Raw genomic sequence first — 138,137 nt, forward strand, 5'->3', positions numbered from 1 at the left:
CACTTCTGGTCACCAAATGTGTGGAGATTTTTTCCCCCACAACAAGCAGTTCTCTGTGACACCAGCTGGATGTCTTATAATTTAACTCAATTCTAACACTATCTACCTGGAGATCCTGCCAGATTCCACAGATTAAAGGCTCAATACCACAAGAATACTCACCCCTCACCCTCCATACATACACTTCAGATGCCAGTTAAAAGCTCAGGTTATCACCTGTGCTTCTGATCAACTGGCTACAGATTGGAGGTTCCAGGGACTCCTTGGGTTTGATTAATTTGCTAGAGTGGCTTATGGAACTTAGGGAAACACATTTCCCGGTTTATTATAAAAGGATATGATAGCCCTGGTTGTGTTGAACTGGGGGAGGACGTCGTTCCATGCACTGAAAGGTTGCGGGTTCGATTCCCGTCAGGGCCCATGCCCAGGATGCAGGCTCAGTCCCCGGTAAGGGGCCCTCAGGAGGCAGATGACCGATATTGCACCCTCACATGGATGTTTCTCCTCCTTCTTCTCCCTTGCTCTCTAAAAAAATCAATGAATATATATATATATATATATATATATATATATTTTAAAAGGATAGGATAAAGGATATAGATGAACAGCCAGATGAAGAGCTACATAAGGTGATGTCTGGGAGGGTCCTGAGAACAGGAGCTTCTGTTCCCATAAAGTTGAGGTGTGTCACATTCCCGATGTGGTGGTGTTTGCCAACCTGGAAGCTCTCCGAACCCCAGACTATTGGGATTTTCATGGAGACTTCATGAGTAGGCATGATCAATTATAACTGTATTTCCAGCTCCTATCCCCTCTCTGGAAGATGGAAGGTGGACCTAAAAATTCCAAGCTTCTAATAATGGTTTGGTGTTATTGGCAACCAGTCCCCATCCCAAAGCCATCCAGGAGCCCACCCAGAGTCACCTCATTAGAACAAAGGATGCTCCTAGTGTTTTTATCACTTAGTAATTGACAAGCGTTTTAGGGGCTCTGTTCCAGGAGCTGGGGATGAAGGCCAAATGTGTATTTCTTATTATAAATCACAATATCACAAGCCCAGAGATACTCAATGACATGAAATTGATATACATGGTGGCAGAGTCAGGACTAGAAACCAGGTTCCCCAGTGATTATTGCAGCACTTTTGCACCCATCAGCTCTATCTCAGGATATGTTTAGGAACAAAATGTTGGACTGTGGGTGGGATGATAACACCATAGATATAGTTATAAGTGATGGGATGTTCATCTCCAAATTAAGTTGATAAATGTGTCTTTGTCAGCCTGCAGGGAAGTCCCTAGTGGTGGCAGTTTTTCAGTGACATGTTGGATGAGCACATAAGTGCTATTCTCATATTTGAAAATAACTAATATGTAGTTGGGAGAAATGCTGGGTGATGGAACCTGATCTAAACATAATTTGAGGGACCAGATTTGACCAGATGGTATTGAATAGGGATAGAGGAAGAGTCTGGGTCTTTGGACCCCAAATAATCATCGGCATAAGAGCAAGATTTGTGGGAGGTGGGATAATACTAGTATGTGTAGACAGGGAGATTCTGGTTGGTACAGGGCTGGTCAAACTTGATCCTGAGATTTGCTTACCAAAAGCACTGACATGACTTGGAGCTGCATGAAGAGAGCTTTAGGATCCAAAACGATGGGGCCTATAGGCCCCAGATTTGTGATAGGCAGACCCTGTTGGGAGGGTAAGGTCTATTTTAAGAGGGACAGGGACAGACTGCAGGGTCCAGAGGGATAAACCAGGCTGGTGAGGAGAGCCCTAACCAGAGGGAGGACATGAAGATATTGAACTGGGGGAGAGAACTCAAGGGGCAGATGATAGTGGTCTTCAAATGCCTGAAGGACTGCTAGTTGGAGTAGAAACTACATTGATTATGTGTATCTGAGAGCAAAGAACAAAGACCAGTGGGTGGATATAGACTCATGAGGAAAGACTTTCTAATAATCAAAGCTGTCCAAAGTGAAATGGGCCTCAATGAGTGGTAGTGAGCTCACCATCATGGGAGGTAATCAAGCATGTGTTGGTCAACTGATTTGTAATAATGTGGTAGAGGGCATCCAAGGATCAGAGTCTCTCTACCCCAAAGTTCTGCAAGGTTTAGATTTCTGGGATGGCCCAGGGGACCAGAATAATGCAAAGTGAGAGAAGATCCTTTACACTGCCTGTCCCCCAGGGTCTTGGGGTTCCTTGGACACTTGGTCTGAGTGCTCAGATTTTTCTCTCTCTTCCCTGCTCCCCAGTTTCTTCTGCCAAGCTGGGGAAATTCTTCAATGGCCAGTGGTGCCACCATGTGCTCATAGCAGCACACTTCTTGGCTGGGGAAGAGGAAGGAGTAGGCTGGCCGGTGAGAGGGGAGGGTAAGGCCCTCAAATCAGAAAGGCCCCAGAGGGAAAGTCCCCACAAAAGAGCACCCAGGGCACGGTGGGTGCTGACTCAGGTTGGCATCTCTTGGGAAAGAGATGACAGAAAAGCAACCAGGCAGTGGAGCAGAAAATCTGATAAAAGGTCTTGAGCCAGAACTGGAGTTTCTGTTATAGGAATCAGGCATGGCATTGTGGTTTTGGAAGATGACTGTGTTGCCTTAAAATTGCTGAGAGCACTGGTAGGCTGGGAACATGGCCAAAAAGCTTGGTGCCTGGCAGGGCTGGACTGGCAACCACTGCTACACAACTCCAGGGGGTGCCTTGAGTTTAGGGAATGTACAACGTGAGTGGTGCCAGGAAGCAGTAGCCTTGAGGTTCTATGCCCATGTGAGAAACAAAAGCCTTAGAACAAAGTGAGCTTGTGGGAGCATGGGGGAGGCAGGGATGCTCTGGCTGATAGTTGAGCACAGGGGACAAAGGACCAGTCCCAGAAAGGAAAAGCTGCTCTCTTGGGGGAGAACCCAGCCTCTACTCCTTCTCTGTTCCATTCATTCATTCATTCATTCATTCATTCATTCATTCATTCATTCATATTCATTCATTCATTCATTCACAGCTAGGCACTGAATGCCCTCTGTATTGAACACCATGCTAGGCATGGGAGCCATGGCAGTGAGCCAAATGCGGACACAGGCCTTGCCCTCATGGACCTTATGATTCAGAGCAGGGCTGCCCAATAGAACTTTCTGGATGATGGAAATAGTGCCAACGAGAGGTAGTCAAGCCTGTATCTGGAGTGGGGGAGGTTTCCCAGGGAAGTGAGCTTAGAGCTGGGGCCTAAATGGAGGGGAGGAGCCCTGGCTTGTCCTCTGTGCTTCTCCAGCATTGGAGCCTGCGGTGCCTGCGTGCTAGCTCATCCCCATGGTGTGCAGCATCCCTGCTGCCACTCCAGCCAGCTGTGAACTACCCGAGGAGGCTTGTTTGATTGCAGCTCCCCTCCCCTGGCTTGGTGTCTGCACCAGGGTGGTTGCTCAACAAACATTTACATAATTCAGACAACTACCAGGCAATAATCACTGAGCACCAGTACAGCTCACTCCATAGCAATGACTCAGGCTGCCAAGGCCCCTGCTCTCATAGTGCTTCCATACCTGAGTCAGGGATACTGACACTGTAGAAGCAAGTGTACACAAAAAATGATTTCAGAGAGGCATAAGGACCCTGAGGAAATGAAACAGGGCCTTGAGATAGTGTCATTGGTGGTGGTGGTGGTGTTGGGGTGTCCTGGGAAAGAATGAATGAGTAAATGAATGAATGGTGAGTCATGGAGGCCAAAGAAAGGTCCACTGCACCCCTAGGCTGAGTGGGGATTAGGAGAGAAAGCTGGGGACTCTTAGATCCCAGGGTGGGGAGTTTGGGGTGGGGTGGAGAGGGAGCGGTCAGAGGTGGCTGCACTCCAGGCCTCAGGGACAGGGTGAGGCGGAGAGGGAGTAGACAGGGAATGGGGTGGAACTTCAAAATTCAGTAAAGAAGAACACCTGGAATTGCTGACAGGAGCAACACTATGTCCACATGTCCCCTTGGCACCCAATCATGACTCAGGCTTGAGTTCTGAGGGGGGGGGGGACAGGGAGGATCTGGAGTTAAGGTTCAAGGAGCTTGCCTCAGTTTCCTCAGCTGTAAGAGAGTACTTACATTATATGGCAGATGAAGAAAGATTAAGTAAGACCTAGACAGTGTTTAGGTCATTGCTGGCACTCAGGAAACACTAATTCTCTCAGCCCTGCAACCCTGAGTCCTGGCTGGCTCAGCTGTGTTACAGTGAAGCAGTAGCCCGCAGCCCAGTCACCCGCGCTTCCTCTTGCACAAGCCCCTCTGCGGATGCTGCGGCATTGTCTGCTGGTGGAGTTTCAGCTTGTTTTTTCTGGAACCACCTCTTCCAGGAAGGAGGAGCAATGATAGGGGCATATGTGTTTGTACTCGCTAACAGAAATTGCACAATGCTGACCCCACTTCCTCCCTCGGACCTCCTTTCCAGCATTCTGCGGTCTCCTCCATTTCCAAGGGTTTAAGGAAGAGTCCTTTTCTCTCCCAGATTCCCCATATCAAGTTAAGCACAAGTGGTTTTCAATTCCACTCCTCTTCTGACACACAAGTCCAGGCAGTTTCTGTGGCCTGTTTCTCTTGCTGTGAGCGAGCCTGCTCGGGCCCTGGCTAGAGACAGGACAAACAGAGATGGGCAAGGATGCTCTTAGTTGCCTGGTGGCAGGAGCTGAGACAGAGGTGAGGTTTTGCAGAGAAAGGCAGGGATTAGAATGTTGTAACACTCCCAGGAAGGTGCAACCTGAAAAGAACAAGAGTTGTGCATGACCTGATGAGCAGCCTGGCTGCACTGACGCCTCCTGCTCCTTTGAGTCCCCACCCAGTGTCTCAGTGTGGTTGTCCAATGTTTCATGATGATGACTGAATGACTGAAAGCACTCCGAGAGCTGGACCCTTGTCTTATAGGGCTGGCCTGTGCCTGTCCGCCCTACCCTGCCCTGCCCAGGGCACAACTGGTGGCTGCAACAAAGGCCAGCTGATTAGGAGATGGAGGGGTGGGGGGAGATCCTGTGGAGAGGTAAGGTTGGAGGGCAGGCGGGTGGGCCAAGGGGCCAGGAGGAACAGTGTCAGGATGGGAGGCCGGAGAGGGCACAGGCAGAAGGGTCCAGGGAGGAGGGGCTCTGTGGAGGAGTGGGCCAACCTGAGGGTAAGGACCAGGGACAAGATCGGATGGAGGCAGGCTGTGGCAAAGTGACTTCTGAGATACGGTGGGGGCCCTCCCCAGAGATGGAGAGGCCAAGGAGCTGAAAGGACCTCACTCAACACGTCAGACACGGTGTTAAGGCCTTCGGGGGCCATGGCGAGTAGCAGCCAGAATGAGGAAGGAAACAGGACAGGCGTGGGCCCAACCACCTCACCTTGATTTGTCTTTGGGGCTGGGGCTCCTCATTCCCTGTGCCTGAGTCCCCACCCCACTGTCACTCACATCACTCAAAGGGGCCTTCAGAGCCAATGGGTGTTCCTCCTCAGTGACTTGTCCCAAAAGCTGAAATCTGAGATCCCTCGATCCAGCCCAGCTTCCATCACCTTCCTGTTTTTGTGTTGGCCAGTTGGTCAGAGCTCACATCCATGGAGATACCCTGGGGACAAAGGCTCCATAGTCTGCCTCATTTTGGCACCCTGAACTGTTGGGCAGTTGCTTTAGAAGGAGAAATCCCACTTCAGGTGTGACATGCATCTCACAGTTGGGCCCTCTGCTGTGAGGAGGCCAGGGCGAGGCTGGGCTCCTCAGCATTCACGCCCCTTCTCTGTGGCCATTCTCCAGTCCTTAAGCCACTCTCTTACCTGTCTGCTGATAGCGTAGGGAGTTTCTGGTGACAGGAGCGGCTGCGTGAGGATCTGGGAAGGGGAGGGGCCTCTGGGCCCAGGGCTGCTCCTAGCTTAGAAGTGTAGGACACAAGGGCCAGAGCAGGCCTGAGACTGGAAGATACAACCCCCCTTAGCTGGAGAAAGAGAGGTCCCCATTTGCACACAGTCAAATCTCTTCTCTGAATATCCTTAGCTATTTGCTTAGAGCTATTTGTCTGGGCTCTTTCTGGAACTACCGAAGAATTTGGTAGCACTGGTTGTCTTGCCTCTGGGTTGGAGACTGGACACTCAAGGGCAGGGATGGGAGGGGACTTTTCACTACTTTTCACTCTATACCCTTCTATACCTTTTGGATTTTGAGCCACTTGAATATGTGACCTTTTAAAATTTAAATTAAAAATGCAAATAAAAAATATCTTTTCCATCCCTCCCTGGGATCCTTTGTGGGATTAATCATCTTCTGGGGACTGGCCAAGCTGGTGAGGGTAGAGGCTGCATGTATCTCGGCCAGCCCCTCAGTGTCCCACCATAGCTAACCTCAGGCAAGCTGGCAACTCCTTCACAGCTCCGGTACATTCTTTCTTTCTCTCTGCCTGCTGCTGGTTTCATGGTCTCCCATGCCAGTGGTAACACCACAGTAGTACTTTTGTAGCCCCACCTCCCTTCCCACAGGTCTCTAGTCTGTTGACTCTGCCTCCTGCCATCTCTCCTTAGCCCACACCTCCACTCCCAACACATCCTGAATGTGGTATGTTGGCTCTTCTGATGCCTACCTCTCCGGGTTTACCCTCCCCATACCTCAGTCCCAGTGAGCTTCCTAAAATACAAATCTTATCACACTACCCTCCTGCTTAAATCCTCCTGGAGCTGACAATGTTAGTGCTCTGCCTACATCCCCCTGGATGCCCTTCTCCATTTTTGTGCATGATGCCCCCTTCAGTGTGCTTTCGATGTTGACACCTTTGGCTCTTGGAGGGCTGCCCTTAGCTTCATGGAGCTGCTTTACCCCTGAGCCACAGCATAATCGGTGACTGCCCTGGATTGGGGCTGTCCTGAAGCCTTACACTCCAGAGCTGTCTGGGTGGCTGGCTTGCTTGTCTGCCCCCACCCTCCACCCACCCACTGGCCTCCTCTGGGACTACTTCCTTAATAGTATGTCACTCAGCAACTAAAATGAATCCCTCAGTGGACACCTTCTGCCCACAACCTAAATTTCAATCACCTGCCTTTATTCATCTTTCTGGAAATCTATTCCATATCACATCTAAATTTTACCCACACCAAAGTGCTAGCTGTTCTGATCTGACACATTTTTAGATCTTAGTATTTGCCTTTTAATTTAAAAAAATTAAACCTCTTCTCTATCCCTCTCCCTTTATTCTTTGCATCTCTGGTCGGTATAATTTCCTTTAATTCTCTAAGGAGCAAGTTGCTTCCTCCTGCATTCTCAGGGTACTCTGTGTAAATGTATAGGATCCATCTTGCCAAATTTACCTAGTCTTCCCTGGGGCCTCACATGGTGCTGGAAGAGAGTAGGGATTAAATAAATATTTTTTGAATGAATTTCGATCTCCCAAATGTCCTAAGACTCTCCATTATTGGGCTCTCAGTCTTTTTTTTTTTTTTTTAAATATATCTTAACTGACTTCAGAGAGAGGAAAGGAGAGGGAGAGAGAGAGAAACATCAATGAAAGTCATCATTGATCGGCTGCCTCCTGCATGCCCCCCACTGGGGATGGAGCCTGCAACCTGAGCATGTGCCCTGACCAGGAATTGAACCGGGATCTCCTGGATCCTAGGCTGATGCTCAACTACTGAGCCACGGCCGGCTGGGCCATTGATGGCTTTTAATGGTGGCTGTGGAAGGCTGGAGGAGATCCTGAGGCCCTTATTGTCCTTATTATAGCATATTATAGCATATAGCAATTGCCCCTGCCCTCAGCAACCTCAGGGGATAACAGGAACTTAGGGTGGTCAGTGGAAGGGGGTGAGAGTGTAGTGAGGAAATCTGATCACTGTGATCTAAATGGGGTGCCTGGGCAAATGGTGGGGTTTAGGTACACAGTTCCAGTCATGTGCAGATAAGCCAGCTCTCTCTCTCTTTAAAAAAAAAGCCCTGATTGGTAGCTTTTGTTGATTTCTCTGGTATATATACATATATCCCACTAAGGCTGACTTCAAGCAACCACCATGCAGTCACTGACTGCAGACTTGGCAGAACTGTGCATAGTCAGCTCTCACAAGGCAGTGAGCTGCCCCAGCACACCAAAGGAACAGTAACCAGGGCTGTCCCCAGAAAGCCACAGGAAGATTGCAGCTGCTGCAGATACTACAGGCAGCCTCTGACTTTTTTGAAGATTAGCGATGGTCTCTGCCCCTGTGATTTACATCAGCTATCCTGTTACCTCAGTGGCTATCTAGGCTGCTGGCTGGAAGGTTCCCCCAGAGTGGCCCTCAGCTCCTCTTTGGAACACACCCTCTGTTGCCTTGCCCCTAGAGCAGGCAAGGCAGCCTTAAAGGGCTCTTATAATTAGTTCTTCAGAAAGTAATTCAGATGGTATCATCCTGAGAGGAAGGATGAGTGTTAGTCCCATCAGTTATTCCTGTGCCCCTCACTTGAATTTGGGCAGTACTTTCCTCCCAAATTCCAGACACTGAGGAAAGTGTCCTCACGGGATCAGGCCCAGCTAGAAGGCAGCAGGCATCTCTGAAGAGAGGGTGGAATGAAGGGATGGGGAAGCAGTGTGAGGTGAGGGGTGCCTGCTTCTGGTTGTGAAGGGGCCCTGCTCCTCAGCTGGGATGTGAGCAACAGGCCTTCTGGCCCATGAGCAGGTGCTCCTGAGACAGTTCTCCAGGGAAGATCAGGAACAGCTGAGGACAAAACGGGCCTTGTCTCAGGGATGGAGCTCCTTGAGAACCCAAACATTTTGTGTGTCTTTGAGTCTTTTTCTCAAGTACTTAGCACTTGGCCCAGTTCAGAATCAGCACTCAAAAAATGTGAAGGAGAAATGAGACCTTTATTATTACAGAACACTTTTCAATATGAAAAAAGTAACATGTAGGAGCAAGGAAAGAAGGACCTATAGGGCCCCAGGGTTTACCAAGGACAGACAGCAGAGGCCTTCTCTTTGTATCAGGGGCAAGTGGTAGGTGGGAAAGGCTGCCTTGTTCCGCTGAAATGGGCCCAGCCACCCAGTCCAAGCAGAGTGGTGCATCAGGCCAGGAGGGTTATAACGAACTTGCTGATGTAGAGGGTCATAATCCACTTGGGCATACGGAGGAAGCCAGGCACGTAGGAGGCCAGTCAGCCAGGCTAGAGGCATGGGAGACAACCGAACTCAAACAGTCCTGGACGGGGCGGCCTGAGGACGACAGGAAGAGGAGGAGGGTTAGACCCTCATTTCCCACCGCTTGGACACCTCCAACTAGGCTGGGACTGAGTGGAATGTGAGAGAGAAAGGAACAGGGAGAAAGTGAGGGCAGAGTGAGCAGGAAACAGAAGGAAGAGAGGTCCAGGCTGGCTGCTGGCCTAGAGCTCTTACCATCAACATCCCAAAGGCCATAGCGTTGAGCAAGGTCACAAGACAGCAGCACCTTCCCACTCAGGCTGAGGATATTGGGGTCTGTGGGCACACACACAGCTGATATGGCATGGGAGTGGTGAAGGGTGACAAAGTTTGGGCCCAATGGGACAAGGCACCACTGAGACAGGTTTAGGAGCCAGAATTGTTTCTCTCTGTTCCTAACAAGGTTCCTGAGCCTCTGGCTTCTGGCCATATCTCCTAGGAGCTAGTCCTTGAAGCTCCCAATCCTCAAAAAGGGAATTATTGACCCTTTGGGTCTCCAGAAGTCAGAGAAAAGGGTTTATTCCTCAACTACCTTCTGAGCCAGGACCCAGAACTGGCTGCCACCACCCCGCAGATCCTCTAGGTCCTTTCTTGTTATCAGTTGCCCCCAATTTCTTCACCTGTTACCACACATCTGCCACTCATTTCCGTGGTCTCCCCAGATGAGAAATGAATTTTGAGCTGAAACATAGGAGCAGAGAAGGTTTGGGTTAATTTCACAGAGCACTGGCCAACTCTATTCCCTGATTATAGCTTCTGTTCCAGAACAGAGGCCCTTATCACAGCACCTGTAGGATACGCATCTTGAAAGGTGCTGGAGCCACTCCTCCGCACATCCTGGTGAGTCTCGTACCCCAGCACCAGGACCCACTCAGATCCTAAGTGGAAGGATCTGAGGAAGCCAACTATGTTGACCTTCTAGGTTAGTGCCACGTGGTGGTCAAGACCATGGGCTGTGGAGCTGGACAGTCTTTCCACTTAAGGCATCGGTGATCTTAAGCAAGTTTCTTGCTTCTCTGGGTTTCAGTTTCACTATCTATAAAAAGGAGATACTATCTCCCTTATAGGATTAAAGGACATAACATGTGTACAGTGCTCAGCCCCATAATTTACCACCATGGTAAATACCCGGGTATTTACTTCTTGCTGTTGTTACTGTCTTGACATTAAGAATGGAGAAGCTGCCCAGCCGGGCGTGGCTCGGCGGTTGAGCGTTGACCTAGGATCCAGGCGATCGGGGTTCGATTCCCGGTCAGGGCACATACCCGGGCTGCGGGCTCGATCAATGACTCTCTCATCATTGATGTTTCTATCTCGCTCTCTCCCTCTCCTTTCCTCTCTCTGAAATCAATAAAGATATATTAAAAAAAAGAAAAAAAAAAGAATGGAGCTGATTCCCCTGCATTCTCTGCCACCCTTGGCCTCCCCTTGCCAACCTGCTTCAACAGGGGACTTTCAGTGTTGTCATTCTTCTCCAAATGATCCTTCAGCAGTTCTGTCTGCACCAGCCCTGGCCACAGAGACACATAGCTAACCCCGCGGGGCTGCAGCTCCTGGACACAGTCAGCAGCCATCCTGTCACACTGTAGAGAGACAGAAGGCAGGGTGAGAGCCAGGATATCTGGCCATGTCCCCTCCCGCCCCTGCCCTCCATGCTTTGGCTGAGGATGTCCCAGTCCCATGCCCTTCTCAGGTGCTCTGTCTCAGCTGTCCACCTCTCCCAGTGCACTACTTACTCTGCCCAGCAGAGAGGAGCCCAGATGAAGGAACTGTCCATCGAGGGGCAGAAGGAGAGGTGATGGCCAGTTGGCCTGCCACTTTGACCACTGGGGATTTACCTCCCAAGCTAAATGGGTACCGTCACTGTCCTATACCTCCCCAACTCCTATGCCACTAGGTTCTTACCGCAGCTTTGCCACACCATAGGGGACATTGACGATATACTGCATTCCCCCAGGGGAGGAGATGACCACGATGAGCCCCTGACCAGCTGGTACCATCAGCTGTGCCCCATACACTGAGCACAGGTAGTGGCCTCTAGAAGGTGGGGCAAGGAAGGAACAGACTGTGTTCAGTGCTGGCCATGGTGCTGTAGCCTTGGCAGCTCCCTCTGCCCTCTAGTGGCTATAGTCAGCCAGGAGAAGGCAGCAAAGGGGTGGCCGCAGACCTGGAGAACTGAGGGCTTAAGGCTACCTTCTGGGAGGAATACTGGAAAAATTAACCACTGAAGGATGAGAAATGGCACTCTCTAGAAGATGTAATGGAAGAAAAGAGCTCTGTCATAACAGCAATAACAAACCTAAAGTAACTTGGGGAGAAAACATAAAAAATATGTATGATCTACATGAAAAAAACGATAAAATCCTTCCTAATATAAAACAACAAGTACAGGCATAATTTATTCCGAGGAATCAACATGTAAAACATCAGTGCTACTTCAACTAGTCGATTCAGTCAATTTAAGTTAGATATCAATAAGACTTTTGGAGGAACTGACAAAATAATCTAAAGCCCAATGAGAATAAACATGGGATAGCTAGGAAAGTTCTGAAAAAGGAAGCGTAGTATCTGTGGGTGGGGTGGTATGCTCCCCCATCTCGCCACCCCATGTTAAAATGTATAACAGTTGCCCAGCCGGGCGTGTCTCAGTGGTTGAGCGACGACCTGGGATCCAGGAGATCCGGGTTCGATTCTCGGTCAGGGCACATGAGCGGGTTGCGGGCTGCAGCCATCAATGACTCTCTCATCATTGATGTTTCTATCTCCCTTCCTCTCTCTGAAATCAAGAAGGATATTTTTAAAAATGTATAATAGTTAAAAGAATGGAGTACTAGTATAACAATACACAGAGAGTCAACGAAACAAAGTAGTCAATAATTAGGTCCAACCGTAAATGAGAATTCAGTAAATTATAAAGGGAACATTTCAAATCAACAGGGAAAGGGGGATCATTCAGTAAATGAATTTGGGACAACTGGTCACTTATTTGGTAGGTGGGATTGGCTGTCTAACTCACTTATAATTTCAAAATGCATTCCAAAAGGATAAAGTATTTGAACATAAAAAAATAAATGCACAAAAGCACTAAAAGCAAGCGTGACAATGTGTTCATAAACTTGAGGTGGGGAAACTTGTCTTAGCATCACACCAAGATAGATACTATAAAAGACTTGACTTTATATATATATATATATTTTTTTTTTTAATTTATTTTTTTTTAATTTATCTTTATTATTGAGAGTATTACAGGTATCCCATTTTTCCCAATTGATCCCCTCTACTTTGCTCCCACCCCCTTCCCAGGCCTTCACCCCGTTATTAACTGTGTCCATGGGTTATGCATATAACTTCTTTGGTTAATCTCTTCCCAACCTCCACCCTTATTTGACTTATTAAAAATTAAGACATATATTTAAACATACAAATACATACACCTATATGTGTGTATGTATATAGAGAAAGCTGGGGAGAGCATGTATGCAAAAAGTAGTAATTGAGAAAAATTATTTGTAAAACATATATCAAAAGAACCTATTACATGAGGATCTCTTATAAATTGATGTAAAAAGACTATATTAATAACACAACTCACAAAAGAATAAAGAGCCAGCCAGAACAAGTGGCAGCACATACTCTTTTGGGCAGTGAGAGTGCCCAGGGCCTGGCCTGGCTGCTTTGGCGCTCGGTCAGAGGCTGCCCCATTTCTGTCCAGCCCGCAGGCTCCAGACCCAACAGTCAGCCCTGGTGGCTCATCCTCGCAAGCAGTCGCCACTTAGAGGAGGCAGCATAAGGAATTAATCTTATTACCAGTGGCATTTAAATATTTATAAAATTTAAAAATTGTAACTTTAACTTCAGTTCTCTGATTCATGAATCGTCAAAGAAAGCAGAGAGCATAGGATCTACAAAAGGGGCAGGTTTGGGTAGATTTGAAGACTGATACTAAAACAACAGCTGGTTCCTGTTCTCACAGAACTTAAAGTTTAGTGAGGAAGATAAAAGCAAACAAGCAAGCAACAAAGATCTGTTTGAGATATGGTTTCAGCAAGGCCTCGGTTTCCTTCCTTCAGCCCTTGTAACTGGGACGACTGCTGCTTTCACATTTTCATGCATACTGCCATGACTCTCCATCGTGTTGACCCTGCTTTGCCTTGTATCAGTGACACTGGCACAGTAGCCCCAGAAAAGTGCCTGTTTGGGGCAATGTTATATTTCACCGCAGTTTTATGTGTTGCTACCATTTATGTTCATTGTAAGTAAGTTCATGGTCTGAATCCTGAAGGGAAATGTAGCACCAGATCAAACCAGGCTTGCCCTGTACTTGGACTGCTGAGTTGTTTGGGGCTTTTTGTTGTGGCAAACTTCTAGAAAACAACCTTTTTTACTGTATACGTATGTGAAGCTGTGCTCACCTTTGATATGGGCTTAATGTGTATGTTTGTTCAGACCATCCTTTCTTTTTTCTTTAAAAAAATATATATTTTTATTGATTTCAGAGAGGAAAGGAGAGGGAGAGAGAGAGATAGAACCATCAACGATGAGAAAGTCATTGATCAGCTGCCTCCTGCACGCCCTCAACTGGAGATCGAGCCCACAAACCCAGGCATGTGCCCTGACCGGGAATCGAACCCCAATCGCCTGGATCCTAGGTCGATGCTCAACGGCTGAGCCATGCCCGGCCAGGTGGGACCAGCCTTTCTTACCAAATGCAGTTCAAAATTCATGGCAAACAAATCTTCTGGATCAGACTACTGTTGGTTTTCTGGTGGGGCGTAGGTGCATTTAGCATGCTGGCTTGCTCATCAATATTGTACAGCGGCAGTTTTGGCACAGATATAGTACGGAAACTGCACTGGAACCCTGAGGACAAAGGTTATGTGCTTCATGTGATCATTACTGCAGCAGAATGGTCTATGTCATTTTCCTTCTTCCATTTTTTCCCTGATTTATATCTGGGATTTTCAGAAAATTTTTTTACCAGTATAAGCCAGTTTACATGGATTAACCCTCTAGGACATTGCTCCTTGTCCTACTAACAATGAACGAACAGATCTACTTTCCAGAGATTTATGATGAAAGGATAAAATTTTCTGTGATGATTATGATTCTTGGGGCTTGAGAAAATACTCATAAATTACTTCTCCTGCTCTGAAATTTTCCACCAATTAATCAAGGCTGACAGTGACATTGATGGGTCCTGATAACCAAGACACGAATTAAGCCATTTTATAAATTATTTTAAAGGATATCTTCAAGAGGATTGTGTAGAAACACTTATGGCTAGAAAATAAAACCAAAGGACTATTTAAAAAAATAAAAATAAAGTGCCAATAAATAAATGAATAAAAAGCTCAACTTCACACACACACACACACACACACACACACGAATTAAAACCACCTTTAGATGTCTTTGGCCTATCAGAGTGGCAAAGCTTGCCTGAGTCGCCTGGTTGTTTAGCACAGTAGAGGACATAGAAAAGATATTCTCCTTCATTGTAATGAGTTTATAAATTGGTGGGGTCTTTTTGGAGGACAGCTTGATAATGTTTATTAAATCTTTAAGAAGTATATATTTTTTCCAAGAATTCCACTACTGCAATAGATAAAGGATTAGATAAATAAATTATGGTACCTACTCTGAGTCAAATATTTAAAAGAAAGGTACAACACTAGACTATCAACAGTAGCTTAATCTCAGTCAAGGGTGGAAGGGGTGGTGATGAGAGAGTAAGATCATACTGACTTTCACATTTTTCCATAATTTTAAAAAATTATACAAACTTGGTAACCAAAAAAAATTTCTTTTGCATGGGAAACTGGAACTTTCAAATGAAAACAAGTAGAGCTATGGTTTTGAAAGGAAGCCCAGCCTAAGGTAATATAGAGGAAAGGCACAGCAAATGTGTATGTGAATGTATGTGGGAGAGGTGAGAGGAGATGGTGGTGGGCTTCCAAGAGGCTCACAAAGTGACCTTTACACCTTGGAGAACTCATCATGCCTGGGCATTTGCCTTGTAGGCTGAAACCCTGACCAGCAAGAGATGAGTGTGAAAGGCCCCTCTATCTGGAGAGCTAAGGATGTGGGTGTTGCCTATTTCCAGCTGTTTGCATTTTCTTTTGCCACTTGGCTAACCATCTCTCTGTCCTCATAATCTTCCTTCTACTTTAGAAATCACAACTGGATTCTCATTCTTTTCTTTCTTTTTTAAAATTTTTTTTTATTGATTTCAGAGAGAGGAAGGGAGAGGGAGAGAGACAGAAGCATCAACGATGAGAGTCACGAATCAGCTGCCTCCCGCAAGCCCCCACTACTGGGGATCAAGCCTGCAACCCGGCCATGTGCCCTGACTGGGAATCGAACCTCAACCTCCTGGTTCATGGGGTGACGCTCAACCACTGAGCCATGCCGGCCGGGCTGGATTGTCATTCTGCTTCCTTGAGACTGCCACTAGAAGCCATGGGTGTTTTTAAACACTTTAGTCTCAGATTTGCAGATAATATCTTAGTTACTCCCCCTGGTCATATTCAGGGAGTGTAGCTTATGAGAGCACCATAGTTCCAAAAATAATAAACACAGACATTACTGGTGTACATCATGCTGAGCAAACTAAATGCTGTGTTTTACCTCACCCCTGTACCACATGTACATGTAACCCTGTGACACCCCTGCCCTCCCAACTCTGACCTGGAAGTGCCCTTGCCCATGGGTCTGGATTGAGGATCTGGAGGCTAGGATGGATGGCACTCACTCTTTTTTATTGACCTTCTCTTGATCTAAAAGCAAAACAATTTCTTCCTCTATCCATTTTTGGAAATATTGGCTATGGATGGTGTGCATTACTGAGGGAAAGAGCTCCCTTCTGGGTCATACACTTGGATGGGCAGAAAGTGAGGCAGGAGAGAGGCAAAGGGCAAGGTCAGATGAAAATTACTGACAGAAACAAGATAAAAGTTGACATTCCCAGGTACAGATTCACTTGGATGGAACTTCTCGAGGTGAATGGGACAAATGGGACAAAAAGGAGAAGAAAGAGATGGGAGGTCAGAGGGAAAAAGGCAAGGGGATATGGGGAAAGATCTGGGCCCTCAGCCTGGTGAAATGAATGAGAGGAGCCAGGCCCTTACAGTGGGGCAAGGACACCTACCTGAGTCCAACATTGTTGATATCATCCCAAATGGAGGCAGGGCTTTCCCAGAATGCCTTCTTATCATTGTCCAGGATTGTCTGGAAAGCACAGGGGGAGTGATGGATTGGATGGTCTGAAGGCAGGAAGGTATGAGGGGCAGGATCATGGAAGGGACAATGAGTGGGGATAAAGACTCAGGGGTCACAGTTGGAAGTCAGGACTGTGGAACTGATATCAAAGTTCAAAGGGTACCTGGACCCCAGCATAGGCGTTGTTGACCAGCACATCCAATCGCCCGTGCTGTTCTCTATCTACTTGCTCAAACAGTTTTCGCACTTCACTCTCCTGGCTTGAATCACACACCACAGGCACGCACTTGCCCCCTCGGGATTGCGCCTGGAGAGAGACAGGATATGAGCTCACAGTTGCACAGAAGTGTACACATAACGCAGCTTCCCTCAACTCCCAGCTTGGGAGCTGAGAAGGCCAACATGGGAATCAGTCAGCAGCTGAGGGAACATGGTTGGTAATATCGCCCTCTGATGTCTGTGTGAGGAATTTCAGGCCACTTGCATCTCACATGCCCTTTGCTCCCACAGTTTATCATTCATGCAGAACTCTTACTCAATTCCCAGCCCTCTTACCCTCACTCCACCTGTGCTCCTACCTGGTAACAAGGAAATCAAAGCTCTCAGGCATGAGCTATTTCTACTTCCTATTTAGTATCAGCTTCTACAAATGTGTCCCATCCTCTAACTTCAGAGGAAGAAGCGTACCTTATTCAGGAACAGGCCTATTCTCCAAATTCATACTCTGGGTGCAACCCTCTTACCTCCTTACCTCCTAAGTGCTCACATGACCGCTAGTCTTTCTGCCTTATATTAACTCTTCATATCCCAGCCAGATAGTATAAACTATCTGAAACACAAATCTGTTTTAAATCCTCCAACCGGATCACCATCTCTTCGAGAATAAAGCCAAAGTTCTATACCGGGGTCTTCCAAGACCTGTTCTGTTTCCTCTCCAGCCTCTCACCTACCACTCCTGCTTTGTACCTATATGCTTTGGAATTCTTTCTCACAATATCCATACTCTTTCACCATTGTCCCTCTGCTTATGAAGTTCCCTTTGCTAGTATGGTTGTCTTAGCTTTTTTGACTTAACCCTTACCTTTCAAGACTCAGTTCAAGAACTACTTCCTCCAGAATGCTTTCCCTATTCTCCCATGTCATTTCAAAACCCACCCCACGATGCCAAGGCATTCTGCGCACATTTGCCTCTTATCACTTACCATGTTCACATTACACTGAAATGAACCGTTTCTGCCTCTGGCTAGACTCTAGCTTTTAAGAGCAGAAGTTATATCTTATTAATCTTGGTAACCCCAGTGCTTCACCCAGTGCCCAGCATATCAAGTGTACTCAAGTATTTATTTTACTGAAAACCAGCAGAAAAGAAAAATGTACAGTTCAATAAAGTCTTGAGGAAAGCACAGGTCCACAGTCTTTAGTTGCAATTCCAAAATCCCTAAAGCTTTCAAACAAACAGTTGTGAGGTGTGTTTTTGTTTTTTGTTTTCCATAAAACTCACTTGGTGGTAAATTTGACTTGATCTGGAGTTATTTATGGGGTTCATCTGGCCCACTCTGAGAAAATATTCACATTTTATTTAGGAATATTATGGTTTCAGAGGAGTGGTTAATAGGAAGGGATCCCGCAAGTGGTTTCTGCCCCTTTGGTCCCAGAGGAAGCACTCACATCTTCAGCTGCAGCCCGCAGCGTGTCCAGATGTCGGCCAGTGATGCAAACTGTAGCACCGGCTTGGCAGAGCTGCAAGGCGATGCCAGGACCAATAACCCTGCAAGTACCAGTCACTACGCACACTTGGCCCTTCATGGGAGCTGCCATGTATGACTCAAAAGCAAAGGGGTATAATCTGCGGAAAGATGTGCTCTGAGGGAAGCCCGCATATTCTGAACGTGAAGGGAGACTACCCCCTACCCCCATTATGGTAGGAGGGGCAGCTATGGTGGGGAGCTATGCTTTGAGGGGAGAGAAGTTTCAGAGGCGTACAACTGGGTGCAGGCCCTAGGGCAAGGCAGGCAGTTCGTTTTGGGATTCCCAGAAGTGAAGGGGCAGGTGGGGCTGTCCAGGGCGGACACCTACTGGGCTCTGCGTGAGGCGGGCTGGGTGGAAGATTCCGCCGCAGCAGGCCCTCGTGGAGCGCCCACGCAGAGTCCTGGGCATCCCGAGCTCTGGCCCCTGGCCTGGCCCAGTCAAGCCGAACCTGGGGGCGCGGCTTTTGGGTCAGAGGTGAGCCAAGGTCCAGGAACCCTGAGCCCCACTGGGAGGAGTTCGTGTCCCTTACCGGTCGCCTTTGCCGCTTGTGGAGCTCTCGCCCTACCTCGCTCACAAGGCTCTGAGTCGCGACCTTTCATTCCGGAAGCGGGGGCGAGCCCAGGTGACTGGCGTGAGCAGCGGCACTGCCCCGGGCGGGCAGAGGGAGGCGGGGCCCCCTGTGTTTTCAGTCAATCCGCGGGGGGGGGGGGGGGGGGGCGTCGCGGGACAGTGACGTCACGCTGCGTCCCGAGCGCGCCGGCGTCTCTAAACTCCGCTGGGAGCCGGCCCACGCCTGGCTAAGTGCGCGCGGGCTCCAGCTGAGGCACCTTTCGCGGGCTGAGAGCGACGGCAGCACCCATGGGGCTGGGTCCGCGCGCCCTCCATAAAGCCGGGCGCCGGTTCCCAGCTGGCGGCAAACGAGGGCGCGGCGCCAAGGGGTCGGGGCGCGCCTCATCAGGCCGCCAGCGACAAGTCTGCCCGCCTCGGGACGGGCGCTCGCAGCCGGCCCTAGAAGCGCACCCTCACCTGAGCCCCGAAGCGCTGGGGTATTTCCGCCGGGCGCTGTCGGCGCTGAAAGAGGCCCCGGAGACCGGCGAAGAACGAGGTAGGGGGGATCTTCTGGGTGAGACGAAGAGAGGGATTTGGTGGACGTAAAATTCAGTACAAGCAAGATCATTTTCGTGGGTTCCCAAGGCGTGGGGATTTAGTTTCATCTTCCGTATCCTTGTCCTCACTCCCAGCCATTTGGTTAAGTGCTGGAACTAACCTTATCCTCCTCCTAGTCTCCTTGTAATATTTCTTTCCTTGTCTTTCCAGAGCTGATGGTGCACAATGTTTTGAAGGAAGCGGAGGCGCAGGCCCTCGCCTTGGCCACAAACAGGACTGGCAGTGAGATGCTGCAGGAACTGTTGGGGTTCAGTCCCCTGAAACCTCTGTGTCGAGTATTGGCTGCTCTGCGCTCCAACTTGCGCTCTGTGGCCTGTCATCGATGCGGGGTCCACGTATTGCAAAGTGCTTTGCTGCAGCTTCCTCGATTGTTGGGGAGCCCTATGGAGGATGAGGAGGTGGAGGAGGATGGGAAGGATCGTCCCCTGGAGACCCTGGAGGAGCTGGTCCTGGGACTGTCCTCTGAGGTGTGTGATGATTTTCTTTTCTACTGTGGAGACACACATGGCAGCTTCGTGGTCAGAACTCTGCTGCAGGTGTTAGGAGGGACTCTTCTGGAGTCTGAGAGAGCCAGACACCGAGGCTCCCAGTCACCTGGTAAGTATTACAAGAGAGGGAAGTGGACCTAGAGGAAAGGAGAGTATAGGAAGTTCAGAAGGAGGGAGTTAGCAGAAGAGTAATTCTTCATGAACTTGAAGAATTAACAGGGAAATCAGGACAGGGCTTAGCCAAAGATTACTATGCACAGAGGCCCAGAGGTAAGGTGTGTTTAGGGAAAGCTAAACATGACTCAGTGTACATTTGTATTTATACATATACTGGATTCAAGCAAAAGATCAGGAATAATACTCTTACTACATGCACACCACTCTAATATTTTCTTTCCTTTATTATTCAGTCCTCTTCCACTAAAAAGGTACTGGTTGAGACCCACTAAGTTGATTTCATGATGCACTCATAGGCAGTGGCCTAATTTTTAAAAACTCTGGAAAATAAGGTTAGAGAATTTAGTTAAGGCCTGATTTTGGAACATCTTGAATTTCTGGCTGAGGAGTTTGGACTATCTCCCATGGACAATGGGAGAGCTGGTTGAAGTTTCTTAGAAAACTTAAAACAGAAATGTAGTCTAAATTTAGTGATCTAGATGAGAAGCGATATTCAGTTGTGTTCTGCATCTCTAAGCTGAATCCTTGTTCATCTTTGCCAGTGATTTTCACCTGGTGTGCTGTGATACACTGGTGTGCCCCAAGAATTTTAAAATATGTGATACCTGACTATTTAGTCAGGGGCACTGACCTCTTTTCCTTTAGATCGTCAAATAAAAAAATGACAGCACCTAACACAACAATGGCCGTCCAGTGTGAATGAATCAAAATTATACCTATTTTTTTGTCAGATCGGCAAAAAAATATTTTTTGGTGTGCCACAGAATTTTAGTAATTAGTTTATGTGCCATGAGATGGAAAAGGCTGAAAATCGCTGATCTACAGAATTCTTCTCCCTCCTGGATGGTGGTTTGTGATCTCACCACTGCACACATTCTTCATCTTCCTTCAGAGGCACAAAGGGCTCCAGCTCGGGAATGTAAACCAACTGATTTCGAGGTTCCTGAATCCTTCTTGAATCATCTTCAGGACCTGAGCTCCTGCTTTCTAAAGGACATTGCTGGTAAGGAGGGAAATAGGAGGAGGTTCTAGGATATATTTTTTTGGAGGTCATTATCTTCAAACAAGGCCCTTATTTAGGATCAGTCTTCTTTTCAAACCTACAGACCCTTTGTCCCTTGTAACTTGTTGTTTGAAGTTGAACAGGTCATCTGGATTTTGAGACAGCTGCTTTTATTATTTCTGCTCTCTCCCCACAGTGTTTATCACCGATAAGATCTCCAGTTTTTGCTTTCAAGTGGCCTTACAGATCTTACACCGAAAACTGCCCCAGTTTTGTGCCCGCCTCTGTGATGCTGTGATTGATTTTCTGAGTAACCGTAATTCCTCAGCAGATGGCAGGTATGGTCAGTGCCTCAGGATTGACCAGGGTTGATGGGGCTGTGTGAAATAAATGAGGTGTGTAGGTATTTTGGATAGAGTGGGATTAAAACTACCTTCTCCTGGTCTCCAGCCCTCTACTGCTGTTTCTGCGGGATCAAACGAGCTCCAGACTGCTGGAGCAGGTGCTGTTGGTTTTGGAGCCCCTGAAGCTCCAGAGCCTTTTTGAAGATCACTTCCAAGGGCAGCTGCAGACCCTGGCTGCACATCCTATTGCCAACTTCCCTTTGCAGCGTTTATTAGATGCTATCACTACCTCTGAGCTGGTGAGTTGGGAATTTGGCTGAGTCTGTTTCTGTATGCTGTTGTTTCTACTTGTTCTTGTTCACTGGGCCTTATTTTATGATGTGCCTGCCTCTGTTTCTCTGACTGTGTGCTGGCTATTCCCCTTGAAAAGTTATTCCTGGGGGTTTCCCAGTGCACAGAGTGAAGGTACCTTCTTCCCAGAAAGGATTTGCTTTGGCTTCTCTCAAATGCCAATACCAGCAGGAGAGTGGCTTAATCCAAGTTTGCAGCTTGAGGTTCCATGGCCCACTCAGACTGGGTACTTCGCTATATATCCAAATGAGCGCTCTTTTCCTTTGCTGCTTAACATCAGGGCATGCTTCCATGGGATCTCATGGGTTGGGAGTTAGGGTGGAAGGACAGGTTTGATTCTGGTTCTCCTTTACCCTAAGAGTATAGTCATTTAAAGTCCCCTCCCCATGTGAGGCAGCTGCTGTAAGACTGCCCACTTGTCCTGGACTTTTCTTACCCAGTAAAATCAAAGTCCTGATATTGGCAATGCTTTTGTGTCTTATCTAACATTTTTAGTTGTTTCTGACAGATTTCTTGAATAACTTAGCCCACAGTTATCAGAATGCCAAGGATTCTTTACCCCGTGTCTCCCCTCAGCTGTCCCCTGTGTTTGAGGAGCTGAGCCCTGCCCTGGAAGCTGTACTGGCACAGGGTCACCCAGGGGTAGTCATTGCCCTGGTGGGAGCCTGCCGCAGAGTTGGGACCCACCAAGCCCAGGTCCTGCAGCTGTTGTTAGAGGTGAGTGGGTGTTACCTGCAACCTGTTTATGCCCTTGGTTCAATTCTATCTCTTAGAACTTACCAAATCTTTAGTCATTGTATCTCTGGAGCCAAGAGATTTAATGCCCAGAGAGTTCATAGATAACAGGAAAATTAGGTCAAAGCCATCTCATAGCCCTAGGATGAAAATTGTCTCCCAGAACAGAGGTGTTTATTTAAGGAATAAACATTTATTGACCCGTTACATGTATAGAGGCTGGGGATACAGCAAGGCAGATGAAATCCTGTCCTCATGCAGCTTACATTCTTGTGGAGTTAGGCATCTCACCAGTCCTGAATGTATTCCCTTGTCTGGAAATTTGGGGTTAAAGTCGGTTCTCAGATTTATTATGTTTTGTCTTCTCATCTAGGCATTCCACTGTGCAGAGCCCTCTTCCCGGCAAGTGGCCTGTGTGCCTCTCTTTGCCACTTTGATGGCTTATGAGGTGTACTATGGACTGGTGGAAGAGGAAGGGGCAGTGCCTGCGGAGCACCAGGTGAGGCAGGGGAGAGGCCAAGCCAATAACTGATTGGGGACCAGGCTTCCCTGAGCTTAGGAAACCTCTCACCACTGAGGTGAGGGTGGAGAGATCTCTGGCTTCATCCAAGTGGAGATGGCAGTTTCGTGGCTGCCTCCTGATTTTCTGTCTCTGGCCACAGGTTGAAATGGCCACAGCCAGGGCCCTGGGGGAAGTGACAGTCCTCGGATCTCTACTGCTCCAGCATCTGCTGTACTTCTCCACTCCTGGCCTTATACTTCGAAGCCTGGGTGTCTTGACGGGACCACAACTTCTGACTCTGGCCCAAAGTCCTGCTGGTTCCCATGTGCTTGATGCCGTCCTAACCAGCCCTTCCGTGACACGCAAGCAGCGCCGCCATGTGCTCAAGACCCTAAAGGTTAGACTTCTGGCTTCTGCTTTGATTCCTCTATCCATTTAGAGAACACGAGCTTCCTCTAGGACTGCCTTTCCTAGACTCTTTTGACTCAGCGTCTGAACTGAAGCTCTACTCCCTTCTGCCCTCCCCAACACATTTTCATGGACTGCCCTAGAGGGACCTATCTTGCTTGTCTCAATGCAGGGACAATATGTGGCTCTGGCTTGCAGTCGCCATGGCAGCCGTGTATTAGATGCCATCTGGGGTGGAGCAGCCTTGGGGGCCCGGAAGGAAATTGCTGCTGAGCTGGGTGAGTACCAGCAGGTCTTTTTCACCTTTCCAAACTTTCCCTTTCCTTACTCCAAGTGGCTGGGTGGCTGGGGGATGGATTTAAATTCAGCAGAGCCTGGCTGGCAAGGCTCAGCAGTTGAGCATCAACCTACAATCCAGGCGATTGTGGTTCGATTCCCAGTCAGGGCACATACGCGGGTGGCGGGCTCGATCCCCAGTGTGAGGTGTGCAGGAGGCAGCCAGTCAATGACTCTCTCATCACTGATGTTTCTATCTCTCTCCCTTTCCTTTCCTCTCTCTGAAATCACTAAAGACATATTTAAGGAAAAAATTAAGTTCAGCAGTTCCAAAGGGTGATTTGGCCATGGTGCTTAGCAGTCTGCTCTCCCTTTTCCCTGTGTTGATTGTGCAGCCCTGTGTTCCCAACCCTCCTCCCAACTTGTTCTTTGGAGAGTGAGGGGTTAATTCTATCCCAAGGCATGCCTAGGGTCCAGGGAAAATGGAGGGACCTTCACCGCAAATAGAGTCTCTTCAAGCATGGGTGGTGACTGCATGCTGATACTGAACATGAATGGTTCCCTTTGCAGGAGAGCGGAACCAGGAGCTGATAAAAGACCCCTTTGGCCACCATGTGGCTCGAAATGTGGCCCTGACTACCTTCCTGAAGCGTCGAGAGGCTTGGGAACAGCAGCAGGGGGCGGTGGCCAAACGGAGGCGGGTTTTGAACTCAATTCTTGAAGACTGAGGCCTTGGGATCTGGGACTGAGTGTTGATGGGGAAGGAGAAAAGGGTGTGTCTACCCTGTCCCCTTACTAATTTAAATTGGAATCATTGAAGTCAAAAGTCTTATTGGTAAACATTTTTATATTTTTATTGGAAATGTCTTATTCTTGGGGGGAAGATTATGAAGACATAGAGATCTCAAGGTAAAGCCCAAGAGAGCTATCTTCAGTGCACTGGGGAGCTCAGGGAAAGGAGGAGTTGCAGGAACATCTAGAGTTTGCAGCATTCAGGATGGTATCAAGATGCTTGGGACAAGCTTGTGGCCTTTCAGGGTAGGTGGGAGGCTGAAAAGATAGCTAGGAAGGGACAGCATTCTTCAGGAATGGGTATAGGCTAGGGGTGTAAGGCATTATACTGATGGGGTCAGAAGACAGTGGGGAAACTGTCTACAGGTCCCCAAACCTGATGATGTCACAGTCGTTACTGCCATCTGTTAGAATGAGTCTAGGGGCAGAAGCTCCAAGCCCCTTCTCAGTAGGGATGAAGGTGACCCTGTTGCTGCCACTGTGTAGCCCCTTCCACTACATGGCGAATGGTAGAGGAAATTCCCAGCAACATATGGCCGAGGCCTTGCAGCAGTGTGGAGGTCCATCGGAGGAACTCCCTGAAGGGCAGAGACAAGAGACAGTCAGATAGTTAGGAGGAAGCCATAGAGCTGGGGGCTGGGAGCTCTCCGTAAGGGAGAACTAATAATGGGTTAGGTGAGTGCAGCAGAAGGAATTATGGGACTGCAACGGTAGGGTTGGGGAAGTAAAACATTTTGGTCTCTGACCTGAGTAGTTTCTTTGGGCCAAGTCCTTGAATGTCACAGCTCATGGAGTAGAGCCCGTAGAATGTGGCTTTGATGTTCAGACTCCCAAAGAGGTCTCGAGGGTTTTGCTTGTACACGTCAAAGGTGATGCGAGCAATGTCCTTGCTGTGCTTGGGCTTCTCCCGGCCCAGGCCATATGACAGCATCCCACTCTGTAGGACACCCCCATGAGTGCAGTGCACCCTCGCTTACACCCACCATTAATCCCCATCAATAATGGGACAGACCCACCCTTGCCTGGACTGTTAGTCCACTATAAGGTATCCTTAAAAATTCCTTACTTTTCTCATCACCTCTGCCCCCAAGGCGAGAGTTAGGGAAGAGGAGAAGCTTGGGAGAGATATAAAGGATTGGTGACCTTTAGCAGCCCCAGTACAGGCCTCTCACCCTGATGGGACTCCAGCTCTGCCCAAGCTCCAGCACCATCAGGCATGTGTCATCTTCCAACAGCTGGAAGAAGTCTTCGCTCTCGACGGCAGTCCCATCCTCCTCTAGCACCAGGGTCAGCACTCCACTCAGCAGCAGGGTCTCCTGTGCCTACCCAGTGGCAAGAAGCAGGAGGGAAATGGCAGAGCTTGTCTCATGCTCCTTTCCTCTCCAGCTGCCCAGCATCCATTGGTTGGCCCAAGACACTGGTTGATATACCAACTCTACTTCCTGGTGCTTTGCCATCACTTCAAGTGGCTCCAGCTCTCAGTGTTCTTTCATTGGGGGACCCTCCCCAGAAGCTGACCTTTTTCCCTATTTGCTCCTGCTTTGCTCCTACCATGTCATTGTTATCTTGCCCTGCTTCCCTCTGAGCCACTCCTGGTTTGGAATTGAAAAGTTAGCCAGGTTCTCTTGAAGTCTATCCTTTGGTAATGGGCATAGGCTAGGGGTGTAAGGCATGATTCTGACAGGGCCTGACACAATGGAATCTTATCTCTAATATCCCACCTTGCTCTTTCCCACTCTCACAGAATTCTCTAGAACCATTTTCAGTAATAATGACCACCTTTTTGAGTCTTTACTAGTGCCAGGTATCTATGTAGCACTTTACATACATTATCCTCTTTTACTTTTTTCAACAACCCAAGGAAGTGCATTATTATTCCTTTTTCATAGATAAATTGATATTTTGACTTCTCCCCAACCAGAGGGTAAATAGCTTAAGTCACCCTACTTAGGGAGACAGGTAGCAGAAATCCAATTAGTGCCACTTGCCAACCACACCCAAGGATAGATGAAGTTAAGAGAATAAGTCTCAAAACACACCCAGCCCCAGCAGAGGAAAGCACAAGCTGTGGAGTGCAGAAAACTTCAAACGGTACTCAAGGCCAGTCACAAAACCATCTGAAATTGGCCTGCACCATCCAAAAGACTGGGAGTCCTAGCAGATCTAAATAATACATAGAAATATTTATTTTTTAAAATGTTTTTATTGATTTCAGAGAGGAAGGGAAAGGGAAAGAAAGAGAAACATCAATGATGAGAGTCATTGATCGGCTGCCTCCTGCACACCCCCTGCTGAGGATCTAGCCCAAAACCAGGCATGTGCCCTGACCAAGAATCGAACCATGACCTTCTGGTTCATAGGTCAACACTCAAATCCAAATAGGCGACCAAAACAGGGAGACAAAAAAACAAGCCCCAAATGAAAGAACAAAAGAATTCTCCAGAAGAAGAGCTAATGGAGATAAGCAATCTATCAGATATAGAGTTCAGAATACTGATCATAAGGATGCTCAACAGCATGAGAAAAGAAATGGAAACTATGAAGGAAATTAATGATATAGAAATAATAATAAAAAAACATTGGAAGGAATAAACAGATTAGGGGAAGTTGAGGATTAGTGAATTAGAAGACAGGGTAGAGAATACCAATCAGAAAACCAAAAAGAAAAAACAAAAAACAGGAGGACAGTCTAAGGGAGCTGTGGGACAACATGAATGTAACAATATTCACATCATAGGTGTGCCAGAAGATGTAGAAAGTAAGCAAGGGTTAGAGAACCTGTTTGAAGAAACAATGGCAGAAAACTTCCCTAACCTGGTCAAGGAAAAAGTCACACAAGTACAGGAGACATAGAGAGTCCCAAACAAGAAGAACCCAAAGAGGCCCACACCCAGGCACATAATAATTAAAGTACCAAAAATTCAGGACAAAGAATCTTAAAGGCAGCAAGAGAAATGCAATCTGTTACCTACAAAGGAGCCCCCATGAGGTTGTCAGCTGATTTCTCATCAGAAACTATAGGCCAGAAGGGAATGGCATGAAGTATTAAAGGTAATGCAAAACAAGGATCTGAAACCAGGAATACTCTATCCAGCAAGGCTATCATTCAAAATAGATGGTGAAATAAAGACCTTCCCAGATTAAAAAAAAAAAAAAAAAAGTTTAAAAGAGTTTATCACCACCAAACCAGCATTGATTGCAAGAAATGTTAAAGGGACTGCTGTAATAAGAAGTTGAAATAGAGAGAATGAGAAATATAGGCATAAAGAAATAAAATGGCAATAAATAAGTACCTATCCATAATAACCTTAAATACAAATGGATTAAGTGCTCCAATCAAAGGACATAGGGTAGCTGAATGGATAAGAAAACATGACCCAAATGTATGCTGACTACAAGAGACCCACCTCAGAACCAAATACACAGGCTGAAAAAACAAACTTCTGGAGGACTTTAAAGGAGAGATTGACAGCAATACAGTCACAGCAGGGGACTTTAACACCTCACTGACTTTACTGGATAGATCTTCCAGACAAAAAATCGACAAGGAGACAGTGACTCTAAGTGACACACTAGATCAGATGGATTTAATTGACATTTACAGAACATTTCACCCCAAAGCTGCAGAATATGCATTCTCCTCAAGTGTACATGGGACATTCTTAAAGATAGACCACATGTTAGGACACAAAACAAGCCTCTACAAGTTCAAGAAGACTGAAATCATATCAAGCATCTTCTCGGACATTTACACCATGGAGTACTACGCAGCTGTAAAAACGAAGGATCCCTTACCCTTTAGACAGCATGATGGGATGTGGAGAGTATTATGCTTATTGAAATAAACCAGAGAAAGACAACTACCACTTGATCTTACTCATATGTGGAATCTAATGAACAAAATAGATCCAGAGACACAGAAGCATGGAACAGACTGAAGAATCTCAGAGGGAAGAGGTGGGTGGGGAGAGATAAACCTAAGAACTTATATGCATATATGGGTAACCCACGAACACAGACAATAATGTGGTAAAGGCCTGGGGAGAGGGGTGGAGGGTGGAGGGGGTCAATGGGGGGGGGAGGAGACATTTGTAATACTTTCAACAATAAAGATAAATTTTCAAAAAGAATGAATCTCATTTTGGTGCATCAACATAAAGCTGATGAATATTCTCCCCTAAACTCCCAGATTTTAAAACCCCTCAAAAGGAAGGTCCCTGTGCAAGCCAGCCCTCCCAGGAGCATGCCTGCACCTTTCCCCTCCCCCTCCCCCTCCCCCTCCCCCACAGGCATGCATCTCCTAAACTCTAAGGGACCCTACAAGGCTTGCAACAAGGGCAGCAACGGGCAGTGGCAGTTCATCCCAGGCAAACCTCCTGAACCTGTCTCCAAGGCTCCCTTTTCTCTGACTTCTTAGTGAGCCAAAACAGACCAGCCTAGGCTCATTTTTCCAGCCCTTTCTTGTTTCACATTCCTACCTTTAATAGACGTCCTCTAAAATTCAAAAGAAAGACATTGACATTTTGATAGGTTAAATAACTTCCTAAGGTTTGACAGTAGGAAGTGGCAGATTTAGGATTTGAATTTGATTTGTCACACAAATCACCATTACACACTGACTTCTAAATTCTATACCTCCAACCCTCTCTATCTACTCCTTCCACTATTCCAAAGAAAAGCCCATTTCTTGGGGGGGAAAAAATTAACCAAAATGCAGCAGGGATCATTGGGCTTACCCCTGTGCTTTCAGTCCTCAGAGGGAAGGGCAGCCGTGTAACCTCAGCCCTTTCTGCTGGTCATTCCAAGTTCTCACTCTTCTTGAGCCCCTTGGCTGCCCCTGGGATAGGAACCCAGGGACTTGGCTCACTCACCTTGTCTAGCAGTTCCTGGCGGGTGGCAGCTGTCAGACCTTTCCGAGTGGTCCGCTTGTGATTACAGACACGGAAAGGTCGCTGGGGTGGTGGAGCTGAGGTCAGGACTCTACGGCCAAACTCAGAGCTCATATTGGTTACTGACCTGATAGTTGGGGAAAAAGGTCAAGAAGTAGTAAGGGGTTTGTTGAGTGTAATGGAGATGATGAGGGTGGGGTGGTTGGAGTTAGGGAGGGAGGGGGGGATTTAGGTTTTTGGATTAGAGTATCCTAGGGAGAGAGGGCAGGACCATGGAGTGGAGGTGGGCAGTAGTGGTTCAGAAGCTGGACAAGCCCACTGTGGAAAGTGGGAGTGGGGAGGGGGAGGGGTTCATGAGTTTCTTGGGGGCTGAGTGGAGATTTATTGTCCTGCCCCTATCCCCGGAGTTGGAGAATGGAGAAGAAGATCAGTAATCACCTGAGCAGGCCGCTGGGGTTCAGGGCAGAGAGGTACTCCATGGTGCAGGGATAGAGCAGGAGTTCTGGGCTGGGTCGTTCTCTGTTGTGCTGGGCTGAAGTGGTGATGTTTTCTGTTACCGAGCTGGGACCTCAGCCCCAGTGAGGTGGAGGATGAGTCAGTCTCGGACTCTGCTCCCGACTGGCCTGTAAGAAAGGCAAAGTCCAAGGGGAGGGACCTAGATGGGGTCCCGAAAGAAGGATTAAGGCTCAGAGTTGCCAGGCAAAAACCATGGAAGCTTTGTGTGGGTGTTTCTCTGGTGGCAGCATGGGATGTGAGGATAATTGGGAACTATGTAAGAGGATGGTGTTTTTCTTTGTATGGAGGGAATTTCTAGGTATAGAAGCTGCATTACATGATTTGTACTGTGCATGCTGCCATCTACTGAAAAATCCATAAACTGCAGCTTTAAGAGAAGAGAGGACAGGCTGAGGATGGGATCATGGGCAAAGCTTGGAGAAATGGCATGTGAGGCTGTGTGTGAGGTGGGGTGTGAGAAGAGGATGGGTCCTGATCCATGGGTCACCAGGAGACTGTCTGGGACTCTGGCCTTCCTCCTTTCCTGCTCTTTCCTTCGTGGTCTAGGGGAGCAGCTGGCTCAACATTTCTCTGATTTAATTCTGCAGAAGTGCCCGCTTCAGCCACACTGGATTAGTCACTTTCGCCCCTATCTCCTTTGGACACATAATGGGCATGAAGGAGATGTGAAGGGGAGAGGGGGTGTCCTTTGATGGCATCAGGGCTTTAGCTTTTGGTGCTCTGTGTTCCATCTCTGACTTCAGCTGCAGTTGTGCTGGACAGTTGTGTGGAAGCTCAGACTCACTGACAATGAACTCCTCACATGAGTGCAAGTCTCTCTGCTTTCCTGCCTATAAGTCAGGTCTGAAGCTTTGGCAGTCCAGTCTGCACCCTGACAAGTGCAGGCTACAAGTGTGAACAGGATCGTCAATGCCTCCTCTTTCTGGAATGCATTCTGTGCATGTATTAGACGTTCCTGATGCCCACTGAAGGCGCTCGGTAACACTCTTAATGGCTTTCCTCTTCCCTCTCTTCTCCTCTCACTCCTGCTTCCCAAGGTGATCTCCCAAATACAGAATTACCTGTACCCATGCCCTTAACTAAGACTCTGCTTTGGAAGGAACCCAAATGGAGACAATACTGGTGTCCTGGCTCCCAAGGAACCCCAGTTCTGGCTATTGAATGACATAGGCCTTTCCCCTTCCCTCAAGTTTATCAATTTACCAGGTCCCCTCAAATTTCTTCATTTCCAAGCTTTGCCTGACTTCTCCACCTACAGAAGGCTTCTTTTCAGCATGTCTCTACCACTGCACCCTTTCCTTTTTTCTTATCTTGTATCCTGGTGCAGCTTAGTGATGTGCTCTCTTCGTGGTTGTCTGCTGTAACCGCCTCAGCCAGGTTCTATGCCCCTTACACCTCCATGCATTCCCCCATTCCCCACAGAATTTAACACCATGCTTTACACTGAAAGCTGTCACTGACAGCCCAGTGAGGGCCCTGAGGGTGGTATGACTGGGGCAGGGCCCAAGGCAAGAGGCAAGAGGAGTAGGTAGGAAGCTGAGGGAAATGAAGCCTCAGCAGGGTCAGGAGTCTGGAAACAGGCAAAGAAAGAGCAGCAGGGGAAGTGAGTAGTTTGGGTCACCTTCTCTGCTGAATGCAGACCAGGGAGGGCAGAAAGCATAGGGCTACAGGGTTGGGACAAGAGCTGAGGGGAGGGATTAGCGCAGAAACAGGACCCAGGGTCTGGAGTCAGCAGTGTTCCTACCCACTCACCTTCACGACAAGGAAAGCTTATGTGAACCCCTTCAGCTTATCCTGTTTCTTGGGAGGCAGGACCTCACACGCCTGGACATGTTAGTGATGGGAAGCCCTAAGGTGAGGGAGGGGCCCCAGGAAAGGCTTCACCTTGTCCCTCCCCATTTTCGCCTCACCCTTTGCAAATCTGACTGGCACAGGACAGGAGTAGGCACCTAGCTCATTGCTGCTTTGCCTTTCAGCCTCCCCAGGCCCCTTGCTGGGCCCCCACCCTGCTAGCTTTCAGCTGGGTAAGTAGATCTGCCCAAGTGCCTTTACTTGCGACCACTCGCTTTTACCCTGAGGTATAAGGAATGGGGCTGGACAAAGAAGGGTAGAGGAGTGGAGGTGGAGGTGGTGACAGCCTGGGAGCCAGGACTGGGGAGGTGAGCTGAGACTGAGAGCAGGGGATTTGGGGTTCCAGGAAGAAGTAGTGTTTGAGTTGGGGCTGGGATCCCGGAGGAAGTCAAGGCTCCCAGACAGAAGAGAGGCAGGCTGTAAGGAAGTGAGGGAGACACAGTTCCTTCTCACCTGGCATCAGGAGTCAGGTGGGCTCTTGCCCCGCCCCCTGAATGCGCTCTAAGGCCCTTTCCAGCCCCTCCCCCCGTAGGTGCAGAAGGATGACAGACTGCTACCGTCCCCCAGGGAATGAGACGCTGCTGAGCTCACCGGCCTCACGGGCCACAGGCACGGCCTTCCTGCTGCTGGCGGCGCTGCTGGGGCTGCCCGGCAATGGTTTCGTGGTGTGGAGCTTGGCGGGCTGGCGGCCTGCACGGGGGCGGCCGCTGGCGGCCACCCTCGTGCTGCACCTGGCGCTGGCCGACGGCGCGGTGCTGCTGCTCACGCCGCTGTTTGTGGCCTTCCTGGTGAGGCAGGCGTGGCCGCTGGGCCAGGCGGGCTGCAAGGCCGTGTACTACGTGTGCGCGCTCAGCATGTACGCCAGCGTCCTGTTCACCAGCCTGCTCAGCCTGCAGCGCTGCCTCGCCGTCACCCGCCCTTTCCTGGCGCCCCGGCTGCGGAGCCCCGTCCTGGCCCGCCGCCTGCTGCTGGCGGTCTGGCTGGCCGCTCTGCTGCTCGCCGTGCCAGCCGCCGTCTACCGCCACCTCTGGGGGGACAGCCTGTGCCAGCTGTGCCACCCGTCGCGCGCCCACGCCGCCGTCCACCTGAGCCTGGAGACCCTGATGGCTTTCGTGCTGCCCTTCGGGCTGGTGCTCGGCTGCTACAGCGTAACGCTGGCGCGGCTGCGGGGCGCCCGCTGGGGCTCGGGGCGGCACGGCACGAGGGTGGGCCGGCTGGTGAGCGCCATCGTGCTCGCCTTCGGCCTGCTCTGGGCCCCCTACCACGTGGTCAACATCGTGCAGGCGGTGGGCGCGCTGGCGCCGCCCGACGGGGCCCTGGCGAAGCTGGGCGGCGCGGGCCAGGCGGCGCGGGCCGGAACCACGGCGCTGGCCTTCTTCAGCTCCAGCGTCAACCCGGTGCTCTACCTCTTCACCGCTGGGGACCTGCTGCCGCGCGCGGGCCCCGGCTTTCTCACGCGGCTCTTCGAGGGCTCCGGAGAGGCTCGAGGGGGCCGCTCCAGGGAGGGGACCATGGAGCTCCGAGCTATCCCTCGGCTCCGAGTGGCGGGACAGGGCCTGGGCAATGGAGACCCAGGGGGCGGGGCGGCGAAGGACAGTCAAGAGTGGGACCCTTGACGCCGAATCCTGCTCTCCCCTCTCCCCTTCCATCACCCGTCAGAATTCAGAGAACCACAGAGGCGCGTTTGGGGATCCTCTGACCAGTTTGGATCTGTCGGGGCAGAATTATTATATGCCTGGGGCAGGCCCAGGTTCCAAACTGAGGGATTGCCAAGGGTGATGGTTCATGTTAATGAACATTGTGCACTTGCAGGCTGACATGTGCCCATGTGCCAGAGCTGCTAAGTTGGTGCCAATAGTTATTGTGAAAGACTGTGCAGCCGTTACCATGGCTTAAGTGTGCACTCCCTTGGCGGTTCAGCCTGAGTGGTACTGAAGCCACCTGGTTTCCCTGCTGGGTCAGGCCAAGGCTGGGCAGTGCCAACCTTCAGTGGCATCTTGACCTGTCCTCCCCAGCTCAGGTGGCCTGGTTCCCTCAGGCCAACCCATAGAACCACTTGGTAAATAAAGGGAAGAGTAGGAAAGAAAGATATGGGTGCTTGGATGTGGGGTGGGGATGGGATTCATTCTCTGGAGTCTATAAGAGCCAAGGAGGCAGGAGGTCTAACCCTGGGAACTGGAAGTCAATCTGAGGGGTTCAAAAGGAAAGTTCTCCTGTCTGCCTTGTGGTTGACCCAATGGGGGAAGGGCCCTGGGTGTCTGAGAGTATCTTCCTCTTTGAATTCAACTCTCCCCCAAAGGTCATCTGACTCAAAAGGAGTGGGCACTTGCTCATCCAGAGCACATTTGGGTGTTGGAGATGAGAGAGTATGAGGCATGGTGTGGAGACTGGAGGACAGGAAGAATTTTTTAGGGAGGTACCACTTCTTTCTCCTTTTTCTCACTGCCAAGTCTTGACTCCTCCCAAGACTGCTAGCTGTTCCTCACCTGTCCTCCCCAATACTCCCCAGCCCCCATCTTTTGGAATTTCTTTACCTCTAGGCCTCAAAACTGTTCTGGATCCTGATACTTCTGAATTTGGGGGTGCAGGATGGGATTCTTTTTAGGGGACATCCACTTGCACACACATGTGGTCACTAGGGTGAGCAACTCAACCTGGTTTGCCCAAGACTTTCCCAGTTTTAGCAGTGCACATCTCTTATCCCTGTCCCCTTAGTCCCTGGAAGCCTAGATATGTGTAAGTTCTGGTCAACCTACCCATTACCCCAAGTTCTGCTTTAGTGACTGTTCACACCACCCAGGCAGAGCCAAGAGATAGCCAAGGAAACCCGGTCCTCAGGGTCACACCAGGGCCACCAAAACTGGGGCTGGAGTGGAGCTTTGGACTTGGGGGACAGGTATGCTTAGAGTGTCTAGTCTGGGGTGAAGGAAGAAAGGTCATTGACTGAGATGGATGTGGGGAGCAGCTTGGGAGAGGAGGCAACCACAGTCCAGTTTGTGTCAGAAGGAGCCTCTGGTTGACCCTGGAGCTGTTTCTGCAGAGGCTCCTTCCTGTCCTCCCGCACCGGGGAAGAGTCCCTAACTTCCTCTGGTACATATTTCCCGACTCACACCCCATCTGTGGTAAGAAAGCCCTTCCTCAACCCTGCCTGCTTGTTGTGGGATCAATCCATTTCTTTTCATCATATCCTCTACCTGACAGCTACTGGGTGAACTCTGCTCTGGCTTTTCTCAAAGCAGAGAAAGTGGGGGCACTGCAAAGGGCAAGGAACTTCCATGACCACTATTACACTCTGCAAATTTCCTGAGCGTGGCAGAGTTGGAAGGGAAGCAGGAAGGCTCATGGTCAGGTTGAAGGGAAGACTGTTCAGTGCTTAGCTTCTGCAGGAAGAGTGACCCTTTCCATGGCCCTGGTTTCCCACTCCCTCATGCCTGTTCCCATGCTCAGCCTCCAGTTCCTCTGTGTGTCTAAGGTGGGACTGGACAGTTGGCTGTGGGAAGGTAGGAAAAAGGTGGCACTGACCTCCTTGCCCAGTGCCCAGATTTTAAATCCAAACTCATGTGTCAGAGTAGCCACGTGGAAAGCACAAGTTAAGTGGTTGGCAAGGGGAAGAAATTGGTATTCTGTGTGATACTAATGAGACTCTTTGAACTTTGGCTTCTATTAAGAGAAGGGAAAATTGATTAACCTAGAGTGGAACCAATCCTTTTAAGTGAGGAGAGGGATTGGGGTGCTGGAAGAGGGACTTCTTCCCACAACTCCACTCATGGCTTGAATCCAAGCCAAGCACAAGGTGCTGGTGACCTCTTTAGGTCATGATGTTACAACCCAAACCTGGACCTTAACCACAGCTCTAACCTACATTTCTTATTACTCTAAAAATCGACTTGTTCACACGAACTGTAAATATACTCAACATTTTGCCCTCTCAATCTGAGCCCATTTCCCCTCTCTGGCTTCCCTCCCTCCTCCTCCGGTATGACACAATTTATTACTCTGTTCAGTTATCCAGTCTAGACCTGCATATGCGGCCACACCCCAGCCTACCCACTCCTGAGTCCCTCTTTCCTCTCTCCTTTCCCCTTCTTGGGCTCTTTTCATCTGCCCCCCTCCCCCAAGGGTCCTCCTCTCTGCTTGCCTCTTCTGGACCACAAAGACTATCCTTCCTCCTAGTGAAAGTGGCCGGTAGGAGTTTCAGCCCCACCCTCAGGAAGATGTGTCTTCCCCCTCCCCTGCTCTGTGGTACTTCCTCTCTGGCTGACTTCGCTGACGGCACCCAGACCTGGGGCCAGACCCCTGGCACTGAGACAGATCTGGGGATAAGCTACACCATTCTGCTCCGACCCTGGGATTGGCACCAGCTTACAACCACTACCCAGCAAAGCCTGTAAGTAAGGATCGTGGGAGTAAGAGAGATGGTGGAGGGGTGGGGTGCAGCCACGAGAGAAGGTGCAAAGGAATTTCCAAAGAGAGCCTGACCAGTGGTAAAAGGACTTGGGAGGATTTGTTTGCCTCTCCTCTTCATGAACTCCTTCCCATCCCTGTTATTTCTGGTGAACCCTGGGCATCTTTGGGGAGAGTGGGTAGGGGATTGGAGGACGTCAGGGGGATTGAGGGGGCTTAGCACCTGGCAAGGGACAGAGGAGTTAGCCTTTTAAGGGATGCAGCATTGGTAAGGAAATCCCTCCAGTTTGGCTCTGAGTTTGAGGGTCTCCAAAGGGAAGAAGGCAGAAAGGGTTCAGAAATGCTACCGCTGTTGTCGCTGTGTATTTTGCAATTGGGTCTGTGGGCAGGAAGGGGCCCTGCAGCTCAGTTAGGAAATCAGTCTTTCTACTCGGCCAGGTCCCCTAAGACAGGTCAGCTGGCGGTGAGAGGGCAGTATATTGCAAAGGTGCATCTGCTGCTGATCTGGAGAAGGACGAGAGTGCTCAGGTTAGGTGTGTCCGAGGTGTCCGGAACCCCTTGGACCCTTACCCTCATACACATGTCCACCTCACCCTCCAGATCCTTGCCATGGCCACGAACACTACATCTTCTGCAGCACCCTCCTCGCTAGGGGTCATGACTATCACCCTACTGTCAGTGGCTCTGGCTGTGGGACTCCCGGGCAACAGTTTTGTGGTGTGGAGCATCCTGGTAAAGATGCGAAAGCGCTCTGTCACTGCGCTGCTGGTGCTGCACTTGGCCCTGGCTGACTTGGCCGTATTGCTCACCGCCCCCTTTTTCCTCCACTCTGTGGCCCGAGGCACCTGGACCTTTGGCGTGGCCGCCTGCCGCCTGTTTCACTATGTCTGCGGAGTCAGCATGTACGCCAGCGTCCTGCTCATCACGGCCATGAGTCTGGACCGCTCGCTGGCCGTGGCCCGCCCCTTCGTGTCCCAGAAGCTGCGCACCAAGGCTGTTGCCTGGTGGCTGCTGGCAGGCATCTGGGTAGGGTCAGTGCTGCTGGCCACGCCCGTCATCGTCTACCGCACCGTGATACAGACCAACGAAAGCCTGGTCTGCTTCCCAAAATACGACGGCCTGAGACAAAAGGCCTTCCACCTGCTCTTCGAGGCAATCACCGGCTTCCTGCTGCCCTTCCTGGCCGTGGTGGCCAGCTACTCCGACATCGGGCGCCGGCTGCGCGCCCGGCGCTTCCGCCGCAGCCGCCGCACCGGCCGCCTGGTGGCGCTCATCATCCTCACCTTCGCCGCGTTCTGGCTGCCGTACCACGCGGTGAACTTGATCGAGGCCGGGCGCGCGCTGGCGGGCAAGACCGCCGCGTCGGGGCCGGCGGGGCAGCGGCTGTACCTGGCGCGCAGAGTGCTGATCGCGCTGGCCTTCCTGAGCAGCAGCGTGAACCCCGTGCTGTACGCGTGCGCCGGGGGCAGCCTGCTGCGCTTGGCCGGCGTGGGCTTCGTCGCCAAGCTCTTGGAAGGCACCGGCTCGGAGGCGTCCAGCACCCGGCGCGGGGGCACCCTGGGCCAGACGTTGAAGGGCGCCCCGGCACCCCCTGAGCCTGGCCCAGCCGAGAGCCTCACTGTTTCCACCAACCCTCTCCAGTGAAGAGAACCGAAGCCGCCCGGGGGGGAGGGGTGGCGGTGGAAGAACACTCGCTTTCTTCCTGGTGGAATGACCCCACCCTGCCCTGACCCAATTCTGCACCTCGAGGAGAAAGCAGAAGGCGTGTGGGGGTGGAGGGGAAGAAAAGGGAGGGGAGGGGCAAGTAAGGGCAGAGTCAGAGCCTGGGCGGCTTTGCAATTAAAACTGAAGTCTGAAATTGGGTTAATCGTGTGTGTGGGACATGTGTATTATGGGGGATTGGGGTGCTCCTGGGTGCCTTTATGGGGCTCCGTCGCGACGGTTGAGAGGCACATTTTTTAGTTTCCCATGATTTTCAATTTTGGAAGGGACACAAAGACAGACGTAGAAATGAACTTCTATTCGGAGGCAGGTAGCTTGCAGATCATACTGAGAACAACACAGGCTTGCAGATTCCTGATGGAGCTGACCAGGGAAGACCACCCATGTGGGTTCATCACGCCAGACTGGGTTTGGCCCACTTTCTGAGAAAATTTAGCACCGGCTGTGGGACCTCTACCCCCAGGCTAGTGATAGTTATCATTGTTACCATGACTCCAACTTCCTGCTAGTAACCTTCATCCTCTCAGTGAGAGGTATTCTAGAGGATTGCCTCCCTTCCCTCCATCTACCAAGGAGGCCTCACTTTAGAACTAAGTCAGCAGATCTTATCCCCTAGAACTCATGTCAGCATTTTCTAGCCCCCAGAACACACTCTGGCACAGGGTGGAGCTGAGGGCACTCTGTGACCTAGTCACCCTTAGGAAATTAAGGTTCCCCAAAGTGAAAGGTATGAGTCATTCCCTTCTAGGGATGACTGTTGTCTTAGAGCCTCCATGCTGACAGTATTTTAGGAAGATGGTAGCAGCAGTGGCAGTGTTGTACTTTTTGAATCTTTTCCATAAAAAGAAAGAAAGAGCGAATAGGAGAGAAATAAAAAATACATGTGCAACATCTGCAACAAAGCTAACATGTCAAGATGTCCCTCATGGACCCCAAAATATAGAAAGTGGGAATGAACTGTGGATGTTTCGAGACCCACATAATATTAACAGAAGGATGCAGAAGGAAGGAAGGGGGCATCTGAGGGGCCTGAGAACAGGTGAAACCCTAAACTGCTTACAGGTCCTCACTGGAAAGCATCGTGGGTCAATTTTAGAACTACAGCTGAAATGGGGAGGGACCTAATAGATTATTTCCAAGGCCTCTCACCCACACTGCGTAGTAAGCAGATAATAAGTGTTTATTTAGTGTTTGTTGAATGAATAAAGGTCAAATGACATTTTTCCTTGAGATTCCTTCCAATATTTGTGGATGGAGAACGGGAAAGGACAAGTCCTTGTTTTGAGTCATGTGGCTAAAATTCTTCATACTTCCAAGGTTTACAAAATACTAGAATCAGGTTGACAGGCACGCAGGGAGGCTGAGGCAGTTCTCTTCCCAAGCTTGTGAAAAGAATCACTCCCTTCCACACAGTCATGCTCATGCTTGCACACACACAAACACATGATTTGGCCTGGGAAAAAGCAGTCCTGCTGAGAGGCAAGGAGGTGATTCCAGAAGCTATACCAGCAGCTTCTGACATCAATTGGCTCCAGACATACCAGTCTCTTTATCGAGGATTTTCAAGGTGAAGAGTAGGGAATGGGTTCTCAGCCTAGGGTAGCTGAGGGAGGTCCAACTCGTGTCAAATCTGTGTTCAGGAAGTAGGTGCATAGCTGCCCTTTGCCTTTGACCTTGATAACACCTCTGCTGTAGCAGGTGTAGCCTAAGGACTGCAGGGCCCGGGCTGTCTCCTCAGTCACCTGCAATTAGAAGAGCGTGAAGGAGTATGGGGATGGCCTTAATCTTATCCACTGCCCCCATGCCTCCAATGTGGCTCCCTCACTTGGATCTTGCCCAGGACTCCTGTACTCTCCATGCGACTGGCGACATTCACTGTGTTGCCCCAGATGTCATATTGTGGTTTCTGGGCCCCTATCACTCCGGCCACTACAGGTCCGTGGTTCAACCCTGACAAGAGGTAAAAATGGGAGAGATTTGAGGAGGGGGTGGGGGAAGAAAAAGCTCAAGGAACTAGGGAGAAGGGTCTGGGGACCTTAGAAGAAAGGAGTGTGGGGCTGGAGGAGTGTGGTGTAGGGAAGGGGGTAGGTGCGCCTCATAGCTCCCTGGCCAAGCAGCTTCAAGCTCCATCTCAAGGGGTGAGTCTGAAGGGAGGAACAGGGTTGAGCTGGGGAGCAGCTAACAAAGGACTTGGGGGAAGGAGAGCTTGGGAAGATGAGGAGGAGGTCCTAGACTGCCCCAGCAAGGGAATGCCCTTACCCACACGCAAGCGGAAGTTGTTGAATGAGTGCTTGTTGATAACGTCCAACTTAGACCCAAGGGCCACTGCAAATTCCACCATGGTGCCGAGGTGGCTGCAGCTTCGCTCAGCATCCTGGCAATGGGCCGGCCACCAGAATGGGTCAATGAGGGCACAGGATTAAGGCCCACCAATGAGAGCCCAGGTGAGAGTTGGTAGGTAAGGAAGGAATGCTGTACCTGCTGTGCATCTTGTCCAGAGGTGGCATTTAAACCTGTAGCTGCCATGTAGGTGCTGCCGATGGTTTTGATCTTCTCCACCCCACTGAACTTGGGCTTAGAAAGCAGCTGTATAGAGAGGAGGCTGTGTCCCCTGTCTCTTTTGCTTTCTCCCTCCTCTCTCCCCAAAGCCCAGCCCCAGGCCTTTGGAGGCTAAAGGATCAGTTATGTGCTCAGGGATGGTGGCAGGAGGGCGTTGGTAGTGAACAGAGCTGCTGGAGAAGGCAGAGCTAGAGCATCAGAGAAGGAGTGGGAAGCCTCGAGAGGGCAAAATGGGCCTCATGGTCAGAAGAACAAAGTAGAAGGAGGGACTGGTGGGAAATTCTGGAATCCCAGACATAGGATCTGGGGGGCCCTTGGAGTTATCACCTCATCAAAATCAGCAATGATCTCATTGAGCAGCCGCAGACACTCTAGCCCCTCATGGTTGATGTTGGATTCAGAGTAAAACTCTTTGAAGTCTGGGACTGAGGCGAAGAGGACACAAACACACTCGTAGGACTGGTGATAGAGGTCCTGGGAGGGTGAGAGCTTGGGGTGAGGCACTAAGCCATGGTCTCCCCCTGCCTGTCCTCGTGTCCCGATGCCTTTCCCTCTGAGTAAGAAGGATTAGGAAGGAAGGGGAGAAGGAGGGCCAAGTTACCCTAGGGATGCGACTCAGAAGTCAAAGATTGGGTCTCATTGTGATTCCAGGAGAGACAGAGATTTGGGGTCAAGATCGCCTCACAGCAACGTAAAAGGAGTCACCTCTAGAACTGGGACCATGTCAATGGGAATTATCTTTATATCCTATCTATTGCCAAAAGGTGTTAAGTGAGTTAAATCCACTTATAAAGATCTACAATTTGCAAGAAAAAAAATAAAAAGCAATAATAGGGAAAATGAGGCAAAGAGAAAATAAAGGTAAGATGGTGAAGAAAAGATGAAATCAGATCTGAGATTGGTTGGCTAAATGGATGCCATGTTAGTCCTAAATTCTTACTCGGAGCTTTCTAGAGCCAATGTGGACACAGAAATAGGATCAGTTACAAGATACACAGTGTCTATAAGAGAAGAAACCAGAAATAGAGCTACTTCTGATCTTGAGAGCAGAGAGCAGCTGGTGGGGCATATTGCTGTGAAAGAGGCCCTGGACTGTTTCTTTCAACACCCCTCAATACAGGCCAAGAGCATTTCCATAGCAGAAGATGAAGTGGTAGTGGTACAAGTAAGATGGTACAAATATGTGGGTGACCTTCTGATGAGCTGACTGTAGCAAGATATTTGAGGATCTAGAGCAGCATCATGCACTAGAAGTTTCTGTGGTGATGGAAATGTTCCATATATGTGCTGTCTAGTATGGTGGCCACTAGCCACATGCAGCTGTTGAGCACATGAAATGAGGCCAGTATGACTGAAGAACTGAATTTTCTTTCTTTCTCTCCCTACTCCCTCTCTCTCTTCCTTTTGATACAGGTTTACCTAAAGACCTGAAAATTACACAGCACACCTGAGGCCACACAGCGAGGTCATGGGTAGAGAGAGAGAGACAGAGCCCATGGGCCTGGGCCTAGGATTCTGCCTTCATTGGGGTTAAAAGTGGAGGCCTAAGATTTCTCAGGTTCACCTGTTTTTTAAAAATTTGTCAATTACAGTTGACATTCAATATTATTTTATATTAGTTTCAAGTGTACAGCATGGGGTAGACATTTATGTAATTTATGAACTGATTCCCCCAATAAGTCTAGTCTCCACCTGGCACCATACATAGTTATTACAATATTATTGACTATATTCCATATGCTGTACCTTACATCACCATGACTATTTTGTAACTACTTATTTGTACATCTTAATACTTTCACCTTTTTCACCCAGTCCCCCAAGTCCCCTCCCATCTGGGCAATCATCAGTTTGTTCTCTGTATCTGTAAGTCTGTTTCTGTTTTGTTTGTCATTTGTTCTTTAGATTCTACATATCAATGAAATCATATGGTATTTGTCTTTCTCTGTCTGACTTATTTCACTTAGCATAGTATCCTCTAAGTCAATCCATGTTGTTGCATGAATTTTCCATTTAATTAATTTGAAGTTAAGTGACCCCACATGGCTAATGGCTACCATACAGTCTAGAAAGATGGGTGGACTGTGTCCTCCAGACAACTCTCCTCAACACCTGACAAAGGCTCTGAAAGTATGGAGTGGTGATGGATTAGAGAGGACACTCTTTCTAAGAATTTGGAACACAGAGATTCTATGCTCACCAAAAACAGAGCCTAAGATCTTGTGAAAATAGGAGGCACCTGACAAGGATATGGAGGAGCTTGGGAGTCTAGAGAAGCTGGGCTAAGGGCCAAGGCTTTCATCCAAAATTAGTTCCTATGGTGTCTGAAGCTCAGGAGTCAGGGCTAGAGAGTCACCTCATTGCGCCGGTTCTGGCCAATAAACTGGGGGGCCACATGTGCAGGGAGCACATTCTCCAAGAGCAGCCGAGTCAGATTCTCCATCATCTCTGTCTCCTCCCGCTCCTGCCTCAGCTTCTTCTTCCACAGGAAATCCAGGCGGCAATAATACTCATTCTGGAGAGGGTTACCGGGGGCCATGGGGAGACAGAGTACAGGGGAAACAGCAGATCCTGAGTGTTCACCCCACCCCCCCGATTCCATGATGCCTAAAACCACCCCACCTCACAGTTTAGAGATAAAGCTTAACATGCAACTAGCCTTGGGGAGACTACCTTGAAACTAGATTCAAAGTAGGGTGGGAAGAATTGACAGCAACTTTTTTCTTAAGCATGGGCTTTCCTAGATTGGTAGTGGGAGGGAGGAGGGAAGAGGGAGGAGAAAATTTGAGGGCACTCTCCTTAGGGAGCAAAGGAGAAAGAAAGGGGATAAGAGATTTGGCTTAGAAGCTTTCAATGGGTACACCACTTGGACTCAACCCTGGAGAGACCAGATTAAGGAAAGGGTAAGAGAGACCAAGTCACAAATACAGGGACCTCCGCCACACCCTTCATAAGGCGGCCCTGGAAGGCCAAGCTGGGCGACTTACCTGCCGAGCCAAGACAAGGAGTGTGAAGAAGAAGATGAAGAAGGAGATGGCTCCCATCAGTTTGGGCTCCTTCAGCACCCCTGGCCTAAAGAGGCCATGATCAGGGTTGTCTCCTGTCCTGTCCCTTCACCATAGCCTCCCCCTGCCCCTAGTGCCTATCGAGTCCTCGGCCTCCCTCCTGCTTTTGCCCTGTGGGTAGTTCAGGTCAGGGAAGTGAGGACAGTTCTGCCCTGTCCCATCTCACCCAGTCCCAGAGGGCCCGGGCACCCTTCTCCAGCAGCCATGCGCACCTGGAGTCCAAGGAGCCCAGATAGAGGCGGGCGACCAGGCAGTCGGACAGCCAGGCGTGGGAGTGCAGGAAGAGGCAGCAGGAGGCCACCAGCCATAGCAGGAGCAGCAGCAGCTTCAGTTCGAAACTCATGTGCAGAAAAAGGGAGCAGGAGAGGAAACCCAGCACGCAGCAGTGCATGGAGTACTGTGGGGCCAAGCAGGCTGGTCAGGAGGTGGGACATGTCCTATAGGCAGGGGTAGGGAGATACCTGAGGGCCCCTGTTCTATCCCTCCCGGGTCCTATCTAGGGGGCAGGTGGTGTCATATGCACAAACACACACCAAATGTGACTTATGTCTGTCCCAATTCACAGGATGGAGTGTTCTTCAATTCAGGAGGTAGGGGAGGAACCAAGGAAAGTTCTGGAGAAGGAGATTCAGGGCTGTTCAGGACACTCACTGGAATGCTGATGAGAGGCAGGGACCCAGGGAGCTCCCAGGAGAGGTTGAAATTCATGGAGGACACATTGAAAGCCTGAAAATGGCAGTTCGATGTTGCTGGTAAGAACTGCAGAAGGAGACAAGAAGCTGAGGTTGTCAGACAGCTCCTTGGGCACAATGGTGGCTTGTGCTGGGTTTCAGCTGACCCAGCAATAAGTCAGGGCCAGACTCCTCCAAAGGAGCAGATTCCATTATTTCTGGTTGGTGAGGGCCCTCACTGGTGGGGGTGAGCAGGGATTAGGGGAGTGGGTGTCATGAGCACTAGACTGCCAAGGATCCACTGTGTGATCTCTTGCCAGCCACTCAACCTCTTCGGGCCTGAGTTTCTTCTTCTTGGCTGGGGGGTGATTCCTCAGGTGCCTTTCAGGGATAGAATTCTAGGAACGATTCTAAGTTCTGAAAAATCAGCCAAACTCTACTACAAAATTACAGTGAGTGAGCTAAGTAATGATGAACTGCCTACATTAAAAAAAAAAAAAAAAAGATAGGAAGGATGTCCACCACAGTGTTAGCAATGATTATGCCCAGATGGTAGATCGTGGGTGACTGTCATTTTTTTCATTACTTGTCCAACAGTTTCAGCATCCCCTGACCTTAGTCTAGCTGTCCTCCCAAATCCAAGGGTCCCCTTTCAGCCTTGGCAGGCTCAGCATGCCCTGATGGGGGTGCATAGGGCCCCCTCTGCCCTCACCAGGCTGGTAATGGCCATGGTAAAGATGAGGAGGATGGTGGCAGTGCCCAGGGCAACTCGCAGTCCGGGCCGTGTGGCCACCAGGCCAGACAGTGTGGGCAGCCAGTGCAGCATCTTAGGGCCTTTCAAGACACACATCTGTGGAAAGAGCATGGGAGTCTTAGCCATGGGACAGGAGCAGATCATGGTCAGAGCCCCAGCTCTCCACTTCCGCCCCACAGCCCACCTCACCGTCAGGTGCTCTGAGAAGCAGACGAAGAGGAGGAGGAGGAAGAGGAGGAAGGTGATGCTATAGGTGATGGCCAGAGCTGGGGGCCTAAAGGGAGACAAGAGTGAGGCCTTGAAGAACAACAGTAGGCTCCCTGTGTGCGGGAGGGTTGCTATATCTTCTGGTTGGAAGACATGGGGAGAAGTGGTTCTGGTGATCTGAACTGGCTGCCAGTGGGGTCTAGGCTGATAAAAGACATTACATGATGACATGGGAAAGCCGAGTGGTCTAGAGCAGTGTTTGGGGGAGGACAGGAACTAATAAGGTAAGAACAATATTGGCAGGGGGCAGGGGCCTCACAAAAGCAGCTGAGGCTGCATCAGATTGGTCTCCTGGCCTTCGGGCCAAAGCTCTTTCACCTGGCTGAGTGGTTGTTGTTTTTTAAAAAATCTTCACCTGAGGGTTTCCATTGATTTTTAGAAAGAGTGGAAGGAGGGGGAGAAGGAGAGAGAGAGAGAAACATCGACGTGAGAGAGACACATTGGTTGATTGCCTCCTGCACACCCCTAACTGGGGATGGGGTTTGAACCTGCAACCAAGGTACCTGCCCTTGACTGGGAATTGAACCAGATACCCTTAGGTCTGCAGGCCAGTGCTCTAACTACCGAGCCAAACCGGATAGGGGCTGGCTGAGTTTTAAATAAGTCCTCACCCCTCCTAGCAGTGGACTGGGAGTGAGGACCTACTTTCTATGTTTGTATACTATGAGATTTGGGCTTCTCAGTGGGAAGAAAACCTCCCACTGAAGGAAACCTCCTTCATGGGAATGTTGTTAGAATCAAGAGACAGGCATGTGAAAATGCTCGGGTCCACAGGATGTAGAAAATCCACAGGATGTATGACAGTAAGTTGGGAGCAGTGATTATCATGGTTCCCAGAACACATATTTCCATTTCCTCTGTGGGTTAGTGCCAAGGAAAAGTAGGCAAAAGAAGAAAGTGGGCCTCGGGGATCAGAAAGAACAAGAGGGTCCATTGTTTGAAAGTCAGGGCTTCCTTTTCTGGGGCTCTCTTACCTGTTTGTCACCAGCATCTGGATGATGAAGTTGGAGAGAAAAACCAGGAAGGTGCAGGCTGCGTAGTATTTGAAGGCGGGGAGTGCAGAGAGTCGATACTGGAAGGGAGGGGGTCAGGGTGGAGACAGGGTCACTAGTGCTGCTCATGAGCTTGAAGGTATCAATCTCAGGCAAGGAGTGGGTCCCCCAGCCTCACGGTCCGGTCCTTCAGTTCAGTCCCAGGTAGCAGCTATGGGTTCTCCAAGGAGTTGCCCTCCCCTCTCCCATCACCACTCAGTAATTCAATCTACGGGGAGACTTTCCTTTTAGAGAGAAACACAAGCCCCTCCATCACCTCCAGGATCACAAATTGAGCAGCCCTGGGGAGGGGAGATGGGACCACAGGGCATCCTCTGATGCCCCCCCCCCCACCGGCCACCATGCGCAGCCCACCTCTTTCTCCATTTCCTTCTCTCGAAAGTACAGGGTCAGTGGGTTGAAGTCCTTTGACTGCTTCCACTGTCTGGTGGGAGGGTGGGGGGCAGTGAGCCCCAGAGAGGAAAGAGCAGGGCAGGAGGGAATGGTCAGGTGAGTCTTTCCTCAGCCTGGAGCAGGAAAGACCCTCCCTTCCCTCCAGGTCATCAGCGGGAGCACCACCCTTGCCCTACCACAGGAGCCCAGGGCCTCCAGCCCTCCCAGCCCTCTTCTGTTCTCCATACTTCTGAGAGTTGAGCTGTTCGATGACCTGGAAGAACTTGGCATCCCCAGTGTCCAGTTCATCATCTAGTCCCCGGGGTGTACGGCTCCTGCACAGTGAAAGCCTGGCTTGTCACCATGGAGACCCTCCAAAGCATCTGGGCAAAGCAGCAGCAACCCCCACCCCCACCCAAAGATGGAGGTAGGTCACCCAGGCAGCCCCACTGTCAAAAGTGCTTGGGCCTCCTCACCGGTCCAGGCTCCACTGGGGGCTGGAGGAAGCCAGGGCCTTCTCCTGTTGGGAGGACACGGGGAGAGGAGAAGATGGGAAGATGGTGAGCGTCCCTGGAAGCTCTCTGCAGTGAGGCCTACATCTTTGACCTTGAGCATTTGATCTGGCTGTTTCCCCTGCCTCTAAGGACTTTCTCTCTGGCCACCAAATCCCACCTGCTCTTAAGGGGAAGTTCAAACCACATTTACTCCTTAAATGTTCCTCCTGCTTCTTCATTTTATTATTATTTTAAAAAATTTTTATAGGAGCTTATTTGAGCCAAAATGATGAATATGCCAGGGGACAAGATCTCAACCCCCCTCCTGACTCTTTAGATGCCCAGGGTCTTTATATTCTGATTTCCTCATAGTTAGCTTTTATTACAGACAAGGCAACCCTGTATCTACCATAGGCTGGAGTCACTGTTTGTTCCTTGTGTCTCATTTTCCCAAAGGACCACACCATGCCAAAGTCAGGGACTTTTCTATCACCCTAGGGTGCCAAAAAATCCTTACTGGTGTGACCGGAAGTGACAATACAGGAAATTCTGACTCCTCTGACTTTTTGTGATGGTCAGGCTTAGCTGGGAGGTAGTGGGGGGTGGAAAACAAAAAATGGAGAAGGGAAAAAGAAAGAGAAACAAACTTGGTTGCAGTCATTCTGTTCTGCACCTTAAGGCCTGTGCAGTGTGTGCAGAGATAAAATGAACAGCAGCTGAACAGGTGAGGACAAGCACCAAGGAAGAGGGTGAAACACAGCTACGCCCAGGGCAAGAAGTGCGGTGACCTTCTTCCCCGATACCCTGGGCTCATGTGAAGGAAACAGGTCACAGGGGCTACATCACCCCCCTCAGTCAAAACCTTATGTATGTGAGAGGAGAGGGAGAGACCGGGACCGACAGAGACAGAAAGATTGAGAGGCAAGTTCCAGGTGTGAGCCCATCTCTGCATCTCTGCCTGGGTCTAAGTTTTTTCAAACTTCCTACCTGCCCCCCCCCCCCCCCCCCCCCCCCCCCCCCCCCCCCGGCAATGCCTGTAAGTTATTTGAAGGCCAGGAAAACACCTTGTATTCAATTCTGTCTTCTCAAGAACTAGCCTAGAGCCTTCCACAAAGGAGACGCTGAAAACTGTGGAAGGAAGGCCTGGATGAATGGGACCTACTAGCAGAAAGCTTCCCCCCTCCCCCCGCACAGTTGCACACTGTTTGAGAGTAAGCCAACTGGGAGTCTCAGGGCTTCTAACATGCAACTGGGACCCTGGAACTTCAGGGGCTGAGAGGTGAATTTCTGGGCTGGTGAGGTCCTGCCTATAAAACAAGGGGCTCCTACACCTCCACCGTGATACTTCTTAGCCTGTGCCTTAGTGGGGGTTGGGAAGGTCTGGCATGGGTTCTGGGGGACATCCCCACAGCGGGGATTGCACCCAATGTTGTCTCACTTCCCTGGGCTCCCAGCAACACCCCCTTTTACTCCTTCCTCACCCTGGGGTCCTCATCCTGCAATAGTCAGCTCAGTCAGCTGGGTCTTTGGTTCTTCCTTTTTCTTCCTCCTGCCAGCTTAGCCTTTCTGGCCTCTCTTCTACCCTATGTTGAGGCTTGAAATTAAGTGCTCAGCCTGGCCGGGGATGGCTCAGCGGTTGAGGGTTGACCTAGGATCCAGGCGATCGGGGTTCGATTCCCGGTCAGGGCACATGCCTGGGTTGTGGGCTCGATCAATGACTCTCTCATCATTGATGTTTCTATGTCACTCTCTCCCTCTCCTTTCCTCTCTCTGAAATCAATAAAGATATATTTTTAAAAAAAAGAATTTAAGTGCTCAACTGCCAATGTCCCCTCACTCCCCAGTGGTCACTGCACTCCGGCCTGCTCTCCTGCTGAATGGGAAAGGAGGAGAATGGGGCATGGAAAGGGTACTCTGAGTCAACCCATAAATCCAACCAGGTTTGCTAGTAGACAAGATTCTAGGAAGATCTGCAAAAGGTGGCTGGGAATGCCTATCAGGTTTGGGGAAGATCAGGGAAGATGGAAGAGAGCAGGCAGAGGAAACTAATCCTGGGGTAAGCCTTTAGGGACACAGCCTGGCCCCCTGAATGAGGGTTCTCTACACCCATCATCAAGCACCATCCCCAAGAGCTGGAGGTAGGAGAGATCCAGGCTCGGCCACCAGCTGGGGGTCAGTGATTACCTGAAGGTGCTATGCATAGGATTAGCCAGTAATTGGCCCTGCCCTAGCTTCCCCTAGACAAGGGGCAGGCCCACTCCCTCCCCTACCTCCCCTGCCTCCTTCAGGGTGACTTCCTTCCTCAAAGCCATGTGAGATTTTCACTATCACCTCATTTCATCTGTGTACAACTGCTGAAGAATAGGGGCAACAACCAATTGCCCCACCTTCCCAGTCTTAGTGGGGATTGAAGAAGAGAGCATGTAGTCACAGGAACTGAGTTAAAAAGAGACATTTCCTGGTGGGGATGGGTGTGAGCACTGGCTTCAGAGTCTGGAGGAACTGGGGTACCAGGGGAAGGGGCTTCCTGAGTGGGGGTTGGGGAGCATTGGATATGGTGTCTATGGGAATCTCTTCTCTGCAGTGACCTCAGAGAGCAGTCATCTTTGCCCTTTCTCTGGAAAGAAGGGCAAGGAAGGTCCTGAGTCAGTGACTGGGGTGACTAGAGAGCTTAGGACCTTGGGATGTCATCAGGTGACTGATGGGGGAGGGGGGAGGCTGGGAATGGGCAGTGGGGCAGGTTTATGTAAGTGCTGGAGGTGAACATACCGGGAGAGGAGTGGAGGTGGACACAGGGCTCTCTACGTGGCTCAGGTGGGCAAAAGGCTTGGCTGCACCCCAGGATTCCAGGTAGCGGGTCATCAGCAGTGATGGACGCATCTTGGGACCCTCGAGAGAGGACAGCAGCTCTCCTGCAGTGCCCTTTTCCTCCTCCTCCTCTGCCTGGGGCATATGAGGGCTCACAGTCAGGGCTACAAACCCCCACTCTCCCCACTCCCCTCTAAGGCTGGTGTCCCCTCCCCTGCCACATGCACACCAGGACCCAGGAACTCAACCTCTGGCATAGAAGAGACCAGGCCTGTGGCTGTGGGTGGACAGGGTGGGCCAGCCTTGGGTTCCAGGTTGGGCTTTTACCCGGGGGTCGATGACCAGGTATGTAGGCTCCCCTAGCTCCCGGAGGTATGGGTCCCGGTGCTCCACGGCCGCATCCTCCACGGCGTAAGCTCCTGCCAGCAGGGCCAGGGTAGCCCCTGTGATATGCACTCGTCTGGAAGGAGGGGACCGTGGGAGTTAGAAAGAGGGCCTCCAGCCTCTCGTTTCTTTCCAGGATCATTCCTGAAGGTGTGACTTCAAGCAAGGCCCTGTGCTACAGGAGGTCTCTCCCGGCTTCCCTCCCTGCACCCCAGGATCTCCCTGAGCCCCACATGGGACTGTGCTCATTTTAAGGAGCTATGAAGAGGGAGGCAGCAGGGGGAAGACCTGGTTGGCCTCTTGCTGTAGCCTCCTGGAACCCCGGGTCTCACCCTGGCACGCCACCCGCCTCCATGTGGTTGGCCAGTGTGACGTCGTGAGACCAGACATCATACTGCCACTTCTGCAGTCCGATGACCCCACAGAGCACGCTGCCCGAGTGCACACCCACGCGCATGTTGATATCCACACCGGTGGCCGCTCGTAGTTTCCTGAGCAGGATGTGGGGGGGACAATCTGAGTGCAATCTTCAGCCCTACCCGGGCCATACCCCTCCCTTTCTCCAGGAAACTTCCACTACCCTGCCTGCTCCTCTCCCACACCCATCCCTCAGCACTCCTGCCCGCCCCCTTGAGCTGACCTGATGGCCCGGCACATGTCCAGCCCCATGCGCACGCAGTTGATGGCGTGGTCTGGTAGGGAGAGGGGCAGCCCGGAGACACAGTAGTAACAGTCTCCCAGGATCTTGATCCGCATGCATTCATGCTCCTGGGAGTGTGTGTGCCGGGGTGGGGAGAGGGGCACCCAGTTAGAGGCCAGTGGAGGCAGGAGGAAGTTAGGAAAAGCTGGAGCAAATGTGGTGTTCCTCAGCAACCTCTGATGTTGGGAGTATCTAGGTCAGATCTAGGGATTCCCTTAACTTGATATGGGGATGCCTCAGGTCTCCCATGCAGGTGTCTTTCTCAGAAGTTTCCCAAGGGTTGGGATGTTTGAGGCTCTCCCCAGCTTTGGCATGTGTAGGGTGTATTCAGATTTGAGCCTATAAAAGTAGCCTCAGAACTGAGGTTTGTTGGGTGAGAGATCCAAGATGAAGTTGCTTGGGGGCATCCTTGGGGTTTAAACAGGTGGCTGGGCCAGAGATTTCCCTGGGAAGGGCCTCCTAAGGTTAGAGCATCTCAATACTAGGTTTGGCTGTAGTGTCCAAAGACACCTATATTGGGGTCTTGAGCATATTTGGGGTGCTGTGGTTGGGGCATCTGTGGAGATGTTAAGAGGTCTCTCCGGACTTGAGGTATGTGGCGAGTGGCTCCATAACTGGGATGTTTGCAAGGGTTTCCTACTTTCAGTGGTGTATCTGGAAGCCCACATGGGCTCTGAAGTGGGAGTGGGGTCTTATAAGTTAGGAACTGCCCTTGGAACAGGTTCTCCAGAGAGGAGTGTTTGAAGCTGGGGAGAGAGGCCCCCTTTTACCTTGGCGATCTGGTCGAACTTGCCAAAGAGCTCATTGAGCATGAGCACCAACTCTTTTGGGGAGCACTCACTGGCCAGCCGTGTGAAGCCCACTATGTCAGCATACAGCACGCTGGGGAGGGCAGACTAGTCAGTGGGGCCATGGTCTCAGCCCATGCTCCCTCCCCTCCAGCCGTCCTTGCCCATACCTGACTCCCTGGTGCCTCTTGACATAGAGGCTGTGGAAGTTGTTGGTGCTCTCTGGCCTTGACCCCTGTCCAGACTGCAGCCGTGCCATGATCTCTGCCTTCATCTCTTGGGCCAAGTAGGCAGGAAGGATGGACAAGAGAAGGTGTTCCTGGGGGAGGCCACTATGAGAACCAACCCTCTTGCACCCTAAAGCCAGGAGCCCAGCTCCCCAAACCACTAGAAGCCTACACCCTTCCCCAGACCCACTAGGTGTTCCCCTGGGCGCTGTCCCAGGTCCTCCCTGCCACAGTACCCCATCCTGCACTGATCACCTTAGGGACTGAACCCCCAGCACCAATATTGGAATTAGAGTTCGTTTAGTGTCATAAGGTCCTAAAGGGCTTTAACAAACTTCAATTTGTTTGAACCTCCCAGCAACCTTCCAAGGAGGGCAACAGCCACTTTTGACAAAGGAGGAAATACAAGTGACAAGCCTAGTCATTCAGCTGTGAAGGAGCCTGGTTGTATGATCTAAGTAACCCCTTTCTAGGAGCCCAGGTCCCTCCGGGTCCCCAGTACTGGCGAACCTGGTGCTTCTTCTCTGTGTCCAGCCGCCGGCGCGAGTGCAGGGAACTAAGTGCCTCTCGGAAGGTGGCGCGCAGTGCGCGCTCCATCAGCGCCTTGTGGTACGCTCCAGCCACATTCCCGCACAGGAATAACACCGCGTTTGCTGCCAACTGTGGGTGAGGGTCAGCCTTAGGGGGCGCTAGACCCAGGTAAGGGTGAGGGTGTCTATGTGTGTAGCTGGAGTTGCTCTCCAAAGGGGCTGGAGGAGACACTACCATTAGAGACCCAAGTATCTGGAGTCAATGAGTGCCACACAGTGGGATCCATAGATGGAGCTTCTCCCCAAACCCCCACCTTCCTCCTCCTCCAGACTCTTGGCTGCTGTTACCAACATGGCTTCTTAGGTCTAGAAACCTTTGTACATACTTCTCCTCTGTCTGAAATACCACTCCATCACCTCCCCCCTGCCTCCCAAAACACATCACAGCACAAAACTACTCAAGCTCCAATTTTTGCATTCTCTGTGAGGGTTCTATCATCTACATCTGTCCCCACCACCCTGGTCCCCTAAATCCCTTCCTTTGGGGCGCAGACCCTCTTCTGGTATCTGCAGGCATAGCACTGCTCTGGTGTACCAGCTACACCAGGCAAAGTGCAGATCTATCTGTGTCTGTGCCCTGCTCCCAGCATTGCATCCTGCCATGGAGTCACAGCTCATCACAGGGTTGGTGAATACCCTGATGAACCAAGTAGTGCCCAGCAGAGCTGGGCTTAGGTGCAGCCTGTTCTAATTGCATGCTTACCTGCGGCAGCAGTGCGGGTCTTGAGTCCAGTTGAGGCCCAAGATACAGCCCGAGGACCAGCAGGTGTGAGAGTGAGGAGGCGAGGCCTGCAGCGGTGGCCTCCCGCATGCCCAAGGGCAACATGGCATACGTAGTGAAGATGACAAAGAGGAAAAAGGACACCTGGGGGAGGAGAGTGGGAAGCTGCAGGCTGACACTGCTGCTCTGCTCGTTACTGGTGTCCTGGGTGCAAGTTTGAGGCCCAGGTGTCCCTCTTCCCCCCTACTCCATCTGCCTTTCCTCTCACCTGGTCCCAGGCGCTCACCACACCCCCGGTGAACAGGAAGCCATGGCCTAGTGCCAGCAGCGCTGCCCACACGAGGCCTGAGAGGGGGCGCGTCCAGCGCTGCAGTCGCTGCTCGCAGGAAGCCAGGCCCAGCAGCAGGGAGAAGCCTCCGAGCGCACACAGCACTGTGGTCAGGAAGCCCGGGTCTGAGGCCAGCTCCTGTGGGGAGGGGCATGTGTGAAGCTTGGAGAGCTCATCCAAGAAGAGAAAGAATGGGCAGCCCCTCAGTCCAGTTCTGAAAAGGGTTTCAAACCCAAGTACAAAAAGGTGCAGGGCAGCTCCACTTGCCATTCATATTAGGTTGAACCATATGAATTACTAATAATCTTTTTAATCTACAGAGCTGGCAATCTCATATGGTTCACCCTAATATCTCACTTGCATGCTGCAGAGACCACTCAGCCAGAGGCCATCTACCCAGAAGTTCTGGCTCTGGCCCTATACTGACCATTTGTGTATCTGTGATCATTCTGAGTCTCTGTTTTCTCATCTGTCAAATAGGAATCATAGCACCAGCCTGGGGCTCGGAAGCAAGTAAAAAATCCTAGCTCACAGAAGGCACTGAGAAATGAGTTTATCCAAATCTGATCAATTTGCTCCGGAGATTCCCTGCCCCAGGGCACATGGTTCCCGTTTCCTGGCCCTGCGAAGCAGTGCTTTGGCAGCAGGTGGCGCCAGAAATGCCCCTGCCTCCAGGAGCTACTTCTTGCCACCCTCCTGAGGGCGCTGAAGTCCAGCTGGTGTCTTCACCCTTTACCCCATCCCTTCGTGGACTCTGAGGTGGATCTGCAAGGACTGGTTGCTCCAGTGGTTTTCCCCACCTTGCCTCCGAAGAGTGAGAAGAAAACTTGGAGCAGGATGTTTCCAGAATTGGAATTAAAGGCCTCCTTCCTCCTTCCCCCCAAAAAACCTGGAAATGGGTTTATTTTGGAACTAAATGAGAGCAGGATGGAGGGTGCCTTCTGGGAGTCTGTGGGTACAAACACAGCCCCTAACTGGGAAAGAAAACTGGGTTCCCACCAGGCCCAGTGTAATCCCTGCCCCTTCCCCCAGGGGAAATTGGAAAATCCAGTGTTGGATTTATTCTAGAACTAGTACATCAAAGAAGCTCATAAGGTCTGTCAGTACCCTGAGAGAAACTGGAAGCATCCAGGGCTCAGTTACCTCCCTGTGTAGGCCCAGAGACTGTGGCCCACAGAGGTGAAGTGACTTGTCCAGGGTCACTATAGTTCCTAGCCACCTTCAGCACTTCTTTCCTGGGTCCCAGCAAAGTAAGCGCATGGAAAAGAAGACTCCACAAGTCTCAGCACGGAAAATGCCCCTTGGGCAGCGACCCTCCCATACCCCAGAGGCCCCGCTCACCCTGCCGCTGGCCCAGGCGACAGTAAGCAGCGCCAGGAGTGCGCAGAGCACGATCACCAGGAGCAGGAGCAGGAGTGGGTACTGCTGGCTCAGGCTATAGTAGGTCTCATAGAAGAGGTCTTCGCTGGGCGGCGGCCGGGGACTGAAGAGTCGGGCCATGGTCTCCGCCGTCCTGCGCTGCACCGCGGGCAGGCAGGCCCTGGGTCTGCGGAGGGTCGTCGTCCGGTTACCGCCTGCGGCCCCAGCCAGCCCCAACTGCGCCTCTCTCTCTCTCCCACCCGGTGCAGGCCCCTTCCATCCCCGCCCCCAACCTCGCCGCAATCCGGTCGCCCTCCAGGCACGGGCTGTGGCTCCCAGTGTTCTCCCAGCTGGCGGTGAGGGCACTGCCCAGTCCTTCATTCCTCCTCCCGCAAGCCCGGCCTGCGGAGGTGCCGGAGCAGAAGCCTCACCTCCAGGAGTACAGAATTTGGGGTGGAAGAAACGGGTTCCCTCAATTCCCCAACTCACCGCCTGCGAGGCTGCTGCAGCTGAGCGTGCGAGGCGCGGGCGGGAGTCCCCGGGGCCAGTGGCGGAGTCACAGCTCCCTGCAAAGTTAGTGGACCAGAGCCCCGGGCGACGGGCGCTTCCCTTCCGGCGCCGGAGGCCCCCCTCCCGCTTCCCCGACGAAACAGCCCGGCCCTTCCCGTGCGGGAGCGGGACTCCCGGGGCCCCCTCCCCCACTCTGATGGTCTCTCCCAAGCTCCCGCCTTCCCGCTTCAGCCCCGTCTGGGAAGGAGCGGGCGGGCTACGAGGCGGACGCGAGGGCATGGGGTGGGCCCGCCGAGGGGCCGGTGTTAAAGCGCAGGTGGGACGCTTGGGTGTGGGGAGGCTGAGAGAGGGCTGGGGTGACGGCTGGCGAGGACGCGGGGCGGACGCGGCGCCGGGCGGGGGTAGGATCTAGATGCGGATGCGGCAGGGGCTCGGTCCGCTCCCCCGCGCCCCGCCGCTCGGGCCTGGACAGCAACGGCTGTGGCCCTGGCTGATCAAAGGTCCATTCTCCCGCCATCTCCAGCTCCGTGGGAGGGGGCATGTCTGTGCTTAGCTTTGAGGAGCCCTAGCTTTCCGCGCCCAGACACAAGCTGAGAACCAAAAGGCTGCCACCTCAGAAGCAGTGTGCGGAGGAGGAAGGTGACAGTGCGCGGGCTGACCTCCGAGAGACTGGGGGGGGGTCTCTCAAGCAGGGCACCAGATGGGCTGAGGTTTGCAAATTCCCACGGAGAGCCCCTCCCCAGGACCCCACTGCCATGTCTCTGTAGCCCAGAAGAAAAGAGGGGAGCCAGGCCGGGCGTGGCTCAGCGGTTGAGCGTCAACCTAGGATCCAGGCGATCGCAGTTCGATTCCTGGTCAGAGCACATGCCTGGGTTGCGGGGTCGATCCCCAGTTGGGGGCGTTTAGGAGGCAGCCGATTGATGACTTTCTCATCATTGATGTTTCTCTCCCTCCTCTCCCTCTCCTTTCCTCTCTCTGAAATCAATAAAGACATATTTAAAAAAAAAAAAAAGAAGAAGAAGAAGAAAAGAAAAGAGGGGAGAGTGGGACCACAGCATCTATCCCCAGAGTTAGGGTTTAGGGTAGGGTCTTGCCTGCTCTAGGGGAAGTGCTCTGCCCTGAGATTGCAGTGGGCCCCAGGAGCCAGGTCTCTGGGATTCCTTCCTGTCACTGGCTGGGCCCTGACCTGGAAGCCAGGACATTGCCCACTCCCAGCTCTCAGCATCCCGCTTTCGGTCTTAGTGAGACTGCAGTGCCTCACCCATCCTTGATGTCAGTTCTCCAACTTCCCATCCATGTCCCTTCCCGCCTATGGATGACACCTTAGCCTCCTGCATGCTACTTTGGTGAAAATTCCAGCACTTTATTTATTCCTGGGCACACAAAGTCAGTTCAGGTGCAGGCCTGATGGTCCTCAAAGAAAGCCTCGGCCAGAATGTGGTTTAGTCGCTTCCTTCATTTCTGGCATTATTATCCTGGCCCTGTGGCCCAGTACAGGCGTCAGGTTCTTGCAGCACTTCTTTTGAAGCTACTTGGGGGTGCGCTGCTGGCCCCTACCCATGCCCCTAGGTGGCAGTTTCCCCGTCTGTAAGGAAGTTCCTCCTAGGATCGTCATGAAGTTGTTGTATCCAATCTGCACCCCTTGACTGTTATGGATAGAAACGGACGATGGCCCTTTAAGAGAAACAGTGGTGTTAGTGGGAGGGTTAAGTCGTTAGCAACTCAATTAGGAGGAAAAGCAAAGTGGAGGGGCAGCGGCACCTCGTGTTCACCCTGGGGAAATGCAAAGATGGGGCCTCAGGGCCTCCCAGTGAAGGTGTCAGGCGCGCCTTTGCCTTTGCCCTGCAGGCTGCCCCTTCAGAACTGGGTGTGTAGAAGCTCAAGAGTGGTGGCAGCTGATGTTTCTGACACTGATATTTGGATCTTTTCTGCTGGGAGGCCCTCTGTACTGACATAGCCACAATGGAATTTGAGGGTTCACAGAGGTGGTGCTGGGGAGCCAGATGGCCTGGGGGAAAATCCAGGCTTTGCTGCGATTTCAGCAGAATCCAACCCCAAAGGGTGCCAGTTTCTTCTTTTATGAAATGAGGTTAGGGTAGCTGGCCTCTAGCCCTTTTTCTGCCCCTTCCTCCCCAAGGTACCCTGGATACACACACACACACACACACACACACACACACACACACACACACACACACAGTGTTGAGGACAAAGCTGGGGGAAGAATTGAGCAGGGGAAAAGAAGGAATGGCGAGTGGGTACCTGGTATTGGATCTGGCCTTGGCTCTCTGGGAGGGCAGTTAGTGCCACATCTCTCAGCCTCCTGTGAACAACACAGCGCTCTCAGGCTCCCTGTCTTGAAGCCTGTTTCCAGAGTATACCTCCTCAGCCCCAAGTTTTCCCTGAAAAGGGAACAAGATTTGCATCCCCTAGTCCTGCGAAGGTCTCACCGGATTTCCTTGGGGTCCAGGACCTGTGGTCCAAGCCAAGGTGGGGCTGGGCCTCTGGTTTCTGAATAGTGAGGCCTCTGAAGTTGGGGGAGGTTGGGCTGTTGAATCAGAAGATGGCCCTGCTGTCCAAGCATGTGGAACCTGCTCTTTATGTGCCTCAGTCTTCTCAGGAAGGTTTGTACATTTTTCAGAAACAGAGCTGGAAGACGCACTCAGGTTCAGGTTTTTCAGCATGTAAGAAACCATGGAATCAGAACTTCCTGGGGTTCCCCCAAGACCATCCATTTCTGTCCCTCCTGAGGCAGACAACCTCTTGTTGCTGTTCCTGTGCTCAGACAGGAACTTCTTCACCTGCAAGGACAGGGAGAATTGCTGAGTGTGGAGGTGGAAGCGCCAGAGTAAACCCAAGGAAGAAGTCTCTTGGTCCATAAACTGGTGCTTGGGAATTCAGGAGTGGGGTGGGGAGAGTAAGGTTGAGGGTTAAGGCATAAAAAGCAGTGGTCAGTGGGGAGTAACTGGGTGGCCAAGGGAGCCTTGTGGTGCCATTCCCGCCCAGCTCTCAGGTTGGGATTGGGGTTGGGTACTCACTGTGGAGACTGCAGCATCCATTTTTGAACCAGTTACATCTCCGTTTTGTACCAGGTGGAGGGCTTCCTCAGTGCTTGGTTGGCATTCTGGAGAGAAGGCAGAGTGGGTGGCAGGTAAGCAAAACTTCTTTCTCTAGGAAAGCCTCCTGCTGACAGATCCAGGCTCAACCCAGCTGCCGGTTAAATGGCCAGCTCACCTTGAAAAGAAGGCCTGTGCTTGGGCTCATGGCTCCAGCAGCGCTTCATTAACTTCAACAGTTCTTCCAAGCCAGGAGTCTCAGGGCCAGGCTGGGGCAACTCTTTGAGTGGGGGCTGGATCTGCTTTTCACACACGGCTTCACGCACCACTGATGTCTTGTTCACTACTGAGGTGGGGGTGGGGGGCATGAAGAGAAAGTTTTCAGGGTATGAGGGGCCACCTGCTCTGTCATGGAATGGGGCAGGGAGTATAGTCCAAGGGGAGGTGAGGAGGAAGGTGGACAGTCTGAGCAGGTAAGCAGGAAGAGGAGGGCTTGGGGGCTTTCAGGAGGAGGGCACCTGAGGTTAAGGATCCCAGAATCTGCTTAAAGTCTTACCCTCAGCTTCTCTTCCTGCGAGCATGGCCCACATTAGGATCCCGAAGCTGCGGGAGACACAAAGCTGAAGGCTCCCTCAACCTTTGGCAAAACTCCTCTCCCATATACCTTCCCTTAGAAGGGCCCAGAGAGGTGTGAAAATTGGGGATGTGTGTTTGGCATGGGCATCTTACCTGTAGACATCAGTGGCCATAGAGGCCCTCTGGTTTATATCAGCCAACAGTTCTGGGGCCAAGTAGGCTGTGGTGCCCCTTGGCTCCACAGATCCTGTCCCTGACTGTGCGTCTCCCAAAAATGTGGATAGGCCAAAATCTGCCACCTGCAAAGGAAGGGAAGGAGGAGGAGGTAGGGTTTAAATACGGCCAAGTGGCTTCCAGAATCCCCTTCTCTCCCCTTCCCCAACCCAGAAGGTACAGGTCCAGCCTTGTAAAGGGGGTGAGGGGGGTTAGGGGAACAGTAGGAACAATGGGGCCCTTGGTTTGGAGGTCTCCTCTCTATGAGGCTGGGTCAAGGTCTGAGTCTCCTGGGCTGTCAGCCATGGGTCTTTGGAGGCTCTAGTGGGGTGGGCTTGTGGAAGTGACCTGTCAGTCAGGGCATCTATCACTTGGCAGAGGCTAAAGCTTCTGGGTAGGCCTTGACACTTGGGCAGCCCTGTGTCCAGAGGGAGATGCTGAGGATATTCGTTAGACAGGGTTGCAGCAGGTGCTATGTCAGTGGGCGGGGCTGAAGCAGATTTGGGGCACAGGCTTGTCTAGAGGCTGGGCTGGGATGTGGATAGGCTGACCTTGGCATGCAGGTCTGAGTCTAGCAGGACGTTGGAGGGCTTCAGGTCCCGGTGCAGAAGCACAGGGTCCTGGCTGTGCAGGTAACACATCCCAAGCACCACCTCCTGCAGCAGGCGGCAGATAAGAGGCCATGGCCGAGGGCACTGGGGTTGCAGCAGCCCTGCCAGGGAACCGTTCTCCATAAATGGAGTCACCAGAGCTGGCCCCGCCACGTGGTCCCAATTCAGCTCCTCGGTGACCCCCACCAGGGGCAGCACGTTCTTGTGACGCAGACTTGCCATGGCCTTCACTTCCCTGGATATCGCCTCCCTATACTCCAAGAGAGAGTTGGGGTCCTGCTTTGCTGGGCAGATCCCTCCCTTCCCCACTCAGGCCCCCCAGGACAGCAGCCTGCCTCCTCCACAAGACACTAGCCAGCCAGCAGCTGGGGCACTCACGAATTCACAATCTTGACTGCCACTTTCATATCCAATATCTCGTGTTTTGCCCGGAACACTGTGCCAAACCCTCCTTGGCTGATGAACTTCGGGTTCTTTAAGCAGTCGATGGGCACCAGTGGGGCTGGGGCACTGCTGGGCCTGAGAGAGGGCACCTCTTCACTAGCTGGCCATAGCCCCAATCCCTGCTGCTTCCCACAACCCCTCCACCCCAAGACCCCCGTAACTCAGCAGGATTGGTACAATCCACAGCTTCCTCCGTGGGTCCCACTGTCCCCTGGCCATGGCACAGGGGTAGTTCCTGAGGAAGTCCAAGAGGCATCCTGCATGTCTCATTCTCCACTCACCACAACTTGCTGCAAGACATCAGGCTGAAAGTTGCGAGGAGCTTCTGGAACTTTGAAGTTCACACGGATGGAGTGACTTCCAGGAGTGGGGCTTGCAGCAGAGAAGGGTCTCAGGTGGGGAGAATGGTCAGTCTCTAGGGCACCTAAGCCACTGCACTAATTCCGCTTCTCTACCCTGAGTGACAGAACAACTTCCGTTTACAAGGGAGCCCGCGGGAGCCTCTCAAATTCGTCCAGCTTCTAAAGTCCCGCCCAAGGGGCTGGGCAGATGGAAGCTTATTGCTCTCTTTTCTAACTGGTATTTCCTCTATCAGCCTGCTACATGCCACAGCCCGGTTAGGTGTCACTGACATTTAGGATGCCGCAAAGGAGCCCTCACCTTCCAGGAACCCACAATCAGCCCACTCCTACAGCAGGTGTCCCTTCCTTCTGCACCACCTGCCAAGGCTGGGCTGGGGAAGGGATGGTGCTGAGGAGGATTTCCTGGTCCTAGGGCTCCCACAGCTACCCTAAGATCATAGCTAACACTTCTGTAATGCTCGCCATATGCCAGGTACATAGATGAGCTTATTTAATTCTCATGTGAACTCGAAGGGCATAGGCACTGCTTTCATTAGTTCTTTATAGATAAGGAAATGCAGGCACTGGGAGTTTACCTTGCCCAAGCCAGTGTGGAACTTTAGAGCCTGGCTCCCAGCCATCAAGCTTTCCCATTTTCACGTAGGCTTCAGGGCTGTACCACTCAGTTGGTGGTGAAGGTGGCTGAGGAAGGTGTGAAGCATTCAGTAGTGTGCTGACGGGTCCCTGTCTGTGTTCCTGCCCAGTCCCTGACAGCTGCTCTCACTGAGGCAAGCCCCTGACATTGGTAGTGACTTGTCTGCTGTCAAGACCAAGACCCACTCCCAGGGCATTGTGGTCAGCTAGATGAATGGCCCAGCCAGGGGTTGTTGACATGGAGGCGTACGCTGCAGTGGAAACACCTCAGAGCGTCCCTACCCTCTCCCCCATGCACATTCCCTGGTTAATACACCTTCCCACAAGCATATGCTCTGGACAAGGGCTTTTCAGAACTCAGGAGCTTGGGGACCCTTAACGATTTAGGGTAGACAAAAAGTTATATTACCAATGCAAGGCCTGACCATGGCTGGAGCTTCTGGGAAGTAGATACAGCTAGCACTGGGCACTCAGTCCTTCACAGGGAGACCCAATCTTGTGGATTGTGTGCCAACTCTCACTGGGTGCTCATCTTGGTATGTACCTTGAATTGTCAAATTGAATTAATAAATGAAAAACCATAACTTCTGGGGCTTCCTTAAGATGCTGCTCTTCCCAACTGGAGCTCCATACCCATTGGGAGAAAAGAGGAGGTTGGGCTTCTTTATGGTTTAGGGGATCTCACCTGCATGGCTGAGAGAATCCATCTGAAATAGGCTTTATTATAGAGATATGACGGTATCTCACAGACTATACAGACAAGTGCAGCAGGTCCTCAAAAAAAAAGTGTAGTCAGGAGCTAAGAGCCATCTGAGAGGTCAGCCATTCCTTTCATGATTCCTTTTAGGGAGAAGACTCTGGGCTCAAGATCTCAGCCCCACTCAAGGGGAGCAGGCAGAAAGGAGTTAGAGGGGGTGTTTAAAGACCTTTCTAACAAAAAGAAAAAAGGCCTTTTTATGGTTGTATTTCTTAGATTGGGACAAGACCTTGAGAATCATGGGTAAGCCACTATAAAGTATAGGGTTGGGGAGAGTGTCAGAGCCTGTACTGCTTTTTGACTCAAAATAAGCCAAGCCCCTTTAAAAGAAGGAGGGGCAGGGATCAGAGCCTAGAGTGAATGCCTGAGAAGACCCTCTGCTTCAGGCAGGAGGGGACTGGCAAGGCAGAGTTGATTTCTAGATTTTGAGGTTTAGGCTTTTCTTAAGGCTTGATGCCCCTGACCCCGGTTGTTCCAAGCTTTTGGATTCTATTTGGGTGTCTTTCATCCCTTCAGTTCTCTGCTCCTGGTTGTCATTGGTTACCTTCAGCCCATCCCTAGTACCTGCTCTGGCTCCCTATCCCTAGTTGTTGGGGTGAGAGGTGGAGAACAGAGGGTGTGGTCTCTCTTCATATTCCAACCCTAACTAATTTTCATCTGTTGTTTGATTAAGAGATTTCAATTATAGACCAAATGGTATTAATTAAGGTGACAGCAAAAAAGATGGAGAATTTTCATTTTCCTTAGTGTTTGAATATTTTATATTAGCATATATTATTTTTATAAACACTTAAAGAAGGAAGAATATCACAGTTATGCAAAGATTTAGCTATAAGGGTATTCACTAAAGTGTTGTTCAAAATAGTGAAAAAACATAGCCTGGCTGGTCATGGCTCAGCAGTTGAGCATTGATCTAGGACCCGGGAGATCCCAGTTTGATTCTGTCAGGGCACATGCCCAAGTTGCAGACTCTATCCCCAGTTGAGGACATGCAGGAGGCAGCTGATCAATGATGACTCTCTCATCACTGATGTTTCAGCTCTCTCTCTCTCTCCCTTCCTCTTTCTGAAATCAATAAAGATACACTAAAAAATAATAATAATAATTAAAAATAAATAAGTAAAATAACATAGTGAAAAAAATAGAACCATAAATATCCAATAATAAGAAAAATATGAAATAAATTATGCAATGGAAGACTATGTAGGCCCTGGCCAGGTGGCTCAGTTGAGTTGGTTAGAGCATCCTCGCAATATACAAAAGTTGGGGGGGGGTTCGATCCCCGGTCATGGCACATATAAGAATCAACCAATGGATGCATAAATAAGTGGAACAACAAATCGATGTTCTCTCTCTCTCCTTGTGTCTCTCTCTAAAATCAATCAATCAATAAATTTTAAAAAGAAGACCACATAACCATTAAAATGATGCTCTAGACCTATATCTACTTATATGACAGGTGTTTTTCATATATCAAATGGGGAAAAAGCAGGTTATAAAACAACATGTACCATATAATCACTTTAAAAAATTCTCTTCTGGTAGTATGAGTTCTTAAAAGCTTCCCATAGCAGAAAACTTAAATACTATATAAAGCACAACAAATACATGTTTAAAAAATTCCTTAGTGAGTTCCCCCAAATTAAGGTAATCTACCAAGGGCATCCCCCAGAAACCAACAAAATAAAACCATACAAAACAAAAGGTAAATACTAAATAAACAGAGAGGTCAACTAACTAAAAACCTAGAGCTTTGGGGACTGGGTAGGAGTGTGGGAGGTTTGGGGAGAACTAATACTAAGCACTAGGGTCTAGGAGGATGAGAGAGCTAAATGTGAAACACCCCTGTTCCCCCCAAAGCTGGGACCATCAAAGGTGCTACATTCTTAGTAGAAAGAATGAAGTCCACCTGCTTGCAGAGGGAACCTACAAGAAAACCTGTCTAGACTGCAGCACTAGATGTTAAATTAATAAAAGTGTTAGTTTCCATGTGAGAGCTTCTCTTTCCCTTCGATCAAATAAACCATAACACTGAAAAATTTAAGTGGTCCAGATTATTAATGCCCCCTGGAGTCCAGAAGATGCAAACTGAATCCTTTTTAGAGGAAGGCATCCTCAATCCAGGCTTCTGGATTAAATTCAGCCAAATATAAACTTACAAAAAATGTACTAAATGTACTATAAGGATTCAAATCACTGTGAGGGAGAATCAGCAGGAATAACAGTCAACAGGTTTAGACTTTTTAAGGACTTCAGAGTTTGGAATAATCAGATAATCTAAAGAAGCTGTTATGAAATGCTTAAAGAAGAAAAGATGGAGCAGAAAAACTGAATAAGAAATAAGAGAGATTATTAAAAAGGGAAAAATAGACTATCAAAAGATAAAAAAATTGCATGTAATCATTAAGATTAAAATTGCAATGCTTGATTAAAGAGAAGATACAGCTGAAGAGAGAAATAGTGTGTTAAAATGGATCTGAAGAAATGCCCCAGAATGCAGCAAAGAGAGACACGCAGATAGAAAAATTATGAGACAAAGACTTAGGAGGTCCAGCAACTATGAAATTGAATTCTCATGAGGAGAGATGAGGGGAAAAAATGAGGGCAAGACAGTATTTGAAAAGAAAATGGCTGAGAATTTTCAAAAATTGTTGAAATATAGAAGGCACAATTTATGCCAAGAAGGACAAATATAAAGAAACCCACATCGAGGTACATTTTAGTGAAACTGCACAACAATGAAGACAAAGAAATGATCTCAAAGGCTAGAGAGAATAGAAATGCACATATATTATCTACAGAGGAACATAGCTAAACCAGTAGCACACTTCTCAACAGCCATAGTGGAAACCAGAAGACACTGGAATGAATCAAAGTGCCAGCAAATAAATAAATAAATAAATAGATGAAAAAAATCTGTAAACAAAGAATTGTATACCAAGATAAATTTTTTTCAAAAGCAAAAATCTAAAAAAGGACATTTTCAAATAAATGACAACTGAGTTTACCACCAACACAGTCTTCTGTAAAGAAATTTCTAATGGATGTGCACCAGGAAGATAAAGAAAACTTACCTGAAACAGAGCATGTAAAATGCAAGAAGGAATAGCAGTTTTCCAATAAGTTCAACCACAAAACCAATTAGCAATATATTAGACCCATAGAAATGAGAGGGGTGACTCACTGATTTTAAAAAGGATCTGCTACCAGCAATTCCACTTCTGGGTGTATACCCCAAGAAATTGAAAGCAGGTGCTCAAACAAATATTTGTACACCAATGTTTATAGCAGCATTGTTTGCAATGGCCAAAAGGTGGAAACAACCCCAATGTCTACCATCGGAAGAATGGGTATATAATGCATATTATGTACGTGTATGTATACACAATGGAACATTATTCAGCCTTGGAAAGGAATAAACTTCTGACACATGCTACAATGTGGATGGATGAACTTTGAAGCTATTATGCTAAGTGAAATAAGCCAGTCACAAAAAGACAAATATTGTCTGATTTCATTTATATGAGGTACCTAGAATAATCAAATTCATAGAAACAGAAAGGAGAATGGTAGTTGCCAGGGGCTAGGGAGAGGAGGGAATGAAAAGTTAGTGTTAACAGGTATAGATTTTTAGTTTGGGAAGATGAAGAAGTTCTGGAGATGGATGGTGGTGATGGTTAGACAACGATGTGAATATGCCTAACGCCACTAAACTGTACACTTAAAAATGGTTAAAGGTAGATTTTTATATATATTATCACAAAAAAAGAACTCCTAAAAATTCCATGTATGAGATACAAAGAGTGAACATTTATATTAATAAATATTTAGTTATTTTATTTGAACATTAAATTTTACTGGAAAAAAGGAAGTTATATATATATTTAGAAACATATTTAAGTGGACAAATAGAAAAATGTTTCAAGTAGTGGCTGGTGGGTTTACAAGTGATTTTATTTTCTTATATTTCATATCATATTTTTTATCTGTATTTTCTAACATTCCTAAAATGAATTCATGAAAGTTATGTAGTAATACTACATTTCAGCTTCCTCTCCACTCCCAGAACATTCCTAGAGATGCAGCAGCTTCCTGTCCCAGCTACCACTATCCTAACCCAGAAATCCACTCTGGGCTGCTCCCTTTCAATTTCTGGCCGCTCTAAGTAGGCTGGCTGGCTTCACCTTTGATATTTGATTGGCTAGCCATGGTCCAATGATAAGTAGGACTTTGACAGACGTAGGAGAGGTAGGTGATTCCAGCAAAGGTGCAAAGTTCACAGTGTGAACTTTGGGAAGGGCAATAAATCCAGGCTGGCTAAAGGGCCCCTTTTTCCCCCCTCTTGCTTGCGTCATTATTATCATATCATCAACAATGATAAGTGCTAGCCTTTTTACACTTGATAGTTCACAAAGCACTTTCACAGTAAGTCATCACAAGCTTGTGAGGTCAGAACAGTTGTCAAATTTTGCAGATGAAGACATAATAAGACCTCACTTTTTGTCCGGATGTGAAAGACAGTGATAAGAATCTTTCTTACTGTGGCCCTGCAGAACCCTCCCACTGGCGCCTCTGCTCTTCTCATCAGGGAAACCCTTATCTCTGCTTCCAGCTGTGGAAAAATAAACCCTGACCAGAGAAGGAACTGGTGCAGCTATGGGCAAATGACCTGAGAGTAGCCTGTACTCAACTTGGAAAAGTGAAAAAACAAACCCGAGGGTTTGAGCAGAGAGGAGTTACGGAGTGAACGTTCTAATTCGAAAGGGGTCTGTGATATTGTGATTTCTAATAAGAAATATATGTTTGGTCTTTGACCCTGTTCCTGGCAACCGAACTACTAAAGCCCTTGGAATTTCCTATGAGAAGGTGTCTTTTTTTATGTTAATGAAATGACTTTTGGGAAAACTCTTAGGTAATCTCAGAACCCGGCTGGTTGCCAGGGGAAACAACCCTGTGTTTGGAGAGTTGTAACTTTCAGTCTCACCTGCTCAAGGAAGGCAGAGGAGCTGGGGTTTGAATCCACGGCCAATGGCCAATGATTCAATCAACCACACCCATGTATGAAGCCTCCATAAAAACCCAAAAGGATGGGGTTCAGAGACCTTCCAGGTTGATGAACAAGTGGAGGTCCCGGGAGGCTGGTGCCTGAAGAGAGCATGGAAGCTCTTAGCCCTTTCCCACATACCTTGCCCTGTGCATCTCTTCCATCTAGCTGTTCCTGAGATGTTTTCTTTTGTAATAAACTGGTAATTTAGTAAGTAAAATGTTTCTCTGAGTTCTGTGAGCTGCTTTAGCAAGTTAATGGGAACTAAAGTGGAGGTTGTGGGAACCTCCAATCTATAATCAGTTGGTCAGAAGCACAGGTGACAATCTGGATTTGGGATTGGCGTCTGAATGGGGGGGTGTCAGTCTTGTAGGACTGAGCCCTGAACCTGTGGGATCTGATGCTGTCTCCAGGTAGACAGGATCAGAATAAGTTGCATTGTAAGGACACCCTGCTGGTGTCACAGAATTTCTTGGTGTTGTGGAAACCCCTCCCACACCACACACACATCCATTAAAATTGGGTTCAGAACCGTTAGGACCCCACACCCTGTGGCTCCTGCTTCTCTCTGCCCTTGGGGTTCCTTGTCTGGGAGCCCCTTCCAGTGCCCAGGGCATGCCATTCTCCTTCAGCATTCCCTTTCGACTTGTTTTTCCTTAGTAAAGCTGTGAGGCTGATGCTTTCACATGGAAACACGGTGCCTCTAGGGCCACCTGCCCCAGCAAAATGGAATCCCTGCTTGTCATCTGTTCCTTCACAGAGCGCATTTGAAACGGTGTCCCATTGGCAGAACCTAAGTTGCCTGTCTACACACTTGGGGCAAGGGAGTCTGGGAAGGGTAACTTCTTTTCATTCTATCTTTGCACGATTGGACAAAAGATTTTGAGTAGCTGTAAATGAGAAGCGTCCACACACATACGACAACCATTATGCACCTTCTATCAGTGTGGAGTCCTTCTCTCTTCTTCGCTCTCTGTGTCTAGTTAATGTGCTCTCCCAGGCCCTCTCCTCCCAGTGAGGAAGGTCACTGCTTCAAACTGCTTCCCTAGCCTAATGGTCAAAGCACAGGCTCTTAGGTCAGGCAACCTGGGATTGAATTCTGGCTCTGCAGATTACTAGCTGTTTGACATTTAGCAAGTTACTCAATCTCTCTGAGCTTCAGTTAATTATAATACCTACTGGATTGCTTTGCTGTGAGGGTGAAATGAAATAAGGCATGAAAGAACACAGCGAATTTCCAGGCACATATCACATGCTTAATAAGTGATGGGCATTAATATGATAACCATAATTGTGTTTACAATCTGAGGAACATTTCTAACTCTCAATTTATTTGTGGAGCAGAGAAAAATGATTTAACTGCTGCTCAGTGAAATAGCTAGCTTTTCCTTCCGGTGCCAGCCCCACCCTTCCTCCCCTTTAATGACTCACCCCCTCAGGTATCCCCTTTCCTTTCTCCTAGACAAGTGTTCTGAGGGAGCAGCTGCAGAAGTCAATTGTGTCCCTGCCTGTGGCCTTGAGGACAGAGAGCTTTAATCCTGGATCTCTGCTTCTCCACTGAAAGGCACTTGAGGTTGTCTGCTTGGCACAAAGTTGCTCACCATGATTGAGAAGATTACATTGTTAACCCAAGCATGGGCTTTGAGCCTGAGGCAGCTGCTTTTGGTGCCCCAAACCACATGTCCTCAGGCCACCTTTGACTTGAACTGCAGCTGTGGTGGATGGTCCCATGACCCTGCCTGCCCCATGCAGAGGCCTTGTCTGTTTTTCTCCCTCAGTTGAAAGATGTGTGGCAAGAGGAGAGGGGAGTTAATGCTCTGAGTGCAACTCTCACTGGGTGGAGGACACAGGTCAGTGCCTCAGCCTCCTGATCTTCAGAGGGTCAATTATAAGGTGTATCTTACAGGTCTTCAGAGAGGCTCTGGCTGGGCTGAGGGCTACATCAGTAGTTAGCTCTTGTACCTTCTTATAGGCATTTTCTTCATCCTGACTTACATTTTCGGCTCCCTCCCTCCTGATCCCTGGGAGCACCCTACAGGAAGTCTCAAGTGCTGGTCTCAGGCACTGTTTTCAGGAGAACACAATCCAAGTCCTCTGCCCTGTTTCCTCCTCATTGTTTCTCCTCTGAATATCTTTGTGACTAGGACCCCTCCCTATCTGGAAGGAAAGAGGAAAGGAGGGGAAAGGAAGGGAACAGAGAGGAATCTAACTACCCCAGAGCCAGGGCATAATGATTTCTGTCATCTAGGGTGGGCTAGGGACTCTGTCATTTGTTATCTCAGTTAAATTTTAACAACAAACTGGTGAGGCAGATTATTATTAGCCCCATTTTATGGATGAAGAAACTGAGGAGGCTGTGAGAGGTTAAGTAACCAGCCCAACACAAGATCATAATTTGGGGCAGAACAGATTTATGCTCTTTCAGTCACTTCCTTTTGTGGGTGAGGTTCTTTGAAAGAATCTGGAAGCAGGACTTTTGTGCTTTTTTTTTTTTTTTGACCACACTTCAATTTATTGGCATTGTCAATCTATGAACAAGACAGGTATTTTTTTTCCCCCATGAAGTGAGATCCTTTTCTTTCTTTCTTTCTTTCTTTCTTTCTTTCTTTCTTTCTTTCTTTCTTTCTTTCTTTCTTTCTTTCTTTCTTTCTTTCTTTCTTTCTTTCTTTCTTTCTTTCTTTCTTTCTTTCTTTCTTTCTTTCTTTCTTTCTTTCTTTCTTTCTTTCTTTCTTTCTTTCCCCTCTCTTTCTTTCTTTTCTTTCTCTCTCTCTCTTTCTTTTCTTTCTCTCTTTCTTTCTTTCTCTCTCTCTCTCTTCCTCCCTCCCTCCCTCCCTCCCTCCCTCCCTCCCTCCCTCCCTCCCTTCCTTCCTTCCTTTCTTTTTTATAAGCAGAAATTTGTTGGGGCTTTGGAGGAGTTTGCAATCTCCCCCCACTTTTAAAAAATTTATTGGGGTGACATTGGTTAACAAAATTATACAGGTTTCAAGTGTGAAATTCCACAGCACATCATCTGTGTGTTCAACACCTGAAGTCTCAAGTCAAGTCTCTGTCCATCACCATTTATCCCCCATACCCTCCTCCACCTCCCTCCACTTTCCCCCCACACAATCACCAACCACACTGTAGTCCGTTTCCGTGAGTTTTTTCTCTTTTTTTTCTTTTTTGCTCAATCTCTCTCCCATGCCCCATCAAGGATGAACCCCCCCCCCCCCCCTGCCCCGGCCCAGCACTCAGCCTGTTCTCTATGAGTCTGTCACTATTTTGCTGTTTTGCTAGTTAGTTCATTTTGTTTGTTAGATTCCACATGTGAATGAAATCATATGGTACTTGTCTTTCTCTGGCTGGCTTATTTCACTTAGTATAATGCTCTCCAGGTCCATCCATGTTGTTGCAAAGGGTAAGATTTCCTTCTTTTTTACAGCCAAGTAGTATTCCATCGTGTAAATGTACCACAGATTTATTATCCACTCTTCCACTGATGGGCACTTAGACCATTTTCAATCTGCCATAACGTGTCCACACATCTTCACCTTGAAAATGTAGCAGTTCAAGTTTTTTCACTTTCACAATTTTTATGCTGCTGCCAGAAGCCTTCTCAGCATTTGCTTTGAACTCTATTATCCATGTATCCCTCGCTGCTTTTGCACAGATCAGCTGAGTGCAGCCTGTTGCCAGTACACTACCACGATGTCGGACCCAGTCTCGAGGACACACCAATGTCAGCTCAGTGAGCAATCTGGGAAGCAGGATTTTGAATCAAGCAATACTATGAGCATTCTTAAATTAAATATTTTAACAGCTTTATTGAATTAGAGTTGGCGTTCAATAAACTGCATATATTTAAGGTGTTATAATATGATGAGTTTTGACATATATATATGCCCATGAAACCATCACCACAATTAAGATCGTGAACATATTTATCACACCCAAAAGTTTCCTTGTGCCCCTTTCCTGTTCTTCCTTTCTGCCCTTCCTCTTGTCTGGCAACTGCTAATCTGCTTTATATCACTTTAGATTGGTTTGTCTTTTCTATTTTATATAAATGAAATCACATAGTATATATTCTTTATTGCCTGACCTCTTTCCCTCAACATATTTTTTTTTTTAGATTTATTTATATTGTTGTGTGTATCAATAGTTAATTCCCCTTTATTGCAGAGTAGTATTCCATTGTACCACAATTTCTTCATCCATTCATCTGTTCGTGGACAATAATTTTTGACTGTTATAAATAAAGTCCCCATGAACAAGTCTTTGTATGAACATATGCTTTCAATTCTCATGGGCAAATATCTAAGAGTGGAGTGGCTTAATCATATGGTAGGCATATATCTAACTTTTGAAGAAACTATTAAATGTTTTTCCAGAGTGGTTGTGCAGACTAAGATTCCCACCAGCAATGTGAAAGTTCCAGTTCCTCTACATCCTTTCCAACGCTTGGTATGCTCAATACTAGCCGTTCTGACAGGCCTCAGATTGTGGTTTTAATTTCCATTTCCATGATGACTAATGATATTGAGCCTCTTTTCATGTGCTTACTTGCCATCCACATATCTTCTTAGATAAGTGTCTGTTCAAATTTTTGTCCATATTTTATTGAGTCGTTTGTTTTCTTATTATTGAGTTTTAAAATTTCTTATATATTTTGTGTTTCTCTTTGGTGGACTGTGCTCTTGGTGTCATCTATAAGAAATCTTTGCGAATCTAAGGTCGTGATGATTTTTTCTTGTTTTCTTCTAAAAGTTTTAGATAAACGGTTTTATATTTATAAATGATTTTACATTTATATGTTAGTTTTGTTTTAAAAGAGATCTATTCACTTTAAAGGTTCAGACATCTCTGATTATGGTGTGTGTGTGTGTGTGTGTGTGTGTGTGTGTGTGTGTGTGTGTACCGTTTGGATTTTCTTTGACTTTTTCATTTAGTTTTTAAGGAAATTCATTTTGAAAGTGTTAGATTCACTCACCTTTATAAAGAAACTACAGGTGGGGAATTTATGTAGCTTAGGCCAACTTTTGGATGGAAGAGAGTGCCTCCCACGCCTGAAGCTTTGCTGTGGAGGTAGACAAGTAGCTCAAATGAGCATCGAGGATGTTTAAATGACCAGCATTCTCATCTGAAGATGTGTCTTCTCGAGTTCTTCTCTGCCAAAGGTTTAAAGGGTTTTGCTCTGTTTTAATATTGGAAGCTGTGGAAAGGTTCTGCCTTGTGTTGCAGCATGATCAGATTTGTGATTTAGGAAGACCAAGCCATTGGCTGTTGGGGAGACCTAGAGGCAGAGAAAACAGGAGACCACAGAGCAATTTAAGAAAGATGATGAGACCTGAACAGAGTTAATGCCAGTGGGGATGGAAAGGAGGGAACACAGACTGGAGATACTTCTGAGGCATTAACAGAAGGATTTGGGGGATGAGAGAGAGGAATATTTGAAGTTTCTATTCTGGGACATTAAGAGAATGATAACACCATGGGTGGAGATGTGGAACATAGAAAGGACACATATTGTGTGGGAATGGATTGCATTTGGATATAGGCATATTTGTGGGAGAGCCCGGTGCTGCAGCCTCAAGGGATCCCCGGAAGGCAGGAGGAAACATGAGACTAGAGCAGGGAGAGTGGCAAGCACTGGTCAGAAATTAATGGCATCAACCAGGAGAGTGTATGGAGGGAGAAAGGAAGAAGGTAGAGGACAGAGAACCCCCCCATCATCAAGGTCAGGGCAACAGAAGAGAAACTAGTGAGAGAAACAGAGGTCAGGGAAGCAGGGGCAGAATCTGGAGAGAATCGTCAGAGTCAGCTGCTACTGAAAAGGCATTAAGTTTGAGTTTCTCCCAAAGAAGATCCTAAGCATGGATTTAGGTGTAGGTAGTTTCTTGGGGAGGGATCCCAGGGAGCAGGAGTGAGGAATCACCAAGAGTGAGACAGGGAAGGAGGAAAAGCCAATAAAAGGGTGTTTTATTGAGATTGCAGTTATAGGCAATGCAGGCTTCATTCCAGAACTTCCAAATTTAGAGAATGCCTCCCAGAATTGTCTGCATGAAAGACAGGAGTCTGGAATATTCATCCACCAATGTCTGTACTCATTGATTGAGGGCTGTACCTGGACGCTAACTGCCTGCACTTCTGGCTGTGATTGCATCAGAATGCACTAGGGGAGGGGTGATGCAGAAGTCTCATTGTGCCGTGACAGAAGGACCTTATTATGCTTACCTTTATTTGTCAACTGGGAGGGCATTTTTGGATGAGATTAACATTTAATTTGGTGAACTTTGAGTATAGCAGGCTCCGTAATGTGGGTGGGCCTTATTTAGTCAGTTGGAAGGAATTACCCAGCAGACTGCCTTCAGACTTCATCTGTACCATCGGTTCTCTTGGGTCTCCAGTCTGCTGGCCTTTGGACTGGAACCGCACCGTCGGCTGTCTTCAGTCTTGAACCTGTGGGCCCACAGTGCAGATTATGAACTTGGCAGCCTCCATAATTGTGTGATCGACTCCTTGTAATAAATCTCTTTCCATATATTTACACATCCTATTGGTTCCGTTTCTCTGGAGAACCTTGACCAGTACAGACCTGAAGCAGAATGTGAAGGGCAAGGTTCAGACCTGAAGTAGGATCTTGGCCGTGCAAGGCCAGTTTGAGCTCACACAGAACTGTCCACTTAAACTGTGGCTGAATTCAGAGATGTGGCCTACAGGCCACAGTCATCTGGTAGAGATGGTAAACAGGGTGAGGACTCACACAGCCTGTGGGGTTTGAAGGTAAAGAGACTTTGGTGACAGTTGAGAGAGGAGCTTCATGTTTCATTTTGAGTGAGTTAATGAGTGTGTGCGATCTGCGGAAACAGAAGCCAAGAGCAGAGATTACCACTGAGAAGTTTGGTGGTGGAGGGAGGGAAAGGGAAATGAATGTTAGGTGAAGCAAGGGGAAGGATCAAGGGGTTTCTTTCCTTTTTGTCTTTTTTAGGATGGATGACTTGAGGCTGTGGAGAAGAGGGGGTGGCAGTAGAGAGGGGAAAGTCACAGGCCTAAGAGAGGAAGTGAGGACCCTGAGTAGTGGGTAAGGATAGATTCAGAAGGTAGAAGGATTAGCCTTGCTCAGAGTTAAGAATGTATTTTTATGAAAAGAAAACAAGAAATAGGAAATAGGTGAAGATACTGAGTTACACTGAAGAGATAGGAAGGAAATAGTTTCTGTCTGCTCAGACAGGGAGGAGAGACATAATATGTAGTTTAGTGGCAAGAATGCAGGTTTGGAGTCAGATTGTTAGACCTTGGCTGGGATTTCAGCTTCACCATTTCAGTTGTTTGTTTTGGGGAAAATTCCTTAATCTTTGTGTCAATTTCCATATACATAAAATGGGGAAACTAATTAATATCTACCTAACAAGGTCAGTGGTGGATAGAAGTATATGATGTATGTATTACAGTGCTTGCCACATAATAGACGCTTAAAAGATAATAACAATTGTTAAGTAAAGCAATTTTCTGAGTGGGGAAAATTAAGTGGAACTTGGGCATGGATCAACTCTTATGAAAAATGGGAAATAGAAACAATTATATTATTTGTAAGATTTTTTCAGTTCTAGATTTTACATTTTATTTTTATAGATTTCATTTCTCTGCTGAGATTCTCCATCTTATTATCTATTTTCCCAAACTTATTAATTGCAATTATTTCAAGATCCATGTTTTAGAAGTCCAATATCTGGATCAGCTGTGAGTCTGTTACTATTGAATACTTTTTTCTGTTTTTTTTTCCCAGTCATTTGATGATATCTCCTGGGGCACCTGGTAGTTTTTGATTGAGTGACAGTTATTTTGTATAAAAAATTGTAGAGATAGTTTTGTCTCTGCATAATATTAGGTTTCTTCAGAGACAATACACTTTTATTTCTGGCAGGCAATCAGAAGAGGGGAAAATCACTTTAATCCCGTGTGGGGTTAAGTTAACTTGATGCTGAGTTTCAGTCTTAGTGTAGGCTGATCTATTTCTAGATTGTCCTTTGTGCCAATTATCAATTAACCCTCAGTTCCAGACCCACCCTTCACTTCCTGCTTTACAATACAGGAGGTGGATTCTGTAAATGTTTTTCTTTCGCCAGCTGGCACAATTTTAAGCATTGTCAGTAGAGGGTGCTGGAGAAACGCTGGAGGAGGAAGAGGTCTCTCCCTAGTTCTGATGTTCCTTTGGCCAGGCTCCAGGAGCATGGACAACTTCTTCAGGGCAGGCGCCTTCACTGCCTGGCAGTCAGCAGTGCTCAGCAGTCAATAGCTTCGCCTGTCACCTCTGTGGGTAGCTTCTCAGTGAATTTGCAAATGATGAGGCACCTCCCCATGAATGACTTCCCCTGCCATTTCCTTGTGGATCTCAGCAGCTCCTCATGCCACTAGTGGGCCACAGCTAGCTTCTCTTTAAACTAGGTCTGGATCTCAGGCCTGGGAAGAAGTTTGGGGCAGGGTGGGTGGTCTTTCTTAGATATTCTCTTTCTTGGATCTTCTATTTCAGTCCTAGGAAGAGTAGCTCTTTCTCAAATCTACTATTCCTGTATTCTTTTGAATTCCCTTTTCTTCTTACTAGCCAATCTCTCAGTAATTCAATGCCTTATTATAGTTAATACTTCTTTATATTAAACCATCCCAGTTCAAATTCCTGTGTGATATCTGCCTCTTGATTAAACCCTGACTGAGACAGCTGTAGTCCTAGGATATTGTTCTTCAGGGGCTCTGGCTGAAAGCCTGGGGGTATTTATCAGGGTCCTAGTTTTGACAGGCCTTTAACTCTAATTTTTGTTCTCCAGAACCACAAGTCTGAAGAAAGTTCTTCACAGGCTTTTACCTAATAATTGGGGACCATTATTCTATCTACCACATCTTGTTTCTCAGAACCATGGATTCTGGTATTAGACAATGCCATTTATTAACTTCTAGGTCAAAATATAAAGAGAGAGAGATTGATTTGCTGTTCCACTTATTTATGCATTCATTGGTTGATTCTTGTATGTGCCCTGAACCCTCAACCTTGGCATATAGGATGACGCTCTAACCATGTACCCAGCCAAATACATTCAATTTCATAATCACATAGAATTCCTTAGATTTCATCTTAGGAAATTTCTGCAGCTCCTTCTGGGTATCATTGCTATTTAATTTGACATGTTATTGCTTCTCACTCTCTGGTCCATCTCTCTCAATATTCATCTCCCTGATGGTAAATTAAATGATAGTTCAACAAGCCATTCCACTAATCTATAGCTAAGATTGTATGCAGCAAAACCTTAGAGAATATGTGAGGCACATGGAATTGGTATGGAGTAAAGATCATGCAAAAGAAAATGAGACTCCTTCCACATTCTAACAAGGGAAATAGTTAAGGTTCTGAGGAGCCAGGTAGTTCCTATAGAACAAGTTAAAGGTGACGAGCGATGTGGAATTTTAGGGTTGGAATTTTGCTTCCAATGCCAAAGATGGGAGCTAAAGATGGGAGAACAAAGAACTTAGATCACAGAATATCCACCTCAAGGCCCAGAAGAAAATGCAGCAGTTCCATGCACCTTTCTCTCTGTACATGTCAGATATAAACTAAATGCTGAAATGATCTTGCACATTGTTGAACTGCAGGTGAGTTTACCACCTCACCAGGATTCTGCAGTGAAAGTAAGAATAATGATCTGGAAAAAACCCAGGGGCTTGACAACCCAAATATGGACATGAGAAAAGAACTGGAAGTCTTGGGAAAATCCAATCCCATAGCCCCCTTTGAAGCGTTTCACTGTGCCCCGCTTGCAGAGGGGGGAGTGCGACACTACTTAGTTGTGCACCACCCCTTCTGCCTCACTGTCTTACACTCGTCCTCTGACCAGGATGCACCAGAGAGTGAGAAGCAGTAACATGTCAAACTAAATAGCAGTGATACCCGGAAGGAGCTGCAGAAATTTTCCAAGGTGAAATCTAGGGAATTCTATGTGATTATGAAATTCAATGTATTTGGCCCGGTACATGGTTAGAGTTTTGTCCTATATGCCAAGGTTGCGGGTTCAGGGCACATACAAGAATCAGCCAATGAATGCATAAATAAGTGGAACAGCAAATCATTCTCTCTCTCTCCCTCTCCCTCCTCTCTCAAATCAATAAGTAAAAAGAAATTGAATGTATATGGTCATGAATTTAACTGGATCATGAATTCATCCAAAAAGATAGAATCTAATTTTACCTTGGACCAAATTAATTGCAGTAAGGGTCTACAACATATATTGCAAATGCTTAGCCTAAAAAACCCCTCAGTATCTGCCATTTTATTTTATTTTTTTTAATGTTTTATTTATTTATTTATTTATTTATTTATTTATTTATTTATTTATTGTAATCCTCACCCGAGGATATTTTTTCCGTTGCTTTTCAGAGAGAGTGGGAGAAAAAGAGAGAGAGAGAGACATCGATGTGAGAGAGACATCAATTGGTTGCCTCCTGCAGGTGCCCTGACCGGGGCCGGGGATGAGCCTGCAAGCAAGGTACGTGCCCTTGGTCAAAGTCAAACCCAGGACCCTTCAGTCTCCAGGCTGACATTCTAACCACTGAGCCAAACTGGCCAGGGCAGGATCTGCCATTTTAAATGTCTCTGTGATTTTGCCCTTTGCCTGATGATGCAGGAGCAGCATTGTTGATGAGAGCGGAGAGAAAGTATCCCTGGTTACAGTAAAGACTCTGAATAGTTGCTGCAGACAACATCCTGGACAGCATCCTTAAAGTAGGATAACCATGAATCTCATAAAGAAAAGAACTTGATTTGTACTCTGTAAAACATAGTGAGAATAATTACATGGTAAGTCAAGAGTATTCTATATTAGAGGAAAGTGACAACATGAGTAATTGGATTTATGGCTAATCTCCAAATCCCATTTCCCTAGTTGGCAGAGGCTGCTAATTGACCCCAATGGCCTCTCTCCCCATCTTCCTTAGTAATAACACCTGGCATTTTTAGCTTTACATAAGTGCACTTGGAATAAACACATTTCCCAGCCTTCCTTGCAGCTATACATGGCCATATGACTAAATTCTGGCCACTTGGAAGTAAATACAAATGGTGTAGGGAGGGAGAGGTTTTGTGCTCTGCTCTTATTTTATTGTTGTTGGTTTAAATATGGATGTGATTGCTGGACCTTGAGCAGCCATTTCCCATGAAGTAGAATGTGAAAGGTGGTGGAACAGCAAGACAGAAGGAGCTTGGGAGCCTGATGGTTGTGGAACTGCCATTCTAGACCTTGAGTGCCTACCTGCAGAGCCTTTACTTGAGAGAGAAGTAAACTTTCACTTAAATCATAGGCTTAAGGTTTTTATGTCATACAGAGCCAAGCCCAATTCTAATGGGTACACCTAGTTATTTAAACACCATCTCCTACCAACTGTTCGATTGGTCAGCCACTGTTTTCTATTAATCTCTGTATCCCAGAGCTTAGCATGGTGTACGGCACATAATAGATTTTTGATAAATGTGAGAGATTGAATAGTCAGTGGACAATGGCCAGACCATATATAACATAACAATAGAACTCTGACCCACAATCTGCAGCAACTAACCTGGGAAACAAACCCATTGTCTATATTAATCAGCCCAGGGAGCCAGTCTACTATCTGTAAGTCAGACTTGTACGAAGTCAGACCACTGTCTTCAGCAACCAGCCTAGGAAACCATACAGTAAGCCCTGTAACAATCTTCCCCAAACAGCCAGATCTTGATTAATAAGTAACAGCTTTCCTAATTTTTGCCCCTGCTTTCAACTTAGGACCAACCAGAGAAAGCCAAATAATGCACACTTACCCAATCACATAGGACACCCTTCTTCCAGTTAGCCCACCTACAGCTTCCCTATGCAATCAACATACCCAAGGCTTTCCTTTTTTCCACTATAATGCTTTCCCATTCTTTTACCTGACTTTGAGTCTCTGCCAAAATGCAAGTGGTGGGGGCTAACTCCCTTGCTGTAACAAGCTCTGAATAAATAGTTTCTGCTTGTTCTCATTTAATTGGTCTTTATTTTCACAAATGTTTGTTAAATAGATAAAGCTTAAAAAGTAAGAGGCTTTGGTAGATAAAAAAGACAAAGTTCCTCTCAGAGAACTGTGTGCTCTAGTGAGATACATAGACATTAAACACGTATGTAAACAATTATCACATTACAGTTGGGATATGTGTTATGAATGCTATGAGATTGTAGCTGAGATCTAGAGATGAGTAAAAGTCAGGCAAAGAGGGTTGTATGGAAAGAGATCCAGGCAGAAGGAACAGCATCTGTGGAGTCCTGGAAACAAGAAGGACTTGGTACATATGGGGAAGTGAAAGCATCCAGCACCATGAAGAGACTGTGTCTCAGGTCCTGAGGACTAGTTCCCCAGAACCACTGGTTTTTATCCTTCCTGAAGCCTGAGTCTCCTTTTCTGTGATCTCACCTTTCAAAATATTCTTCTTTTGCTTAAGTTATATGGAGACAGTTTCTGTTGCTTCCAACCAAACATCTCTTGATAGAATTGCTTTGTTCTATCTCCAGAATTATTGTTTTTTTAAAAACTCTTTTATTAGTATATAATCTTTCATATCGTATCTCCCCATCAGATAGTATGTACCTGAAAGTAGCCACTAACTTTGGGGGTGATTTGTTTTACAACATTTGCTCAGGCTTGAGGTCCAGGATCTAGGTAATAAGAGCTGGTGCCTTGTGCTCGAGCTTGGTGCCATGATAATCCTGAGACTTGAGGGTCTGTGGGGAAAGGATAAGTGTGGAAGGGATGTGAATTGTTGTGACCAACGGGCAGACCGTGGCCATCTGAAGATGGCCACATGTGTGTGTTTATCCTGTTCTACATGCTCTTCTTACAGTGTAACTGACACTCCTTCCATCTGGAGGTGAGGTCTCTGTTCTCATCCTTGATTCTGGCCAGGGGTTTGTGACTGCGTTCACCAATGGAATACGACGGTTTTCAATGGCACTTCATTAAAAGGATATAACTCCCCCCAGGAGCGCTCTCTCTCTCTCTCTCTCTCTCTCTCTCTCTGTGCTTGCCATGTTGTAAGGAAGCCCAAGCCATGTGGAGCAGTCGCATGTAGGTGGTACAGCCAATCGCCCTAGCTAAAATTTTAGCCAACAGTCACAATAAAAAATTAAAATTACTAAAAAGTTTTCTTTAATTAACCATACATGAGATAGATCAACATATCTGGTAATGCTGTCTATACATGAAGATCAATTTTGACAAAATCACTGACAAATTTGCAAAAATTAAGAACTGGAACAGAAGTTGTAATGTTATAATTTATTCCTATGACAGACCAATATGTATGTATGTTTTTCCTTTTAAAAAAATTATTTTAATCCTTACCGGAGGATATTTTCTCCATTGCTTTTCAGAGAGAGCGGAAGGGAGAGAGAGAGAGAGAGAGACATCAATCAGTTGCCTCTCGCACATGCCTCAACCTGGGCTGAGGAACAAGCCTGCAACTGAGGTATGTGGCCTTGGCTGGAATTGAACCCAGGACTCTTCAGTCCCCAAGCTGATGTTCTAACCACTGAACCAAATCAGCCAGGACTTTCCTTTTTATTTAAAATAAAACATATATGTCTGGCTGGCATGGCTTAGCGGTTGAGCATCAACCTATGATCCAGGAGATCTTGGATCAATTCAAGGTCAGGGCACTTGCCTGGGTTGAGGGCTAGATCCCCAGTAGGAGGGCATGCATCTGATCAATGACTATCATCATTGATCTTTCTATCTCTCTCTCCCCCTCTCCCTTCCTCTCTCTGAAATCAATAAAGACATATTTTAAAATAAAATAAAAAGTATATGAATATAATTACAATTATTAATCCATTGTTTTTTTCCTTTCTTGTACAGTGACATATGTGTATATATTATGTATGTATACATACATATTTTATAACCAGTGTGATTATACATATGAGCATATGAGTTCAATAAAACTATTTTTACTCTTTGCATTTCTTTTCTGGTTATTGTATTTCATATCATTATTAATACTGAAAATAATTTTTTATTATAGAGTAGAAGGGTTTTAAAAATGATATGTTTCAGTCATCAAATATGTAAGGTATGTCACTGACTTCAGAAACTGTTATTGAGAGGCTAAATCAGAAAGAATCAAGGCCTACACTAGAGTGGCAATGAAAGGAATGGAAAGGAGGAGGATAGGTGGATAGATATAGATACAGAATGAGTAACATGAATAGCACTGATAGTTCTCTGCAGTTATGGGGGCAAGGAAGAGGGAGATGTCAAGCATGAAATATATTTTCAGCCTGATAATAACTGGACATTCTTGGGGGCTTGGTTTATAGCTATAGGTACCCAATGCCTAGAACTGCCTCTGAACATAGAGGTTCCTCAATACATATTTTTTGTTTGAATGAGTGAATGATCTTATCTAGGACACATCTGCCTCACATACTATCCTTCCATCTTTTTACCTCAGCTATTACTGTGGAACCAACAGCTTGCAAGTGTCACCTGACAGTACCTGCTCCCAGCTACAGCCTCTATCTTTCGCCTTTTTGCTAGGGACTTCTTTGCTGCAGCCTTGTGGGACACCTACCATTTTCTGACACTTATGTAAACCTGGAGGAGTAAGGGCATTAACACTTAAGGGGCAACTTTTGACCATTGGGAGTGGGAGAGAGTGGATAAATATTCCCCTCTCTGTCTCTTGGAATCACATTGTACAAAACTCCACAGAAGGTCCCCAGTGGGACAATGCTCCAGTCTCTGTGAGTGGCTCAATACCGCACCCTTGGCTAAGCTTTCCCTCTTTCCCTTTCAGTCTTCCTGGTCCCCCGCTTTTGTTCCTTGGGATTGCTTTCCACAATAAATTATGCACATCTAGTTCTTGTCTCAGGTTCTGCTTTTTGGGGGAGCCCAGCCTAAAACAGATTCTTACATAAAGTGGAATTCACATTGGACAAGGACCCAGGAGGTCTATCACTAACCTCAAATAGAGATGGACACTTTTTCATCATTTTCAAATGCACATGTGTTGACAGGTAAAGCTCTCCAAGCCACTTGTTAACTGAGAGAGAAAAAAAAAAGCAAGGCAAGAAAAATGCTTGTAGTATGGTCTCATATGGATAAAGAGAGCTTGTGTGTGTACATATATGTTAGTAAATGTATACAAAATGGACTACAGCGGCTTTCTGTATATTTTTGTATGGCTTGAATAGTTTACAAAGAGAATGTATCTCGTGTCATTAAAAAAAAAAAAAAAAGCGACCACCTCCAAGGCCTTTGAATTATGCTTGTGAAAGTGCAGAGCCCGGGTGAAAACGCTCCACAATCACCAGGTGAGCGAGCCCGACAGTGCTCAGGTGCGCGCGCTAGGGGGCAGTGGAGCCGGGACAGGGCGAGGTGAGCGAGAACCCTGGAACTGCCAGAGCCCTGGCCGCTGGGTCTTTGTAGTCGCCGGGGGGTAGAAGTGTGGAGCAGGCTAAATTTACAACTGCCCGCTCTTCCCCAGGCGGGACATGGCAGAAGTCATAAATTCCATCCCTCCGCTGCAGCCCAGACCGGCTGAGGGCGGACCCTCCGCTCCTCTGAGAGAAGCCTGGCACCCTGGGCAGTCTTCGGACTCGTTTGTACACCTCTTTGCTTCTCGACTCTCCCCACTGCTCCCCACTCTCCCCCACTACTCGCAAGGGGAAATTGAGTCACTGGGAGGCGAGGCCAGAGTCGCCCGGGGAATGTGCGCCGACGCCAGCCCTCGGGGCCTTCCAGATGCTGGGAGGAGGGGCAGGTTCTCCAGGAAAATATACAAAGGGGGTGAGAGCGGGAGGCTGCTGGCTGAGCAGGAGCTGAGCCAGACACATGGAGAAACGCTGCCCAGGATCAAAGGAAATATGACATTTGAAAAGAATGTGCGCGTCTGCCTGTGGTGCGGAGGGGGGCTCGGGGGAGGGCGTGGCGGGAGGGGGGAGCCGGGGGGGCGTGGCAGGGGGGCTGGGGGGGACGGGGGGCGTGGTGGAGGGCAGCAGCGGCTGGGTCCGGGTCAGGTCCTCACCCTGCCCTTCTCGCCTCCGCTTCCCACCTCCCTCTGCCCCTCGGCCCCCTTAGGTGGACGCCAGTCGCCGGTCTCAGCGTGCTCCTTGCTCTCCCTCCCTGTACGTCTCTCCTTCCTTTATTTCCGAGATGGAGCTGGAAGGGAAGTGTAACCTGAGGAGACCAACCGAGGGGGGGTGGGGATCAAACCAGGCCGCCTCCCAGCTCAGCTCGGAACATTCTTCCCTCCCCGCCCGCCAGGCCTCTTCTCCCCGCCCCTCCGGCGTCGCGGCCCCGGGCTGGGAGCGGGGGCAGCTCCGCACGTCACTGGGGTCCCCGGGGGCTGGGGGGTCCCCAGGGCGGGCCAGAGGGAGGAAGGGAGGGAGGGGAGGGGAGGGGACCCGCCTCGACCGCGGCAGAGCTCGGGCCTGCGGGGCCAGCCCTCCTCCCGGCTCTCCCCGCCCGGCCGAGCCTGTTTCTCATTAGAGTAGCGGGCGCGGTCCCCGCCCGGCTCCCGAGTGTTTGTAAACGTCTGACCCGCGGCCGTCGCTTAACCCTTTGGATGCGGAGCTGGGGGCGCCGCTGGGAACGCAGACCTGAGCGGAAGGGTTCAGATGAAAGATCGCGTGTTAAAAGTTTGAAGTACACAATCTGCGCGGGGGTGTGGGGGTGGGGGTGGGACGATAACAGCCCACCCCGTCCTCCGCTGGAGTCACGAATTTCGGATCTAAAGCCCTCTCACCACAACACGGCCCTTCCTTGCCTGTCCTTCCCGGAAAATCCAGTCCAAGTTTTCCTTCCTCCTCCCGCCCAGGTGACAGGTGTCCTACTACGGTGCCCACCGAGTGACAGGCCTCCGGGCCCCTGGCAAACCTGGCCAAGATTTCCAGGAAAGTCGGAGCGGGATGCCAAAGAGTCAGAGATTCATTTCTGACCACAGTTCTAGGGAGGAGGGAGCCGACTTCCCTCCGAGGCTAAATAATGGCCCCTCTGGATGCCTGGGACAAGGGCAGCGGGAAAGCCCGGCCTGGATCATCGCCCATCTGGGGCTGTGGACTTGTGAACAGTTCTACAGGACAGCTAAATGTTCCTCACCTTTGGGGGGGCGGGGGGCCAGTGGAGGGGCTGATGGCTTCCCGAAGGCCCAGGCTGGGTGGGCTCAAGCGAGGAAGGGACTTTCGCTCTTCAGAGCAGCCTGGAGCCAGGCTTGGAGGGAACGGGGAGGAGAGGTGGTCCTTCCTAGCTAGTGGAGGGCTGCAGAACTTAAGAAAGGTTCTTCCACGGACCTTCTCCACTGTGGACCCAAAATGTGGCCCCTTTAAGGCACTCGGACCCGGAGCCCCTGAACTTAAACTAAGTTGGGGGTTGGTAGTCGTAGTGCTCCCTGCGGGAAGTGATTGTCACAACCGCGGGCCAATCGGCATCATTATGGTCATACCAAGCTTGAGGGACCGTTTTCCAATTCAGTTTTGTTCTCTTTTTTTGAGGGGGAGGGACTGGAGAGAGGACTGAGGGAGAGAGGGAGGGTGGGGAAGGACGAGGGGCGCGTGGTTTTCCCATCTCATCCCGGAGGAGGGGCTGGAGCATCCCGGGCAGCCAATCAGGGACAGGCTGGGGGGGCCGCTTTGAAGAAGTTTGGGGAAAAAAGTTTGGAAAAGTTTCTATAATAACTAGGGGGCGTCCGGAGGGAGGAGGCAGCGGCGGAGGAGGGGGCGTCTCAGAGAAGGGGAGGGAGGGAGCCACGGGTGAAGCGGCGGCAGCCTCCTGAGCTCCCCCCTCCCACCCTGACCGGGACCCGGGGCTCTGGCCGGATCCATGGGGGCAGCGAGCTGCGAGGATGAGGAGCTGGAATTTAAGCTGGTGTTCGGGGAGGAAAAGGAGGCCCCCCCGCTGAGCGCGGGGGGGCCGGGGGAAGGTTAGTGCGGGGCTGGGAAGGGGTCTTGGGGTCAGTGAGGGAAGGGCCCCGGGATCCTGAGCCTGGGGACCTTAGGGCAGCGAGCCCGGGGTGGGAGATGAGGGGGACAGAGGTTGAGGGGAGTCGTGGGGCTCGGGGGTCTGTGGAGGCCTGCGGGGGGCCGGGCACCACTTTCTCCTTTTTAGGTCCTGACTGGGGTGGGGGTGGGGGTGCGGCTGGCTGCGCGCCACCTCTCGGGCGGACTGTCACTGGGACGGGGGGCGAGCGGGAACGGCGGTCCTGAGAGCCCCCCGGCGCGGGCGGGTGAAGGGAAGGTGGGGCCCTGGAGCTTGCCCCCTGCGGACTGCGCCCCGAGCTGCCGCCCCGACGCCGCGGGCCGGGGGCCCTCTCCCGCCCCTCCGGGGCGCCCCTCCCCCTCCCCCGTCTGGCCGCAACGAGAGGCAGATGGCTGGGACCGAGCCGGGGGCGGCGGCCGCCGATCGCACGGAATCCGTGCGGCGCGCGTCCCCCTCCCCCCAACGGGCCGGGCTGGGCAAGCCGCACCCCCGCCCCCAAATTGGGGGGAGCGAGGGAGGAGCCACCTCTGCTCGTCACCACTGCCCTGCGCCCCCCGCCTTCCCTGGCCACTGTTGCGATAGCAACTGGGGCTCTTGCCAGCGCCGTTTGGGGGTTTGGGAACCGCTGCTAATTGGGTTCATGTGTGAGTCGCCCCCAGCCCAGCCCAGCGCTTCTCTAAACGCGCCTCCAGGCCCCGCGCAGCCCCGCGTGACCCACAGCCCTCACCTTAGGACCCGCCCGCCCGGTACCCGGGGTCCCAGGGCGGGAGGCTCGGAGTGCGAGCTTCTCCGTGCGGGGAAAGGCTCGGCACTTCTGAAGCTCCCTCGCCACCGTCCGAGGTCCAACTTTGCTTCTGTGGTTGTGGCTCTGCAGGACACCTAGAGGACCCCTCTTTACTGAGGAGGGGGTGGCACGCAGGGCTTAGGGGGCTGGTCTCTCAAGAAACCGAGCCGTCTCACCTGCTTCTCTCTCGTCCCGTCCCCGGTGGCATCCCTCCCTGACCCGCTCCCTTCCCGTTTTGACAGAACTGGACGCAGAGGACACTCCGCCATGCTGCCGTCTGGCCCTGGGGGAGCCCCCTCCCTATGGCGCTGCCCCTATTGGCATTCCCCGGCCACCACCCCCTCGGCCGGGCATGCACTCGCCACCACCCCGCCCGGCCCCCTCCCCTGGCACGTGGGAGAGTCAGCCCGCCCGGTCGGTGAGGCTGGGGGGGCCGGGAGGCGGCTCTGGGGGGGCCGGGGGAGGCCGCGTTCTTGAGTGCCCAAGCATCCGCATCACTTCCATCTCTCCCACTCCTGACCCGCCAGCCACGCTGGAGGACAACCCTGATGCCTGGGGGGACGGTTCCCCCAGGGATTATCCCCCACCAGAAGGCTTTGGAGGCTACCGAGAGGCAGGGGGCCAGGGCGGGGGCCCCTTCTTCAGCCCGAGCCCTGGCAGCAGCAGCCTGTCTTCGTGGAGCTTCTTCTCGGATGCCTCTGACGAGGCAGCCCTGTATGCCGCCTGCGACGAGGTGGAGTCTGAGCTAAATGAAGCCGCCTCCCGCTTTGGCCTGGGCTCCCCACTGCCCTCGCCCCGGGCATCCCCTAGGCCATGGACCCCGGATGATCCCTGGAGCCTGTACGGCCCAAGCCCTGGAGGCCGGGGACCAGAAGACAGCTGGCTACTTCTCAGTGCTCCTGGGCCCACCCCAGCCTCCCCACGGCCAGCCTCTCCTTGTGGCAAACGGCGCTATTCCAGCTCCGGAACCCCATCTTCAGCCTCTCCAGCTCTGTCCCGTAGGGGCAGCCTGGGAGAGGAGGGGCCTGAGCCACCTCCACCACCCCCATTGCCTCTGGCCCGGGATCCTGGCTCCCCTGGCCCCTTTGACTATGTGGCCCCACCAGCTGAGAGCATCCCCCAGAAAACCCGGAGGACTTCCAGCGAGCAGGCCGTGACCCTGCCTCGGCCTGAGGACCCTGCCCCATGCAACGGGAAGCTGCCTTCCGGAGCAGAGGAGGCTGCAGCTCCTCCAGGTGGTCCTCGGAAGGAGGTAGCCAGCATGGACTACCTGGCAGTGCCCTCCCCTCTGGCTTGGTCGAAGGCCCGGATTGGGGGACACAGCCCCATCTTCAGGTGAGGGTTGTGCCTGGCACCACTGCTATCTCTAGCAGTTCCACTTTGGAGCAGGAGCTCAAGGGATGGGTTTGAAGAAAGGTGCTAGTTCTGTGCTCTTGGTATTTCAAAAGAGAACCTGCAACCAGTAGCTTGGCTGCTGCCATTTACCCACTTTTAGGGAGAATTAAAACAATGACATTACGCATTCTACAAATCAATGATTTACAAAAGGATAATCATTCCCTGATTACCCTTAAGCAATTAGAAAAAGCTCCCCCCCCCCTTAGGCGAAGGGGGAGTTCCTCTAGGGTTCTCCCACTCCTAGATCTGGGCTGGCACTGTCTGGACATGGACAGTGGACTGGATTTCAGACCTACACAGGGTAGCAGGAAGTCCCCCTTCTCTAACTTTTAATTTCTAGGCCCCTACTTGTGCCTTAAAAGTATAGCTGCTCATTTGAATTAAAATAGCATATATTTGCAAGACAAAAATTCACATTAAAATAAGCAGTTCTTGCATTCCTCTATGCCTTTTTTTACCCTCAAAGAATCCTGTCATTTCAATAATCCTAAACCTTGGGATGTCAGATTGAGCTGGCTCCACCCAGGAAAGTTTCCTAGGGAAACAAACCTTAACACATCTGTTCTCCTTGGTTCCTGTAGGGCAGAATTTCTCACCCTCAACACTTGATATTTTGAACAGGGTAATTCAAAATTACCCTGTTGTGGAGGCTGTGCTGGGCATTGTAGGATAGTTTAGCAGCATCCTTGACCTCTATCCACTAGATGTTAGTAGCACTCCCTTCCCTTAGTGTGACAACCAAAAATAATGTCTCTAGACACTGCCAAATATCACCTGGGGGCAATCACCAGTTGAGGTCCCCTGGCCTATGGTATTTGGGAGCTCAATACAGGAAAGTTGCACATTTGTAACCCCTAGCTTCTGGACTGGCCTGTCCAGCCCCAACTAGTGGAATGTGCGCTGACTTGGGAACAGGGCCTGTGTTCAGTCCTGGCTTCTGTCAGTCACTGGCTTGCTTGGCTCTCTATGTTCTATCACCTGGGTCTCAGTTTTTTTATTTGAAAAACAAAGGGGTTTATCTCTGAGGCCATTTCGAATCTGAAATCCAGTCATTGCTTGACTTTTCCCATCCAGATCTAAGGATTAGGATGGACTTTGGGTTCCTCTGCATCCATGTGAAACCTTGCCACCTCAGACCCTGTGCTCATCAGAGCTGGAAAGGAGGGAGTCTTAGGCCTGGTGCCATCTTCCACACCCTCATCTTGAGAGGCTCTGAGGGGCCTTTCTTCTCTCACCTTGCTTCTGGGCTTTTGGACTATTTTTCCTGCTGTGATTTCTCCCACAGCCAAATCCCCTCCTCCCTCACATCCCAGGGAGCTGAGAATCAGTGCTGCCCTGACCAGGGTCTGAGGCTGCTGATGACCAGTGCTCTTCTCTTCTGTCCAGGACCTCTGCCCTACCCCCACTGGACTGGCCTCTGCCCAGCCAATATGAGCAGCTGGAGCTGAGGATTGAGGTGCAGCCTAGAGCCCACCACCGGGCCCACTATGAGACAGAGGGCAGCAGAGGTGCTGTCAAAGCTGCCCCTGGTGGTCACCCTGTAGTCAAGGTAAGGGTCAGAGGCCAGGCCTGATAGCCTTTCTCCTCTCCAGTCCCAGATCCCTGCAGATGGGCTCCAGCTGTGCAGACCCGTGGCACTGCCCTTTCCCACACTCCCTCTCAGCAGTGACCCTGCAGGCAGACTGGAGTTGGGGGAGGAAGGGTGCCCTTCAAGGACCCGGATATACTTTATACTCCTCTATCCCTCCACCCCCGCTTCCCTCATCCCGTGGGACACCAGCCTCATGTCTACTGTGGAAAATGATGGCCTGCCAGATGTGGGGGAGGGCTTAGGCTGAGGCCAAAGTTCACTGGGAGTTAGGTTGTCTCCATTGAGTTGGGCCAGTCTCTCTTGGGAGATTTTCCCCTTTGCCCAGCCCAGTTTGAGCTTTATTCCAAGAATAACACTGTGAACTCCAGGCCACGTTTTCTCCACCACTGGTGCCCAATGCCCCCTGGGAATCCCTTCCAGGATATCCTTTGTCTTTCACCATCCTCACCCCTTGGTGGACTGAAAACCCTGGGATGGATGAAGGATGAGACAGTGGAGATTTCATTGAGTTGCCTGTGTCTCCCTCTACCAGCTCCTAGGTTACAGTGAGAAGCCACTGACCCTACAGATGTTCATCGGCACTGCAGATGAAAGGAACCTGCGGCCTCATGCCTTCTATCAGGTGCACCGCATCACTGGCAAGATGGTGGCCACAGCCAGCTATGAAGCTGTAGTCAGTGGTACCAAGGTGTTGGAGATGACCCTGCTTCCTGAGAACAACATGGCAGCCAAGTAGGTTCCCACTCTACTGCCCCCCAGTCTTCAGGCTTTAGGACCAGTCTTTTCCATGGGTCCTAAGCTAGGCCCACTCTTCCTCCTCCCAGAAGAGCTAGACATCATCCAGAGGAGCAGTTTCAGGCCTTCACACCATCTAGAAGAGGACTTTTGGGGCTGGGAAGCAGTCTGCAGAGGCCATTTCTGGGTTCAAATAGCCCTCCTAGACTCCCAGAGAAGGTGTTTAGGGCTTTGGTTAGAAGGTGGGGGCTTCCTTCTCGGAGGGCAGGCATTGCCATTCTGGCTTCAGCTGGGAAGGCTTGCCTTCCATTCTTTACCTTCAGCATTGACTGTGCTGGAATCCTGAAGCTTCGGAATTCAGACATTGAGCTGCGGAAGGGTGAGACGGATATCGGGCGCAAGAACACACGTGTGCGGCTGGTATTCCGGGTACACGTGCCCCAGGGCAGCGGGAAGGTCGTCTCTGTGCAGACAGCATCTGTGCCCATCGAGTGCTGTGAGCGAAGGGGCCCTATGCCATCTCTCTGTCTCTTATGTCTGTGTGTCTTTCTGTTCACCTCATCTCCTCTGCATAGTGTCCTGTGTCCTGTTTGTCCTGGGTAGCCCTATAAAGGAGCAAGCCTTTATTTCTGTCCCGGAGGGGTGGGAGGAGTGTTCTAATTTGATCCTGCTGGAGACTCTGTCTCTGGGCTGAACTAGAGTGGCCCTGTCCTCCCTCTGCTCTGGGTGGCCCTGTGCACTTGTTTGGGTAACTCTCTGGCCTGCCTGTTGGCCTCACTCTCTGCCTGGGTTCTTTACATGGTGGGTGTCGCCCCAGGGACTCTGTGGGTTTACTAGTGTGTCTCCCACTGAGGAGGGCCCTGTGGCAGTTATTCCAAGGAGGTGGGGGCAGAGGAGGCTGTCCTCTCCACACTCAGCCCAACCAGGCCTTTCCTGCACTGCTCTGCAGCCCAGCGCTCGGCCCAGGAACTGCCCCAGGTGGAGGCCTACAGCCCCAGTGCCTGCTCTGTGAGAGGAGGAGAAGAGCTGGTGCTAACTGGCTCCAACTTCCTGCCAGACTCCAAGGTGGTGTTCATTGAGAGGGGCCCTGGTGAGTACCCCCTGGGGAGGAGAGGGGAGGGCAGGCAGGAAGAGTTGGGACAGGCAAGTGAAAGAACTCTGGCACTGCCACTAAACTAGCTTCTCTGTAAAACGGGGCAGATAGACTGTCCTTCATCTTGGACTTTCTGCTTCATGGGCATGACGGCAATCTAAAATGCTCAGGATGGTGAACAGTGTAAGAAATACACATTCTATTTTTTAAGGAGAAGTCGGCTTTGAGATAATTGACCCCATGTGGATAGGGTCCATGAGGAGAAGGGAAGAGGTAACTTAAACCCTCATAGCCCCATGCCCAGCCCCTCCTGAGCTATGAGCCTGGCAGCTCTGACTATGAGAGCCTGTGACATACCCCACAATGGAGCTTCAGAGAGGAGAAGGGAAGACTGAGGGGCCCAGGTGAACCCACCAGTCTGAGGTCTTTGCCTTCCCTCAATGGCAACCACCAAGAGCCCTAGCCTCACACTTAAATATAGCCGACTTTGAGGTGCTGGATCATGAGACTTGAGGTCTCGTTGCTTTCCTTCAAGCTAGGACCCTTTCCTACCCTTGAACTTCCTCTCAGCACTATTATGGGAGGGGATGTCTGAGCTGGATGGGAAGGTTCAAGAGTTGCTTCTGTCACCCACTCCCTGTGGTTCCTAGGCTGGCCTGCCATCTTTCTTGGTGTCAGTTTGCTGCTCTATATCTTGTGGACAGTTTAAAACCCTGCCTATTCCATTCAATTGAGTAAACACACAGTGGGCTTCTTTGTGACCAAGGCCTTGTAGGGGCTTTCTGAGCCTGGGCTGAGCATTAGCAGGAGGGGAAGTGGCAGGGGACTGGGCATGGGGCAAGGCCCCTGGAGCTGGGCTGGAGCAATCTGTTCCCCTGCACAGATGGAAAGCTGCAATGGGAGGAAGAGGCCACCGTGAACCGGTTGCAGAGCAATGAGGTACTGGTGTCAGTGGGATGCCCACCCTGGGGGCGGCGTGGGGAAGATATCAGGGAATTCCCAGTGATATCCCTGCCCCTTGCCCATGGGAATGGTCTCTGGGAGTGACCCGTTCTTTTCTAGAGAACCCATTCTGTCCACTCTGGAAGCAGGTTCTTCTCTAGGGAATGAACTTTGCTCCTTAGCAAATGGAAAAGTCCAGGAGGTGGAGTTCGGGTCCTTGGAAGGGGCTGGGCTGAGCCTAGGTCCCTGAGGGCTCCCTGCCTCATCCTCTGCTCCTCCAGGTGACACTGACCCTGACTGTCCCTGAGTACAGCAACAAGCGGGTGTCCCGGCCCGTCCAGGTCTACTTTTATGTCTCCAATGGGCGCAGGAAGCGCAGCCCTACCCAGAGTTTCAAGTTCCTGCCTGGTGCGCTCTAGGACAGCCCATGGGGGTGGGGGGTGGGGATATGGGGAGCTGTGGCAGGGCAGAGGGATGCCAGGCCCCCATTGTGAGGGCTCAGGGGATGGAGGACACCTGGGATGGGAAGGTGGGTGAAGGGTGTGCAGTGGGGAGCCTGCCAGCCTTCTCACCAGTCCTCCTGTTTCCCATCTACCCAGTGATCTTCAAGGAAGAGCCCCTACCAGACTCATCTCTCCGGGGCTTCCCTTCAGCCTCAGGCCCCTCCTTTGGCACTGATATGGACTTCTCACCGCCCAGGCCCCCCTACCCCTCCTATCCCCATGAAGACCCTGCTTATGAACCTCCTTACCTGTCAGAAGGCTTCAGCTATGGCACCCCTCCCCTGTATTCCCAAACGGGGCCCCCACCATCATACAGACCTGGTCTTCGGATGTTCCCTGAGACTGGGGCTACCACAGGCTGTGCCCGACCACCTCCAGTCTCCTTCCTTCCCCGGCCCTTTCCTAGTGACCCCTATGGGGGACGGGGCTCCCCTTTTCCCCTGGGGCTGCCGTTCCCTCCTCCAGCCCCTTTCCGGCCTCCACTGCCTTCCTCCCCACCGCTGGAAGGCCCCTTCCCTCCTCAGAGTGGTGTTCATCCCTCACCCGCTGAAGGGTACAATGATGTAGGTCCAAGCTATGGCGCAGGGGAGGGGACTCCGGAGCAAGAGAAATCCAGGGGTGGCTATGGCAATGACAGCGGCTTCAGAGACAGTGTCCCTATCCAGGGTATCACGCTGGAGGAAGGTGGGTGTGGAACAGGTGGCTGCAAGAGTGAGTGTGTGTGAGATTGCTCTGTATGCTTGCTGAGGGCTGGAGCTTGGCTTTCCAGAGACTGGGCATCCTTGATCCCTCGGGGCCAGTCAGGGGATCTCAGAAGGCAAGTTCATGGTGCTTGTAGCCATCTGAACCCAGTTAACTTAATTCTGAAGGCTACATGGGGTTCTTGCCTCCGCCCCGGATCACAAAATCTCCATCTGGAAGTACTTTCAAGATCATTCAATCCAGCTCCCTGGTTTGCAGATTTAGGCACTGAATTTCAGAGAGGAGCAGTGGCTTGCTGAGGTCCCCTTCCAGCACGTTATTCCTTGCCTCAGCTTCCCCTAAACATGGTGACTGTGGTCAGGATTGGTGATGAGGAACCTTCATATTTTGCCTCTTCCTCCCACTGACTACACCCACCACTGGCCCTGCTGACAGCAATTGTCCTGACATTGCAGGCTGCTGAGCCAGCAGGAGTGGGCTGGGATGGGGGACTGTGAGACCACGGGAATGGAGTTGAGCAGATTTGATTGGGAGCAGGTGCTAACACACATTGGGGAAACTGAGGCCCAGTGGAGAAGGAGCCTAGAGGCATCCTAGACTGAGGTCTGCCTTGATTGAATTGGAGGTCTCTGGAAAAGAAGGGGACCTGCCCCTGGCCCAATCTCTCAACTGTCCCTCCTTTACAGTGAGTGAGATCATTGGCCGAGACCTGAGTGGCTTCCCTGCACCTCCTGGAGAAGAGCCTCCTGCTTGAACAATCGCCTGGCAACCCCAGCCTCTGTGGCCCCCTCCAGCCCTGCCCACTTTTCCTTCATCCTGGGTGGTGGTTTCAGAAGCTTGGGGCCAATCTGGTTCTTCTTTCCCCAGCTTCTGCCCTCCCTCTCCTCCCCTAGCTGAGATGTGGCCCCCTGGGCCTGGTGCTGCCAGGGAGGGCTCCGGGAGGGACAGCATGGACAACTGGGGTGGGTGGAGACTGAGGCTGGGTTCAAGGACTGACTGGAGTGAAGGCTATGTCTAGACTGTGTATGGGCCCTGGTGCTGGGAGGCTGGGGACAGGTGGATGGGTAATAAACTGCTCACTGGCGAGTGCTTCAGGCTCTAGAACTCTTTGTACAGAGAGGAAGGACAGCTTGACCTGGCCTAAGATGGCTTAGAGGTTGGAAAGAGAATGGGATGTGGCTGGGATCACTGCATCCCAAAGAACTTCTCAGAGTAGGGGGCTGGGGAGGATTTGAAAGGGCCCCAGAGGCTCCCTAACTGGGTGGAAGTTGGGGGCCAGAGTTTCTGTAGGCCTCTCCTCACTGGGATTCAAAATCCTATAGGCTCTTTGGGGTGGGGCCCAGGAATCTGTATTGTCAAGTTTCTTTTTCTTTCTACCACCCAGGTGATTCTGATTCATATAGCCAATCTAGTCCTCCCTTATTTACAAAGGAGGAATCTGAGACTCAGAGAAGAAAGGGGCTTGCACAAGGTCACATGGCTAATCAGTAATAGGTTGAATGCTATGCTCCTGGGCTCTTGCCTCCAGCCCATCCTCAGACACCCCGACTCATCAGAATCAGGCCCCTGAAGCATATCTCCCTCGAGTAGGGTTGGGGTGAGGGAAGGCTGGCATGGGTCTACCCATAGTCTGGATTCTTTGGGACTATGAAAACATTCTGGAAAGATCTGTGCTTTGGAGGTAGACTGCAGAAAGCCAAGTAATCTCTCTAGCAGCTCTGAATGCCACCTGCCCTGGGGCCCAGGGCATTGTATGAGCTCTTGGCCTGGCCTGCAGGTATGCCCACACATCACCACCGACAGGCCGGTGCTCAAAACCTGCTTTGTCCCCTGTCTTGACAGTCTATGTGGCCAAGTCCCCAGTGGGCTGGGGAAAGTCAGGCCTTGTCAGCCCTGCTCACATGGAGCTTGTCATATAGGAGGCACTGAGTACTGTTAACCTGCATTGGCTAGGCCTGGCTGCTGGGGGCTATCCCCCAAATATATTCAGGTAATTGGTACTCAGGAAACTGGCCTCACTATGTCCAGGCTGGTGGGGCTTCTCTGTGTCCAGTGGGTCCAGACAGGTCTGGCAAGAATCCATGTGTTTAGGGGTGGGTGTGAGAGAAGCTGACTCTGGAGTGAGAACAAGAGAACCAGGGTGACCCTCAGTAACAAGGAATTTTCTTCATCTTCCTGAAGACAAACTGCTGTCAACCAAACTGCCATCAAGTGATCAGCTCATTGAGCCTTGGCTGCTTTTCAAAGATACCCTCCAGTAGGGGCCAGAGTCATTACCCTGTAATTTCCACGTCAAGAGGGGCCCTGGGATACACCTGTTATATCCGGCATTCAACTCCCTCCACCCACACCCCAAGATCTCTAACAAGGGGTAGATCAGCTTCTGTGAATGAAAGGCTGTAGTGAAGGGGACTCGGTGCCTCCTAAGGTAGATGATTTCACTTTCTCCCAGGGTGCTGCCATTCATTCATTGCCAGACATTTATCAAGCAGCTATTAAGAACCAACCAATGGGTCCTGGAGGGCCTCTTAGCCTCATGAGGCAACAGTAGGTCAACATCACATTATAACTCAACAGTTCAACTCAGTAAATACTTCCAGAATGTCAGGTCTGGGGTTGGGGGCAGTGAACAATTCTGTTACAGAGTGCAGAAGGAGCAGGAAGCAGGGGCAATCCATCCAGCTGTGGGAACTTCAGGGGTGACTTCTAGATGGAGCCCTGAAGCATGACGGAACCGGCCAGCCCAAGAGTAGGAAAAGGCAGGCTGGGCAGAGCCACCAAAGGGACCAGGTCCTGGAGGAGAGAGGAGAACAAGGGAGGCTGACAGATGGAGGGCTGGCCACACATAAAGGACCAGGGAAGGTTCTGTGTGATGGGGGTGGGGAAAGGTTAAGTTCTGGAAGTGGGGGGCCCTGAGGTGGGACTGGAGGGGAAGCACAGGCTGGATTCTGTGGGATTTCGCAGCCATGCAGGGAATTAGAGATATCCAAGGGTGATGGGTGCTTTCCCACTAGACAGGAGGCCTTAAGCTGGGAGTGATACAATAGACTGGCCATAAAATTCCTCCTCGGTGAGCTGGCATCTGCTTCCGTGTGACTGCTCTGCAAGGTGCTGAGCTAGGCCCTCACTTCATAGGCCTAACCCTTCCCCATTAGGATCCTGATGTGAGTCGGGGTCATTGTCTCTTCCCAGGGTCCCTACAGACATCTAGCTCCCGAGGTTGGAGTTGGGAGAAGACAAAGATGCTGGATCTTCAGCTGGTGTCAGAAAAGACTTTCTGGCCAGGGTTTCTGGAAGTGTGGTCTGAGGATTATTTGCATTTGAATCACTAGGTGGTGGGGGTGTGGTGTGGTTTGCTTTGTTTTGTTTTGGTTTTTAATGTAGATTCCTAGGCAACCCCTGATCTTCTCAGTTATATTCTCTGGGGGGCAGGCCTAGGTAATTGCATTTTAAAGAGCACTCTGGGTGTTTCTTCAGCACAGGAAAGTTTGGGAACTAGTGTCATTTGTCAAATAAGTGCCTGTTCTTCCCACTCCAGACTCTATAATAGCTCCTTGTCCCCTCACAGATCTTGTCTGAGCTGCTGTGGGTGGAGGGTCACCTGGAAAAGTATACTTAAGGGAGGAGAAGAACACACACATGCCTGACATTGCAACCCATCTCTTCCCTCACCTGGCCCTGTCTTGCTGCTTAGATAATAGAAGATGGTGCCAGGGACAGCCTGGAAGCCTGGTGCAGGAGCAGTTTCCCCTGGAGCTTACTGAGTCTCCTTCTCTGGCTGGAACTCTGGATCTCCAAGATACCTGGGGAGGGCTCAGTGGGGAGCCTCCTAGTTGGGTTCAGGCTGTGTGTGTGGAGCGAGCTCTGTGGCGCCTCGGAGCCTGTCGCCAGACCCTTGCAGAGAAGCAGCACCTTTTGCACTTCCTGGAAATTCCAGATGTGGGAAGTGCATAGGGCTTTGGCTGCTCTTTCAGGAGCTGGTTTTAGTAGCCTCAGTGTCTGATTGGTCACTTAGCCAACTCCACACAAAGTCCTCCAGGGCCCCTGGTCTGTACCAAACCCTGTGCTAGGCATGAGGGACATGGGCAATGCACTGGGGCCTTGCCCTGGAGGAACAGACAGCCCAGTCACTAGTGGGAGAGACCTTCCTGCCAAGAGATTGGGGCGGGGGAGGGGGGTTGCTCCGAGCTCTGAGAGGCAGAAATGATATGTTGCTATGGAAACACTGGGACTGAGCCCAAGGAGGAGGGTACAAGAACATTTCACAAAGGCAAGTGATTTTGAATTGGGTTTTTAAAGAGGAGTGGGCATTTTCTGGGTAAACAAGATAGGGATAAGAGAGGGTATCATGCCTGGGGGTTAAAGTATATGAGGTCAAGACCAAACAGGTGGGAAGGAATCAGACTAGGGATGCTTTAATAGGACATGCTAAAGAGTGTGAATAACAGGTAGTCATTCACTCAGTCAGTCAAAGGGTCTACAGGGGTGGGTGTATGTGTACATGTGTGACTTAAGATTTAGAAGCTGTGTGGAGAGAAAGTGGCAGGGTGACCATAAAGAAGGGTTTTGTAGTAGTTCAGGCAAGAGAAGTCTGGGCTCTACCTACTACTTAGCTCAGCTAAGCAGGATGAGCTATTCCTAACAGGGATCAGGAAAGGTGCTGGGCTGGAGTCCTAGCTCAGCGAGCTCTCTGTGTGAGCTCTAGCACATCCCACACGTAACTTGGCCCTAGCTGCCAGCGGTAAGTGTTTATTGAGCTCCTACTATGTGCCAACCTCTGTGCTAGCTACAGGGCTTAGGACACTGAATGAGACAAACGTAGTTCATTCCCTCATGGAACTCAAGAATTACCAGGCAACTGCAGAACACTGTGTAATGGTGGGGAAATACTGGAAGCTTTGGGACCTCACAGAAAGATCATTGAACCTGTTTTCCAGCTGCTTGTGTATCTCTTGTAGCAATGGTGGATGACTGTATTTTGATACAGTTTGGATCCATCCCTTTTTTGGGGTGGGGGGAGACATTCTCTGAAAGGAAGGAAGATTTCCAATGTCAGTGTTATCCTGGATGAAGAGCACCCAAGGTCAGGAAATGTGGCTTTGTCACTGAGGCTTTGGGAAGAGTTAGAAGGAACATCTCTCTATGCTTCTCTCTCTTGGGCCTGACCCCCCCCCCCCCCCAGCAGTCTAATTAGGCCTGAGTCCCAGCTGCCTTTACTGCAGTGAGGCAGGATCCTGGGAGGGCAGGAAGCCAGGGGCCAAGGTGGGGGAAGGGAGCAGCTCTGTGACTAGGTGGCACTCCACTTTTATGTTCCGTTAATTCCTTTTAGCCCTTTTTGAATGCCTTAGTTTCCTAAGCTGTGATAACAAAGCACCACAAACTGGGTGGCTTAAAACAATAGTAGCCCATTCTCTCATAGTTCAGGAGTTCCGAAGTCTGAAATAGAGTTGGCAGAGGTGGTTCCTCTTGGAGGCTCTGGGGGAGAATCTATTCCAGTCCTCTCTCCTAGCCTCTGATGGCTGCTGGATCTTTGGTGGTCCTTGGCTCGTAGAAGCATCACTCCAATCTCTGCCTCTGTCATCATATGGAATTCTTCCCCGTGTTTCCTCTGTGTCTCCGTGTCCAAATTTCCCTTATTAAGACACCAGTCATTGGATTTGGGGCCCATTGAAAACCCCAAAGAAGAGAGACCCCCTTCCTTCCCAGTGGGACCTGGCTGAGCTTCAAGTCTTGCTTGCCTGTGCCCTGGGGTAGTTGGCAGCCCCTCCCCGAGAATGACCTGGGTGAACAGTGCTAAGGCTCTCACCCAGGAGTACTAGGAAGGTGGCCAACACCAGGGGGCAGCAGTAACAAGGTGGAGGGTGGGTGGGAAGGCAGGAGGAGAAGAAAGGTTAGAAAGGCAATGCCCCTGTTCCCATGCGGACTTCACGTCAGACCACCCCTCAAAGACTGCTTCTCCTCTGAGACTCCTCCGTCACTTGGCCCTTAGTAATCATAGATTTGCCTTGTTAACTCTTTTTAGGGAGACTTCCCTGACCCCTACTAGATTGTAAGGCCATAAAGAGCAGAGAGTGTTTATATGTGTAACTCTTTGTATCTCCTTGCACAGATGCAGAGTTATGATGAATAATAAAGGCTGCCATTTTCATGATGCATGTGAGGGGAGTGCTTTTCGGGTTTTGCTCCAGGCTTGCTGCAATCCCAAACCAAAGCTCAGAGGTGTTTGTTAACCAAAGCAGCGGGAGGGAGTGCTCACCTCCTTCCTGGTGCTTCCCCCAGCCCTTTGCACAGCTCACCTCATTTAAGCCTCTACCAACAATCCTGAGAAGTTGCTCCAGTTACTGTGTCCATTTTCTAGATGAGGAAACTGAGGCACAGAGGGCTTAAACAATGTCTAGAATCACACGGCTCTCTGAGGACAAAGCTGGCATTCGAAGGCTATCTCCTAACACCAGGTCCAGCAATCTTTTCCACAATACTGCAGCCAATTCCTTATCACATGGGTGAAATCCGGTTAAAAGTAAACAGCTAGTAAAGTACAGCATAGGGAATACAGTCAATAATATTATAATAACTGTGTATGTTGTGAGAATGGTACTAGACTTATCAAGGTAATTACTTTGTAAGGTATATAAAATGTCTAACTGCTATGTTGTACACCTGGAACTAATATAATATTGTATGTCAACTGTGATTGAAAAAGAAGTTTTTAAAAAAGGAAAACAGTAAACCTCCAGAGCTACCTTCAAATGAGGCAACCAGACAACCCAGAGATTGAACTTCAGACTTTTAATCAAAGGCTCTGGGACTCATGCTCCTGTTTGGAAATTGTTCACTTCTTAAGTAGTAAAATGCAGAGGTTGGACTGGTCCAAACAATGCCTGAGATCCCTCCCGGTTCTAACACTCCAGGAGTTCATGTCACAAATAGCAGTGTGCAGAGGAGCCTGTGGAAGGTAACCCTCCCACCCAGGGTTGCTAGATAAAATACAGGGTGGCCACGCCCTGCCTCCCCAGTCTCTGTCTGAAAGGGTGGGGTGGGGGAGGGGTGTGTGGGCTGGGTGTATGTTCAGATGGGGGGCAGAACTGAGCCCCTTTCCTCTGCATTCTTTAGGTTCTTTAAGGATGTTGCTCAGCCTCAGAGAGAGGTCTTCTTCCTTTCTTGTCCACCCTGGTGGCAGAAGGCAGAGGGCAGAGGAAGAAAGTAGGCCAAGGCCTTGACCTGCCTGGTACCTGGCCATCCCCACACTCAGGCCGTGCAGACAAACCTATAGTACATAGATTCAACCAGGGGCTGAACCACTTGATTTCCCCTGACGTGAATGATTATGTAGAGCACAAAAGGTTTTTCCAAGGCAGGGGAGATTAAGTTTTAATTCCATTTTGGGTTGTTTTTGTATTATTTTCTCTATCCTGAAAATTCTAACACTTCTTGACTGAGCACCCCATGGGCTACTGACCACAGTCTCTCCTGGTTTTGGAGTTTCCCAGTTTTGGGTGGACCTGGCTACATGCAGTTTCCTGCCTCCATCAGGATGCCCCAGTGTTGTTTCCTTGAGGTTGTAGTTGGTCAGGGTGACCTTCTCTTGCTCTCCCAAGATGTAACACACCGTCACCAAAATTCATGTCAGCTTAATGGTTCATTAGCCATCCAAAATCCCCTTCTATTATGCAATTTGCACTAATAATTCATTATTTATCGAACATTCTTTAATATATAAAACTGTTGGTCTCTGCTGGGATAAAAAATGCATGTACGACAAAGACCTATCCTCACAGAAGCTGCAGCTGTGCAGGAGTTTGTCATATGGCCACATTTACTTGTTCACAAAGGATTTATGAAGTAGTAAGTACCAGGCAATGGTAGACACTGCAGATACCTAGATCAATACGATACAATTCCTGTGCTCCAGGGGTTCACAGTTAAGAGATCACGAGCTAGTAACTTGAGATGTTTGGTGCTTTAATAATTTCTGCCTGCTATCTATTGCTGTATAACAAACCACCCCAATTTAGCGGCTTAAAACAATAATGACTTACTTTTCCTCACAATTCTGTGGTTTACCCTGGTGGTTCTGCTGGTCTCACCTGGGCACACTTAATGTGGCTGCATTCAGTGGCAGTTCAGCTAGTTGATCCTACGTGGCCCATGTCTGAGACCTCAGCTGGGACTGCTGGAAAGGCTGGGATGACTTGGCTTCTCCTTGACCACATGGCTTCTCTCCACGTGGAATCTCACCCTCCATTAAGTGATCCTGGGCACTTTTACGTGATGGCAGAGAATTCTAAGAGGGTGAAAACCAAAGTCCCGATGTTCTTGAGGTCTTGGCTCAAAGTTGCAAATGTCAGCCACACTGCATCCTATTGGTCAACACAAGACACAAGCCGGGGCGAGACTCCCCCCTCTGATGGGAGGAATGGCAAGATTCATTGCAAAGAGTGTGCGGGAAATTGAGGTTATGTTTTGCAGTCTACCACAGTTGCCAGCATAAAAACAAAATTCTATTTCACAGAAAGATCAGGTTTACTATTTTTTCTTGAAAAACGGGGAGATTTGGCAACAAGCTGCTAGAGCTGAGTACCTACTGGCCCATTGAGACTGGACATCCCATCTCCAGCTCATCAGAGTCCCCATCACTCTCTATTGCTTCCCTCAGGCTCTGCTGACCCAGCAGGTGTCCTGCATGACCACTGTCTGTGACTGCTGCCTTTTAGCATTCCTGGCAATACCCGTGGAGGTCAGTATGTGATGAAGCCGAATGTGTCCTACAGATCACTCAACCACTTGCCCCTGTGTGGTGATGTGAGGCACTATAAAATGGCACATAAGTAATTTTTTACTAAAAATAGTTTAAATATTGAAGCTAATTGTATTAGTTGCCTTAGGCTGCCATAAAAATTACCACAAACTGGGCGGCTTAAAACAACAGAAATTTATTCTTTCACAGTCTGGAGATCAGAAGTCCAATATCAAGGTGTCAGCAGGGCCATGACCTGTCTGCAGGGGGAGAGTCTTCCTTGCCTCTTCCAGCCTCTGATGGCTCCCAGCCATCCTTGGCTTGTCGCTTTCCTGCATCGCTCCAGTCTCTGTCTCCATCTTCAGATGGTCTTCTTCTCCTCTGTGTCTCTGTGTCTTCTCTTCTTATAAAGACACTGGTCGTTATTGGATTTAGAGCCCACTCTAATCCAGTATGAGGTCATCTTAATTAATTACATTTGCAAAGACTCTATTTCCAAATAATGTCACATTCTGAGGTTCCACGTGGACATGAATTTTGGGGGACACTACTCAACCCACTATACTAGTGAATGATTCTTCTAGATGAAACAGAGCATCTTGAAATTTATGCCTATAGAAATGTCATTTACACCCACTTGCAATCTAATATACTTTATTGAGTGAGAGACTAGCAGCGTTATAACTAGGAATTTTGCACAACTGTGGTCATACTCAGAGAGCGTATCTGGTAAATGAATTTTCCAGAATGAGCGGAGGGGGAACAGTAAGAGGAAGGTTGAGGGCAGCTGGTAAAGATAGTGCGTGCTACTGGGTCGAGAAGAGGTTGGAGTGGCCAAGAGAGACTTCGAAAGGAAGTGGGAAGTAGTGTTTGATTGAGACCTCAGAGTGCAGTAGAGTTTAGATGGGCAAGAGGAAGTGAAAGAATAGCATGGACAAAAACTCAGAGAGCCCGGGACGTATTGATACAAAGTAAGTGATCAGCATGGTCCGAATGTTGTAAAGGTGAACGGTGAATTTTGGGGTGGGGAGTGTCGGACAGGGCTGAGGTGAGACAGTCCCGTAAGCTGGCAGAACCACGCACGGTGTTCGAGTCACATCAACTGATTTTATATCTCAGATTCTGGACTTCCTTTAAGGTTTCCTTTGAGCGGTAACAACAGCAACAACAACGACAACACTAAGAGCTAGTGATTACACATGTTTATTATACACTTTGGTAAGCACTTTGTATGTTTATCTCATTTAATGACCCCCAATCTCCCACCTCCCTGACTAAATAGTATTATTACCCTCTTTAAGTATGAGGAAGGTAGGATTCTTAGAGCTGGGATGCAGCCTCTGGGCTCCAGATATCAGAGCCTACTTTTTAAATCACTGTCATCGACTGCCATCGCCAGTGGGTTCCATGGATAATAATACTGGAAAACTTCATAGACACAGATAACAGTATGGGGATTACTGGAGGGAAAGGGGGCTGGGGGGAGGGAGAGGAGGATGAAGGGGGGTGAAAGGTGATGGAAGGAGACTTAACTTGGGGTGGTGAACACACAACACAGTACCCAGATGATGCGTTATAGAATTGTACACCTGAAAAAAGAAAGAATTGTACACCTGAAACTGTATAATTTTGTTAACCAATGTCATCCCAGTAAATTCAATCAAAAAATAATATTGGAAAACTGCCGCCGAGTTACAGAAAATGTCTGAGCAAGCTTAGGCCATGGAGACAGTGGTATTCTTCAATTAACTGGGGTCTGGATTCAGGGTCAAGTCAGGGATGGCGGCAGGGGGATGGTGTGGCAGCTGGCAGACCAGTTTAAAGTTCATTTCAGTAGCCTGGGGCAAGGGTGGTGTCTGTGGCTTCAGAAGCAAATTAATCTCCAAAGATAAGGACACATTCTTGGGTCAGATGAGGAGAAGCAGGGAGCGAACTGCTTGTGCAAAACATTAATCTAAGTGGTCCTCTTAGAAACTGTAGGCTCTCTACTACCCAGAGCTGTGAGTTTCAGTGTTAATATATTGTTATGTTAAAAAAAAAAAAAAGATGACAAGGACGAAGAAAGAAGAGTCCTACTGTAAACTGTGGATTTTGGTTGGTAATGTTGGGTCCATGTCAGGTCACCTGTTGAAACAAAAGTACCACACTCGTGTTGGGGGAAGGGGCATGTGGGAACTCTGTACTTTCCACTCAGCTTCTCTAAGAACATAAAACTTCTCTAAAAATAAAGTCTTTATGTACAGAAAAGAAAGAAAGAAAGAAAGAAAGAAAGAAAGAAAGAAAGAAAGAAAGAAAGAAAGAAAGAAAGAAAGAAAGAAAGAAAGAAAGAAAGGGAGAGAGGGGGGGTAATGGTTTCTGAGGCAAGTATAGGAAACACATGCAAATGAAATTAATTATTTTTAACTGCAAGACTTACAGCATTCTTTTCCTTCATAACACTTAATAAAATTACAATGATATAATTATGCCATTATTTGTTCAGCTCTAGGCATAAGCTCCATGAGAGCAGGGACCACAGTTCCTGATGTATCTCCAGCACCTAGAACAGAGTCTGGCACATGGTGGGCGCTCAGTACTTACCCACTGAGGGAAAGAGAAATCAATCTTGTAAGTCTTGTAAGACTTGATTGATTGGATGGGGGGGGGGGGTGGAGAACTATAGCTTTGGAGGGGCTTTAATTAGTCATACACTCGCTAGAGACCCTCCTTCCCAAAGTTCCCCACTGACAACGCCGCTTTGCTTGACTAGTGATGGCCTCTGACCTCTGGGGCCCCCATTTGACCAGCTTTGCCCTCCACCGTCTACTCAGTGGCCGCCAGGCAGGTCTGCATAGGCCCCAGCACACGCTGTGCCCACTGTCCCTCCTCCAGACCTCCAGCCTCCCCACAGCCACTCACTCTCCAAGCCCTTCAGCCAGCCTCAAAGCCCCTAGAGCTCTGAAACGTTGCTCTTGTTTTTTTGCAACAATTTTCCAAAGTGCGTAGGGTTTTTTAAAAAAAAATTATCTTTATTGTTGAAAATATTTGTGCATCAGTTTTTCATGGCAGTAAATATGGGGTAATTGTGGGTGCCACCGTTGTCCTCTGGGTGTCCCTGGGAAGCCAGGGAGTAGATCCCCATCATCCCCATGGCTTTTTCTAGGAAGGGCTGGAAATATGCCAGGACAGAGGCAAAGCAGAAATCACCGTATCTGGTATGATGTCAGGGACAGAGGCTCTCTTTGCCAGCTCAGGCCAAGATAAACAGTAATCCTAAATCTTAGGAATGATCTTTCAGAAATGAGCTCAGGAGAGAGGTGGAAATAGCCCCTCTTTATGTCATTTGGGACGTTCTTAATAACAGAAGGAAGAATTTCCTCCTTAGGTATTGATATATTTGTATAAGAACAGGTCTTTCTTCTTCCCATTAATATTAAAAATGATAAAGGCAGTACCTGCTTATTAAAAATATTTTAAAATATTAAAAAACTGTAAAGAGCCCTACCGGGCATGGCTCAGCGGTTGAGCGTTGACCTGGGATCCAGGAGATCGGGGTTCGATTCCCGGTCAGGGCACATGCCCGGGTTGCGGTCTCTATCAATGACTCTCTCCTCATTGATGTTTCTATCTCTCTCTCTTCCTCTCCTTTCCTCTCTCTGAAATCAATAAAGATATATTTAAAAAAACAAAACCCAAGTGCTCTTCTCTTTTTAAAAAACAAAAACAGAAAGAAAAAAGAGTAAAGAGCTAAGAAGCAGAAAATGGAAGTGGAAGTCTTGTCCTGCATTCCCTACCCACCTCTACCCACCCTCATTTAAAAATCACGTCCTGTTTTGGAGCCTGTGCCCTGCTCCTCCCCCACTTTAAGGAATTGACAAATCATCTCTACCTCATTATTTTTATTGGCCACATAATTTTTAACAGCATGAGTGCACCGTAATTCTGGAGAACAATCTAAGCATGCACAGCCTTTAATGCAGCAATTCTGTTTCTAGGAATTTGTCCTATTGAAACGCCAGCACCAGTGTGAAAGACTGTATCACCCGAGTGCTTGCCAACAGTGAAACAATGGAGTTAGTCTGTTAATTTGTAATATAATTGAAAAGAGACAGAGAGCAAACCACTTAGGTATGAGAAACTCTGGCTTTGGGGACTCTATAGGGGAAACAAAGGGCCATTATGAAACAAAGGGCATGTGTTTACTACTAATAAAATTTCCCCTTTGGGGATACAAACAGGGTAGTTCGTGTCAGGCTACCTGGACTCCTGAGGTCTAAGCCAGTTGGAGGTGCATTCCTTTTTTTCTTTTTTCCCTAAAGACTAGAGGCTAGCAAGATATTCTGCATTTTGCTCTTTTTTAATTTAAAAATTTTTATTGATTTTAGAGAGAGACAAGAAGAGAGAGAGAAACATTGATTTGTTGTTCCACTTATTTATGCATTCATTTGTTGCTTCTTGTATGTGCCCTGACCGGGGATTGAACCCATAACCTTGGGGTATTGGGACCCCCAACAACCTTGGGGTATTGGGACGGTTCTCTAACCAACTGACCGATGCAGCCAGAGCTGCATTTTGCTTTTAATTTTAGGTACAGAACAGAAAAATAAAACTAAATTACACATTTTAAAAAACATAAGTACCACAAACACTCTAAAATTCAGAAAACTAGCATGGTATTTGAAAATTATAACTAACTGCTTGATGTACAGCTTGTGTGACCATCCCAGGTGAGGTGGTGCAGTGGGCAGTAGGAATATTTCTGGAAGACATTTTGGCACAGGGATGGCAAGCAATAACTTAAGTCTGCATGGGACATAAATCTATGCAAGCCACATAAATCTATCCCATGAAAGCTACAGGTAATGTGTCTCCAACCTACTTTCCCCTTAGCCAGATCCCCAAAATGCCCTTGGCTACTCCAATGTTTCCTGATACAAGGGAAAGTGTGACAGGGAAATCTGAAGGGGAAGGCACAGTGATCTTAACCAATTGGGGTTAAAATATCTCTTGCAAATTTGAAAAAAACAAAGGACCATGTGAACACATGGCTGGGACCCCTCCAGGGCCTTGACAGGCGCCTGTGTGAGGGTAGGCCCTGAAGCCTCAGCTTCCTTGGGGACGTGATAAGTGTGCCTCTGGGTGTGGGGTGCAGCTAGCACACTGGGACAGCCAGCAGTTTGATGGTTCCCCCCAGCTCTCCTTCCCTTGCACAGGCTTTATAAAGTTCACCTTTGTATGTCTTGAATCTAGTTCCATCTTTAGACAAATAGAGGAGCCTAATTCTACCCCTATTTTTTTTTTGAACGATAGTATCCATTGTATGAACACCTACTTTTAGGTTATTCCAAGCTGCTTGCCGTAACAAACAATGCTACAAAGCATATCCTTGCTCATGTTTATATCTTTGCTCGTGAATATATTTGTAAAATACATTCTTATCATGCTATTGATGGGTCTCAGAGTATAGCCAGTTAAAATTTTGATGAATGTTGCCAAGTGCTTTCCTTGAGGGCATGCCAGCAGGGTATGAGGGTGGTCAACACTGTGTTAGCAAACACCGCTGATTTCACTCTGTAGGTGAAACATGCTATCTTGCTGCAATTTTTAAATTTTATTTTATTTACTTATTTATTACTTATTTGTTTATTAATTTTTAAAGTATATCTTTATTGATTTCAGAGAGAGGAAGGGAGCGAGGGAGAGAGAGGGAGCAAGAGAAACATCAGTGATGAGTCATTGATCCGATGCCTCCTGCACGCCCCCTGCTGGGGGTGGAGCCGGCAACTCCCGCATGTGCCCTGACTGGGAATCAAACCTCATCTCCTGGATCATAGGTTGATGCTCAACCACTGAGCCACTGCCACCCGGCCCCACATTTATATTTAAAAAATTCACACACAAATGAAACTGGAAAAACTGCTGATGTCTGATTTCTGTCCACTGTTTTCCACTTGCAATCGCATACTTAGGTAACTTTTGACTCCACAGGAAAAAATACCTAATGTTCAGAACTTCCAATAGCAGGAAGAAGAGAAAACTTTTTTTAAAGAGTGAAATGTTTCCCATCATGGTAGATTCTTAAGCACATTCTCCCTGTATGCGGCGTGCTAGCTGGATGTCTTTTGGCATACTTGTTACATGTTTGGCGTGGATAGCACACAGATTGGTGTTTTCAAAAAGGCCAGCCAGCCAGGCCTCACTTGCCTCCTGAAAGGCACCAATAGCTGCCCTCTGGAAGTGTGGATCTGTTTTGAAGTCCTGAGCAATTTCTCGCACAAGACGCTCCAAGGGAAGTTTGCGAATCAGAAGTTCAGGGGCCTTCTGATAACTTCAAATTTCACGGAGCACCACCGTCCCAGGCCTGTAGCATGAGGTTTCCTCACCCCTCCAGAAGAGGGCGCACCTTGCAACTGGTTTTTTAGCCAGTTGCTTCCTCTGTGCTTTACCACCTCTGGATTTGGGTGCAGTCTGCTTTGCAGGAGCAATGATATATAGAGACCTCCTTCCTTACCCCACTTCTTTGGCTGGAGCTCAGCGAGCTAGAGGTAGCACTGGTGTTAGAGAGCGACGGTGGGGCAGCGGTGGCTGTGAACACCTCTATTAAGTAAGTTTTAAATGGCTTCTGATGTGGTGCCATCCTTCGAAAGGCCTTTCTCTCCCAAAGTGAGAATAAAAAATATTCTTCCATGGTTTGTCATAGTATTTTTATGATTTCGTTTTTAATATTTAACTTTTGATCCTTCAGGAATTTGTTTTGGTGTGGGGGGTGAGGAGTGGATATTTTATTTTATCTCAAAGAGCTACCCATTGTCCCAAGATCATTTATGGAAAAATACATCTTATCTCCATTGACTGAAGGGCTACCTTTGTCCATATACTAAACTCCAGTGTGTGGTTGTTCTGCTTTTCTAGATTTTTCATCTGTTCACTGAATAGTGTGTCCATTCATGTACCAGTTGCTTATAGTACTTTTATATGTTTTGACTTTGGACTTCCCACTTCCAGAACTGTGAGAGAATGCATTTCTGTTGTTTAAATCTCCCAGTCTGTGCTAACTTGTAAAGGCAGCTGTAAGGAAACTGGTATAGTGACAGAGCTGGGGTTTGAACGCAAGTCTTTGACTACAAGCCCTGTCTTCTGAAGGGGAGCTCAGGGATAGTCAGCCCTGATCCTGAGAGAGGGTGTTTGTGGGGGAAGTGTAGGGAAAATTTGTATAATGCCAATTTCCTTGGGTCTCATCAGCCTGTGGGTGTTAAGGGACAAAGGGGTATGTGGAATATTCTGTGTCCCTTTAATTCTCCTCTTGGCTCTTTCCCACCCTGCCCTGTGTCCTTCAGGCTGTCTTTAGTGGCCTGCCTTGACCTCACTTCCTTGCCCTTTGACTTCTGATTGGGTTTGGCAAATGTTAGGCACCAGCAGGAAGTTGGAAGTTGGTCCCCTCCATGCTGGGCCACAGCTTGTCTGTGGTGATGCATTTTTACCTAAGGCCACAGTTTCTCTCCTGTGGCCTTCTATAGCTCCAGCTCTGGCCCATTGGTTTGCTCCAGTGACCACTTCTTCCCTTTTCCTTTTCAGGCCCGTAGCTTCTCCCATGTTAGCCCTAGAGTACTGCACCAGTCTCTTATTGGTTTTCCTTAACCCTGCCCACATCCCCATAAAAGACCTATTCTTTAAAATGTCATCAGCCATCCTTTTGAGAGGACCGTGTGTTTCCTACCCAGATCCTGACCAATATGGGGTGCCACCGCTCCCCTCAAACCCCCAGAGTAACTCCAGTCTCTTTGGCTGTTGCCTCCACCTGCTCATTTGGAACCACCTTAAGTTTGGACCATTCTGTGTGCCTCTGGGAAGTCACTTCTGCTCTGATGGAAGTTCTCCAGGAAGGCAAACTGCTCAGGGACTCTGGCAAAGTCGGGGAGGAGCTGGTCTTCCTTCTGAATTACTCTACACAAAGATTCCAAGTAGGCTGTTTGGCTCCCGGGGCTCCCCACCCCCATCCCCAGGAACTGGGCTAGGCATGGTCTGGGCTAGGTGGGGAGGTCTTCTAGTGACAGAACCTCCTGTCTCTCTCGAACCTGGCAGGGATAAGATCTATTACTCTCAGGATCACAAGGCAGGCCCCTCCTTTAATCACAATGAGCTTTCTCCCAGAGGCTTCTTATTCTTTATGTAAACAGACTCTCCGCAGGCTGTGCTACCCTGTTGACAGACATGCCCAGACAAATCCAATTCTATTCAGACTTCATCAGGGATCTTTCTGTACAAGGTTGGGAAGGTAGATTTGGGTCAGGGCGAGGAAGGTCTCCAGTACAAACAAGTTTTAACCTAATATTGTAGTCAAGGAATGGGTAAATGTATTCAAGCTGGGGAGAGACCTGGATCAGAACTTGTTAAGAGCTTAGGGTGTTGCCACATCTGAGCCCATGTTCTTGCTCTCCCTCTAGAGAAGCATCACCTCAACCAGAGAGTCCCCTTCAGGGCACTGTCCATCACCACATCTTGCTTTATTTCCAGCAGAATATGTTTTATTCCCTGAAATCACAGCTGTTTTCTTCTTTCTTTGCCTATTCTGTGGAGGCAGGGAAATACCTGTCTTAGTAGTCAATGCTGTATTCCCAGGGCCTGGCTCGTAGTAGGCACTCAAGAAATATGTATCGAATTTGTTGAATGAGTAAGTGTATTTGGCTCAGTGAATAAATTTAGAGGAAAAAACCTGGAGAGGTCAAGGGACTTAGCTACCTGCTTAAGAGAGCACAACTCACTGGCAAAGCTGGGACTAGAACAGAGTATCTAACTACACCCATCACATCCAGGTGGGAGGCGGAGGGGGGTGGGTTAGCAGGAAGGGTAAGGAGAGGTGTCTAGGATCCAGACAGGTGGCATCTCTGTGGCAGTGAGAATCGAGAGGATAGGAAGGAGGGGAATCTCTGGGAAGGCATGGTGACACAATGGCCAGAGCTGAGGTGGTGGAGAAGACACAAGACCTAGGAAGAAAAACCAAAACGCATTAGATGTTTACTCCTTGCCAGGCAATGTGCCGAGTATGGTACCTGTGCCTGTGTGGTCTGATTTATAACCTGCGCTGTAGGTATTATTATCCCCATTTTTAAGAGCTAAGGAAATGGAGGCACACGAGTTTAAATAAAATGCCTTCTTTTTCCCAGTTATCAAGTACCGGACTCCTAAGCTTGACCTCGTCCCACCCTCCGTATGGCCTCTTTGACCATAGGATTAAAGCTGTGAGTTTTCCTTTAAGACGCTTGAGGTCCACAGTTAACTGGAAGAGAGCAGCAAGAGTTAAGTATTTATTAGTGGGGAGGAGGGGTACTTGGTTGTCACCTTGCTTCAGAGAAGAAACTGAAGCATAATAAAGCAGGAGCTTCTTTTAATAAAGAGAGAGCAGTTAGAGGTGAGAAGAGTGGAGAGATAGAAATTCACCCTGAGAGTCCGTGTCAAGGTGCTGTAGAGGGGCAGGTGAGGGACGTGACAGAGCTGAAGGCCTGGGAGTCAGAGGTGATACAGATCACCTTTTCCCTTATCTGGATTCCAATCTAGGGAGAAGCAGCAGGCGTGGGGGTGGGACTGGTTGCTCAGAATTCAGCCCAGACTAGGAGCGGTGTGAGTCCATGTCCTCTCCCCCAGTTGGGCCCCTTCCTTCCAGTGGGGCACTCCTGGCCCTTGTCTGTAAGCACACAAACACACGATGGCCCCTCAGCCCAGATGTTCCCGGTCAGCTCTAATTTGAAGTCCATTGCCCTTTGTCCCCATAGGTACACTCTCCGTGTTGGTTTGGAAAATAAAGGTCACTGAGGCCCAGACTCAGGCAGATTGTGCCCTCCACAGAGCCCGGTTCTGTTCAGGACACAGGGCTGCATAAGGTGTCCTTTGTCCTTGGGAAGCCTCCAGGGCCCGGTGCTGGAGGTGCCCCCCTCCCCACCCCCAGGGCTAGTCCCTGACCACGGATGCCCACCAGCTGGTTGTGGGTCAAGGTCAACCGTTTCTCAGCAGGAACCCTCAGAGGCTGTGCTACCCACCAGACCGTCACTCCCATCCTAAAGCCTCAGGGTATAACTCAAACTTGCTAAAAAGGGCTTTCATAAACAACGCAAGCCTGAAAACTCGGCGGGGGAGGCCCCTCCAGCCCTGGGGGCTTCAGGAGGGCCTGGGCTGCCTGCCAGCTCCCGGCTGTCCCCAGACTTGGGGGGAGGGGGGGGCGGCGGTTACCCTCTCCTGCCCGCTCCGTTTCCAGCCCAGAGTTTCCTGGGGCCCTGGCCTCCTGGGGTCCCCACCCTGCCCTCCCTTAACCCTTTCCTCGAGGGAGGCCGTGACACGGGCCAGGGGTCTCCGGGGACCCCGGGAGGTGGAGGGGTGGGAGGAGGAGCTGGAAGGCTGGGTGCCTGAAACCAAGCCCCTGTCCCTCTCCCGAGTGCCCCTCCTTCCCCTTCCTCTTCCTTCCACTGGGGAAAGGGGAACGTGGAAGGAAATTAACTTTGACCCCTGGATTCTGGCTCTGGGCCCAAAACTTGGGTGGAAGGCAGAGGTTTCCAGGACCCTCCCGCAGCTGCCGGCGGGCGGAGGAGTGGCGCAGGGGCGGGCGGGCGCGGAGGGAGGGGCGGCGGGGCCCGACCGGTCCCACCCCCGCCGCGACCCGGCAGGAAGAGACCGTGGCGGGAGCCGCCTGCGCCGAGCCCGGGAGGGCGGGAGCGAGCGGCGCGCGGGTCCGCGAGCCCACAGCCCCCGCCGGGGCGCCGCGGGGACCAGGGGGCGTGGCCTGGGCTCCCGGGGCCGGGGCCGCGGAGCCTCCCGCGCCCGGATCCCGGTGACACTTCGCGCTCCCTCCTTCCAGGGGCGGGCGAGGCAGCCATGCTCCTGGCCCGGGGCGACCCCCCGGCGCAGGAGTGGGTCATGGTGCAGACCAAGTCCAAGCCCCGGGTGCAGCGGCAGCGGCTGCAAGTGCAGCGCATCTTCAGGATCAAGCTGAACGCCTTCCAGAGCCGCCCGGACAGCCCCTATTTCTGGCTGCAGCTCGAGGGGCCCAGGGAGAACATGGGCAAAGCCAAGGTAAACAGCTTCTTCCCGCCCCCACCCGTCCCTTCCTGCCAGACCTCTCCCGCCCCGCTGCCACCCGCGGAGACGAGGGTCCCCAGGGGCCCCCAGACCTGGCTTGGGCGGTAGGGCGGGCAGGTACTGGACCATCCTCTCCCCTTTCCAGACTGGCAGCCTCGGTTCCATGCCTCGGGGTCCTTTTTTCTTTCTGCCCCACCCCTCTTTTGCGTGTCGTTTCTATCCCTCAAGTGCCCCGAGAGAGGCTCCGCAGCGTGTGTACCCCCATGAGCCTTCCTTGGCCAGGGCCCCAGCATCCACAGCTCCCTCCTCCATCTGGGGAACAACTTAAGGTCCTGCATTTCTCTGGCCTGTGCAACACACCTCTTTGTTCTACACCAAGACGATCCTTCTGTCTCTTTAAGTCTTTAAATCCTGGGTGGCCCCTTGGAGCCTCTCTGAGTGCAGAGACCGGAGGGGCCCTTAGAGATGCTACTAAAGCAGTGGTGGCATTTTACAGACGAGTTATTGGGGACTGGAGAGGGTGAGGGGCCTGCCTGAGTGCTGGGGTCAGGTAGGTGGGGCGGAGGGGACTGGGACAGGAACCCAGAGCTTTGGGCTCCCTGCTCCATACTCTTGATGCCCTAGGCAGCCTCTTGCAGGAGCTCAGGGGTGGGGGTGCAGCTGCTCTGGAAGGTACCAGCCCTTAGGGATGGGTTGAAATCTGGGAGGAGGGCTGTGGGCTTTCAGATGAAAGGACTTGCTGTATGGGGCTGGACACTGGATAGGCCAGGTTATAGTGCTCCTCTCTTGTTTCTCTCACAGGCTTCTCCACTTGGGCCTCTTAAGTTCCCTTTGACCCCGCAATCATGGCCAAGGTCTCCTTCTTCCCCAGGATTCCTTTATCTTATCTTTTCCTGGTAGGAATGCTACAGCCTCCCTCTCCCCCAGACCACCCCAACACACACTTCTTCCCCAGCTGGGTCTATACCAACATCCTAATTGGTCAAGGCCATGGGTGGGGGAGGCCCAGAACACACTGGCCAGGGCCGGCAGGCAGGCAGACAGGCTGGAAAGTTCCTCCCTCAGCCCCTCTGTTGAGCTGCTGCATCAGCAGTTTTTCCAATTCTGACAGAGGTGCTGGGGGAGGGGAGGGGTGCCTGCACGGAGAACAGATGTGCAGGAGCCCCGGAGATGAAGACTTTTCGGTAGCTGGGATAAGGTGGATTAAAAAGAGGAGCCTTTTGGGTTGTTTTGGGTTCTTAACTTTTTTGTTAATTTGAATTACAACAGCTCATCCTTGTATGGGATTGGCGCTTTCTGAGGTTCCCAGCTCCCCTGCTCCCTGCTTAAATCCTGGATCAGCTTCTCCAGGCCTGTCTGCTCCTGCTCCCACTGCCGCCTCAGGGATCCCTCCCTCACAGCCCAGGCCTTGCTAATGTGGCTCCCTCAGTTCCCCTACCCTGTCACCTCCTTCCCCTTTGTCTTCCCCTGGGGAGAGACACTGTTTAAGGCGGAAACAGAGCATGAGGGGGTTCTAAGTAACTCCCTCCCTAATTTCACAGAATGGGCAGAAGGTCAGGGAAGGTAGAGAGTATAAAGCTTTGTCCCAGGAATTAGGAGATCTGGGCTCATTTTGCTGTGACCAAGTCACACTGGGACAGAGGGGTATGTATGGTGGAGAGAGTTTGAGATTGGGGTTTTCCAACTTCTTCTTTTTTTTAAATATGTCTTTATTGATTTCAGAGACAAAAAGGGAGAGGGAGAGATAGAAACATCAGTGATGAGAGAGTCATTGCCCCAGTGTCCCTTACTGGGGATTGAGCCCAAAACCCAGGCATGTGTCCTGACCCAAAATCAAACTCATCTTTTGGTTCATGGGTTTATGCTCAACCACTGAGCCACGCTGGCTGGGCACTGGTTTGCTACCTTCTAACTGGGTGACCTGGGTCAAATAATTTACCCTCTCTTGAGCCTATTTTCTCACCTATAAAATACATAATAGCACCCACATCAGAGGGGTTGTAAGAATCAGCTGAAATAATGCATGCTTACGTACTTTTGCAAAATGTGGAAAGCTATGGAGTACAGATGTCACTTATTGTTGTTAACTGGCTGTGTAACTTTGAGCAAGTCCTCTCTCTCTTACTCTCAGTCTCCTTGTTTATAAAGTGAGAAGCTTGGATTAAATGCTCTCTAAGTTAGAGTGATCTGATACAGGAAAATTTCCCTAGTATAAGGATGTCTCGCGGTTTCTGTGTGGAGGTGCTGTGGCCGACTCCAGTTCCAGCTGTAGGGACACAGGATCATGCACTTTGTTAATGGCCTAGTTCACAGGCCAACTGGTAGTATGACCTCAGTGAGACTAGAGGTTGCAGGGTGTGGAAGGGTTGAGGGTGAGAATGGTGTGCTGGTGAGGGGAAAAAGGGTCAAGAAAGATACAGGCCCGTCTGGAGAAAGGCCAGGTTGTGTTTCTACATTACATGTGGCTGATTTTCCAGGAAAATCTCTGTAGAACTCTAGAGCGCCTTTATATTGTTTTGTCATGGTGGGATTAAAAAAAAATGAGGACATTGCTGGAATCACATTCCCAGGCAGCAAAACAAACACTGGGGAGGCCTGGCCTCTCAGGTGAAATCAGCAAGTGGAAAGGAGGGTTTTAATGATGATCTGAGATGCCTGGGGACAAGCCCTCTGTCCTCCTGGGCAACGATGTGAGGAAGGGTTGGACACGGAGGAGACATGGCATGTTTGCTTCTCTCCTTTTTGGAGATGGGGGTGGAAGGTGATGGGGAGCCAGAGATTGGGTTCTGGGAGCTGGGGGACAGGGTGTGGTTTGCTGACTTTTGGCTTGGCTGTCAGTTGGAAGTTCATCTATTCCTGCTCCACACTAACTGTGAAGCAGTTAGTGGCCGAGGGTATGCTGGAGTTGGCCCTGTTAAAATTTCAGGAAGTTTGCAAACCAGTAGCGTCCCATTGGTAGTTTGAAATCAGCCATGGTGGAAGTCTTTACACCACAGAAGTTGGCAAAAGCTACAAATCAGAGCTATCTCCCAACTGTGTTGTGGGCACCTTACCCTTCTTCTTTATTTTAAACTTAATTTTTCTTTTATCCAAGTAATTAACAATTTAAAAGTCCAATAATTTTGAAAAAGCTCACAGTAGAACACAGTGAATCCTTGCCTGTCCTTCCCAACTCTCTCTTCAGTGCCCTTTCTTGTAGACAATGTTTGCTCTGACATTTACACATCTTCACATTCCTAAAAAAAAAAAAAAAATTGTAGCTAGTTATCTTTTGATTAATCCATTTTAGATACATTTTTTACTTCCTATTATTGTAGATGAGTATTTAAGTTCTCTACATTGCCATCCTCTCTTTTTTACCAATATAGTTATTTTTCAATTTTCTGTTAAATCTTTATTTAGTATTTGCATCATTATGCCTATGCAAATATCATTAACATCTAACCGTTGAAGTGTACTATGATTATGTTTTCTTTCTTACCTTTTCCTTTCACTGAGGTTTAGAACTCCTTTCCTTCCTTCCTTCCTTCCTTCCTTCCTTCCTTCCTTCCTTCCTTCCTTCCTTCCTTCCTTCCTTCCTTCCTTCCTTCCTTCCTTCCTTCCTCCCCCCCTCCCTCCCTCCCTCCCTCCCCCCTCCCTCCCTCCCTCCCTCTCTCTCTCTCTCTCTCTCTCTTTCTTTCTTCCTTTCTTTCTTTCTTTCTTTCTTCTTTCTTTCTTTCCTTCTCTCTCTCCCTCTCTCTCTCTCTCCCTCTCTCTCTCCTTCCTTCCTTCCTTCCTTCCTTCCTTCCTTCCTTCCTTCCTTCCTTCCTTCCTTCCTTCCTTCCTTCTTAAATATATCTTTATTGATTTCAGAGAGAGGAAAGGAGGGGGAGAGAGAGAGATAGAAACATCAATGATGAGAGAGTCATTGATTGGCTGCCTAGCCCGCAACCCGGGCATGTGCCCTGACCGGGAATCGAACCCTGATCTCCTGGATCCTAGGTTGATGCTCAACTGCTGAGCCATGCCTGGCAGGGCTTTTATTTATTTTTTCCATCACCATTTACCCCTTCTATGCCCTCTTCTACCCTCCCCCACCCCCACCCCCTGCTAGAACTCTTTATTTTTCAAGCTTGTTTTTCTTTGTACCTATTGCTAATTCCTACCACTTTCAGTGGCTTCTCACTACAGTTTTCTATGAGATCAATCCATCAGTTTAGGTGTGCTTTTATTTTATTTTATTATTATTTTATTTATTTTTAAATCCTCATTGCTTGGAGAGTGGAGGGGGGAGAGAGAAAAACATCGATGTGAGAGACACACATCGATTGGTTGCCTCCTGTACATGCCCCTACCTGGGTGGGGATCGAACCTGCAACCAAGGTATATGCCCTTGGCCAGAAATGAACCTGGGACCCTTCAGTCCATGGGCTGACGCTCTAACCACTAGGGCAAGGTGTTCTTTTAGTTCCAAATTTTTTCTTGGAGACATCCTTCCTTTTTTTTTTTTTTAAATATATCTTTATTGATTTCAGAGAGGAAAGGAGAGAGAGAGAGACAGACAGAAACATCAGTGATGAGAGAGTCATTGGGGATTGAGCCCGCAGCCTGGGCATGTGCCCTGACCGGGAATCGAACCCTGATCACCTGGATCCTAGGTCGATGCTCAACAGCTGAGCCACGCCCGGCCGGGCATGAGACATCCTTCCTTTTGTCTGGATTTGACCTGCATAGCTGTCATCCTGAGACTTCTGTTTGCCGTCATTCTGGGCATCCCTTTGCCTTTTGTTGCTGCTGTTGCTAAATGTCTCGTTTCCCTGCACCGAATGTCCTTCTCTTTCTTGGGTGGCTAGAGCACATCCGTCAGTGGCTTCAACAAGTTAGGAAGATGGTGCAGTGGTAAAGAGCATACTGATGACTGCTCTCAACGCGATTGTCTCTTGAGTCCTTCCCTCCAATATGAACTAGTTGTCCTCTGTGCCTGCTGGCAGTTGTCACCCCAGAACAGTGCCTGGCACACAGGACGTGCTTAATAATGATTTGTTGAGTAGATAAATAAATTCTGAGTGTTCCCTTCATTATTATCCTGGAGATTGCCTTTGTTATTTTCTTACGTTGTTCTCCTTTCTTGATTTGCTGGAAAGTACTCTCCAGTAGCTTCCTGAGAAAGATTTTATAGGAGGTAAAATGTTGGGATTGCGTATCTGAAGGTCACTTGATTGATAGTTTGGCTGACATAGAATTATAAATGGAAAATTATTTTCCTTTTGAAGTGTAAGAGCATCACTCCAAAGACTTCTTGCTTTTTGGGTGTCTGAAGCTACTCTGGGTCCCCGGTCCTTTGTATGTGAAGTTTTTTCTCAAAGTTATGTAGTTCCCCCCACTGTTCTGAGGTTTCCCATGAGACCCCTTTGTGTGGGTCTGTCTGTCTTCATCCATTGTTGGTTACTGTTGTGTTCAGTGGGCCCTTCCATCTGGACACTCATGTTCTTCAGATCTAGGGCACTTTCTGGAAATATTCTGTGGGTAATTTCCCCCTTTGTGTTGTCTGTGTTCATTCTTCCCGAAACTCCTATTCCGACACTGGACTTTCTGGACTGACTGGTCCACTTTTCTTATTTTTTCTAACTCTGACTTTTTGCTTTGCTTTCTGGAGATTTCCTTAACTTTATTCCAACTCTTTTCTTGGGTCTTTCATCTGCCATCATATTTTTAATGTCTAAAAGTCATTTGTATTCTCTCTGAATTCTCTTTTTAAAAATAGTATCTTAGCCCGGCCACTGTGGCTCAGTGGTTGAGCATCGACCTAGGATCCAGGAGATTGAGGTTTGATTCCAGGTCAGGGCACATGCCCAAGTTGCGGGCTCTATCCCCAGCAGGGGGCATACAGGAGGCAGCCGATCAATGACTCTCATCATTGATGTTTCTCTCTCCCTTCCTCTCTCTGAATCAATAAAGACATACTTAAAAATATATAAAAATAGTATCCTATTCTTGTTCACTGTGTACAATATTCTCTATTATCTCACTGAGAAGAGTAATGATAATAAATTTTTGGAAGTTTTCTTCTCCCTGCCTACTTTCTTTTTCTTCAGGTTGCTCCCCACCACTTTCTATATATTTTTTGCATATTTATCTCACATTAGAAGTCATATGTCTGGTAATCTTTGAATGATTAAGAGTAGTAACCAAAAGGCCGGTTGGGAGCTGAGACTTACTGACTTTGACTTGGCTCTACAGAGTATGGGGGCACTGTCTGTTAGGGAACCTGTTTGGTGGTCTTCGCTCTTGGGCTGACTGGATTTCTAGAATGTATTTCTCTATTTTCTGCCCTGGAGGGTCAGGGTCTGGCTGCTGAATCTCTGATGGGAAGATGAGTTTCTTTGCACTCAGCCTTCATTGTAGACATCATGATCTGGCCCTCCTCCTTTCCTCTGTTTGTGTGTGTGTGTGTATGTGTCTGTGTTGAATCTTTACCAGAGGATATTTTTTTCCATTGCTTTTCAGAGAGAGTGGAAGGGAGAGAGTGAGAGAGAGGGGGGGAGAGAGAGAGATACTGATGTGAGAGACACATTGATTGCCTCCCACATGCACCCCAACCGGGGCCAGGGACCGAGTCTGCAACTGAGGTACATGCCCTTGGCTGGAATTAAACCCAGGACCCTTCAGTCCTAGGGCCAATGCTCTAACCACTGAGCCAGACCAGCTAGGGACTCCCATGTTTTTTTGTGTGGTGTCTACACTCTCAAGTATGCTGATAAACCTCTAAACCTAGGACCAAACCTTTAATCCTAGGACCTGTTTTCAGCTCTCTAAAGAACAAACCTCCAGTGGGTAGGGAGGTACTTGCCCAGCCTGTGTTCCTCAAACAACTTCACCTCAGTCCGCCTTTTTTTCATGTTCCCTTTCATTCCCAATTCCAGAGTTTCTTCGTGCTGACATTTTCTGAGCCTTTTGTGTATTCTGCAGTGTAATTTTGGGTGGTTCTGGAAAGTAGACAATGAATGATAACTGACTTATGAGAAAGTAGAATCCTAAGTCAGGTGTTAAATAATAAAGCACACTGACCAAGTACAGAGCAGTGTTAAACTATTTAGCAGTGTTTTTATCTAATTTGCAAGTTGACAAAGGACCTGTGGGACATTGGGCAGTATATTTTTACACATATACCACTCTTCTGTGCTTGTTTTGTTCCTGCCTCTTCTCTACTTTTTCTCCTCTTGGAGGAAAAAGGTCTGGGTGGGCTTTATGCAGGAAAATTGCCCCAGATATTTCCTGGATGTAAATGCCTGTTGTTTACTTTACTTTTTTTTTTTTTTTGCTTGAAACTACAAATAGCATCATGATTATACTTTGGAGTCAGAGTGGCTGAGTGTCCCAGCTTACTATTTGTGTGACCTTGGACATGTGCCTGCCTTTGCTCATCTAAAATGGGCATGACCTGGCCGGGCGTGGCTCAGCGGTTGAGCATCGACCTGGGATCCAGGAGATTGAGGTTCGATTCCCGGTCAGGGCACATGCCTGGGTTGCAGTGCGATCCCCAGTCGGGGGCCTGCAGGAGGCAGCCAATCAATGACTCTTGTCATTGATGTTTTTATCTATCTCTCCTTCTCCCTTCCTCTCTCTGAAATCAATAAAAATATATATTAAATAAATAAATAAATCAATAAAATGGGGATGGTAGTAATGTCTGTATAGGGCTGAGAGAGGAATAAATGAGATAATGTGTGGCACATAGTAAATGTTCAATAAATATTCAGGTTTATTATTTTGAAAATTATTTCAGTTCCTATATATCTTTTAGTTAAAAAATATTGAACAGCTAATGGTACAATACATATTTTAAGCTCTTTGCACAAAGAGAAAGAAACCACCTACCATCTTGTTCCCCAGCACATTTCTTCATGTTTACATATTGTTTTCATGTGGTTAGAAGGTGGGGAGCATGGGATGGGGGAACTTGTTAAGGACTGTGAGAGTGATCCCGCACCTGGTCAGATTCACCCTTTCCCGGCAGTGAGTCCAGATGAGGTTCTGGGTGGGAGGAGTTGGCTTGGGATGTATGTTTTGAGCTGGTTTTAGACTTATTAGAAAGGGGTTAGACCTGGTTTAAGTGCTGTGTGCATTTCAGGCCAGATGTAAGAGGCTAGCTTATGCCAGAGAAAGGAAGAATGGGCTGGGCACTGAGCAGAGGGCCTGGAGTGGACTTCAGGATGGCTGCTGGGATCCAGAATGGAGCATGTGTTTTCTAATGGAACTGTCAGGGGACAGCAGGAAGAAGGTGACCGTTATCAACACGGGGATATGTAGTGGCATGCAGCGAATGCAATCGACAGGAGTTGGCTCATTAAGAGGGAGTGCTCAGGCTCCCTTGGAGCTCATGGGATCATGCTGGTGGAATTCAGCCATCTAGTGGAAGAACCCAACCTCTCCCATCCGAGGGACTGCTAAAGACTGAGTGTGTGAGCCCTGTAAACAGGAGGGCTTGGTCTGCCCAGGAAGCCAGAGGCCTTTCTTCTGGTTCAGCCATTGTGTGTGTCTGGGGTTCTCCTGGATGCTGGCCCAGCGACTTATCTCCTCCTCTCCTCTCCTCCTCTGTCCCTTCTGGGCAACAGTTACCATGGTTATGGGTACAGATTGTGCCAGAGACCTTCTGAAGGGAGATTAAGACAAAATCCCACAGGATAACCCTGTTGTCACTATGTAGTCAGCCCAAGGAAGTGGAAAAAGCCCTGGTTTCAGGGTCAGACAGATGTGGGTTGTGGTCCTGGCCCAGTCACCCTCTAGTTATGTGTCCTTGAGCCTGCAAAATGGGAATAGGCTGTGCCAGGCACTAGGCTAAGCACTTCCTTTGTATTAACTCACTGAAGCTCTACAATAGGCCAATGAGGCAGAACTATTACCCCCATTTTACTGATGAGGGAATGTAGGCACAGGGAAGATAAAGAACTTGCCCTAGGTCACATACAGTCCTAGCACCTGGAGGGTGCAGTCCCCTTCCCCCTGGCTATTTCACAATTCTTGAATGCCAGAGCCGGACTGGACCTTATAGGAGTACCTTGTTTAACTTGTCATACAGGTGAAGAGGCTGAGATCATGCTCTGATCATGCCCTGGAAAGATGAGAAATTTCCCACAATTAATCTGATCTACTGAGGTCAAACTGGAAGTAGAACCAGGTCCTTGACTCCAAACTCAAGTGCTTTCTTCCCTCCAGGTCTTCCCCATTCTGTCAGAAATTCCTGGAAAGAAACATATGAGGAGGCAGGACCAGGGAGAGAGGGGCTGGCCACTGGGAAGTCATTGGTTTCTGGTAGGCAGGGGGAGGGCACCTGCTTGGTGAGGGGTTACCCTTCTGGGTTGGGGAGTGTGAGCCAGTGGCCGCCCCTTAAAGGAATGATTTCCTTTGTGTTCTCCCCACTGTGGCTTCAGGAGTATCTGAAGGGCCTGTGCAACCCAGAGCTATGGAAGGAGGTTCGCTACCCACCAGCCCTGCACTGTGCCTTCCTTGGGGCCCAGGGCCTTTTCCTCGACTGCCTCTGTTGGAGTACTCAGGCCTACCTGGTGCCCGGCCCCACTGGCTCCCTAATGGTGGGCGGGCTGACCGAGTCTTTCATCATGACCCAGAACTGGCTGGAGGAGCTGGTGGGGCGGCTGCGCTGGGGCCCTGCTCCTCTGTTCACCCCCAGGGGGATCTGGGAGGCTGAGGTGACCCGGGCCTTTGGGGCTTTGGTCTGGATCCGAGGTGACCAGTATGCAGGGGAACTGCTGCAGCTGCCCCCAGCGGTCCAGGAACTGCTGCTGAGCCTGGTGCGGGATGCTGCGGGCAAGGAGGACATCATCGAGTGGCTGAGCCGCATTGGCACTTCCAACGCCCGCTCCGACCCGGAGGTCCTGATCTGCCCTCCCCACCAGCAGAAGGAAGGCTCGGCCACGACGTCTATGGGAGATGGTCCTGGGCCCTTGCTGGAGATGAGGACCCTCCAGAATGGGAACACAGAAAATTCAAAGAGATTAACCAGCCTGGGAGCCACCCCAAGCCAGAACTCACAGCAGGAGACAGCAAACCAGCTGGTACGGTAAGTTTTGGAGAATCAGTCTGGCTTTTCTGCCCCTACCCCTGTTCCCCACCCCAAGGAAATAACTTGGGACCTAACTGGCCACCTTTCCAACAAACTCGGGCTTCCTCCAGGGTCGGTTCCAACAACCAAGGTGGTACGGACAGTGCTCACAAGGAAGGGCCAGTGCCAGCCGCCAGCAGCCAGGATTCTGCGAACCACTCACAAGCCTTGTCGCAACAGAGGCAGATCCAGAGGGTGGAAGGCAAACTTCCCTTCCAGCCTCCTGTGTCAGCCCTGGGTGTGTGCCCATCTTGGAAGGCCTGGGCTCCGGGGCCAGCCTTTGGGCCTTTGTGGCCAGGGGCTATTGCTGCAACCTTCTGGAGGATCAATGAACTGCATTCTCTCCACCTGGCCTGGCTCCTGTCCCAGGCGTGCTTCAGTTTCCCCTTCTGGCAGAGGCCTCTGGGCCCCATTCAGTTCAAGCTGCCAGGGACGAGTCCTTTGCCCTTAAATCTGGAGTGGAAGCAGAAGGAGCTGGTTCCTTTGCCCAGTGTGGAAAGCCCAGATTGTAGACTAGATGAGGGGCCAGGAGGACAGCCAGCGCTACAGAATTGCCCAAGGCCAGACACCCCCCCAAAAGTCATGAGTTTGCTGGTGGTCTCAGGGGGCTCGGGTATAAAGGACAAAACTAGCCCTGAACTTCCACAGGTAGGGCCACCTTTGACCTCCACATGCCAACTTCAAGCTGGAAGTGAGCCAGGGGACCAAGGAAGTGTGCAGAGGGATTGTAAGGGGTCAGAAGAGGGGCCCTTTCCAGTGCCACCCACAGAGCAAGGGGTGCCTACAGCTCAAGGGAGGCCTGTGGGTCAAGGGAGACTGACGGCTGAGTCAGTACCTGACACTCAAACAATGCCTGATACCCTCGAAGTGCCCATGGCTGGAGCAGTGCCTATAGCTCAAATGCCACCCTCAAATCAAGTGCTGCCTGCAGCCCCCAAAGTGCCTACAGCCCAGGTGATGCCTGTAGTCCAGCCAGAACCCGCAGCCCCCAAAATACCTTCAGCTCCAACAAAGCCAGCAACTCACACGGGGTCCACAGCTCAAAAGGCAGCCGTGAGTCCGGCAGCTCAAGTGGTGCCTGCAACTCTGAAAACTCCCACAGCTCAGAAAATGCCTGCAGCCAAAACATCACCTGCTGGTCCCAAAACACCCAAAGCTCAAATTGGGCCTGCAGCTAAAACAGGGTCTTCAGCTCCCAAAGCACCTGCGGCTCCCAAAGCATCTGTGGCCCCCAAAGAGTCTGCGACCTCCAAAGCCTCCAGAGCTCCAAAAATGCCTGCAGCTCAAAAGGCACTCAAGGATCCAGGGCCAACCTTGGATGCAGCCAAACTCCTGAGAGAGGTTCAGCCTTCGTCAAGGGGCAGTGCTTCCTTCTTGAAGGGTCAGGGGGATGCCAAGAGGCAGGGTCTCCAGGCCAGTAGCACCTTGGCTCCCAGTAGTAAGCACCAGCCTCAGGTGGGTGGGCTCCTGGGGGCTTGGGAGGGGTCCCCAAGGCAGCCGCCTCGACAACCACAGGCGAACAGCACAGTGACCAGCTTTCAGAGATACCATGAGGCCCTGAATACACCCTTCGAGCTGAACCTGTCGGAAGAACCTGGGAACCAGGGGCTGCGGCGAGTGGTCATTGATGGCAGCAGTGTGGCCATGGTGTGAGTATCATGTGGTAGGCTGCGCATGCTGGGGAGCTGGGGCAGGGCATCCCTGGGGGGACAGTATGGGCATCCCTTTTTGACCTCTGTATATGGGTAACACGTGGTTCAAACTGGGAAAAGCTGGAAGGGAAGGGGCCCATGTTGAGTGGCTACACCGTGCTAGGTAGTGTGTGTGGAATTGTCACAGCAGCCCTGCAAATGTAGGTTTCTGTTTTCCCTCTTTGACAAAAGCAGAAAAGAGAGGTAATGAATCTTGTCCAAGGTTCCAGAGCCAGTAAGGGTTACAACTGGCCTTTGGGTTCAGATTCTACCATTGCTGGGGCCCAGTCCTTTCCAATGTAGCCTGCCTCACATAACATGGCATCAGTCAACCCCCGGCCAGCTTTCAAATGTTTAGCTCGAACCATAAGGCCCAGCACAGACCTCCTTCATGAAGTTTTTCCAGATCAACCCTTACAGGTTGCCCTCTCTGCACAGCACTTACTGTGTGTATGTGTTAGTATGAATATATGTAAGACAACTTAATGTGCCCAACACAGTAGCACACTCCCAGCACACAGTAGGTGGTCAGCGAATATTTGTTTGCTTCCAGCTCTAACCCGAGCTCTTTGGGTGTAGAGGTTGCCTTCTTCCTCCTCTCGTCCCGGAGGCCCCTACAGACATGCTTGCATGTCCCCGCCTCCCCATGTAACACCCACAGTAGGTGAGCACACCCAGTAGGTGCTCATAGACTATTTAATGATGGGAAGGGAGAAGGGCATTGTCGGTGCCTGTGGCACTGATGCTGGTGCCTTGGCATTGCTCGCAGTGCTGCCCAGGCTCTGAGGGAGAGGTGAAGGTGCAAGGCCATTCGTTGGGCAGGCCTTGGAATTGCTCCCTCACTTCTCACCACCCCACAGGCACGGCCTCCAGCACTTCTTCTCCTGCCGTGGTATTGCCATGGCAGTGCAGTATTTTTGGAACCGGGGACACCGAGAAGTCACTGTATTTGTACCCACCTGGCAACTGAAAAAGAACCGGAGGGTGAGAGGTGAGCTGTCCACGCCCCCTCACCGAGCCCCTCCAGCAGCACTTAGCTTTTTCTTTTTTCTGACTCTCTGTCTGCACCATGGTCTTTTCCACTTAGCCCTCCTCTGACGAGCTCTATCTTTTGCGTTTCACCTCCAGAAAGCCACTTTCTGACGAAGCTACATTCCCTTAAGATGCTTTCAATCACCCCTTCCCAGCTTGAGAATGGCAAGAAGATCACCACCTACGATTACAGGTGTGTCAGTCCCCAGACCTTCTCTCTGTAGGGCTCTGGGGGCTGGGCTAGTGTGTCAGGTGGAGCCCTGTCTGATCTGCTCTGGGGAGATGGTGGCAAATGTGTCCGAGGGGGTCATTTTGTAGAGGGAGGGACACAGTGAGGAGAAGGCTACAAAGTCATCTCCACCCGAGGCCAAGGGGCATTTCTGACTTTGGGACTCTGAAGCTCCATTTCCCTTAGTTAACAGACTCTCTTCCCCCATGACCTATGGTCTGAGACCCACTGCTTTGGATGGGTTAGCCCAGGTGACTCCTGGCACGTTGAGTGACTTGTTCCCCCAAGCAGCTGGTTGAAGTTCGTATCTCAAGGAACTGCTTCAGCCTTTCCCTTCCCCAGCCCTGGCACTGGGAGGAGGTATGTGTGTGGCTGTCTGTGGTTGGAGGTCTGGCTGAGCTCTGAAAATGGTTAGTCTGGCCCCATGTCCTAGCTAAAGCTCAAATGCCTCCCTACTTGTCAGTCCTAAGCACCCAGTCCTCAACATGTCTACACACACAGCGTGCACAGGAGGTCTGTGATGCTGCCTCGCGGGGGCAGGGAAGGCCCTGCTGCAGCCACTGGTCCTGGGCTGGAGTCCATGCCGGGTAGACGCAGGTCTTGGCTTCACTTAGGTACCTCCCATGCCGAGCAGGGAGAAATTCTGTTCCTCCCCACTTTTCCCCAGACCTGGCACCCATTCAGCCTTCAGGCCTGGGAAAGGCTCTGTGCAGCGCAGCTCAGACATCTCTCCTTCAAAAGCAAGCTTCCTGGGTGCGGTGTTTAAGTGCCTCTAGATTCAGGCCTGGGTTAGAGGAAAGGTGGCTTTTCTGCAGAAAGCCCCCCTGCTGGGCACTAGTGGAGTAGCATGCTTCCTGGCTGCAGCTAACGAGGAGAAGTGATCCTTGGGGAATGGGTTTATTCAGGTGTGTGTTTTTATATGTGTATACATACATACACATATATGTGTCTTGGCATGTATACAAATGTGTGCAGGGGGGAATAATAATGGAGAATTTGTGTATATGGTGTGTGGTAGACACTGAGCTAGACACTGCACTGTGTTGTCATTCAGTTCAGTCCTCACAATAATATAGAGGAGGTGTTTTATGTTTTATAGATGCAGAAACTGAAGCAGTAAAGTACATGTATGGATGTGAACGAGTGTGTGGCTCTGTGTAGGTGTCTGTGCATGTGTATGTGAATGACTGTGTGTAAATAGGGGCCTGTGTTTGAATATACAGTTGGGAGATGTACATCCCAGTTCACCCTCCCAGGGGCTAGTGGTGATCCCAAATAGCTGCGTAGATGAGGGGATGGGCTCCTGAGCGCTGGCTTCCCCACTCCCAAGGACAGTCTTTGTCCAACATAAAGTGAAGCTGCAAGTTCATTTTCCCAGAGGTCCAGGGAAGGGAGGGGCTGGTTACTGGGTTGTTAGTGACTCTCCTTCTCCTTGCAGGTTCATGGTAAAGCTGGCAGAGGAGACAGATGGCATCATCGTCACCAATGAGCAGCTCCACATCCTGATGAACAGTTCCAAGAAACTGATGGTCAAAGATCGGTGAGGTGGCTCAGAGGGGATTGGGCTGTTCATTCCCCTTGGATGTCAGGCAGCCTGTGGCAGTGGGGTGTTGGGCAGAATGAGAGTCCTTGGGCCAGTGTCCACCAGCATCTGTTGGGAGGAGATGTGGGTCTTGGGCCCCGTGGAGATGCCCAGGCAGCAATTGGGTGTGGGTGGGTCAAGGGCTCCTCTTTGACAGTGCTTCCTTTCTTCTGGGTCCAGCCTGCTGCCCTTCACCTTTGCGGGGAATCTCTTCATGGTACCCGATGACCCCCTGGGCCGTGATGGCCCCACCCTGGACGAGTTTCTGAGGAAACCAAACAGGTAATGGGCCTTCTCTGCATCCCAACCCCTCCTGGGACTCACCAGAAACTTCCTCATAGTGCTAGCCAGCATTTGTCTAGTGCTTAATAGTGATTTGACTGTTTCACGTCTTTACACTTCTCCCACTTATTTGCGCATCCATAAACCACTTCCAGTATGGTTTTGCAGTTTTTTGCACACATGCTTTAACACTATATGTATCCTTCCACAACTGGCATTTGTACTCGATTTTTATTGTTTCTTCCAGATGTTAATTCATGTGGCTTACTTTAAAGGCTGTGTGGTATTCCATTACAGGAGTACCCAACAGTTAACGGATCTCTTGTGGAGGACCATTGATGGTTTCCTTGTTATGCTATTGGAACCAGTGCTGCAGCGAGTAGCCTCATTCTTGTTCCACTGTGTACAAGGGCAGCTGTGTCTAGAGTCTATGCCAAGTAGAATTGATTCCACATTTATTATCCCCTTAGGGCCTAACAACTTGACTTAGCCATATATGACCACTATCCTCATTTTCCAGATGAGGAATCTGAGACAAAAGTACTTTTCCCAAGGTCCCTTTGCTGGTGCCAGCAGAACTGGTTTGCAGTGACTCATATCTTCTGGCCTTTACCCCTCCACTCCACCTTGCTGTCCATCTCTCAGTTTTCTGAGCCCAGCAGGGGACTGTGGTGGACCTTCTGGGCAGGGTACTGCTTCCTGGGCTAGGTTCCCCCACAGTCCCATTTTCCAGGTTTGGAAAAAAAGTGGTGTGGTTGAGATTTGTCTGCTGGGTTCTCCCAAGTCCCTTGTCAAGCCTCCTTCCCTCTACCTGGCTTGCTCATGCTGGGTTCAGGTTGGAAACACCAGTCATCTAATTCTTATCAACCACTGACTTAAAACTGGTTGAAAAGGTCACTTGGGTCAATGAGGTTTTGACTTTATAAGCCTTCGTAGCACAGCGGAGTCTCATATTGAGGCCCCGGCACATGGTGGAGGTAGGGGGCTACCTGTGGGCAGGGTCCTGAATGCGGCTCTGCTGTGTCAGAGGTTGGCACTCGCCCAGTCTCAGGGACCCTGAGCAAGGGGGTGGAGTTCTTCAGGGTTCCCACAGGTGTGGTTTTGCCTTTGGATGACCTGGGTGAGCTGTCCCCTTCCCTGCTCCATCCGTCTCTCCGCTCTGCTGTTTCGGTGCAGGTTGGACACCGACATAGGCAACTTCCTGAAGGTGTGGAAGGCTGTTCCTCCCAGCTTGGCCAGCGTCTCTGAGCTGAGTGACACTGCCCATCCACAGCCACTGGAGAGTCCTCAGAAAGTGGAAGAAGTCAGGGAGGAGAAGGAGAGGCAGGACGAACAGCCAGAACCAAGGGAGAGGCAGAATGAGGACCAGAGGGAGGGGCAGGACTCACAGAGGCCAGCCGGGGAAGGGGGCCAGGACTCCTCGCTGGTGTCGGGGTTCAAGGAGGAGTGCCCTTCCCTGTCAGAGGAAATCCTCCGCTGCCTCAGCCTCCACGACCCCTCTGATGGAGCCCTCGACATCGATCTCCTTCCGGCAGTGGCTTCTCCTTCCCTAGGTATCCCCTGGGATGGGAAGGCTCCCTGCCAGCAGGTTCTTGCTCACCTGGCCCAGATGACTGTCCCCAGAAGCTTCACCGCGCTCTCCTTCTTCGTGGCATTCATGGACTCCCACCAGGATGTCATCCCTGACTACGAAGCCCTTATGGGCCCGCTACACAGCCTCCTCAAGCAGAAGCCAGACTGGCAGTGGGACCAGGAGCATGAGAAGGCCTTTCTGGCCCTGAAGCGAGCCCTGGTGTCTGCCCTCTGCCTGACACCCCCCAACTCCCAGCTGCCCTTCTACCTGGAGGTGATGGTGAGCCAAGTGGCCCTGACGGCCTCTGTCTATCAGGAATACTCAGGGAGGAAACACCCCATTGCCTATACCTCGAAACCCCTCCTTCCCGACGAGGACAGCGAGGGACCCCAGTCGGGGGGAGACAGCCCCTACGCTGTGGCCTGGGCCCTCAAACATTTTTCCCGTTGCATTGGAGACACCCCAGTGGTCCTGGGCCTTTCCTACGCCGCCCGGAGCACTGTGGACCCTGAGGTGTGGGAAGGCCGCAGGCTTTCCAAAGCATGGCTGATCCGATGGGTACTTTTGGTACAGGACAAAGGCAAGAGGGCCCTGGAATTGACCCTTCTCAAGGGCCTGCTGGGGGAAAACCGGCTGCTGACACCTGCGTCCTCCATGCCTCGTTTTTTCCAGGCTCTGTCTCCTTTTTCCGACCTGTCCACTTTTGTCTGCATCCACATGTCCGGCTATTGCTTTTACCGTGAGGATGAGTGGTGTGCTGGCTTTGGTCTCTATGTCCTGTCTCCCACCAGCCCACCTGTCTCCCTTTCCTTCTCTTGCTCGCCTTACACACCCACCTATGCCCACCTGGCTGCCGTGGCCTGTGGCCTGGAGCGCTTTGGCCAGTCTCACCTCCCCGTGGTTTTCCTCACACACTGCAACTGGGTCTTCAGCCTCCTATGGGAGCTCCTGCCCCTGTGGAGGGCCCGGGGCTTCCTGTCCTCTGATGGGACCCCACTACCTCACCCAAGCCTGCTGTCCTATATCATATCCCTCACCTCTGACCTCCCATCCCTTCCATTTATCTACCGAACCTCCTACCGTGGCTCCTTGTTTGCTGTGACAGTGGACACTCTGGCCAAGCAGGGTGCGCAGGGGGGTGGGGAGTTTTGGAATTTGCCAACTGATGTGCCAGTCCCCGTAGTGTCTCCCCATACCGTGGGCAAGAGGCCCAACTTGTTGGCATTACAGCTGAGTGACAGCACCCTGGCAAATGTCATTACCAAGCTGCAGGCTGGGCAGAAATTATCCAGCTCCTCACCCTTCAGTTCTGCCTTTAACTCACTCAGCCTGGACAAGGAGAGTGGTCTACTTCTGTTCAAGGGAGATAAGAAGCCCAAGGTCTGGGTAGTCCCGAGGCAACTACGGAGGGATCTGATTTTCTCTGTGCATGACCTCCCTGTGGGGGCCCACCAGAGGCCCGAGGAGACCTACAAGAAGTTGCGGTTGCTGGGGTGGTGGCCCGGGATGCAGGAGCATGTCAGAGATTATTGCAGGAGCTGCTTGTTCTGTATCCCCCGAAATCTCTTAGGCAGTGAGTTGAAGGTTATTGAGTCCTTGTGGCCCCTCAGGTCCACTGCTCCCTGGTCGAACCTGCAGATTGAGGTGGTGGGCCCAGTCACCACAAGTGAGGAAGGCCACAAGCATGTTCTGATTGTGGCTGACCCCAACACCAGGTGGGTGGAAGCGTTCCCTCTGAAGCCCTACACGCACATGGCTGTGGCCCAAGTGCTGCTTCAGCATGTGTTTGCAAGGTGGGGCGTTCCCATGAGACTGGAGGCTACCCAGGGCCCCCAGTTTGCCCGGCATGTTCTGGTGAGCTGTGGGCTGGCCCTGGGAGCCCAGGTTACCTCCCTGAGTAGGGACCTCCAGTTTCCCTGCCTGACGAGCTCAGCGGCCTACTGGGAATTCAAGAGGGCCCTCAAGGAGTTTATCTTCCTGCATGGCAAGAAGTGGGCAGCTTCTCTGCCCTTGCTGCACCTGGCCTTCAGGGCCTCCTCCCCCCAGGCCACACCATTCCAGATCCTGACTGGGGGTCAGGAGAGGTTGATGGAACCCCTGTGGTGGGAGATGAGCAGTGCAAATATGGAAGGGCTCAAGATGGATATCTTCCTGGTACAGCTGATGGAGGAGGTGCTGGAGCTCCACTGGAGGGTGGCTGACAAGGCCAGCGAAAAGGCGGAGAACAGGCGTTTCAAGCGGGAGATCCAGGAGAAAGAGTGGAACGTGGGTGACCAGGTCCTCTTGCTGTCCCTCCCCAGGAATGGCGGCAGTGCCAAATGGGTGGGTCCCTTTTATATTGGGGACCGGCTGAGCTTGTCTCTCTACAGGGTCTGGGGCTTCCCAACCCCAGAGAAGCTCGGGTGCATCTATCCTAGCAGTCTGATGAAGTCCTTTGCCAAGAGTGTCACCCCTCTGTCCTTCAAGGTCTTGGAGCAGTGAGCTGAAGCACCGGGGGAGGCCCCACCCCCAGGGTCCTGGGCTGCTGCTGCTAGGCCTCCCCTTATCCCCATCAGTGCTCTCAAAGCCCTCTGGGGGCCTCTATTGTGCCTTTTATGGAGAAGTTACTTTATAAAGCTTTGCTGAATTGCCTTGAACTAGGGACCAGGGTCCCTATGGAAATGTCCCCAGTTAGGGGTATTGAGAGAATCTGCTGTCAGATATGGGCCTCTCGCAATTTCACCCTGGGGAGTGCAAAGTCCCCTTACTGAGGCAGGCCAGGCTCCATGTCTTTCCTCAAGTATCCCCTTCACCCTGTCACACACATGCAGGTGTGCACACACAAACACGCACACACACACAGAATTTTACTCTTGGCTACCTAATCATAAAACAGTGTGGCTCGGGACCTCAGAACCAGAACCACATTCCACTCAAACAGAAACCTCAAATGTAGACTCCTCTCCCCCTACCTTCATTTGGGGACCCTTTGCCCTTGAAGTTGTCACAGTTGACACAAATCCATTCAGGCTGTGGAGAGGCAGCCTGTTCCCAGTCTCATGGTCAGCTTTTTTGGCCAGGCTAGACCTGTCCAACTGTCCAGGGCTGGCAGTCCTGGGCCTTCGGCTCAGAGCTGGGATGGGAGGGTGGCCAGCCATGACGAGCTTCTCAGCATGGAAAGGCAAGGGGGAGACTGAGTTAGCCTACCTCATTTGACTCCAGCTAATGGAGACAACCCTGATCCTTGCTGTGATGGTATCAACCCCACAGGAATCAAGGATCTCGATGCCAAGTGTGGCATCTCTACCTGAAGAGCTGCTTCAACTAGACCAAGGGGCCCAGGCCTCTATTTCAAGGGGGGAAGGTCTCTGAAATGAGCATTGTGGCAGACAGTGAGGTGCTGATGTGGCTCTACCTCCCAACCCCACCCCAAAGCCCACAGCCCTCTCCTCCTACCTCTACTATGCCCTGCATCCCCAACCCCCACATAGTGTGTGACTGCTGTGGTTGGATCACCCCCCCCCCCCAATCCCCTGGACCTACTTTCTGTGTAGAGTAAAATCTGGGCTCTGTCAGAGCACTCTGCAACGATCACTCTTGCAGCAAGAGTGAGTTCTTGTAGGTGTGTGTACTTACACTCACCCTCTGAATTGCTGTGGCTGCTGACAAAATGAACTCCAGTGAAGGCCAGCACCATATCCCTCTGCTTGGGCCTCTGAGTAGTTTTATTTCTCCAAAGCTGAGCCAGTCTCCTGGCCTCGCTTAGGTTGCCAACACACTTGGCATTGCAAGAGCCAGAGTAGAACCTGCCGTAGAGTCAAATTTGCTTATTTTATAGCCAAAGAAATGCCCAGAGAAGGGAAGTGACTTGCCTAAAGTCACACAGCTAGTTTGTGGCTGAACTGCAACCAGGATTAAACTTCCTGACTTAGTTCACCATCAGCGGTTCTGGTGACAGGGTCAAGCCAGAGAATTCCTCAAAATCCTATACTCATTCCCTCCCATTCCCCATCTCTCGTATCTTATTGACCAACTACTAGATGTTGCCCTTAAGCCATTTCCAGCTGTTAATTCTATTCAGGAAAGAATGGGTGGCATGAGATTGAAAGGTGAGCTGTGGGAGTTTTAGCAGATACTTCCTTCCTTTTCCTCCCCCCTCCACTTCTCTTCCCTCTCCCTCTAATGGTATGGCCAACCTCATTCTCCCTGCCCAGTGCTATACCCATTCCCCCTGTTAACCACATTTATGACTCTATACCCTTTTATTTTTCATTTGATTTATCAATAAACAGACCAATATGGAGTCAGTGTCCAGTTCTCTTTTAGCTTTATTTCAATTATGAGAGTGAGGAGGATGAGGGGCAGCCATGGGACACGGCTGCTGCATGTTTCCCAGGCCGACTTGCAGATCTGAAGACCTGGATGGCACCTGTTCAAGTTCATCTGACCCAAGCTCTTATTTTACAGACAAGACCAGCATTCAGATAAGCGATCTAAAGGCTCCACGACTGGTTCATGGCAGGGCCAGGAGGAAAGCCCAGGCTGTGGCTTCCAAGCTGGTGCTCTTCCCAGTTTATGTCTTGGAAATGGGCAGGGTGGGAAGATGAAGGCTGGCGTGAGAGCACAGCATCAATGCTGAACCAGAGTAGTTGTGCTATTGGAAACACCCTAGAACTAGGTTTGAATACTGACTATATCTGCTACCAATATGACCTGTTTCCTGAGGTCTCAGTTTCCCCATCTATCAAATGCAGGGGGACAATTCCTAAATTATGGATGTGCAAAGACTATATGAAATAATCTGTAAGAAGGGGTTACCGAGGTGCCAGGTGTGGAGTAAGCTTGCGTCACTGTTATGGACTGCATGTTTGTGTTCCCCCAAACCCATATGTTGAAACCCTAACACTGAGTGGAACGGTATCAAGAGGTGGGACCTTTGGAAGGTAATTAAGTTTAGATGAGGTCGTGAGGGTGGAGCCCCCATGATGAGATTAGTGTCATTAGAAGAGCTTGTTCTCACTATCAACCTTCCCAGGATGTAATGAGATGGCCATCTGCAAGCAAGGAAGTGGGCTCTCTCTACGTTTGCTGGCACCTTGATCTTGAATGTCCAGCCCTCAGCACTGTGAGAAATAAATTTCTGTTGTTTAAGCCACCCAATCTATGATGTTTTGGTTATAGCAGCCTGGACTAAGAGGATCACATGTTAGCTAACATTTCCCTCCTTCCTGCCCCTGGAACTTGTGCTGTTACCACCCCTCACTCTCAGAGACCTTCCTAACCCTGGCGAAGCTTCCTGACTTCGGGCCTCTGCTTCTTGCTGCCTTTCTCACCTGCCCAAACTGAATGGCAGTGAATACATGAGCTGGGGACTTCTCAGCTCATGTGTACATCACCATTCAGTACTTATAGAATACCTACTGTGTACCAGACCTGGACTTGGTATGCACCTAGTGAGTGACATGGGTCTCTGCCCCTTTGGAGCCCATGGTCAGGTGAGAGAGAGAGTTCAAAAAGCAAATACAGTTCAGAGTGGTAAGGGAAAGAGCATGGCATAAGAGCCCATGGCACAGGGCCTGAGGTCTCAGCTCACACCATTCAGAGAGGACTTGGTGTTCCCTGACTCCCTTCACCAAGAACAATGTGCATGTTCTTGGTACAGGTCAGTGAGTAAAAGGTTCAGAACTCCTAAGTGAAAGACTGATCAGAAAGGTGGCTCTGCAAAATCTCTTTATTTTATTTTTAAAAAATATGTTTATTTGTTTTTAATGTCTTTATTGATTTCAGAGAGAGGAAGGGAGGGGGGAGAGAGAAATAGAAACATCAATGATGAGAAAGTCATTGATGGGCTGCCTCCTGCATGCCCCCGACTGGGGATCAAGCCCATAACCCGGGCATGTGTCCTGACCGGGAATCGAACCAGTGACTTTTCTGTGCATGGGACGGTGCTCCAACCAACTGAGCCCCATCAGCGAGGGTAAAATCTCTTTATTTTTATTCAAGATAACTTTAAGCAATAATCAGATTTTGCCCAGTTTGACTTCTTGAGCCCTCTCATGGTGAGATTTCTGTTCTTCACTGTTGAACAATTTATAAGATCTCAGCAGAGATTAAAGATTTCTTCTATTTTTAGAGGAGTGAATAAAAAAGACTTGTCCACAGCTGACCACCCTGGGCATTGGAGACTACTAGTCAGTTCTTCTCTCATTTATACCCATCACTTTTTCCTTGGTGGCACTGGTAGGTGGATTTCCCCAAGTCACCAGTATGCAGACAGTCTCACATATACAACTATAAAGAACGTCCCACACTGTATCTTGTTCCCCATTTAAAACATACATAGCTATCTATTGAGATCAGGACCTCCTCTAAGCCTTGCTATACCATGTTTTCCTAGCAATTGCTTACTAAGTCTGTGTTCATGGGTAAAGGTGAACATATCTGAAAGAAGGAAGCGTTGTAACAGTAAATGGCCACAATAAAACAAAATAAAAATTCGACCTGCTTTTTAAAGATTGTCCAAGAATCCTTGGGACATGTACAAGTGTCAACTTGTTTACTAAATGCATACGGTAACACTAACTTACATATATTGAGTACTTTCTCTGAACCAGGCACTGTTCTAAGCTCTTTCCAACCCTGTGAGGTACATACAATTATTCTCTCCATTTTATAGATGAAGAAAGTGAGGCACAGAGAAGAGAATTGACTTACTCAAGGTCCTGTGCAAGCTACTAAGGAAGAGGCTCCCGTTCTCACCATCTTAACCACTATGCTCACTGCCTCTCATGCAAGTATATTAACTTTGTTCCTTGAGTTACTCCCTCCCCACTCCCATAATCTATGGCCTCTCCATCTTTTACTATGTTATATAGCCTCAGTTAAAACTTCTCCATTTCAGTTTGGCCCAGATTAATGTGATTTATACACTGAAACAGTTCTTGATTTGCCTCAGTTGGGTCTAAGAATGATTCCTTTGGTCCTGGTAAGTTTTTTTAAATTTTATTTATTTACTGATTTGAGAGAGGGAGAAGAAGGGGAAGGGAGAGAGAGAGAGAGAGAGAGAGAGAGATCAGTTTGTTGCTGCACTCATCCATGCATTCATTAGTTGACTCTCGTATGTGCCCTGACCAGGGATCGAACCCACAACCTTCAAGTATAAGGACGATGTTCTAACCAATGGAGCCACACTAGCTGGGCTGGCCTTGGTAAGTTTTGACTCGAATGCCATACCCATTTTTTCCCAAGAGGTGCCATTTCCCTCAGCTAATATCTGGAGTTATTTCATAGGTTTCCACATTCTTGTAGATAGTGAAAAATAAAGCAGGGAGATTGCAACAACTGGATTGCAAAGGACCTATAAAAATCAACGTTAAGAAATATGGATTTCACCCAGGTGGGTGTGGCTCAGCGGTTGAGCGCCGACCTGGGATCCAGGCAATGGGGGTTTGACTCTTGGTCAAGGCACATGCCTGGGTTTCGGGCTTGATCAATGGCTCTCTCATCATTGATGTTTCTCTCTCTCTCTCTCTCTTTCTCTCTCTCTCTCTCCTTTCCTCTCTCTGAAATCAATAAAGATATATTAAAAAAAAAAAAGAAATATGGATTTCATTCTGAAACCCACTCCGCTCCTGGGGGTCCCCTAAAGAGCTTTAGGCAGTGAAGTTCATTTAGATAGATCATTATGGCAACTCCAGTGCAGAGAATGGACTAAGGGAGGCAAAACGGGAGGCCAAGGGCCAGTTAGGAAGCTTTTGTGGAACTCTGAGAGATTGGTGGTTTGAGCCAGGGTAGAAGGAAAATGAAGGATGGAACCCATGGATGTAATTGAATATGGGGGCTATGAGAGAGGGAAGAATTGAGGATAAGAGCTGGTGTTTGGTTGGGGCAACAGGGAGGTTCCATTTGTAGACACAGGGACAAGGGAGGGAGAACAGATTTAGGAAGGAAAGACTATAATTTTAGCAGGTTGACTTTAAGGTGGGACACACAATGTATAAGTCTGAGGTTTAGGAGGGAGATTCTGGATAGAGAAAAGATGCAGAAGTTTTCAGTACATGGGGGAAAATTCCTGCTTTTGAGACAGAAGGAATACTAGGGCAGAACCTTGAGGAAAACCAACATTTAAGAAATGAGCAGAGGTAGAGGAGCCTGAAAAAACAAACAAACAAACAAACAAACAAACAAACCCTGGGGCTTGGGCAGAGAGGTGGAGGGACAGTCCAGAGAGTAAACAGTCAGGGAATCAGGTCAGAGAGTGCTTCTAGAAGGAGGGTGTGGCCAACCGGGTCAAATGTTAGGGAGAGACTGAGTAACAGTAGGACTAGGAAGTGCCCATTGACCTTAGGGACAGGGAAGTCTTGAGTGACGAGCTGAGCGCAATTTAGGTGGAGCTGTGGAGGCCGTAGTTGACTTAAGAGGTGAGCAGCTTAAGAGGTCAGCGTAGAGATTTGGCTCTAAAGAGGAAGAGGAGGGTGCCAATCAGCTGTGGAGGCATATAGAGCCGAGAATAAACTACATCCACAAACCCATTTTTTCTAGACCCGTTTTTTCTTTTTTAGGTTTAAGAGGGTTGAGTCTGCTTAACTGAAGGGAAGAAATTAGAGAGGGAGAAGTTGAACATATAGGAGAGGTGAGAGGAAAAGAAGAGGGTATGTTTGAAAGAAATGAGACCCACGGCTGGAGAATGAAGATAGCTGCACTGCAGAGAGAAGGGACACGTCTTCTGCTGAGCCAGACTGGAAGAGGCCACGATGAGGAAGACGGTGAGTTTCTAGATGTGGTGGGAAGGGTTCCTGCCTGGAGTTTCTGCATTTTTTCACTGTGCGATAAAAGGTGAGCCCATCTGCTGCTGACAGTGGGGTAAAGGGTCTAAGGAGAAAGCAGAAGGCTTCAGTTGGATTCTGGGGAGAATGAGGAAAGAGGCCTGCAAAGGAAAGTGCAGAAGAATTGCTTGGAGGGTTGAGGGTGGAGTGGCTGGAGACTATGGATTTAGATCCACAGTGAATCCTTTAGTGGTGGGACTTTTCTCTGTAGTAAGCAGCTGCCAGG

At 49.6% G+C, this 138,137-nt stretch overlaps 9 protein-coding genes and 1 pseudogene across 10 annotated transcripts; 6 read left to right on the top strand and 4 right to left on the bottom strand.

Moving 5' to 3' along the window:
- Positions 1 to 8,874: 8,874 nt before the first annotated feature.
- On the bottom strand, positions 8,875 to 18,734 carry DHRS1 (dehydrogenase/reductase 1). The gene is given in 10 exon segments (XM_016205767.2): positions 8,875 to 9,104; positions 9,107 to 9,160; positions 9,341 to 9,439; positions 9,766 to 9,826; positions 10,582 to 10,847; positions 10,984 to 10,991; positions 11,051 to 11,182; positions 16,293 to 16,372; positions 16,527 to 16,670; positions 18,032 to 18,734. Coding segments are annotated over 10 exon segments (1,185 nt in total). The 5' UTR covers positions 18,281 to 18,734; the 3' UTR covers positions 8,875 to 9,012.
- On the top strand, positions 12,105 to 14,218 carry LOC148094196 (DNA damage-regulated autophagy modulator protein 2 pseudogene; annotated as a pseudogene).
- Positions 18,735 to 18,926: 192 nt separating the features above from the next.
- Positions 18,927 to 24,419, top strand: NOP9 (NOP9 nucleolar protein). Its single transcript, XM_016205885.2, has 10 exons — positions 18,927 to 19,217; positions 19,430 to 19,876; positions 20,837 to 20,947; positions 21,144 to 21,285; positions 21,398 to 21,590; positions 22,219 to 22,359; positions 22,751 to 22,876; positions 23,040 to 23,276; positions 23,460 to 23,565; positions 24,134 to 24,419. The coding sequence occupies exons 1-10, from the start codon at positions 18,971 to 18,973 to the stop codon at positions 24,289 to 24,291; spliced, it is 1,908 nt and encodes a 635-aa protein (XP_016061371.2). The 5' UTR covers positions 18,927 to 18,970; the 3' UTR covers positions 24,292 to 24,419.
- Positions 24,420 to 24,711: 292 nt separating this feature from the next.
- Positions 24,712 to 29,723, bottom strand: CIDEB (cell death inducing DFFA like effector b). Its single transcript, XM_016205886.2, has 5 exons — positions 29,683 to 29,723; positions 29,227 to 29,371; positions 25,528 to 25,677; positions 25,102 to 25,292; positions 24,712 to 24,933 (listed from the first exon to the last, which is right to left on the bottom strand). Exons 1-5 carry the CDS (start codon positions 29,721 to 29,723, stop codon positions 24,801 to 24,803), a joined length of 660 nt encoding a protein of 219 aa, XP_016061372.2. The 3' UTR covers positions 24,712 to 24,800.
- Positions 29,724 to 32,153: 2,430 nt separating this feature from the next.
- On the top strand, positions 32,154 to 33,227 carry LTB4R2 (leukotriene B4 receptor 2). The gene has a single exon (XM_087815141.1). It carries the CDS (start codon positions 32,154 to 32,156, stop codon positions 33,225 to 33,227), a length of 1,074 nt encoding a protein of 357 aa, XP_087671267.1.
- A 3,382-nt stretch (positions 33,228 to 36,609) lies between these two features.
- Positions 36,610 to 37,659, top strand: LTB4R (leukotriene B4 receptor). The gene has a single exon (XM_016205785.2). The coding sequence runs from the start codon at positions 36,625 to 36,627 to the stop codon at positions 37,657 to 37,659; it is 1,035 nt and encodes a 344-aa protein (XP_016061271.2). The 5' UTR covers positions 36,610 to 36,624.
- A 704-nt stretch (positions 37,660 to 38,363) lies between these two features.
- On the bottom strand, positions 38,364 to 55,037 carry ADCY4 (adenylate cyclase 4). The gene is made up of 25 exons (XM_087823186.1): positions 54,859 to 55,037; positions 53,458 to 53,655; positions 53,172 to 53,333; positions 52,389 to 52,538; positions 51,822 to 51,970; positions 51,634 to 51,745; positions 50,804 to 50,931; positions 50,496 to 50,654; positions 50,107 to 50,239; positions 49,741 to 49,914; positions 46,954 to 46,997; positions 46,726 to 46,812; positions 46,460 to 46,529; positions 46,028 to 46,125; positions 44,976 to 45,060; positions 44,745 to 44,882; positions 44,013 to 44,120; positions 43,574 to 43,758; positions 43,284 to 43,368; positions 42,653 to 42,811; positions 40,624 to 40,770; positions 40,216 to 40,323; positions 39,997 to 40,111; positions 39,563 to 39,687; positions 38,364 to 39,479 (listed from the first exon to the last, which is right to left on the bottom strand). The coding sequence occupies exons 1-25, from the start codon at positions 55,015 to 55,017 to the stop codon at positions 39,327 to 39,329; spliced, it is 3,231 nt and encodes a 1,076-aa protein (XP_087679312.1). The 5' UTR covers positions 55,018 to 55,037; the 3' UTR covers positions 38,364 to 39,326.
- A 1,707-nt stretch (positions 55,038 to 56,744) lies between these two features.
- Positions 56,745 to 60,587, bottom strand: RIPK3 (receptor interacting serine/threonine kinase 3). Its single transcript, XM_016205787.2, has 10 exons — positions 60,568 to 60,587; positions 60,221 to 60,361; positions 59,783 to 60,092; positions 59,172 to 59,317; positions 58,999 to 59,045; positions 58,621 to 58,788; positions 58,425 to 58,510; positions 57,837 to 58,187; positions 57,649 to 57,709; positions 56,745 to 57,060 (listed from the first exon to the last, which is right to left on the bottom strand). The coding sequence occupies exons 1-10, from the start codon at positions 60,585 to 60,587 to the stop codon at positions 56,915 to 56,917; spliced, it is 1,476 nt and encodes a 491-aa protein (XP_016061273.2). The 3' UTR covers positions 56,745 to 56,914.
- Positions 60,588 to 84,852: 24,265 nt separating this feature from the next.
- NFATC4 (nuclear factor of activated T cells 4) lies at positions 84,853 to 93,925 on the top strand. Its single transcript, XM_016205888.2, has 10 exons — positions 84,853 to 85,032; positions 86,115 to 87,207; positions 88,657 to 88,819; positions 89,394 to 89,593; positions 89,920 to 90,092; positions 90,546 to 90,686; positions 91,573 to 91,628; positions 91,913 to 92,039; positions 92,231 to 92,818; positions 93,523 to 93,925. The coding sequence occupies exons 1-10, from the start codon at positions 84,933 to 84,935 to the stop codon at positions 93,588 to 93,590; spliced, it is 2,709 nt and encodes a 902-aa protein (XP_016061374.1). The 5' UTR covers positions 84,853 to 84,932; the 3' UTR covers positions 93,591 to 93,925.
- An 18,424-nt stretch (positions 93,926 to 112,349) lies between these two features.
- Positions 112,350 to 133,389, top strand: NYNRIN (NYN domain and retroviral integrase containing). 2 transcript variants are annotated; one of them, XM_016205889.2, is made up of 8 exons: positions 112,350 to 112,613; positions 122,030 to 122,676; positions 122,790 to 124,367; positions 125,270 to 125,400; positions 125,538 to 125,634; positions 127,109 to 127,210; positions 127,433 to 127,534; positions 128,711 to 133,389. In XM_016205889.2, exons 1-8 carry the CDS (start codon positions 112,416 to 112,418, stop codon positions 131,586 to 131,588), a joined length of 5,733 nt encoding a protein of 1,910 aa, XP_016061375.2. In that variant the 5' UTR covers positions 112,350 to 112,415; the 3' UTR covers positions 131,589 to 133,389. The 2 variants fall into 2 exon arrangements, with proteins under 2 accessions (XP_016061375.2, XP_016061376.2); XM_016205890.2 differs by having other exon boundaries at positions 122,516 to 122,676.
- Positions 133,390 to 138,137: the final 4,748 nt, after the last annotated feature.

The sequence above is a fragment of the Miniopterus natalensis genome, chromosome 1, assembly GCF_054644295.1.
Source record: "Miniopterus natalensis isolate mMinNat1 chromosome 1, mMinNat1.hap1, whole genome shotgun sequence".
Taxonomy (NCBI): domain Eukaryota; kingdom Metazoa; phylum Chordata; class Mammalia; order Chiroptera; family Miniopteridae; genus Miniopterus; species Miniopterus natalensis.

Bases quoted from the DNA above. Each gene is read 5' to 3' on its own strand.
- LTB4R (XM_016205785.2), top strand. From the start codon at position 36,625: ATGGCCACGAACACTACATCTTCTGCAGCACCCTCCTCGCTAGGGGTC.
- LTB4R2 (XM_087815141.1), top strand. From the start codon at position 32,154: ATGACAGACTGCTACCGTCCCCCAGGGAATGAGACGCTGCTGAGCTCA.
- NYNRIN (XM_016205889.2), top strand. From the start codon at position 112,416: ATGCTCCTGGCCCGGGGCGACCCCCCGGCGCAGGAGTGGGTCATGGTG. The intron at 122,677-122,789 runs GTAAGTTTTGGA...GGCTTCCTCCAG, and splicing joins ACAGCAAACCAGCTGGTACG to GGTCGGTTCCAACAACCAAG. The intron at 124,368-125,269 runs GTGAGTATCATG...ACCACCCCACAG, and splicing joins GGCAGCAGTGTGGCCATGGT to GCACGGCCTCCAGCACTTCT.
- CIDEB (XM_016205886.2), bottom strand. From the start codon at position 29,723: ATGGAGTACCTCTCTGCCCTGAACCCCAGCGGCCTGCTCAG. The intron at 25,293-25,527 runs GTGAGAGGCCTG...GGTGTCCTACAG, and splicing joins AGAGCTGGAGTCCCATCAGG to AGTGGGATGCTGTCATATGG. The intron at 24,934-25,101 runs GTCAGAGACCAA...TCTGCCCTTCAG, and splicing joins GGCCCAAAGAAACTACTCAG to GGAGTTCCTCCGATGGACCT.
- RIPK3 (XM_016205787.2), bottom strand. From the start codon at position 60,587: ATGTCTTGCAGCAAGTTGTG. The intron at 59,046-59,171 runs GTAAGATGCCCA...TGTCTCCCGCAG, and splicing joins ATGGCCACTGATGTCTACAG to CTTCGGGATCCTAATGTGGG. The intron at 57,710-57,836 runs GTGAGACCTTCG...TGTTGTTCACAG, and splicing joins CTGGACCCCAAGGAAATCCG to GAGGCTGAGAGATGTGGCAC.
- NFATC4 (XM_016205888.2), top strand. From the start codon at position 84,933: ATGGGGGCAGCGAGCTGCGAGGATGAGGAGCTGGAATTTAAGCTGGTG. The intron at 85,033-86,114 runs GTTAGTGCGGGG...CCGTTTTGACAG, and splicing joins CGCGGGGGGGCCGGGGGAAG to AACTGGACGCAGAGGACACT. The intron at 91,629-91,912 runs GTACTGGTGTCA...CTGCTCCTCCAG, and splicing joins ACCGGTTGCAGAGCAATGAG to GTGACACTGACCCTGACTGT.
- ADCY4 (XM_087823186.1), bottom strand. From the start codon at position 55,017: ATGGCCCGACTCTTCAGTCCCCGGCCGCCGCCCAGCGAAGACCTCTTC. The intron at 53,334-53,457 runs GTGAGAGGAAAG...CTCCTCCCCCAG, and splicing joins TGGTGAGCGCCTGGGACCAG to GTGTCCTTTTTCCTCTTTGT. The intron at 39,688-39,996 runs GTAAGGGCATTC...ACCTCTTGTCAG, and splicing joins CAACTTCCGCTTGCGTGTGG to GGTTGAACCACGGACCTGTA.
- NOP9 (XM_016205885.2), top strand. From the start codon at position 18,971: ATGGGGCTGGGTCCGCGCGCCCTCCATAAAGCCGGGCGCCGGTTCCCA. The intron at 19,877-20,836 runs GTAAGTATTACA...ATCTTCCTTCAG, and splicing joins CCGAGGCTCCCAGTCACCTG to AGGCACAAAGGGCTCCAGCT. The intron at 21,286-21,397 runs GTATGGTCAGTG...CCTGGTCTCCAG, and splicing joins AATTCCTCAGCAGATGGCAG to CCCTCTACTGCTGTTTCTGC.